The sequence below is a fragment of the Polistes fuscatus genome, unplaced genomic scaffold (assembly GCF_010416935.1).
Source record: "Polistes fuscatus isolate 324 unplaced genomic scaffold, CU_Pfus_HIC Scaffold11, whole genome shotgun sequence".
Taxonomy (NCBI): domain Eukaryota; kingdom Metazoa; phylum Arthropoda; class Insecta; order Hymenoptera; family Vespidae; genus Polistes; species Polistes fuscatus.
In genome coordinates this window covers 7077077-7217427 of record NW_025113009.1, presented here as the reverse complement: position 1 = coordinate 7217427, position 140351 = coordinate 7077077, and the positions used below count along the sequence as shown (strand labels likewise).

The 140351-nt window shown below is 37.3% G+C and overlaps 1 protein-coding gene and 1 long non-coding RNA gene across 9 annotated transcripts; both read right to left on the bottom strand.

The window, feature by feature from the left end:
- Positions 1–32721: 32721 nt before the first annotated feature.
- On the bottom strand, positions 32722–138394 carry LOC122526185 (transcription factor Sox-2-like). Of its 8 annotated transcripts, XR_006305984.1 has the most exons (6): positions 135632–138393; positions 78414–78479; positions 67161–67288; positions 52644–52770; positions 34665–34994; positions 34297–34450 (listed from the first exon to the last, which is right to left on the bottom strand). XR_006305984.1 is itself a non-coding variant. In XM_043649395.1 (3 exons), the coding sequence occupies exons 1-3, from the start codon at positions 137095–137097 to the stop codon at positions 34360–34362; spliced, it is 1623 nt and encodes a 540-aa protein (XP_043505330.1). In that variant the 5' UTR covers positions 137098–138095; the 3' UTR covers positions 32722–34359. The 8 variants fall into 8 exon arrangements, 3 of the variants coding, with proteins under 3 accessions (XP_043505330.1, XP_043505332.1, XP_043505331.1); XR_006305982.1 differs by lacking the exon at positions 67161–67288 and having other exon boundaries at positions 135632–138392; XR_006305983.1 differs by lacking the exons at positions 52644–52770; positions 67161–67288.
- Positions 63971–65976, bottom strand: LOC122526190. The gene is made up of 2 exons (XR_006305987.1): positions 64607–65976; positions 63971–64352 (listed from the first exon to the last, which is right to left on the bottom strand). It is a non-coding gene; the product is annotated as an uncharacterized LOC122526190 (long non-coding RNA).
- Positions 138395–140351: the final 1957 nt, after the last annotated feature.

Genomic DNA, 140351 nt, shown 5'->3' with positions numbered 1-140351 from the left:
AGAGGAGAGATCGGTGTGGTAACGGCACAAGACGAAAGCAGATTAGCGTGAATAATGAAGACACGACACCGTGAAAGCCTAAGCGGTCCTCCTTAAGTCTACTCCTTCGAGTAGAAACCGGAAAGGAAGGATGCTGGGAGCGGGTGGAACCGGCAGAAAGGAGGTAGAAGCAGTTAATTACTCCTCCCATCCACGGGATAACGACTTCCCCTTATTTGTCGAGAGGCGCAAACAGCCGACCCCTCTGCGCGGAATCCCTTGCCAAGACGCTTTCCTAAATATATATATATATATATATATTCAGATATATATCTATATACATATATAAATATATACACATATAAATGTATATGTGTCCTTTATATATTTCACGAGGCACAAAACGTAGTCTTCTCGTTCGAAAGCTGCCCTAGATCGTGTCCTGGTCTCGCGTATTAAGAGAGTTGGATGCAACACTCCGATTATAATCTCTAAGTTGCGACTGAAAAATTCTTACCCTCAATGACATTTATATAAATCCGAATACAGAGAGAAGTTCGGTGAATAGAAAGTAGGTCAACGGTTTTTGATTATTTTCTATTGCTAATTATTCTAATGTAACTATTAACGATGTGATGATTATTTCTATCTTATATTATATATACATATAAATAATATCGTATATAATATTTAAATATTCTCTTTAACAAATTGATATATTTATATCGATTTTCCGTTTAAGCCGCAATTATAATATACGTTACACTTATATATAAACGGTGAAAATTTCAAATAGTCTAAAATAAAAAAGTTCAAAGTAAATTGTAAATTGATTTTAAAAACAATGAAAAAGATGACGATTTTATTTGTTGTTAGGAAGAAACGAGATTATAAATATGTCACGTTTTTTAAGAATTGTTATTTCTCGCGAGATGAATAACTCGAGTCGTCAGGTCATATGCGTGCTAGGAAGGAAGGAAAGAAAGAAATAAGTAAATAAAGAAATAAAGAAACGATAGGTATATTCGAGATCGAGTAGAAAGAGAGAGAGAGAGAGAGAGAGAGAGAAAGAGGGCCGGGGGCGCTTCTTAAATGGAGGGGAGAAGGACTAATTACGAAAGGAATCATAATAGACGCCGTGCACATACATACAACATACATATACCGCGTGCCGTGGACTGCTGAACTAACGATCGTTTCCTCCGCATCTGCACCTGTTACATTCGTTCCTCCTGGTTCATGGCGAAGCACGCGAGCTGCATATGCCGATGGCCTTCCTCAGGGACAAAATCGCCTTAGGCGAACGTGTCCGTTCGTCCTGGCCCTTCGGCAACCCCTCCGAGCATAATATATTTTTTTCTTTTTTCGATATATTATATATGTATATGCAAACCATTCACAGGCCCAAAACGATTAACTCGACTTTTAGAACTTGTTTAGTTCATTTTAGTGTCAAAGTATTTCATTGATATTTAACATTTTATATTTAAAATTGATTTTCTTAATAATTATGCTCACAGAGAAGTAGCAATATCGTGTATAACATCTTTTTATAATTGTTTAATTATTTTATTATTTTTTACTATCAGGATTCGGATTAACGGGAACAACTTTTATTGCTATAACAAATAATTAATATCGCGTGCATAGATATAATTGTTAGGTAAAATAATTAGAATTTTAATTACAAATTAGGAATAAAATAGTTTGAATTGTTTCTCTCTTTCTTTCTCTCTTATATATTATATATATAAAAATAAAATTTGTTCGTATATATCCGGAGTGTAACCGATCGATCGAAGATAAATAATCTTAATTAATATCTCCGTTATACCGCTTTATTCTGTTAGCCGATGGAAGTCGTCGAGTCATACGCGATGAGTCGACGTAACGATCGCTTTGAACCCGTCAAAGCTTTTTCTTTAGACAGATAGAAAAGGATTAAATTTGTTCGGAAAGAGATAGAAAAAGATAGAGAGTAATAAACGCAACCGGTCATGCGACAGCTCGTTAAGGAAATGTTGTTAATTAATATGGAAAAGCTTGGAAACGAAATAGCATGTTCAATTCGTTGTTTCTCTACTGCCGCGCCTAAGGCTTTTACCCCAAAACTTCGCTTCCACTCTCTTTCTCGTGTACCACAACGATTTCTGTATCGCCAACAAACGCGAGGAGAGGGTTGGTCACACGACGAGGTGGTGGTGGTGGTGGTGATGGTGATGGCGATGGTTGCCTCTGTATTTTGTGGGATTCGCTCGAGGCCACGAAACGAATCGTCCGTCCGCTGACCAACGCTCGCATTAAAGTCTGGAAAATTGGATGGAGCAGGATTTTAAACGGGTGTGCAGCATGCCCACCATCTTCTTTTGTTTCGGAATGACCAACGACTATTTCAGAGAGGAACAAACCGTGCGTGGTATTGCTACTTTGTCCCTTGCTCTCAAATAATCGTGGATAGAAACGAAGTTGTTAACTGTTAGTAGACATTTTCTGACCTATCGAATATTACCACATCGCGTGTACTTTCGTTTGCAACAGAACATTTCAAAGATTTTCTCTTCGAATCTCCTTTTTTTTTGCTTTTTTTCTTCTTTTCATTTCACAGTACCATGTAATTTTCGTCTAATATTTAGATTCAGATTATTGCAAAATAATGTTGATCAAATAATAATGACCGAAATGTTTGGTATTGGAAAAAAAAGTGACTGCGTTTTCGCGTAAGTACGAAGAAATCACGCCTTCTCTTCGGTTATCTGATTCCTTTTTAATTCAGCTTCGAAATATAAGTTCCTCTCTCCGTGTATTCGCAATTTTGAACACGCTTGATGCAACTCGTCGTCGTTTTTTCGCTCTTTTATATCTTTTCGGTTGCACGTTCGAAAAGTTGCACGCGATGGGGTAATTTTCAATAAGTGCAATCCTGTCGATTTCATCGTTGACCTATTATCTTCTAGCTGGTTCATGGACCGAGAGCAATGCAGCTTTTACCTTTTTCGTATACTCTCATATCTTATTTTGTAATCTTGCTGACGGAACATAACGCGAGTTGCAAATAATTATAGACAAAGTTTATCGAGTCGTATATTATTACATTAATGCAAATGACTAATTATATTGTATCAGAGTAATTTGTTTTTTTTATATTATTTATAAAAAAAAGTAATGAAAAATTGTGCTCGGTATAAAAAGATAGTAAATGATATTTAAGAGATATACGTAAAATACCATGACAAATAACATAGTAGAGATTCATATTTTTGTATTTCTTTTTTTTTTTTTTTTCGAAAGGATAGAAAAAGAATGTGCGTCGTCTTATTTCGAGTATATTTCGCTACCGTTAGGAGTAGTAGTAGACTTCCTCTTGACGAGTGCCCTCAGGAAAGCGGAGGTCATTGCGTGCGGACCTCGAGCAAGACTATCGTGAATTTCTATTGTCAGTGACAGCGCGAGAAAATAAGAGATTCGTAGTTACGTTTTGCGTATGGGGTCATACGAGTTTGTTTCAGGGTCACCGTTATCCGCCATCGATCAGACGAAGGCGGAAACCGCGCGTGCGAGCTTTCGCGATGCGCCAGTTTTTACGATCGGAGGTATAATATAAGAAAACGATTTCAAAATGTTTGCAAATTTTTTCTTTTTCTTTTGTTTTAAATTAAAAGTAATATTACCCTAGTATGTAAATTTGTTTCTTTCGTCAAACGAGATTTAATAATTATTCATAGGATTTATTTTACTCTTACTTTCATACCCCGGGGATATATGAACAAAAAAATATATAATGAAAAAGAGAGAGAGAGAGAGAGAGAGAGAGAGAGAAAGACGTAGTTACACAGAAGCGCTCTTTCGACCCTTCGATTTACATTTAAGCGAGTAATTTCTCTACAAAGTCACGCGAGTCTGTAGCTTGTGTTCAGTGACATTTCGAAGAATTTTTCGGACGGCAGTTTGAGGAGCATCCGTAAAAAAGATTTTTTCAAGGACTCTCCGGGTGCAAGGACACACGACGTGTGTATTCCCCCACCATATGTTCATAAATTTCATTCAAATTTATCGAATTAAATATGAAATTAAACGAAATTTTATATGACACGAACGCGTTCTCCTTTTCGATATTTTAGATCATAAAATTATGGAAAAATATGGAAGAAAAAAAGAGAGAGAGAGAGAGAGAAAAAGAGAAAGATGATTATGATGATGATGATCATCATCATCATCATCGTCCAAAGAGTTCTCGTTCTCGTAGTCATCGCGAGTTTTGGATCGACGATGAGTGTTCTGTAAAGTAAAGGAGCTCGTGTAGACAAAGGCCACGTTCGCATTTCCCAGAGAAACGTCTTCCGTGCCTTTCGTATGGACATTAATTCGGAAAGGGGTAGGATACGGAGGAGGGCGAGGAGGGAGGAGAAAGAAGGAAGAAGGAAAGAAGAGAGAGAAGGGAAAAAGTAACATATGTGTAACGCAAAAGGCGTTCCGTGCTTGCGGTTCGTCCGTCTGTGCCAAGGAGTCCCAGACGTAATTGCTACATCCTCAGATGCTGCTGTTGCTGCTGCTGCTGCTATACCTGACTTTTACCAGGTTTCTTATATATATATGTGTGTGTATTATATCGATACTTGCATTGACTAGATTCATTAAAAAATGCATCCTCTACTTTCCCCCCCCCCGGACTTTCCTCGGATCTTTTTTTCTCCATCTCACTTTAATGTTTCGTTATTTCTAAAAAATGACGATTTTTAAAAGATATACGAAAAAATAATATTACGATTGAATATAGATCTATGGGTAAATTATTATTATTATTATTATTATTTCATTTATTATGATTACGTCTATATGAATTTTGAATTGAATTTGTTGAAATCTATCGTCGAGGTAACACGCATGCCATACATTAAATATGATGTACGTATCGTTTGAAAGTGTATATATAGCTACTAGCACACGCGTGTAGCTAGTAGCAAGAGAGTTGCATCTCAAGGTACAGGTACACATTGGCAGGATGCAAATAAATGCACTCGCGAAGATGTGTGCGTGCCCCGATCCCTGGTGCTTCCGTCACGCGACCTCTTGTGGTCACCGGGCCTTCCCGTTCTCTCACTCTTTTATCTTCTTACGTGTTTTTTTTCGTTCGGACTATCTTACGACAACGTTCTTAATTTTATTTCTAATTTTATGTAGGAACAACAAAAATTTATCTTTTTTTTTTAGAATATTTTATTTCTCTCTTCTTATACAGAGACAAAAAGTAAAAGAAAGAAGAAAGTAGACATTTATTTTATGGAATAAAATAATGGCGTTAAATCTTTTAACAAAAGAACAATGCTTTTAAAATTTGTTTTATATTTTACCTATTTTCTCTCTCTCTCTCTCTCTCTCTCTCTCTTTATTTATTTATATATTTTTCTTTCTATAATCTTTCGCAAAGTAAAATTTTGACCTAGCGTAAGCTATTTCTTTTTTTTCCACAACTTTTTATGGCGCATAACGATAACCAGCAAGATTAACCGTAACGTCAAATAAAAGCGGCACAAAGAGAGAGAGAGAGAGATGATAACGTAATAAATCTTCATTAGAAGGTAAAAAGCAGGCCACGCACGTATATATACATATAGGCACATATATATATGTATATATATATATATATTCACATATATACACACAGAAGCAAGCAGGCACAGGATACGACGATAAACGAGCTTTCCTTCCCTCGTTTTCTTCGTTCTCTTCTTTTCAACGCTAAGAAGATCTTGACGGAAAAGTTTGAAGAAAAAGTAGGGAAGAGTAGATGAAAAAAAAAGAAAAAAAAATAATAGAAGAAAAAGAATGAAAAGAATAATAATAATAAGAAGAATCGATTCGAAGGATCTCTCGCGTATCCATGACGTTTTCGAGTAAGAAGACGATCGGGTTTCACTTGTCAATCATTTTTGAATCGATCCTTGAGAATCGGGTCTTCTCTTCGATCACACTTCCGCTTTATGCAGGAAGTTGAGTATGTAATTTTTGACAGCTCGATGCGACTTTCGCCAAATCTATTTCACACTTTACAAATCCGTACACCACCGTTGACTTCCTCTTGAAAAATACCCAAATGGTGTATCAATACTTTTTAATATCGAGTCTGTCATATCATTCGAACATTTACAATATTTATTTATATTTGCTTATAGCTGCGAGCGAATTTAGAAATAAATAGGATGGGTGGGAAGGGTGAGGGTGTCTGGAATTTCTTGTAAATCTATGTTACAGTTTTATCTAAACTCATTTTTTTTACTGAAAGAAATATCTGTGTGATGTATTCTATAGTATATACCACGACGAGCTTGCATGATTTTCAATTTTTGGAAAGATGGAAGAGTGACTATGTATTAGTTACGATTTTACTTGTAATTATTTCTTAATCACTTGTAAAATTTCTTTCAGATATTTTCGTTTATATATTTTAATGATATTAAAAAAAAAAAAAAGAAAAAGAAAAGTAGACTCTTCCCAAGCTCCTAGAATTTCTTAACGAATTACAAGTGATATTTTAATGATATTTAAAAATTACGAACAAAAATAAAAAATATTATTTCGATTATACTTAATTTAAAATTAAATGAAAGATATGTGTAAATTACTCTCAAATATTTTCAATCCGTATAAAATATACCGTAAAAAAGAAAACACAGTGGATTTAAAATTATCTGATACTAAAGCAAGTTGTAAGAAGATTTACAGTAGCGCTTGTAGGTAATAAGTCATGTCCAAGTAACGTGTCGCCTACCGCAGTGTCTTCACACATGTTTCCTGATGCATATATATGTACATAAATACGGTAAAGTATGAAATGTGATCGGTATAGTAACGTATGTATACTATATAATATAAGATTCATTCTTTCTCGATAAAATCGCATCAATGTTGCGTGTGTTGTACATGAATATGTATATACGAGTTAGTATTAACAAAGTTAGACTCAAATTGAAGAAAAAGAATAAGATGAAAATCGATACATCGAAAAATCGTGGTTCGTTCGTTCGTTCGTTCGTTCATCTTTTAGTATCCAGCAGCATCGCAAAGGGGTCCATGGTTTCTTAGCTGACAATATTGAGTAGAAGATTGCTCGGTTCTCTGGACATAATGATGATTGTTCGAGAATAATTTCGGTGGCGCGCGGCTCCTTTGAGTGTCACGCCATTCGTGGCCACTTGGACCAGGACACAACCGCAGATAGGTATCATACACGTGTGTACAAGTTAACGTATCTCATATACCATAGTATTCTTCAATGTGAATATTTATTTCGAACTTCTCCATCCCCGCTACGAGAAATGGATGCAACCTAATGAAACGAGCTTCTTCTCGTTCCTTGGTTTCACGTCCGGTTACTTATTTTCTTTATGACGTTTACAACAAAAATATGAAAAACAACAAAAAATTCGAATCGATCGTTTTATCCTTCTCGATCGTTCCTACCGTTTTCTTTTTTCTTCCCCATTCGATATCCTCGATCTCTGTTTTTCATACAAAGTTTTCAATATCATTGTATACATGTATGTATGTATGTATGTATGTAACACACTTTTCTATCTTCTTCGCGTTTCACAAGCTTACAATATTCCCGATATAGATATATCTTATCGACTACCTTACATGATTTCTTCTACCAAAGTTAGAAGTCAGGTTTGTAAGTGTATGAAGTATCCGCATATATATGTATTCATTTATGTATTCGTGAAACGGATAACTCGAGACACATTTTCTTTCTGTCTTTCTCTCTCTCTCTCTCTCTTTCCTAGCCACTGGTCTCCGTTCGTTGGTTCGTTCATTCTTTTCTCTCGACTTACCATCTCAATAACGCGAATGACTGAACGATCCGAGTCTCGAAATCCCGGCGAAGATAACCTTCTTTGTAATTACAATGAAGCATTATGCGCAGCCGGGATCTACGCTTAGGTCGAAGGTCATCTTCCAACCGGGGTCTCTTCACTCGTCGCTTCGAGGACCTCTTCAGTCCTTCTTCTTCTTCTTCTTCTTCTTGCTTTCACTATAAGCGTAAGCGTAAGCGAGTGAACGAATGTAAGAAATAAAATATCAAGAAAAGAAAAAAAAAGAAAAGAAATGCAACATCGGCTTCATTCGCATCGATGAGGTAGGGAAAGAAGAACAAATAAAAAAATAATAATAATAATAATAATAATAATAATAATAAAAATATAAAGGTAAGAACGATCGGTTGGTTCGTGGCTTTCAATTAAATCGTTTGCACGTAAACGCCCCTCTCTCTCCCTCTCTCTCTCTCTCTCTCACTCGGTCTTTCTCTATCTCTGTCGATGATTTACGGATCTTCGATATCCCAGGGGGGGAGGAATGAGATACGGTGGTTGGTAGTGGGAGATGATCGTTCGGATATTCCGCGTGTCTCGTACGACGACGTTTAAGAACTCCGGCCGCACGCGTGTGGGCGTTTTTTTCAGAGTCGAGTTCTCCTCTCGCTCGGAGGTCTTCCTATGGAATGAATTACGAAGGAGGAACAACAGGAGAGCGAAACGAGAGAGTCCCTCTTCTTCTTTTTTTAACCAAAACGGTATAATTAGCGGATTATTAATAATTTAATAACCTTCTCTTGCACGCGAGTGAGAGAGAGAGAGAGACAGAACGACAGGTGCGTATCTATCGGATCTTTCTGTATTTTCTTTCGAATTATTTTCCTTTAATCTCTCAGTTTCCAGTCCCGCAAAATTTTAGAGAACGTATTTTTTTTTAACCGGGAAAAAAAAGAAACCAAACGATATTCTTCGAGATGGTATGAGGAAAAAGAAGAGAGTAGGAGGAGGAGGAGGGACACGAAGAAAGCAAGAAAAATATTTTCTCTGGAGGAAATAATTAGCATCGATCACTTGAGTTTAGTACGCAACGGGTAAGGTCCTTTGGAATGAATCGAAGTACCACCACCACCACACCACCAGTCCTCCTGTGGTACCGCCGGAGGAGAGACCGTTAGTAGGTACGAAGGGTGTGATTTACACGTCCCCTGATTTACACTGATTACAGGACGTAGAAGAGGTGGATTCGAGGGAGACCTGTTAAACGAAATACAGCAAATACCACCCTCTCCTCGATCCACGATTTCTTTCTATTTATCTTTCGATTTTGTCATTTTTACGAATGGCTAATAAGTAACGTTTTCTTCGTTCCTTATCGAGATTACAAATAATTCGTAAATTTATTAACGATTAACGCGTCATTTTCACGTATAATATTTACAACGCAAACTCGGAATAAATTTTTCCTCGTCCAAAAACTCGATCTACCCGTTTGATTTGTATTTAAAAAAAAGAACAGTAAAAGAGAAGAAAAAAGGAAGAAATAAATGTTGAATTACGACGAGTTCAAAGGTCGATATCTTTCGGTCGGTTACGGATGCGTTGGTGCTCGGTGTTTATATCCAAATTCATCCAATTATTTATCACCTCGTGGACACGGCGTAGCAAATTGGTTCGCGAGGCGTTTAAATGTCGAGCCGTCGTGCACGAGCCCTTTCCATCCTTCCTTCCTTCCCTTCGTTCTCCTTAATGTCTACCGTTTCCATTTAACCCTCCTTCGACTTCTTCGAGCTAACGATTCCCTCTCTCGGATTTCTTTTTTCTTTTTTTTTTCTTTCTTTCTCTCTCTCTCTCTCTCTTTCTCACAAAACTCACACATGTAGGTAAGTGTATCCACACCATGTTCGGTCAAGCTCATCATCACTCGTTCACGATATATTTGGCTAGAACGATCTCGAGCTCGTTTGTTCTTTCCAACACGAAGAACGGTTGGGATATTTTTTCTTTCCTTTTGTTTTGTCTTTTTTGTTTTTTTTTTTTTTTTACCTTCCACCTATTCCCTAATTTCTCTTTTCCCCAGCCAGGTGATACACGTCGAGAGATTGAGAGAATTCTCGAGTCGTTCGTGTCTCGTTAGTAGGTATATATTACTACAGTTAGGAGGAGATATATTTTACATTTACATCGATATCCAACCTTTAATATTCCAACGACGAATAATATTTCTTTTTTTTTCTTTTTTCTTTTTCTTTTTTCACGATCGTATCGCGCAATTTACTTTCGCACTTTCAGAGATCTGAGTTTCTGCACGCGATTCTCAATAACTTATCTTTACCATATTTATATTCTAAAATGACCGTATAACGAGAACGAGAATAACATTTAAGAGAACGATTTACAATTTGTTAAACGATCTATGTATGAAAGTTTTTCGCCAAAGGAAAAACTTATAAAGGATAGAAAAGAAAGAAAGAAAGAAACGAGAGAAGAGAAGAGAAGAGAAGAGAAAATAAAAGAAACATAAAAGAATAAGAGAAATGAAATTCCACAGATCGCAATTGACTCGATACTTCATAAATTTTCTACGATTTATATCCAAGAAATAATATAAATATATATATATATATATATATATCGATAGTAGTTCGAGTTTTTGAATCGTTTTCCAGAAAGCCGAGAGAAACGAGAAAGATACGTTGGTATCCAAGAGGAGAGGATACGTTTTACCTTATAAATTACGATACCAATTGATATTTATCACCTAACCGACATGCCGCGGCAAATTGGTTGCCGAGGCGTTTAAAAGCCCCCGTGCACGACATTACCCCCCTCCCCCCTCATTTCGTTCACAAATTTTTCTTTTATCGTCTTCTTCTACCTTTCCTTCTCCCTCTCTAACTCTTTCTTTTTTCTTCTTTCATCTTTGGTCCTTTTTTTTCCTTCCGGATAGTCTCGGAGTACAGCGGAGGAGCCCTCCGGCAAACGTGACCGGACGAAGGGCCCGAATCATAAATTCCGTTGGGTAATGTAACGTCCGACGCGATTATTTACCGATACTTATTCGATGAGCACGATCCACAACCAACTGCGTGGATACCTACCATCCACTCGGTGTAACAAACAGATTTTTCCAGGTTCGGCTGATGATGATCACCTTGAACGCTGAATGACAAGAGGTTTTTAGAGTCGAGTGGATGAACGACAAGAAAATAAGAAAGGAAGAGAGAGAGAGAGAAAGGAAGAGGAAGAGGAAAAGGAAGAGGAAGAAAAAGAAGAAGAAAAGTTCATCGACCTTATCTACCTTTCGTGCGTCTCGTTTACGTCTGGAAAGATGAAGAGAAATAAAGAAAGAAGAAAAGGGAATAAAGATGAAGGAAGGAAGGAAGTAAGGAGAAAAGGGATAAAGGGACGAGTAAAATGCATTATCGGGGAAGGAAACTCCTTCCTTCTTCTTCTCCTTCCTTCATCATTTTCCTTTCTTCTTCTTCTTCTTCTTCTTCTTCTTCTGTTCTCCTTCTCCACTGTGCAATTTCTTCCCACGCGAAGTAATGCGATAATTAGTCGGTCGGAAGTAATAAAATTAATCTCCCGTGGCCGGGCAGAGCAGGGCAGGGCAAGGTAGGAAAGGGTAGGGTAGGGAAGGGAAGGGCAGGGCAGGGCAGGGCGTTTTAGCACCCTCGCATCTTCTTCCAAGGCGGAGCACAGGGCTCCTCCGGTGGCGGTCTCTTCCTGCTTGAAACCGGAGCTCGGTGTAACGGGCTCTTATAAATCAAAGCCAGTTTAGCTTTTAATAATTCGAAGAGAGAGAGAGGGCTCTCTCCGGTGAACCGGATAATATACGCCGAAACTTTGTCCTTTGTAATTCGTACAGGGGGGCGGGGAGGAGAGGTATTACCTGCGAACTAGAAGATACTCGTTCGCAGTTACAATTTCTTTTTTATATTATATTATATTATATCGATAATTTGTATATTTATTTATTTCTTTTTACCACAAAATTTCGATAAATTTTTATATCCTATTTACGTGATTGGAATATCGATTATTTATATCATTTGTCGTTAAGTTGAAATGATTGATTTATAATAACAAACAGCGTTATATTGACACAAATATATTCGTATTTCTTTAATAAGAGAGAGAGAGAGAAAGATCCTACTTTGAGCCGAAATAAAATAGAAAGGAAAAAGTAAAAAAGGAAAAGCGTAAGTAAATCGTTTCCCCGGAAAGAAGGAAAAAAAGTTTGGTCTACCGAGACGAGGACGGGGAACATTAATATTTTTCCGTGGCGTACGATCTTATGAGTTTTTGCAATCCGATTTTAAATGCACACGTATACGCTTAAGCGTTAACAAAAACATTCACATGTATATATACAAGTACACATATATATATGTAGAAATATTTCGTCGAGTGGAAGGGTGGAAAACGTTAGAGTTGGTTGGGTGGTGCAAACAGGAGCGTCATCAGCGTCATCACCGTCACGGCACGGTACGGGCACCACCACTAGGGACAGGGACAGCAACAGCATCAACCCAACCAACCAACCAACTCGTCGTAGTAGTCCTTCTCGAGCAACGAACGATATAGAGAAGGAGGAGATGCAGAAGGAGATGCAGAAACGGTAGCAGTGGCAGGCAGGCAGCAAGCACCCTGGCGATACAAGCCCCGGGCCCACTCGTGGCGCGCAAATGAGGTGGAAAAGATAAAGGCCTTGGCGGGCGATCATTAACATGCGCGCTCGCTTCGCTTTCGAGGAGCCGCTGTGTAGGGTCGCAAACTCGGATGGTTGAATCTTTCCATGTAAATGTGTGTATATGTGTGTGTGTTTGTGTGCGAAAAAGAAAGAGAACGATAGAAAGAATATGAGAGAGGGAGAGAGAAAGAATATACGTGTATGATGAGTATACGTATGTGTGCTACAAGTTCGTAGGTACGAAACGAAAAGACAGAAGGAAGAAGCAAGACGGAAGAAGGGAAAGATAAAGAGAGAGAGAGAGAGAGAGAGGGAGAGAGGAGATGCCAACCTAATGGCGGCAGCAATTAACAACAAACACCGCTCATTAATCGCGAGAGAGTCCTCGCTTTCGCTATTTCTCTCTCTCTCTTTCTCTCGTTTTCTCGAGCTCTGCGTCCACCCACCCACCTACCTACCTACCTACCCCTTCACCCTTCCAACTCGTCTTCCCTCTTTGTCTCCATTTTTCTCTCCGGCATCTCTCTCTCTCTCTCTCTCTCTCTTTTTCTCTTTCTCTTTCTCTTTTCCGAGTTCTTCTTCTCTTCCCTTCGCGTCGCGTTTTCTTTTCCGCGGGTAGCATCGCTTACCCCTTTCATCCTCGAGCGACCCTTCGAACGACGACGACGACGACGACGACGACGATCCGTGAAGCGACGGAAAGTTTCGTATTAAAACAAAAAAAAGAAAAAAAAAAGAAAGAAGAAGAAATAAAAGAAGGAGAGCAAGAGAGATAGATAGATAGATAGACGGATAGGATACGATGGGAAAGGTTAGGGAAAAAAATGGTGTGTGTGTTGGAGCTGGTGGGGGGGGTTTGGGCAGGGCATGAGGGGGCGGTAGGGTGGGAGGGAGGGAGGGGATATGATAATAACGCCGCGACTACTCGACGCGGGTCTTTTCATTCGAACGAGGAGATGCTGAAACATCGTACGATGCAGATGATCGTACGAGTTCCTATACGTTTCCTCACCGAGAGCAAAGCATCAAGCAAGCTTACGACGATGCAAGCAACCTTTTCCCTTTTTCTTTCTTTCTTTCTTTCTTTCTTTCTCTTTTTCTATTACCACCAAAGTTTTTCGCAAAGCGAACGAGGCCCTACGACAGGGGGACCTTTAACGCTCGTTCGCGTAACCGAATGAACGATGAGATCAGATGAGATGAGATGAGATGAAATACGATGTAGCAGAAGTATATGTATTTACATTTGATATGTTACACGCACAAGTATTCCCGTAATGATCGAAAAAACCACCACCACCACCACCACCACCATTCGCGAAAACTTCATTTCTTTTTCGTTAAATAGAACATTTTGCAGAAAAATGAGAAATGCATAAATGCGTCGGAGTTCTTTTTAATCTTACGATAAGAATCTCTTTTGAATCCCCCCCCCCTCTTACTGTTAGATGACACTGGCTCATATCTAAAAACGATTTACCATTTCTCAATTGGACGAATATAATGTTTTAAACGTTTCGTATATAGAAATAATTTATTAGTTAGAGTGAATCACACAAAAGTTTCTTGCGCGTTTATTCTGTTTGTATCGGATAGTGCAAGTTTTTTTGAAGTCAATAAAATTACTCGATATGCAAGTGAAATATTGATAAAAAAAAACAATGCACAAACTTTTGGCGCCACCCTAGTATTATCTCTCTTTTCGTTACCAAAGCTACTAGCGTTTCATCAATCGTCATTTTTTGATCTTTTACAGATAAGATAGAGAAAAGGAAAGAAGATAACAAACGATTCGCGTCGATTCGTTTACATTAAAAAAAAAAAAACTGGTGTGTGTACTTATCTACGCACGTAAGAAGTTATACTTCTTTGCCGTACCAAAACGAATATAACCTCAATAACCTCAAAAATAACTTCAAAAAAAAACTTCAAAGAAAAAAAATAACTTAAAAAAAAAATAATAATAATATATATAAGAAAAAATAAAAAAAAAGAAAAGAAAATATTAAAATATAGATATCAGTCCACACTAAATATAAGAGAGATATATCGAATTACTTTACGCGTCAACAGCCAATGGCACGGTGATAGTATTAGTTCCAGCTCGATCATTTAAGTAAAGCAGCGCTGAGTACGATTAGTACTTCGATATGGGTGACCCGCTTGAGAAAAAAAAAAGAGGAAAAAGAAGAAGACAACTTTATGCCGTAAATTTGAAATCGCTTTGCCGCGCATCGTTAAATACCGACAACAAACTTCGTGGTGTCGTTCGGAAAAAAATCACTCCCATCACATTTTCCCAAACGCGCCAAAAGAAGTATAACTTCAAAAAAGAAGAAACAAAAAAGGTGTTCGTGTGAGAGGGTGAGGGGCGGGGCAGGGCAGGGAGGAGGGGTTTGCAGGGTGGTGCATGGTTTACGCGCGAGCTAAACTTCGCTGAGATTTCGAAAAGAAGTAAAACCTTTAAGACGGTGAAGTGTTTTAAGGAGAGGAAGATGAAGGAGATGAAGAAGACCGATGCGAAGATGGAAAGAAAAATAATAAGAAAGAGAATGAGAGATAAAGAAAGAGAGAGAAAGAGAGAGAAAGAGAAGAAACTATCGGAAAGAGGCGCGTAGGAAGAAGGAAAGGCGAGACGGCAAACTGCGACAGGACATGCGAGCTCAAAGATGAATCCTGATCACGCACAGTGTTTCACCTCGTCCTTGTCCGCGCGCGCGTTCGTTCGTACCTCCGATAATTGGAAATTGCCAAGGTGGAATATATACGTAAAGTGCACACTTTCGTACGAGACTCTTTCGCGCGCGTTATTTCCTCCCCTTCTTTCCTTTTTTCTTTTCTTTCTTTTTCTTTTTCTTTTTTTCTTCTTCTTCTTCTTCCCCTATAATATAATCCTTGATTCCATACTTTAACGCTCGAAAGTGGAGATTCTCTGCTCTCATTTCTTTCAACATTTTTTTCTTTTTTTATTTCGTTCGTTCCTTCTTCTTCTTCCTTTTCTTCTTTTTCTTCTTCTTCTTCATTTTCTACTTCTACTTCTTCTTCCTTTTTTTTCAACCTGTCTCCTCACTTTCTTCTACCACCTCACCTCCCCCCCCTCCCTCCTGTTCCATCCCGTTTTATTTTACTTTTTTTTCTTCTTTTCCTTGATCAGTAAGATCATTTGCATAATTATCTTTTCGCAAAAGCGGAGCAAAAGAAGAGCACACAACGACGACGACGACGACGACGACTACTACGGTAATATATTCTATCCTCGTGACTCCTTCTAAAACGTAAAACTTTGGGGGAAGAGAGTAACTTTTCCTTCGGATAAATTTCACCTTTTGAAATATTTCGCGAAACGCGAAGAAAGAAAGAAAGAAAGAAAGAAAGAAACGAGAAGAAACGTGAGTTATTCCAACTGTGTAATTTCAATATCAGTTTTAACATATTATTTATTAGATTTGCATAACGAACATAATTATTATTTCGTGTCACGATTCGCGGTAGTCGGGATTCTTTCAATCGTCTGCTTGAATATTTTTCTTGTTTTAACTCTTCTTCTTCTTTTTTTTTTTTTTATTCTCTCACCAACCTTTCCACCCTTACACCCCTTATTCCGTTTCTCTTACTATTTTCTCGTATCGTTTCTCCTTCATCCTATTTTGAATACTTTCTTTAAGATTGCACTCATTACGCTCGTACGTATGACTTTCATGGAATGCAAAAAACGAGACGAGATGGACCTCGTGCTATTACCCACACGACTAAATGCAGTTGCATAGGATGAAAAAGAAGAAGAAAAAAAAAAGGTTCTCCGAGTTTTCTTCCCCCGTTGCACCGAGTGTTGTAAGAGGAGAAGGATAAGTGAAAAGGGAAGTGGACGAGGGTTGAGATAGGACAACGAGATGACTCGACGACGAGCTCAACTCGATGAAGCGTTTTTTAATCGTCGTCGTCGTTGTCGTTGTCGTTGTCGTTGTCGTTGTCTTCATCTTCCTCGTCGTCGAGGTAAAGATAATCTTCGTGTTTTTAACGACGTTCGCGAAGAAAACGACGTGCAACTTCTTCCTGCCAACGGCTTTGTTCTAACAAGAACAACGACGAAAAAGAAAAAGAAAAAGAACAAGAAAAAAAAAAAGAAGAAAAAGAAGAAAAAGATGTCTCGAAAAGCAACTCGTCTACATGACCGCGATACGTTTATACTTCCTTAATTATACTTCGCGTAATTCTTGTCAAACATTTTCTTTCTTTCTCGTAAGAATTAATTCAGTAAGCATACAAATTGTCTGTCTAAAAACGTTTATCGTATAAATCGTGAAATATTATTATTATTATTAGAAAATTCCAAAGCTTTAGTAAATTAAATTTCCAATTAAGATTGAAAAATTTGGATGTACCAAGAAAAAGTACACAAAAACTATCACTTCGAGATAGAAATAGAAAATTTATTAGCGTACGGCCAACCAGTATTACCGCAACCCGTTCTACATCGAAGATTTCTAAATACTTGCAAATTGTTTTTAGTTTAAGTTCATCTTCGTTCGAAAAGTTCTAAGCGTTTAAAGTCACGCAACGGTGAAAGGAAAGGAATAAGAAAGTATGAATATCTTTAATGTATGTATCTGTGTATGCGTGGGTGTAGATATGTGTGTGTGTGTGTGTGTCTAGTCGACGAACTGTTATCGTCTTTTTGTCGCACGCAGCTCGGAGATGGATCGTTGGATAGGGGGTTGGGGCATGGTTGGGGGTGGAGGCGGGGGCGGGGGCGAGGGGATTTCCAGCAGCTGGTCCAGGGCTTGCCAGGCGGGAACGTAACATTGTAATTTCAGATAAGCGTCTCCCAGGAGACACGCATTGTGCGCGAACCACTAGCACTGGTACCATCACCTTCTCTTCCTCCTGGTCCTTCTCTTTCCCCTCAACGTCCCTTTAAGTCCCCTTGCTAACGTTTCTGGAAGCTCGTCGTCGTCGTCGTCGTCGTCGTCGTAGTCCTTCGAAGGTTTCCTCTCCTTCTACGAACACGTGCCATTCTCGTTCTTTCTTAATAATAATATTATTTATCATAGAATATTATCTAAAAAGTATTACAAGTTTCTTTTTGTGCGCATAAGTAAACAACGAATGAACATCTTTCATCGTGGACACGTGATACGACACACGAACACACACACACACACAGTCAAAGTTCTTTCTTGTGACAATTAATGAAAGAATAAATCTAGTGAATACTTTCCGATCCAACGTATCGTATCTTTTTCTTCTTCTCTTTTCTTTTTTACTTCGATATCAATGAGAATTTCTATGTTTTTTTCTTTTTTTTTATTATTTCTCCTGCATTTCTCATTAACGCTCGTACGTACTTACCCCGCGTGTACACGGACCTACGATCGAGATGGTCGTGGAAGGAAAGGGAAGGGAAGGGAAGGGAAGCCGAGTAAAGTAAAGGAAGGGACAGAGTGTAGAAAGTGAAAGCGATAATAACGAGCCGATGATCATCCCCAGGGACGCCTACTCCGTCGAGAGTACGAACGCCCACGTGGGGACAGCCACCGAATGGGATTCTTAATTAATCTTTGCATTTCCATTAGGATTTACGATATTGCTTTGGCTACCCACCAAATAGATTCTTAAACGGCCGAGAGATAAAGTGTCCCGCGCGTGGAACCGCTTCTGATTCGATTCGTTTCACGTGTTGCCGCTTATGTATGTCCCTTTTGCTTGACTGATCAAAATTTGTTCTTTTCTTAATCTCTTATGTGACGTTATTATCTTTCGTGTGTCGTCCTGTGAACGTCCCTTATCGTTAGATCTTTAGCAGCCACAAAATAAATGGTAATATTCTCTTTCATGATGGAAACATATTTCTAGTTGGAAAATTCATGATTGAATATTTGAATTATATCTGTTATTCACACATATGTACACACACACACATACGCATATATATGTAATCATATAAGTTTATGTACTTATGTATATGTATATCCATTTAAAATGATAATAAGGTAAGACTAAATAGAAAATTATTTTTCTACCTTAAGTAAACGTTTTATCTTCTATTGGTATAGGTATACGAATTATGCCTACTCAAAGTACCAGCTCATAAGTTATCCTAAGACCCATAGTAACGCGTAAAGCACTCTCCGTTAGAGACCAATCGACGGACCACTTAACGTAAGAGTTTTCTGTTTGACTTTCTTCTGCATTTTGGTGGGCGGTGGTAAAGACGCGTGGGCGAATCCCATAAGCTTCTCTTTCTTTCTCGTATATACTTATCGCTACGTGAAAAGAAAATTAATGTTTCGATCGTACGTACACATTCGTTACGTTAGATTTTCAAACTGTCGCCATCGTCTAGAAAGTTTCTATCTTCATTTTAATCGTTTTACACTATCGTATATTATTCGATAACATAATATAAAATCAAATATCGTATTATACGTGTAAAATCTTATTAAGAACAAAAGTAAGAAACTTTTTGAACGATCCGACGCACACATACATCGACTATTTCTATAACTTTAATTTCTTATTCGTAAATATATAATAATAAAATGTATATCTTTCTGGAATACTCTGACCAGTCCAGATCCATATACAGCTCTTGATTAATCGACGATTTATTATTTAACGTTGAAATATTACTACGTTATTGTGTACTTTGTCGGTCGGTAAATTTGCAGTGTGTTGTTGTTGCCATCGAATGGATCGAACGTCAACATCCCAAAAGCTACGATGTTAAATTATAATTATTAATATCGTTCGATACTATAATAACATTATTAGCGAGTATTCGAGTAATTGGTAGTTTACTGTTTAAAAGGTTGTAACGTGAACGCGTTACTTCATCAATATTCTATTTATATTTGCCAATTGTATAACTATGTTAATTAGTTTTCCGGAGAAAATGATGGTCAAAATCGTAATTAACATTACAACAAATTCTTCTTACTTTTCGATAAGATTTAACCAAGAGGGGAAAAAAAAAGGAAAAATCATATTTATTAATTCATTTTTTTGCATTCCTAATATATTAACAATTTGAATACAACCTCGACGATTCGTTGATAACGCGAATGGTTCTTTTTAAACTAGAAAAGTTCTCTTTACGGACGAACGCTATTAAAATTCGTTTAATTCGCAATTTAACCGAGAGTCCAAACTTTTTTTTCAAGATCCATCGTGGTTGAGAGAAAACCTTATCTAAATTGTCGTATGATTTTATTCTTTCGTATATACTATATAATTCCGTACGCACACACACACACTGGCTCGTATTCTTCGTTTAACTTCGGAATATTTCGAAGAAGAGGCGTGTCCAGGTGCGGTCATTTAACCAGAAAAATAATTAACAGGACCTACACTTTTTTTTGTTTATTCTTTTTCTTTTTCACCTTTTCAACTTCCTTCCATTTGGTTGTACGAGGGAAAAAGAAGAGAGACAGAGAGAGAGAGAGAGAGAGAGAGACCACCGCGGAATGTGCCACGTGAATTACATTGGAATATTGCTCGATAAATTTCACCTTGCTGATTACTCGAAAGGTCTCCCTCCACTCCTCCTCTTTTCCTCTCTCTCTTTCTCTCTTTTTCTCTCTTTCTTTCTTCCTTCCTTCGGTGTATCTCGATTTTATGTCACCAGGAAAAAGATATCGCATGCAACAGTGTCACACGAAACATTTGTCCGATGAATTATACATTACGAATCGATTTCGATCGTTAATTTCGTTTTATATATTTTGAAGGGATTATAACGCACTTGTGTACAGGTTTGCGAAGTTGTAGGCGAGAAAGAGAGAGAGATAGAGAGAGAGAAATAAAGAAAAAAAAAATGAGAAACCAGTGTGGACCATCGCGAAGGCCACCTATGAGGGTCCTCTCCTTTCGTATTTTTTTTTTTCTTTATCCACAACTCGCAACAGGCGCCCAGGAATGCGGTCGAAAGGACCTTACTTTCTATTTTACCGTGACATTTATCGATAGTTATTTAAGAATACTGTCGCTTATCGAAGATAACGTCTTCGAACACCCCCCCCTTCACTTTCCTCCTCCTCCTCCCCCACACCCCGTTTTCTTTCCCCACCCGACTTCTTCGTAATTGCATGTCATTTAATAAAGCAAGTACATTTTATATATATTATATATTCATACGTAGGTATATATGTGTAAATCGATTAATTTTTAATTTGAAAAGAAACAAAAAATAAACGTACGATAATTATAAGAAATATTGGATAGAATAACGGGTAATAAAAAAATATCACAACGCAAACGATAGTTTAATGTATCAAGTTTTGTGATAGAAAGTTAATTAGAATTTTGATTATTTAATATTACGATCGTGTAATTTTACGTCACTGTAAAAATGCGAAAGTGTGCATGTGTTTAACTTAATTAAATTGGATACTTATATATGATATTTATATCATTGTACCAATTGAATAATTAATATATTTATATTAAAAAAATCGGTCGTTTAATTTGACAAGCTTACGTTATTTATCGAACATTATAGTCATGGCCCATTATTTGAATATTAAAAATCTGTTAGTAACGGTCAGTTATTTCGTATTTGTCAAGAGGATTTGATATTTTCCCTGACATAAGACAAGCCACCACCACCACCACCACCGTCGAGTGGACAAGATCGAAAGCAGCGTGACTGGTGGAGAAAAAGCTTCCCCATAAACAGGGGTGTTTTAGAATCCGAACTAGAGGGTATAAGAAGGAGAGGGTAGCAAACAAGCGGCAGACGTGCTACCCTTCTTGCAATACGACCACTCTTGGTGGCTCCCCGCATTTCATCCTCGAGAGGAATTTGGCCTCAAATTAAAAGATCTCAGGGCGAGCCACGAATGAAATCTCGTCGCATGGATGGGGTGGATACGTTCTCGAACTACGACCTACTATCCATCCATACACAGGGTGTCGTAAAAACCACGAAATTTTTTTTTTTATTACTCACATACTCAACGATTCATATCTCTTCTAACGAAACAATCGAATAATTCAAATACGAGATCGCGTTCGCTCGGTTGTAACTTTTTTTTTTTATTTTTTCTCCATTGAAAAACAAAATTAGATGCAATAATAAGCGGATATATTAGAAAATAAATAATCAAATATATTCGTCGAAGATCAATATTCCTGCATACGAAACATCGTTCTTTATTTCTTGTTATAGAAAACAAAAAAACAAACAAAAAACACAGAGAAAAGGTAAAAACGTATAGAGAATCGTAAAAGGGAGTGGGTAAAGGGTAGAGAGAGAGAGAGAGAGAGAGAGAGAGAAAGCAAGAAACTCGAGTAGTTGTCGTAAAAAAAAAAAAGAAAAAAGCTTGGTTTTGAACACCCCGTGGATGAAAGCCGCAAGTAAGGGTAGGAGAGGGACTATCGGGGCCTTCCTCACCGGGCTTAATGCTACCAATATCCCAAAATTAAAACGCGCCGTCGTTCTCGCAAATCATTCGCGCAACGACCGTACACGCTGCGAACAAAAGTAACGAAGCTTGCCGTATGAAAAGGGAGAAGAAAGAGAAAGAGGAGGGAAAGGTAGAGGGAAAAGGGGGGAGGGCAAAGAGTACCGAGGGCCGATCGTCCTCTTACCAACCCCGTGACGTTGATATTGCGTGTGCTATCGCGTAAGATCACTGGACGCGTATCGTTTCACTTCTCTTTTTCTCTTCTTTTCTCTTCGAGCTTTTCTTTCATCGCCCTGTCTCGCCATTATCTTTCGTTCCACACTGGGATAGCTGATAATAATTTCCAACCGAGGACACAAACTTCGCAAAATGATAAAATTAATCTACCACGATATATAAATCTTAAACAATTTTTATCATCCTATTATTAACCACTTCGAGGATACGACTTTGGCTAAAAAATAATCAAATAAGAAGGGGTTCAATCGTTTCTTTTTTTTTTTTTTAAATATATCTTTTTACATTGCTTTTCTTATTAAATTCTATTCATTTCTATTCGATTTATTTTGTTTTTATTCAAATAAATTAATTATTATTGGTATTGGTATTTGGTGGTCATCGTAAAGAAAGAAAAAGAAACACATTGAAATTGCGATTCCTACCGTCGTAGAAACGAACGTAAGAGTCAGAAATGAAATAATAGAATTTCGACGTTAAGGGCTCGACGTAAAAAACCTCTTCTCGACCCCAGTCGCCGTTCGCGAAGAAGAGTGGTGCCTAAGAATTTCAATCTGCGGTCACGAGAAGGGTGCCACCGACGCCGACACGAAAGGGGAACGACCCCCGACCACCCCACCTTTTCCTACGTCACTTAGGGGGTTGGACATGATTTCGTAGTAGTTATTTCGCCACGGTGAGATCAATTTAAAAAATGATCCTTCCTTTGCGGCAATGAAATTGATTATGTTTTCTGGTACTGAATGTGCGTTCCTCAAATTCTTAACCATTCTAATGTTAAGTATCACAAATAAATATTATTCATTTACGTTATATGTTACTCTTTTAATAAAACCAAACGATATTTCTTTAATATCATACTTACGAATAAAATAAACGATCTTATCTGTCTAATATAAAATATAGAATTTTAATGAGACACGATATAATTTAATATTACAATATCATTTGAATAAATATGATACAAATATTTAATTCGATTGAAAAAAATAACGGATAGTAGTAGTAGTAGTAGTAGTAGTAGTAGTACCAGCTTATGGTAATTTCGATGGATTTTCAAAACTATAAAAGGAACTTTAAGGTTACTTTCTTTTCTATAGAAATAAGCTCTGACCATTCTTGGAGCTTGGCAAAACGTAGTGGACGTTCGATGTCGTTGAAAAAGATAGAAAAGGAAAGAGAGAGAGAGAGACAAAGATAGAACGATTTCATTTGAAAGGATGCGAGAAAGAGAATCATCCTGGGAAAATAGGAAAGCGTAGGAAGGAAGGAAGGAAGGAAGGAAGGAAGGAACATCGGTGTTGGTCAAAACGATAGGGGCTATCGGTGCCGACCAACTGGCCTGTTGCACGTTGACAAGCTGCATTTGCGTTGCGGCACTCTTCCCTACCGGTCGCGGACCGACTTTCGGATCCGTCCATTGAAACGCTTCGAATCCGTGTAAAGTCGATAGCGACTGCCAACCAATTAGAAAGAGCTTCTATCTATCGTATCTTTCGAAAAACACGCTACTTCATTTCGTATTATGAGTTAGGTATTATCAGGAACATTTCACATTTCGAACGTTATAACGATCTTCAATGTTATACCCAACCAGCGTACGATTCAACGTTCATTTTCAATACAATTTATTTCATAAGAATAATTTATATTATCGGAGAAGTAATTATTAATAAAAAATAACTGGTGTGTGTACTTATGTACGCACGTAAGAAGTTATACTTCTTTGCCGTACCAAAACGAATATAACCTCAATAACCTCAAAAATAACTTCAAAAAAAATCTTCAAAGAAAAAAAATAACTTAAAAAAAACTGGTGTGTGTACTTATGTACACACGTAAGAAGTTATACTTCTTTTGCGTACCAAAACAAATATAACCTCAATAACCTCAAAAATAACTTAAAAAAAAAAAGAAAGGAAACATATTTTCAATCGATCGATATATTACATATATAAGAAAGAATATAAAACAAAAAAAATACAAAAATATCAAAATATAGATATCAGTCCATAATAAATATAAAGGAGATATATCGAATTATTTTATGCGTCAACGGCCATGGCGCTGTGATAGCATTGGTTCCCGCTCGATCATTTAAGTCAAGCAGCGCTGAGTACGATTAGTACTTGGATGGGTGACCCGCTTGAGAAAAAAAAAAAAGGAAGAAGACAATTTCATGCCGTAAATTTGATGAAATCTCTTTGCCGCGCATCGTTAAATAACCGACAAACTTCGTGGTGTCGTTCGGAAAAAAGTCAACTCCCATCAGATTTTCCCAAACGCGCCAAAAGAAGTATAACTTCAAAAATAGACGAAATATAATGAGTGTATGTATATTCGATGGAAAATGGGTCAATTTCATTTCTAAATTATATCGTCTCAACCATCGGAGAATTTAATTATTCTATTTAAATATGTTACGGAGAGAGAGAGAGACACAACGTGTGCCTATAGAATTTGAGAATTGCTTCGGGGGTCTTTTTTTTTCTTCGAAACTAATAATCCTTTCAAATCTGACAAAATCTTAGAAAAATCCCCTGACGCAACCCTGACAAAATTTGATGTGCTTCTTAACGCAACCAAACCGAAGCATATATTTTAGATTGAACAAAACCCTCTGGGTATTCTATACAATGTCAGGATTCTCCATATTGATTGTAACACACACACACACACACATATATATATATATACGTTTTAGTAAATTATTCATGTCATTAAAAAGAAGAATCGTTTATTTCCGAATTAAACGATTTAAATTCTGTCCTCTTATATTGAAGAGTTTGAGAAGACAATTTCTGAAGGAATATCGAACGAAATATTATATTATATACACATATATATATATATACACGGTAGCCGTGTAGGAAATATACAATACTACTACCTGGAAGACTCGAAAGCGAGTTTTGCGACTCCCCAAATAATTCGAATCGCATTGCCAAGGGCTGAAAATCGCGTGACCATACGTTCACCACCGAATTCTTAGTCGGTGCAAAAGTAACGATTGCACTGTAGACATTCGCGTGTCACGAAAGTGCTTCTATTTAACCACGACATCCTTTCACACGTGAGTAAACAAATAGACGAACAAAGAGTAACGAACGACGAGAAAGAGAGAGAGAGAGAGAGAGAGAGAAGAGTTCGGTTTATTATAATGCTATCTCATTTCCTCTTGATTTGCAAGAAACGACATTTCGTTCGAGAAAATAAAAAAAAGAAAAAAAGAAAAGAAAAGAAAGAAAAAATTAGCAATGCATTACATTTCTTTTCTTTGTTTTCGCGACTTTTGGTCGCGACTGAAAATTAGGAGAAAAAAAAAACAAGAAAAGATGTGGCAGAATTTGCTAAGAAGAAAAGAAAAAAGAAAATTGCGAGAAAGAGGAAAAGAAAAAGGAGGAGGAGGAGGAGGAGAAGATTGCACCCCTCCTCGTCGATTTGATTTTACGCGAGCTCGTTGTATCTCTTTCTTCCTACCCTATTTTTGTTGTTTTTCTTTCTCTCTTTCTAAGAACCAACTCCGTAGACGCGTGGTTGTGAGGCGATCTACCTTAATTAATGAATTTATCGGAAACTCTTGCTAGCCGACGTTGGCATGCCGCCTACCATCTTTCTCTTTCTATCTATCTATCCATCCATCTCTTTTTCTCTATCTTGGTTTGGCCCCGTAGGGTAGACACAGCCTCTACCAACCGGTGAGGGGGTGGGGGAAGGGGGTGGATAAGGGGGGAGTATCCAGAGAGGATGAGAGAATGTGGTACTACTCGGCTTAGTCCGAAACGAAGCCGTCGACTCTACCAGCTCCGTCACTCCCCGCCATTTTAATTTCCCCAAGAAACTTTCTAATTACCAACTTTTCTGATTAATCACAGTAATTAATTAGTAGCACACCGCGGACTAAAGGGAAAATGGAGGCTTACTCTCGTAACGTTAGATCCCTTCTCTTCTCTTCTCTTCTCTTCTCTTTATCTTTCCTATTTTCGTTTTTTTTTTATTTTCATTTTTTGCTTCTTCTTCTCTTCTTCTTCTTCTTCTTCTTCTACTTTAATCCACCCTTATACCCGTTTTTCATCGAATACGCGAGTGGGTGTAATCATTTACTTTCTCCTCTTTTTCTCCTTTTCTCAGGATCGTATAACCATTTTCTTTTGTATTTATTTACTTATATTACATTAGTCGGTTACTGTAAATCGAAATAATTAGGATAACCTCATCCTATTCGTTCTCGATCTAACAGATATCATATTCCATCTAAAGTGATCGAACACGACTTTTCAATGTAGACGTATTATATATACATATATATACCTTACTACGATCGACGAAACGTTCTACCTAACATGATTGCACGTTACTCCTAACTTCCGTTAAAGCTGGTAATTAATTTCCCTTATCGTCCAAGTTCTGTCAGTTCGCGTTATAATTTTAGTTAAAGTAGCTTACTTAGTATATATATAATATGTGTGTGTGTGTGTGTGTGGGTGTGTGTATAATACGTATTCTATACGTGGTTAAACTTTCTCGAGCGAGACGACGATGACGCCGTCAGCGAATTTTCCTCCAACGTTCTCGTTACTTTCCTTCGATTTTCTTTTCTCAAATTAAGCTACCTGCTTATCGTGGCATAGGAAAGGCAGGAGAAGGGGGTGGGGGTAGGGAGAAGGGGTGGTCGGAAGAGTCAAGATAAAGAGGAATTATCGGGGGAAAAGATTTTCAATGAAATTTTGTTTCTTTATCGGTGTCAATCTTTACGGCCCGTTTCGCAAAATAGAATGAGACGAAAAAGAAAATAAAAAAAAAAAAACAAAGTAACGAGCTAAGATCGTAGGGAGAGATAGTAATTTGAGAGCCCTTCGGACATTTTCTCACCTTTTTTACATAAGTGTTCCTTCTAATAAGATGTTTTGATCAGCCTACCCGTCGGGGCTTCGCACCTTATGATCGGGCCGGTCCCGAGTCAAGTTCCAACACTTCGTGCTAGCCCAGGTAGCCCGTGACTATGCATCTCTCCGCTAGTTCTACAGTACATTTCATAAACAACTATACCACGAAATTGAAATTGATGCCAAATAATCCTCCCTTTTTAAGTGTTTCCTTTTTATTCGATATGTGTATATAAAAAATACGCGTTTAACTTGAGATACTTTAACATCGATCTCCTGAATTATTTTTTGTCTCCGATCTTATAATGTAAGAAAGAGGAAAAATTAAAATAAAAAGAGGTAGGAAGAGATTAGAAAGAAAGAAGAAACACATCTATCGTAATATATTAAAAAGAATTTCAAATATTTACTTTCGATTGCATGCACCTGTATTATACGAGACTGTCGAAAAGCCACACCTGTGAAGCCCGATACCTGTATCTCGAGTTCCGTGACTGGTTCTAATTCGGAAATTGCTGGTTTCCTAACAGTCGTATAATGGTCTTCGAGTCTATTCCAATCTTATGGTTGTTCGCCACCTTGTTCTTTCGTGATCTAAAGTTTTTCACGCCGAACTCACAAAAATCCTTACGATCTAAATTGTATTTAACATTTGTAAATGGTTGTTATTGATTAATAGTTAATATTATTTTTTAATCTGTTTGTATTTTTATGTAATATATACATTCTAATTTGCCTCGTATCGTACTGGCAAAATTTTTGTCGATTGTATCTTGAAAAAATTAGCAAAGGGTAGAGAAAAGAACAGGAAAGGAAAGGAAAGGAAAGGAAAGGAAAGAAAGAAAGGAAGAAAGGAAGGAAGAAGGAAAGGAAGAGAAAGAGACTTTAATTCCTAAATTACAGGTTCCCTCATAAACGTGAACAACCGAACGTTATCTTGCCTTGGAAACATCCAATTTTCGTAGTAATCGTTTCTTCTTCTTTTTCTTACCTTTCTTTTTATTTTTTTTATATTGAATTTCGAACACAGTAGGTAAACATCAAAGATAATAAAATTGAAGTATCTATATAGGAAAGTACCTGTACTTACGTGGCTCGTGGTGTGCTTTCACCGATAACGATCGAAAATATCTTCAAAAAAAAAAATAAAAGAAAAAAGAACGAACGCGTACTCGAATATTTTATATTAAAAACTGATCGAACGAATAAAAATTGTTCGATCGTTATAATTATTATCAAATATAATTAAAAAACTTCACATAAATATATTATAATACATAGAAATATATTTGAAATCTAGATTTCTTCGTCTGTATCTATGAAAAGAAGAAAAAATATCATCGTTTAGTTCGTTATTGATCTTGCTAACACATAAGATTCCGAGAAGTTGAGTCCAACCGACGAATACGTCCAGTTGTAAAGATGACGTTCGAGATATCAAATGTTGAGGCGGTGCCGGTTATAGTCCTGAGCCGCCGCCGTTCGACGATCGTTTCGTGCCTTCGAATCCTGGACTCGTGGTCTGACAGCCGGCACCGTCATTACACGATGACTCGCCAATGGAAGAGGAGAACAGTTCAACGAAGACGCGTAGGAGAACAGAGAGAGAGAGAGAGAGAGAGAGAGAATCGATCGATCTCTTTCTCTTTCTCTTCTTTTTCTTTATCTCTCTCGTTCTATCTTAAATACAACCCCTATCCCCCCTTCTCTTACCCCACCCCTTCTTCTCCCATTTCTTCTCATCCCCCTGTTTCTTTCTTTCTCTCTCTTTCTCTCATCGAATCGAAAACGTGCGAAGGAGAGTGTAAGTCGCCAGGTTTCGCAAGCCGACGTTCTCGATCTCCTAACGCGAGAGGATGGATCATGATCTTTTGTCCATGATCGACACGTAAAAACGATCCCCGAGTATAAGAAGTAAGTATGGATCTCGTCGAAGAACGGCTGTTTCTGACCCCGTAACAAAGTCACTATGCTTTCGATTCCTCACCTCATAACAATAATCATATCTATATTATCGTTATTTTTGATCTATCATTCACTCACTCGCTCTCTCGCTCACTCACCTGTTACTTTTAATCGACATTTTCGTGTTATTTACATGGGAAAAAGATATTTATATAATTTTTATATTAACGAATCTTAAACGTTGTTTCTACATTTCATCGATATGTTTATTTCGTGTTCGTTAATGTATTATTATATTTAAATATTTCTCGGAGTTTTTGTAACACATTTCAAACGAATCTTTTCAACGCTAATTAGTATCTGAATCATCATACTTTGTAGATAAAACTTGCGGATTAGAAAAACTTAAATTTTACGGTCTGAAGTTCTTATAATAAATACAAAAAAGAAATCAATTGATTATTAGTTAACTTATTTATGAATTACTCTTATTGAAACGTTAGGAATCATTATATTGAAAAAATATATAAGATATTTATTAAATAAGATAAAACAAATAAATAGTTTGTTAGTTTGATATTGTATTTACTAATCACGTTGATAAGAAATGATAGAAATAAGATTCAAAGGTTTAATTTTAATTAGTATCTAAATCATCGTACTTTGTAGATAAAATTTGCGGATTAGAAAAACTTAAATTTTACGGTCTGAAGTTCTTATAATAAATACAAAAAAGAAATCAATTGATTATTAGTTAACTTATTTATGAATTACTCTTATTGAAACGTTAGGAATCATTATATTGAAAAAATATATAAGATATTTATTAAATAAGATAAAACAAATAAATAGTTTGTTAGTTTGATATTGTATTTACTAATCACGTTGATAAGAAATGATAGAAATAAGATTCAAAGGTTTAATTTTAATTAGTATCTAAATCATCGTACTTTGTAGATAAAATTTGCGGATTAGAAAAACTTAAATTTTACGTACTGAAGTTCTTATGATAAATACAAAAAAGAAATCAATTGATTATCAGTTAACTTATTTATGAATTACTATTATTGAAACGTTAGGAATCATCATATTGAAAAAATATATAAGATATTTATTAAATAGGATAAAACAAATAAATAGTTTGTTAGTCTGATATTGTATTTACTAATCACATTGATCCGAAATAATAGAAATAATATTCAAAGGTTTAATTTTAATTAGTATCTAAATCATCGTACTTTGTAGATAAAATTTGCGGATTAGAAAAACTTAAATTTTACGGACTGAAGTTCTTATAATAAATACAAAAAAGAAATCAATTGATTATCAGTTAACTTATTTATGAATTACTCTTATTGAAACGTTAGGAATCATTATATTGAAAAAATATATAAGATATTTATTAAATAGGATAAAACAAATAAATAGTTTGTTAGTTTGATATTGTATTTACTAATCACGTTGATCCGAAATAATAGAAATAAGATTCAAAGGTAATAATAATGAAGACAGATTTGGATGGGGATTACTTTGTTAGTTGCAACAACGAGATTGCAACCAACACCTTCGTCGATTTGGCGTTGAACTTCCGCACGGCTGCTGCTGCCGCCGACACCCACTCAAGAAAACACTCAGATCAGTTTTTTGCCAGGCAAAAAAGCGTTCCTAATTTAATCGGAGGCGTGTCCGAGGAGGAACCGATCTTGCTATTTATGTCCACGTTGTTCCTATTGTCCTCGCGTCATCTATGGCTAGTCGATGTTTTCCTATTGTTACTTATAAATAGTAAGATGGAACCTAATAAATAAAATATATGTTATATTAGGATGAACGACAAAAGTTCGTGCATTTATTGGTATTGAAACTTTAACATTGAAACTGCATAATCGATTGTTTCTGTAAAATTTACTTTTGAAAATATTCCTTTTTAAAAATGCACGTACACGTTCGGCGAAAGATTTTTAATATATTACATTTTTCGTCAAACGCGATAAAATCTCGACGATATATCTTTGTTTAAAGTCATTATTTATTTATAACATAACTTTATATACAACCAACAATGTTATCAAACTTTCATTTCGATATTCAATTTAATAACGAATTTCGAAAAACATTGATAATCGAAATAAAAGATCATCCAAAAAGGGCGAGGATTGGAAATCGAAGCCAGGAAGGTGGTGTCTCTCCTACGACGAGATTGAGTTTTCGGAACGGAAGGGTGCAAAGAGAGGAAAAAAAAAGAAATAAAGAAATATAGAGAGAAGTGAGAAGGGGACAGTCACCATAATGTATGTGATCAAAGCGACCGGTACTCGGTGATGTCTCTCGCTGGCATCGTCTCACCTTTAATAAAGCTATCTCGCATCTCTAATATCTTATGGTGTATCGGTCAAGAGCGAAACCGCGAGTACGAATGAAAGAAAGAGAGAGAAAAAGAGAGAGAAAGAAGATCGTGACTCTCTTTGCCAGAGGTCCCAACGCCTTTCTACAACGAGGCCTTGTTCGCCGAGAGAAAAGACACCTTTGGCTGACGTACCACCACGTATATTATATACATATATATATATACACACATACACACGCACACACACATACATAAATACCTTTTGGAGTCTCTCGATTCGAGCTGCTCTTTCTGCTTCTATCTTTCTCTCTCTCTCTCTCTTTCTCTTTTACTTTTTCTTTTTCTTTTTTCATATATACTTCTCTTTTTCCTCATGGGTTAGCCGAAGTAAACCTGCCCGAGTTAATACACTTACCGATGGTTATCAACGACCCCACGTCAATTAAGCAATTATCGGCACCACCATGCTCCAGAGAACGCGTTTCGGGTATCTAGACTAATGTTGACTCACCTTCTCCCACTTACCTCGAACGAAGTGTGTTTTTGATGATTCGTCCTTTTTATTCTTAAGAGAAGGAATTCCTATTTAACGAGAGGAGACCTATTTACCAATCGTTTTTCAAATACCATTACGTTTTATCGTTTAATAATTTATGATAAGAATTGATTGTATTTAATTGTAATACGAGAATTGAAAATCTTTAGGATAGTAAATTCAAGTAATCTCGTTTGATTCGAATTATTCTTTTCGCTAATCGTCAAAAATCATCTAATTTTGCGACCTTACTTTTTCATCTATCTCGTTTTCGTAATTTATTACGAGTATTGATAGTATTTAAATTTATCGAAGTAAAGAAAAAAAAAAGAAATATATATCGCGCGAATTGAATATATCGATAACGCAATGAATAAACGTTTGATTCGAAATGTTTAATCAAATTTACGGTTGATTATTTACGTAATTATTGGTTCATGTCAACGTAACGAGCATCTCCCCAATTCATCGTCTTTCCCGTATCGTCGGCAGTGTAACCCTTGCACGTATCGCACGTGTGACACGCGTGTACCAATTTACTAGCTCGATAGACTAGATCTAGAAGATAAAGGATAAGGGTGATTGACGCCTGCTGAAAAGACGATACACGTCGGTTCGACGATGATTATCCTTCGAATTTAAATAATAGAAAATTTCTATATTATTCTTTATATAATCACAAAATGAGATAATTATTGTAAATGAATATCTATAAAAATTAGCCAAGTAGCACATTAACAAAAGAATCGTTCATAAAATATTTACCTATTATCATCACCAGCAAGTAGTAAAGTTTCATTCAACGTATCAGTTTTCTTTCGGAAGTTTCATTATGATGAAAGAGAAGAAGGATTATTGAAATGAAAATTATTGGGAATAGTAACTAGTATAAGAAAACAGGGAAAATAGTACTCGTCTAAATAGTTTCTTTGCACGGCCTTTATTGCGATCAAACGTGCGGATTGTTTAACGACACGAACATCATTTTCGCAGGAGAGGTAAAAATTTGCTTAAATTCGCTCGCTCACGCGTCGTTGACTCTTTTTCTTTTTCTTTTTTTTAATTAAACTCACGGATCGAAAAGCATGTTCTTTTTTTTTTCGTTGATCGTTACTTTACGTACATATATATATAATATATATATATATATATATGTCATTTACTATATACGTACGTTCGGCAATCATTCGTTTTCATGCTATTGCAATCGGGGAATCGATTCTCTCCCGATTTATTTATTTTCTTTTTTCTTTTTTTGTTCATTTTTTTTGTCCTTTTTTTTTTCTTCTTTTTTCTTTTTTTTTTTTTACGTAACACACCTTATCGCCGCTGCAGCTCGTTCATTTAAATCGATCTCCCTCGAGTAAAAATCGATACCTATCACGCTTTTATCTTCAACGATTTATCTCGAGAGGATCGGCTTACACGAAACGTTCCTCGTAAATCAACGAGCGTGTACTACTAATCTTACTACATTACTATTTACTTAATAATCATAAATCTATATCAATTGTGTGTGTGTGTGTGTGTGTATGTAAGACAGTCGTCGGATCGCTAAGGCCGAGGATACTAAAACTCGGTTTGTTAATAATAATCAAACGATAATTAAAATATGTGTCGCATCACTCGCACCGATTTATATCACGATTAATTTATTTACAGAAGTAATATACAGATTAACACGAAGACGCTATTAACGTGTAATGTGTGTTTTCCTATTTTTCACCACCTCTTCTTTCCGCATATATATATATATATGTTGAGAATGGTTGTGTTTGTATGTGTGTGTGTGTGTGTAAACGCATATGTAATTTGTAAATATGTGTTGTCTTTTTCCGGTCTTTTCCGAATCGTCGCATCGCTTGTTCGATATGCAAAGGATTTTTCTTTCGCGAGTGAAGGAGCTCGAACAGAAAGAAAAATAGAAAAAGAAAAAAGAAAGAGAGAGAGAGATAAAAAAGAAGAACAATTAAAAATAAAAGAAAAATTAGAGTTAACGTATGTACGTACGTACGTCATGCGATGATTTATGACGAAACTCGCGAACGGTTACCCGAGACTCGCGCGACCCTTTTTCATTCGTTGTACGTATAGTACTTCTTCCCCCCTCTGCCCCTCTTTCTTTCTCACTCTCTCTCTTTCACACTTTAAGTCTAACGAAAAGAAGAAGAAAAAAAGTTCCGTCATAAACGCCGCATGAATAATTCAACGAGTTCCTCCTCTCACGGCAGATACGATAATGATAAGCGATGCTCCGGTAACGATAATGGTTCGTAATGCTAACCGTAACGGTGATAATAACAAGGACTCTCGCCTATCATAAACGAGGAAGTGTCGACTTATTGCACACCGATATTTACATCGTTTATATATATATATATAATCTATTAAATCGAATCACCCGAGGTACGTTATACATACGTATATACGTTTAATTATATCGTTCGTTTCGTCACACACAACACCTCCTCCTCCTCCTCCTTCTTCTTATTCTTTTTCTTCATCTTCGTTTCCTTCAATCTTCTTCTCCGGGACTCGTCGTCGAACTCGAAGGGGTGTATCTTAATCGTTAACGAAATATCTCCTTGACGAAGTAGATCTCGCACTATAATAATCCACGGGCATCCTGTATGTCTCCTCCGGGCATTGATACCTGTAACAATTATAATAAAAAAACAAAAGGAACAACGATAAATTAATAATATCAATAAAGGTGAGAAAAATTGCGTAAAGTTTAGAAGAAAAACAACAAAAAAGACAATTAAGAATATTCGTAAACGTCGACGAAAGAATAATAATTAATCGATGACGACGACGATGACGATGATAATGATGATGATGATCTAATGCATCAGAAAGAATACGACCTTTTTTTGTTGTTGTTGTTGTTGAAAAATTTCGTTTGAGAAAAATATAAAGAGCGAGGAAGAATATTCGCGATGGTGGCTAGCGCGGTAGCGCGTCATCAGGAAGAAGTACATTGCTGTAGGTAGAAGGTAGGTCTGTCCCTTTGCGAGGAAAGTGGTAGGTACTCTCTCTCTCTCTCTCTCTCTCTATCTCTGTCTCTCTCTCTCTCTTCCTCTTTCCATGGTGGAACGGCCACCGTCGGTGGACGTTTAACATATGACCGGCTACCAGTGTTATTAATGCGACGGTAGCGTCGTGCTCAGTATCTTCTTCCGAGCCCACGTACGTTGCTTACGAGAAAGAAAGAAAGAAAGAAATAAATAAAGAGAGAGAGAGAGAGAGAGAAAGAGAGAGGGAGAAGCAAGGGCCACCCGCGGCTCCTTGCTCTCGCGCGCGCGACGTCAAGAAAGATAGAAAGAGAGGGAAAGAGAGAGAGAGAGAGAGAAATAAGTGGAAAGGGCCCATCTTCTATATCTCTTTCTCTCTTTGGAAAGAAGGACTCGAATCGGACCCATCGACTCCGGAGAGACGTAACACGAGACTCGGAAAGAGTGCGGGGCACGATCTCGCGCGAGCCGACAGCTTTGGGCCCATCCTTTGGGCCAGGAGTTATGTCTTCCTGCCCGTATGTCAGCTAATTAATATGTGTTTAGCCTGGAATGCGACCCTACGACGAATCCTTACATTGATTTTAATGTTTCTTATCTTTTTTTTCTCTCTCTTTTATTTTTTTCCCTACCCCCCTCCTCTTTCTTTCCCGTGGAATCTGTTCTTGTGTTCTACATCCTTCGAGATTTCTCTATCTCTCTATATCCCTTCTGAGAGTTTGGGAATTTGATCATCCTCTTATATAGGACCCACCGATACATGCATACCTACCTGTGTAAGTTTCGAATTTGATTTTATCGTGGTCGAATCATTCTCGATTTATTAGTATGTACCCTTCGCACCTTCGGAGTGATGGTGGTGGTGGTGGCGGTGGTGGTGCTGCTGGTTCATCGTCAAAAATTCATCGTGGGTGTGCCCACCTGTCCTGGGCCTTTTCTCTCTTCCACGAAAGAGAAAAAAAGGTGTAGTAAGGAAGAAGAGAGAATGAACACCGTGGTAGAGCCGAAGAATCGGAGAGAAGCAAAATATCTTTGCTGGTCGGTCAGACATTAGGAGTTCTCCGGGGTTCGGGGGATTATAAATCCTTAATACAGATCGGCACGCGATGCCCGGCTCGTTAAGGTGATACATGGCCGACTCTGGTGTCCCGGGGTGTACGGTAGCCACTATCCCTGCGTTTATTCGTACGTACGTAAGTTACTTATTTGTGCGTGTGTTTCGTCTATGGGAGTGACTACACCCACACGTTTGCCAAGCCACCGGGGTAATAATGAGAGATCGGACGATACGGCTCGATATTAATTGTGCGCATCGAGTGTGCCGTTGCTGCTGTTGCTGTTGCTGCTGTTGCTGTTACTGCTGTTGCAGTTGCAGTTGCAGTTGCAGTTGCTGTTACTTTCTCTTCCTCTCTCTCTCTCTTCGTTTCCGAGACCATGCCGTGAAAACCGACTGCTACCGGCTTACACCGATCCTTCGATGCGATATGTCGCGATATACGATACAGGAACGATCGTGATTCTGATTCACAGATCTATCTTTCTCTCTCTCTCTCTTTCTCTCTATCCTTCTTATTTCTCCATTGAAACGCACCATCTCAGCCATTCCGATGAACGAGTAAAAAAATAGTCAGAGAGAAGGACTCTTCTCGAGAAGATCCTAAGCTTTTCGTTTTTACTTCGATCGAAATCAATGTCTCTCCAGGTATCCCTATCCTTTTTTTATTTATTTTTTTCTCTCTTCCTTCTATCTTTCTCATCAAGTCGCCGAATGAATCTTTCACTCTCAATCAGTTTAATCGCTAACATTAACGAATACCTTTATAGATCTTGATAGAAGTTTAACTAGCTCGAAATGACGAGTTTAAATAGTCGTGCGAGCTAACGTCAACTTTTAGACGTTGGTAAAAAGTTTTTCGAGAAAAGATAAGAGAGGAAAAGATTAGAAAACAAAACAAGGAGGTAAGAAGACAGGAATATCGATGCTATTGCTGCTGTTGCCGGTGGTAGTGGTAGTGGTGGAGATAGACGACGAGTAAAAAGAAAATAAGAAAAGGAAAAAGATGGAGAGAGAAAAAGGGCGAGGTGGGAAGAGGGAGGTGGAGAGAGGAGGAGAGAAAAAAAAGGAAATCGTGATAGACGCGAAGACAAGGGGAATCACCAATCCTGGCTCGTCCTTTCGTCGGTGATTACGAGGAGTGGACAGATTGAGATGGTCCTAGGGCTCCTCCTTCTCCTCCCCTTTCTCCTCCTCCTCCTCCTCCTCCTCCTCCTTCTTCTTCTTCTTCTCTTTTTTCGTCCTTTCTGTCGAGCGGTGTTTCCGCGACTCTCTCTCTCTCTCTCTTTCTGTTTTTTTCTTCTTCTCTCTCGTTCTCTCCAAGTGACTCTCGAATCATCTCATTCCCTCTTTCTACCATCGACGAGGACGAAGAGCCACTTTGAAGATACGATCTCGAAACAAATTACGAGTCCTGCTCCCGCCGTTTTCTCCTCTTTCGCAGCTGGATTAAAATAATCGTGGCCCGTTAGCGGTCCAAGCCCGTATCGTTTTCCGTTCTTTCTTTCTTTCTTTTTTTTTCTTTTTATTTTTTTTTTTTATTTTTAGTTTAATTTTTTTTCCCTTACAATTGTTCCTTTCCTTCCCAATCCTTCTCAGAGAGAAATCAACTTACACGAATCGACATAGATATACGAACGAGCATCATGTTAAATGATAACCTCGAATCGGAATGTCGGTGTATCTACAAATGTTGTTCACGTTTAATTAATCGAAACGAACAGGTAATGCTACCAGCCTTACTTACGTTAGTTAATAATATCACGAGTTTTATTTTAATTCAATTCGAGTTTGCAAACTTTCGACTCGTTTAATGAAATCGATTTATTAAAATCGAATCGAAATATTTACCAATCGATCAAAAACATTATGCACACGCGGTATAAGGTATATGCGTAAGTATATAATACAATATATAAATAAAATAAGACAGTAAAGAAGAGATCAGGGACGAATTTGTTGTCTACGAATAAGATAAAAAGAATTAAAAAGAATTTTAATCTCTTATACGCGATTCGTAAATCTTAGAAAAGAAGAAGAGACACACACACAACGAATATATATCCTTGCATCTACAGAAAATACTAGTGTATATATATATATAAGTTTCGTTCTTGGACGGTCCATCGTTCTTCCCGATCCGGATTACGGTAACACCTGCCCATCCGCAATTTTATCATCCTCCGTCCCGGAAGGATTTCAATTTTCTTCTCCCTACGGTCTTGCCGCCTTTTCGTTCTCTCTCTCTCTCTCTGTATCCATAGCTCTTCTTTCTAGCGATACTCCTACTACTCGCTTTTTTCTACCCTGTAGAGTCCTGGGGACTCAATCTGTGTCTCATCGTGGATTATTGGGATTTCGCGAGGATGAGGATGGAAGAAGGACATGGTTGGCTGGCTGGTCGGTCGGTTGGTTGGTTGGTTGGCTAACTGGTTGGTTGGTTGGTTGACTGAATGACTGGTTGGCTTACTAGCTGTCTGGTTGGCTGACTACTTGCTGCTGGCTTGCTTTCCTGTCTGAGCCAAGAAGAAAATCGTTCAACGGAGGAAAGACTACCGACGAGAAAACGAGACTTTAATTCTTTCCCTTGGTAAAGCCTCGACTTCATTTAGAAACGAAATAAGGATCAGTGGATTCTACTATTACTAGTAGTGTATATATATATACTATACTTCGTCGTCGTCTTTATGTCCTTCTTTTCTTTTTTTATTATTTTCGTGATAAAACGTTTTTCGTTTTTACGTTCAAATACTCTCGTTCTTTTTCTTACCCACGTAACAACGTAAATTGTCGTAAGATACGTAAAGAAATGATAATAAACGTGTTGTAATAAACTTATATGCGTGTATAATTTGTTATTTCAATTTTATTACAAGTATAATATGATTCATCATAATTGTCTTTATTAAACGCTATACGAAATGAAACCTTACGCGAAACGTAGGTAATTAACGTAAGAAGCTAAAACATTTCATTGACAGGAATAAATAGAAATAGAAATAGAAAAAGGAAAGAGAGATAGAGAAACGATCGATTACGTCAGAGTATGAAACATCAAAGAGAAAGAGAGAGACCCTTCGGATTCACCGTAAGAGCTTTTATGCCAACATTAGCATGGATAAAATAACCATACTACCTATACTACCCTTTTAACTCATCCTCTCAATTCCTTCTCATTCCTTTTGCCTTCGTACATCTTCCTCCGCGTATTTTCTATTTTTTTTTTCCGATTTTCTTTTTTCTTTTTCGCGGCTTGCGTATATCAACGTACGCGAAATCGATACGCGATGATTAATTTTTCAATCGAGAGCTTAATTACGCTGGCCCCCGGCTAAGCCAGATAGAAGAGAGAGAGACGTCCTAGAACGATGAAAGGGCGGTCTACGTTACGAAATAGAAAGAGAAAAGAGCCAGAGGAGAAAAGAGCCGAGAAGAGATAGGGAATAGAGATAAAGAGAAAAGAACAGAGATATATATACATATATATAGAGAGAGAGAGAGCCCTTCCTACGGTTCTTTCGAATAAAAGGATCTCCTGCGCCGATGTGGAAGAGGATTGCGTCGTAGGACGAGAGGAGTGTGGCGTGGTCCTCGAGTCAGGATGACGATTGCCAGGAACACGTGATTAGATGGTCCACCCTCCCCTCTACCCCCTCTACCCCCTTTGCACTCCACCACCCCTCAACGTCTCTATCCATCTCTATTCTCCCGTTCTGTTCTTCAGATTGGTCAACTCAACCGTGCCTCGTCGTCGTAGTCATCGCAGGGAAACGTAAAAAATGCAATCGGCTCTTACCGTAATGAAAAAGAGAACCGACGACCACCACCGACCCCGGGTAATTCGTAAAGGCTCTAGCAAATGTGAATGCGCTCGCGCGCACAATTCTATTTCTCCGATTCTCCCTTTTTTTTCTTTTCCTCTCTCTCTCTCTCTTGATCTTGCTCTCGCTCTCCCTTTTTTACTCTTTTACTTTCGTTTGCGAAGAGTATAGTAGAATGGAGAAGAAGAGAAGCTGGCTTGTCTAGTACCTATCATAGAGAATAGTTGCGATCGGGGCCCTTTGACAACGACGATGATGACGATACGAAGATCCTAGGCGATGCAATTTGGTGAGAAACGAGATTAACTCGTAGTTCATTAGATGGAAAGTGGATTTTGATTTTGTTGTTCTTGGAAAAGAGATTTGTTCGTGATAAATTTACGAATTTATCCCTGTTGTTGTTGTTATTGGTACTTATTACGTTTGTCAGAATATTTTTGAAATTTATTATATAATTTTGTTAAATTTGATGGTAAGAGAGGAAATATATATATAAAAAGTGAATAAGATATATATTCGAATATAAATGTCGAACAATTGAAAAGCCGCTCGTAAAGGAAACTCCGAAGGATTTGAGAATGAGAAATCTGAAGAGTAAGAGTATAATTTGGAATGAGATAAGATTGCTAGGAAGAAAGGGGGGAAAAGAGAGAGCGAGAGAGAGAGAGAGAAAGAGAGAGGAAACCGGGAAGACAAGATTTCACGACATCGAGGCAAGGAACTCGTAATTCTCCTGATTCATGAGACTTCTTACCCCGTGTGGCCAAAATAATTCACCCTAATGCCGCTTCTAACTGCCTCCTGTCCCTGGCGCACGATTGTTTATTGCGAAAAAAGAGTCTCTTTAATACACATCGTCGCGTCTAGAATTCCCACCTCGACTAAAGGAAGAAAAAGAGAAAGACAGGGAATGAGAGAAAGAAGAAACGTTTTGGCACGAAAACGAATAACTCATCCCTTACGAATAATTTTTTGATCCATCTCCTTGTACGAGGAGACTGCGCTTACATCATTTTATTTTTTTTTTTCTTTTTTGTCTATACTTATAACATTTATCAAAAGAATTCTTTCCTTATATCGCAAAATTGTTTATAAAATAAATAAAAAAGATACGCGTCGGTACAGATTAAGAACATAATAAATTGAAAATATTTCTTCTCTATGATTTATTTTTCTAATACGCGTAATATATCAAGCTACGATTATTGTAAATCATAATTTATTAGCCATCGAATCGTAGTATATATTAACATATGTTTCCATTATTATAACTATTATTTTATTATACTTTAGAAAACTGAGGAAAGAAAGAAAGAAAGAAAGAAGGGAAGAAGAAAGAAAAAAAAGAGAGAAAAGAAAATGTTGCGAGACGAGGATAAAAAGCAGTACAAGCGAGAGGTACCGTCGAATTGACGTACGAGCTAGGTGTATTAATTAGCGTCGGGAGAAAATTACGATCGAAGGATAGCCGGCTACCACGCCGCAGGGTTGAAATCGTTAGCGGAGGGTCGTCTCGCGATTTTGATTTAGCCCCGGCAGCCTCCACATCAATTCTAATTGCGTTTGACAGTAATTTGGCAAGGGGGGCCAAGGGGGGTGGAGGATCTGATTGACGGCCCCGCCGTACTGGCGACGTTCGTTTACCTTCCCCACTTTCATCCACACCCACTACTCCTACTACTATTACTACTACTACTACTACTACTACCCCCCATCGCCAACTCTTCTTCCACCACCATCATCTCTATCATCCCTCAATTTTTTGTTGTCCCTCCTCGTATCCGTCGATACGAGATTATTTTGTTCCGTTTCCCCGTATCCCCTTTCTTTCTTTTCGACGATTATTACGATAATTATTCTTGACATGCGTGTAATCGTGACGATAAACGCGTGTTTAGATACATGCGTGTTCGCATGCGGTACCCGAGTGCAACAGCAGCAGCAGCAGCAGCAGTAGCAGCAGCAGTAGCAGCAAGGTTGCGTTTACCAGGCTTATCGAATATCGTCAGTTCGAGTCAGCCAATATGCTTTGTTGATAAACCAAAGCCGATACAAGTAATATCGATGTTAATTAAGTCAGGGGCAGATAGCAACCATGTAACGAGACCCGAAACAAGGGCTTGGAAGAATGAATAAAAAGAGATAGGATATGGTCGATCGTTTTCAACAATTTTAATGAGGCCGGCCAAAGAATATACACATAAATATATATATTCGGGATCGTGTAGATGGTTAAAAGACCATGTTACGAAATTTTTGTTACACTCCGTGTACGACCGATCCAAACTTTGTTTAAATTGTTTCCTCTGGAGAAGTGGATTTTCTTTTTTAAAACAACATTTAATAACTTATAAAAAATATATTGTAGGATTCGTGAAAAAATTGAGCCGTTGGACTGACTGGACGGGACTCGAACCCGGATCTTCCGCTTTCCGGGCGACTGCTCTTTAACCACTGAGCTATCCAGGGCCCACCGTCAAATCTCCTAACGAATGCTTATTTAAGTGTTTGGCTTGGAGGCGCTCGCATCCCACAATATAAAATATGATTTTATTTAGAATGCGCGCACCCATCGATGAATAATATAAAATATCATATTTTATCTGTATGTTAATAATAAATTTATCCTATTGTCAAATTTATATTGTAAGTAAGTATAGAGTCGGTAAGAAAATCGACTACGTTACACGAGTGTTTAAGAGAATGTACTCAGACGATGGTGGATAGGTAGGGACGATATAAAGTTACGAGCTGCAAAGTGGCAGAACGATCCGGTGTACAGCGGCATTGTAATCGGCGAATTAATTAAGCCATTAAGCAACGGCAGTGGCGGCGTCGGCGCACGCCTGTTAATCGTCAGATCGCTAATTATGCTAAGCGAACGAGATGTACCGTCGACGTATGGCATGTGCAGGTGAATGCAGTGTGTGTTACGAGGCCGTATAGCACGTGCTGCATCATCGATCCATATATACGAAGAAAGGAGTTGCCACGAAGTGAGGGGGGTGGGTGGGGAGGGTGAACCTGATGATACTGTTGATTGATACGTGAGATCACCGCAGAAAGAGATAGATAGAAAGAAAGAGATCATTTTTATTTCATTATATTAATTTAAACAAAAAATAATGTACGTTTTCAATTTCTATCGAGATTACAATTATACTCTCGCAATAAGAATTTATCTAATTATTAGCTGGTAATTAATATATATATATATGAAGTGATGTATAAAGAAATATAAGGAATAAATAGAAATCGATTTATACATCATCTCCGCAAGTTCTAATAAGCTTGCAAGCTCCATTAAAAGCCACTTACGCATAAAGAAATATCGTGAATCCCACTCTGCACCGTAGGCGTCCTTGTCTACCGATTCTCGATAAAAACAGAAAAGAAAAAAGAAAAAGAAATGGTAAGAAGACTCCCTCTCATCGCGTTTTACCCTCTTCCGTCTAGCTCGAAGAAGAGAAATTTACAACAACGAGAGAGAAAGAGAGAGGAGGAAGAAGAGAAAGAGGAGGAGGAGGAGGAGGAGGAGGAGGAGGAGGAGGAGGAGGAGGAGGTAAAAAATCGTCGAGAAAAGAAATTACTTTCTCTTTTGTATTTCGGTATCTCGCGCGCGAGTTTTACCTTCTAGATAAGGCAGAGTGTAAGAGAACGAAAGAGAGAAAAAGAAAGAGAGAGAGGGAGCAGAGGGAAGGGGATGGAAGGGGGTGAAGAAAGATAGGGGAAGAGGGAGGAGTAGAAGAAGGAAGAAATGGAAGAGCACAGCCGGTCGACGAGAAGGTGGGAGGTGGTGAAGAGTAGTAGGAGGAGGGGGAGGAGGGGAAACGAGGGGTGGGTTTATCTCGCTCATCCTCATTAAAACCCTCCCAAGCCAGCCGCTTCTTCCTGCGGAACCTCGGTCCTCTTTTCTCCACGCTTCTTCTTTCTCTGTTCGTTTGGCACGAATCCGCCCCTCGGTTCGCACACCACCACCACCACCACCACACCAACGCAGCGAGCTTTACGATTGCGCGCGCGCGCGCGCACTATCACGAAAGGGAAAGAGAGAGAGAGAGAGAGAGAAAGAAAACTGTAAAGCTTGTGGTAGATAGGTAGATAGGTAGGTAGGTAGGTTGGTATCCCCCACCGACTTGTTGTAGCACGCTCTATTAATTAAAAAAATGGGGACTCCGAGGGAATGGTGGTCAGTGGTAGAGGAGAGATATGAGGTACGTTAGCTCGCATCGACGCCTCCGTAATTGGAAAGGAAGAATATTGAAGAGAGAAAAAAAGATATGAATGTATGAGAGAGAGAGAGACAGAGAGGTATCTGTGCAACGATACACATATATATATAGTTATATGATTAAAAAGAGAGAAAGTATTAATGCATAATTATATCTTTGTACAATATATGTATTACTATTTATCATTTTTTATATATATATACTATTATCAATAATTTTTGATCGTGAACTTTTCTAATCATGCATAGGTATCCATATAATTATAATACTTTGTAAAACGTGTAATCTATTCGAAAACTTTCATTTCCTCGCAGCTCCATGACGATAACAAATCGATAGGAATAACAATTCGATAAATTTTTGGTTCGTCAAAACCAAACACCGAACCGTTGTTAAATGCTTATCTCGAAAAAGAGAAGAAGAAGAAGAAGAAGAAGAAGGGTGGTGGCTAAAACAAAGGATTGGTTGGTCGTAGACTCGTGGTGGGTTGGTCGATAGTCTTACTAGGAGCGCCAATAGGCGCTCGAGCGTAAGCCCTTCGTCCTTACGATCTTTCGTCGAGATTCTCGTGCTACGAATGGGGGAAAGGGACGAGGAAAAAAAAAGGGGCTCTTTATCCAGGAAGGTCTTAAGATTTCGAAAAGGGTTCTTTGCTCGTTTCTCTGGACCCTCGTAAAAATCGACGAATCTCTTTCAGCAGGGAGGAGGGGGAGGGGTAGAAAACGCTGGAAAAAAACGCTTCTCGATCGCCATCTTTCTTCGTTTTTTTTTCTTTCTTTCTTTCTTTCTTTCTCTCATACAACGTAGACCTTATTTTATCGACTTATTCAACGTTCTTTTCTATCGCCGTTAACTTCTCCAAATTGAACGATAAATTTGTTTCAAATGAGATGCCCATTACAATTTTGATCGTTCACGTATCTCTCTCTCTCTCTCTCTCTCTCTCTCTCTCTCTTTCTCTCATGTGTGTAATAATATCCATATACGTGATTGCACTGGCTCGTGTAACATGTAGAATAAATTAGGATGGTTGAGCGAAATTAGGATACTTTGCATGTTTGTATTCGTATTACTTTTATAATATCACACAAATTTCATATATACATACTTCCGGGTTATTGAATATACGATACCTACGATTGAGTTAAATTTGAGTGATAACGTAATAACCGATTATTACGTTCTTAGGGATCATTTTATTATCACGAGAAAATAATTTCAAAGTACTTCGTACTTTTGTTGTTGTACTTGTTCGTGGAAAAGAAAAAGAAAGAAAAAATAAAATAAAAAAGAAAGGAAAGGAAAGGATAATAAATCGAGGATAATTTTATGAGGAAAGTGAAATTTCTGACATCGTGGAATCATCGACGATCTCCTCCTCTGTCATCATAACGCATCTCGTTTATTTAACACTTACTTTTCTTTTTTTTTTCTTTTTTTTTTTTTTTTATTATAGGTACATCCTTACGCGTAAAGATCTACATAAAAACTTATTAAAACGAGCTTAATCATATGTTTATAACTGGTTCTGGGCTGGGGCAGCTTCGCGTGATGTATCAGCGCACAGTATGCCGGTTCTAAAAGCAAAAGAAACATCATCGAAAACTTAGAACAAATTCTATCTCGAACTTGATATCGTTATATATTAAATAAATAAATATATATATATAATTAAAATAATAGATAATCAGAGATAATATATACACATTATTAAACTTATCTATCGATGCTCGAGAAATATCACGATATACAAATCATTTTCACGCTAGATTAATTATTAACGAAGAACTTTGATAACGCGTGTTAGACTAACGAATAAAAAATGATATCACCGTAGAAGACAGGAAGAGAGAAAGAAACAAATAATAATAATAATAAGAAAGTAGAATGTATAAAATCAAAAAGAAATAAAAAAAAATAATTAAAAAGTAAAAGTTAATTTTTAACTATTGTCGCGAGTATCAAATACACAAAAGTCGATCCGTTCGATCGGTTATGCCGGTATTTCCGTCAGAAAATATGCCACCATCGAAATGGTAATATTCATTTATCCGTTCTAATGGCTGCTACCGATCCACCGGGAATCGTCCAAGTGTGGGTGATAGGTAGGAGGAAAAAAAAAAGAAAAGAGAGAGAGAAAAAGAAGAAAAAGAAGAAGAAGAATAAAAGGATGGAAGTGCAAATTGTGGCACCGAGCTTAATCCCGCGGAATCGATGAACAACGATCCTGACTTCTTCCAACGCGTCAACCTGGAACACGACTTCGTATCCGCCATTATATTCTCCATAACTCCTCGAGTTCCCGAAGGACCTCTTTTTTTCCTCTTCTTCCCCCATAACCGCCGAGAGAATGTACAAAACGTTGTAAACCGGTGTGTACGAAGCATACGCTCGTAATTAATAATAACGGAGTAATTATCTCGGGGAGTGGAGGCCCACAAGTGGCTTCCCCAACCTACCTCCCCCCACCCCTTCCGTCCCCCCTTCACCCCGCATCATCTCCTCGAGAAACCTTCAACATTGCTTCTACTAACATTGTTCTTACGCGTCGTGCATATTAACAATCTATACATGGAATACACACGCGACGACGCTTCTTCTTTTTTCTTCATTCTTCACGATCGACGTAATTATCACGTGCGTTTTATTTTATTTCTTTTCCTTTTTTTTCTTCCCTTTTTTTTCCTTTTTTTTTTCCTTTCTTTCTTATTTTTTTTTTTTATTCGACGATGCAAACGATCCAATTTGTATCTTTTTCTTTCTCTTTCTCTCTCTCTCTCTCATTTCTATTCTATGCATTTTGTATATATATTAATATCTTCGTGAAATTATATATTCACGATAATGATATCAGATATCCTGTATAGCTCGATTCTCAGCAGATGTTGCATTATATTAATTCGCTGCAAGATCGTTGTAAAATTTTTACTTCTTTTTCTTTTTTAACTTTTTTTATTTATAAAGATAAGTGGGGGGTTAATATCAATTAAGTATTTTTACTAGCCAAGTAAATATTATATCTACGTATATAATACAACGTTTTAACGAGTAACTTTGAAAAGAAACAAATTCGCACGTGACTACAAAATCTCGGGTTTCTTACAAGCAATACAATTAAACGCGATCAAGAAAAGAGTAAAATACGATAGAAAAGTGAAAGGAGAAGAAGAAAGAAAGAAAGAAAGAAAGAAAGAAAGAAAGAAAAAAATGGTCGAGGAAAGGACGGAGATCCGACAAATGAATTTTTATTGGCTCTCATTTCTCCGACGGAGGCTTATCAAAGCGACCGTCCGATTGGCACAATAGTCGACGAACGGGTGCCAGATGTAGGGTCGAAGAACTGCCCCCACCCTAACCTTCACCCCCCTCCTCATCGCTACCTATTTCTCTTCCTCTTTCTCTCTTTCTCTCTCTTTCAACGTAATTATTTTTGCGAGGGTGAGAAGCTCTGGTGCTGACAGGCCCGACTCGATAAAGCCAAAGAGAGAAAGAGAGAGAGAGAGAGAGACTAGTATAGGAAGCTACGAGAAAAAGAAAGAGAGGAAAAGGGATGGTTGTGGTGGTGAGTTTCATTGACGGAGAGACACGGCAGTTCTCGACGATGAGAAAAGAGAGAAAGAGAGTATATAGTACGTTTTGCTGACTATTCGCGTGCGAAAGAGAGAGAGAGAGAGAGAGAGAAGGAGAGGAAGATGGAGGTAACTAGGAAGATAGAAAGAGAGAAAGAATATACCTATAGGTAGATAGAATCCAGGAGAACGCATTTGCAGTCGCGTGAGGCGACGCGAGGCCGCGTAAAGCCGCGAAAACAGAGATGGAAACGAAGGGAAAAAGGTTCGTTCCATCGACGCGTGCTGGACGCAACAGAGAAAGAGAAAGAGAAAGAGAAAGAGAGAGACAAAGATTCGTGTCATTGGCAGCATATCGACTAAACTGGAAACTGACAGGTAGGACACGTTGGCATGTCTATAGAAAATGTGCGCACGGTTATTTAAGCGACGGAGAAAATAAACGGCGTCGATGATACGACCTTGAAGGTGGTGGACGAAACAGACACTCTACTCGATCCCGTACAAAAAAATCTTCATATTCTTCTCTCCGATAAAATATATATTCATATATATATAATATATATCTTTTTTTTTTTTTTTTCTTTAAATTATATTAAATGGTTAGAATGAGAAATCTAATGGGTCGGTTTAAAATTGTATCAATGATCGATACTTGATTTATCGATATATATATATACATGTATAAAAAGAAAAAGGATCGCGATTTATCAAGGATATATATAAAAAAAGATCCTTTACGAGATCCTTTCTACTACGTCTTAATCCGGTTCTAATCAAAGAGGATGGCCCAGAATGATTTGGACGAAGGAGAAGGCGGGAAGAAGTAGAAGAAGAAGAAGAAGAAGAAGAAGAAGAAGAAGGTAGGATGACTTCGCTGGAAGAACTTGCCTGCCTGGCTGCTAGAACATCACCACTCTGCTTCAATTTCTGGCGTCAATTAAAAAGTGACGCGGACCGAGGAAAATCAGTAATTAACGACGAGGCGGCTATTTCTTTCGATGTTCCTTCACTTTTTGTTTCCCCCCTCCCAGCCCCCTTTTCTTTCTTTTTGCATTCCACGTGTTCTCGCCTTTCCCATATTACGTTTAAGCCGTTTACAATGTATCCGACAAAATAACAATGATTTCGACGATTAAGTCATATATCGATTTGACATATATAAAAAACAGATCAAAATAGAAAGAAAATACTTGACGATTACGTATATAAGCAAAGGGTAATAATCCGACCAATGGGATTCCGTTGTTTCGTCGAAGAAAACATTTAATCCTAGTTTAAAGAAGAAGAAGAAGAAGAAGGAGGAGGAGGAGGAGGAGGAGGAGGAGGAAAGAAAGAAAGGAGAGTGGATTTCGTATCAGAAATATTACCAGGATATCGTACTGGACCTGAAATAAACCACCATCGGTGAACTTAACGATCCTCCTTCTTCTACGTGTCACAGTGAAACGGCTAACCACGATTCGAGCGTGTCGATAAAGGGAAGCTTCACAAGCTCGACGAAGACACAGCTGAAGTTCGTTATACGTCGTGACTCGACAAACCCGATTTCTTCGACGATCTACCTTTGACTATCTTCTTCTTCTCTCTCTCTCTCTCCCTGTCCCTCTCTCTCTTTATTTCTTTCTTTCTCTCTTTCTCAGGGATTCGCGCGTGCTTACCTGTCTCTCTTTCTCTTAAACTCGCATCTCTTGTAAGTTGTAACTCCTTTCGCTTAGAAAAGAGAGAGTCGTTAAAGCAGAGTCGATAATTGTAGCAAATCCGTGGTTACACGGGCATAGACCGTGCGATCGTACTTAAACGCTTAATTATATACGGCCAGAAACCAAACGGGGGATTCAGCAATATCAAGAGTTGCTGCTAGACGATAAAAACTAACGAAGGAAATATGTTTTTCTTCTTTTTTCTCCTTTTCCTTTTCCTTTTCCTTTTCTTTTTCCTTTTCCTAGGCGTCAACCATTATTGCTATTCGTAGCCGATTAAACCGACGGTCTCGGAGTGGTCTTCGATAATCGGACGTTTCTCGATCAATCGACGAGATTAATCCCTATCGCGAATGGAAAGGCTCGAGCTTCGAGCGTCTATAGCAAACTCGATCGGCAGAAGATCGATAATAATCGAATTCTAAAGACCTCGAGTAGAGTAGGATCGATCGGCAGAAGATCTTTCATTTTTTACTTATGTACTTGGATAGATAGTATATGTTACGTATGTACGTACACACACTCGTCTACCTATATATGTATATATATATGTATACGTAAGTATATAGTTGCGATCGTTTCTTTAACAACGAACAATTTTATCCCTTTCTCACGAACACCCGCACCTCATTAACGAAGCACGACGATTAATTAGTGCCGAGTGCCATACCGATAAAAGCGTACGAATTAAAATCGAGGTAAAAAGGAGGAAGAATAAATCTCTGGTGAACGTCGAGGAGGACATAAGAGAGAAAGAGGGAGAGAGAGAGAGAATGAGAGTCGTACGAAGTGATTAATCGACGCGGGTCGTTAAGAGAATTTCGCACGTGGAATATCGAGTCCCGCATCGCGAAAGTCTCCAAGCAGCGAAGATAAGCGAGCGTGAAGTTCTACAGAGGAACGAAATAATTTCTTCATTTTCTCTCTCTCTCTCTCTCTCTCTCTCTCTCTCTCTCTCTCTCTCGTCATCATTTCGTATAGCTCGTGAAATCGAGGCCAAAAAGATAGTTATCTTTTTAGATAGATTAAGTTCACGCGTGCCTAAGGAAGAAGATACTACGATATTTGAAAATAAATAAAAGAAACAAAAAAGAAAAGAATAAATAAATAAAAGAAATTTTGGTTGTTGTTGTTGTTGTTTTGTTGCGTTCATAAAAAAAGGAATGAGCCTACGGCTAATTACCTGAAATAACCCATTAGTCCTGTATCCCTCCCCCCACCCACTGATCGTCCAACAAATTACAAGGCGAGGAATGAAACAGAGGTGGCGCGTCATCTTTGACGAGTTAATTTCGAGCAGGGATCAGTACTGAAAACCCCTCCTCCTCTTTCGATAGCCATTACTCTTCTTCTTCTTATGGTTCGAACAAGCCGTTTCCATGAATCAGCGGTATTCCATGATCACGGAATATCGAAACTTTGAAAGATCGATTGGGTCGATTTCTATCAACGGTTCTATAAATCCTTTTTTTCAAAGTTTCTATTGAAAATATAATATATCTAGATAAATGTATGTATCTATATATACAGACAAATAATCGTATAATATTTAATTTATATAATAGATAATAAAATTAAAAAATAAAAAAGGACTTTATAATACACTACATTGAATACACTTATACACTTTGATACTACGGCAAGCGATGAAAAGGAAAAGAAGAAGAATCCCTTTTCGCTAGATGGGATAACAAAATGTAAAGTCGAATTTTACGGAGGAGATCCACGAAAGTCCCTGTTTGATGTTACGTAGCATAAGGAGGACAAAAGGCGGATAACCGCTTTATACAAAATACGGGAGTAAAACGAGGTGAGAGAGGGAGAGAGAGAGAGAGAGAGAGAGAGGAGCAATCACCAGCGATTTCATAGCTGTCGTCCTTGGCTGGAAAGACTTCGAGTTCCGTTTCAAGGCTGTGCTGCTGCTGCTGTTGCTGCTGGCGTTGCTGTTGCAGGGCCAACATCGGTGAGGGATACCAGGAATGACGAGGCGCATTCTCAGCTTACCCTCGTCGTTCTTGGCTAGGAAGCTTTCCCTCTTGAAAAAATTCGGGATCGCGACACTTCTCCTCTCTGTGCATGTCTGTCACCCTCTTCCTCCTCCTCCTCCTCCTCCTTCTCCCGATGCTGCACCTTTTTCTTCTTCCTTTTTTTCTTCTTCCCTTAACACCTGACGTTTGAATTTTTAATTGACTCCGCGAGGTGAGATGAACGAGGTGTCAGGTAACTTTCTTGTCGATGAATAAAAGGCAAAGGTGCGTGGCGTGGCGTGGCATGGCGTGCGTACGAATGTATGATGGTAATTGACGATTACCAGCAAACGGCCGACCCACTGATATTTCTCATTGAATATAATAAAACAAGGAGTACTGTTGTAAGATCGAGTAAACAACAACAACAACTATAATATGACGTTGGATTATATTTTACGATCGTTTAACTAATTAGGAAATGTATTTAGAAAGGATTAGTTTAAGTAGCGAACGAGAGGTGGTCATCGAAATTATAAAAAAAGGGCGAGAAAAAAGTTTTGCGATCGGATGTTTCGTCGATTAGGTTGAAGCATCGCGAAATTGGGTTGGGCAGGAACGATTTGGTGTATCGGGCCGGATCGAAGATGGTCGTGAACAAGAAATGGTGGAACGTGGCAGGCTCGTTTGACCGAAACGAAAGGTGTCTTTCGGTTTTTGCCGTGCAATCGGCCAAGATAGCGCTCGGAAACGGGCTTTGGGAGAATTTTTTAAGTAAGCTTTGTAATTAAAGCTACCGCTTTAAGATGGTCGGGGTGGGTAGGTGTCGAAGATCGGTCCTGGTGCCGCTGCTGTGGTTTCTCCGTTAAAAGAGGAGGAGGAAGAAGAAGAGGAGAACTCGAGCAGGCCGATTTTGCGGGCGTTTCGAGACTTGAATTGGATCGAACCTTCCGATCGATCTCGCCTAGTTTGTCCGAGCGTAACGAACGCGCCGTGCAGATCGATCTGTCGAGCGAAACTGGGCCAAAACGGCTGGGATCGGTCACGGGAAAGATGGAAAGAGAAGGAGGACGATCTCTCTCTCTCTCTTTTTCTCTCACGCAAACTGGGTTTTCGATCCATCTTCGTCGACACCGAAACGCGGTGGCATCTTAATTGTAACATCGTTTTGTCCCGTAACTTTAACAATTCGCTACTAATTAAGTCGCGATCGAAACCGGATTGAAAGGATCGAGTAAAACAAGATTGTAAGTAAAGAAAAATAAAAATAAAAAAGAAGAAGAAGAAGAAGAAGAAACTTTAACGATACAAACAATACGATTATCCGCAACGTAATAATAAAAGAAAAATAATCTCGCGGATAAAATAACATTGTTCTCGGAAAAGTAAACTGTAACGATCCTAAAAATCGTGGAACGGAAGAATCAACGACGATCGTGTACGACGGGGAAAATAAGGAACATCGGGAATAGGATTGGCAACTCACCGTGAGGCGCGAAACAATCAAGGATCCTGATCCTTCGTCGTTGGAGAAGTTCGAGTTAGCCGCGAGGAAATCCGCTCACGTAGGCCAGGACTCTTGTACGCGCACGTTGCCCGTCACGTTCCAATCCCTGAAACAGAGACAAGACAAGCCACTCAAGTCTCAGCGAGCTGTTGACTTGCTTATACGAATTTATCATCTCATGAAAATATAATATATATATATCTCTCTTTCAATTTGAATTATCGATAAATAAACTTACTCGAAAAGTAACGTTTTCACACTCCTTAGAAAAACCACAGCTGATACGAATTAAACCCAAAAACCAAAAATATATATATATATATATAATATAACATAAAGAAAAAGAAAAAGAAAAACCAATTTCACCGTTCATCCGAGTCACCTTTTTTTAATCCGCGCATTATTAAAAAAAGAAAAGGACGAAAAGAAATATTAAACGGGCTCTCTAATGATGTTAAAGTTTCTCGAAGTGAATCGAACGGACGTTTCGTTCCAAGTCTTCCTCGTCTGCGAGCATGGAGGTCGAAGACGAAGAGAGAGAAAAAGAGAGAGAAAAAGAGAGAGAAAGAGAGAGAGAAAGAGAGAGGAAGCTCGTAAAGAACTCCAAGAAGAGGCCGTACGCGTATACCCGATGCTCGAAGGATCGTGGACGTGCTCGCCACGAAGGGAATGCAGCGTGATGTATGCGACTTCACGCCTGACTCACGTCCGCGCGCATCAGAGAAACGCCTGATATTAAGATACGCGCGGTGATACATTATAGAGACATCATTCATCGACCAAGTCTTTCTATCTCCCTCTTCCTCTCCGTCCCTCTCCCCCCTCTCCCTTTCTCTCTATCTCACTCAGTCACTCCATCCATCCCTCTATCCATTCCTCGTTGAGTGCCGACCCTCCCTTTGACGTGCCGCACCGATCGTGCCGATGATCGGGGAACCACGTTTCTCTTTCTTCTCTTAGAATCGTAAAGGTGACTATAAAATTTCACTAAAATCGATGCGGAATATATGTGCGACCGATTATTAATATTATTTATTATATATTAATATTATATTTGTGTTATCTCTCGTTAAACGAAATATATATGTATGTGTTTGTGTGTGTGTGTGTGTATATATATAATTGGTTTGCTTTTGTAAATAAGTCGACGTATATGCTTTGTACGATTTTTTTTCTTATTTCTTTCTTTTTTTTTGTTTTTTTTTTATTTCTTTTTACGAAGAATTATCATTAAAGTAATTTTTTGTACTTTAATTAATGATTTGGTTTATTACAGGACATTAATCTTAACTTTGATATTAGTCTCATTTGTGAAGAAATGTATTTATTATGTTGATATGTCATATGCGTGTGTGTATATATATATGTGTAAGTCGAATAAGTTGATTTTTACTTTGGAGACGTGAAAGTGGCCGCACCAAGTTGGTACCGTCGTACCGTACCGTACCGTACCGGCGGCGATCGGCGTGATTCTTTGACGAAAGCGTACACTTACTTCTACGTGTGTTACATTAGCTCTGTGTGAAAATGACGGATAGTCGTAACGAAATCTTTCGAGAGAAAGAAAAGATAGAATAGAGTGGCTTGTTGTTTCCTATATGCATGATCTCGATTGGCCCCCTTTTTATCATTGTATTATATACTTAACGCTTTCAAGCGAGATTGTTTAGTCGATTAATGATAAACAAAAAGATCCAAAAATCTGAAGTATTTTTGAAAATGACAATAGATAACTGGTCGATTGATTAGCGATTCTTTTCGTTTGGTCAACAAATTAATTCCAAAAAGGATACGAGAATAATGAAAATGTTCAAAGTCTCGTATTTAAATGCTATGAAGTGTCGAGCTTACAAATTCCTAAAAAAAAAAAAAATGATTAAAGTGTTAAAGGGTTAAGGGATAATCTTAACCCATGAATGTAATCACGGTGGAAAAAAAAGGGGGAGCTCTCTTTGAGATTCGGCCAAAGTTAGAAAAAAAAAAAAAAAAAAGGCGAAGAAATCCGAGGCGAAACTCTCTACCACTACTACTACTGCTACTTTTTTTCTTCTTCTGTCTTTTTTCCTTTTTTTATTTTTTATTTTTCTGGGCGTCGCGACGTTATTACATGGTTCATTAGGGACGTAAGCCTGCGAGGCAGATTCGCTATTCGAGGGCCGAAGCTGAGAGGAAAATACTAGAGAAAGAGGAGGAGGAGGAGGAGGAGGAGGAGGAGGATATAGAAGAGGATGGAAGAAGGGAAGGGGTAAGGGAGGGAGTAGTATCAAAGAGAGCGAGGAGGAACGGCGAAGAAAGAAAGAAAGAGCGAACGAGCGAGAGAAGGAAGAGGAGGAAGAGGAGGAGGTGGAGAGGAGGAAGGGGGGTGCGATGCTCTATCAGGCAGGAGCAACGTCGAGACCAACCAGAGCGAAGCCGAGCCAACCAACCAGAGCCATCCACGAGTTGCGGATGCTCCAACTATTGCGCCGCGCACCCACGTAACACACCGAGATACACGGACACTGTGCTGATGCTGATGCTGCTGTTGCTGGTACTGGTACTGGTACTGGTACTGGTACTGGTGCTGGTGCTGGTGCTGGTGCTGGTACTGGTGCTGGTGCTGCTGGCCGCAGTCGGCGTCGACGACGACGGCTAATGAGCAAAACTTCAATGATGCGCCCGGCAAGTGAAAAATCTGCTTCCCCTAATTACGCGATCCTTACCGACGCGCGCCTGCCTGCCAACCTATTTGCTTGCTTGCTTGCTTGCTTGCTTGCTTGCTTGCTTGCTTACTTGCTTGCTTGCAGGCTTGTCTGACTTCGTACCTTGCCTACACATTTTTCTCTACTTTGATCAAATCTATGCGTTGCGTAATTTTCTAGGACAATGAAGAGAATTCTCTGACTGTAACAATTTTTCTTTCTTACGAAATTAAATTTAGATCGATTATAAGTATAAGAGATTTTGATAATTATATATGTACGTTTTTATGTAAAAGTTACAACGAAAAATCAGAAAAGGAAAGAGAGAAATAGGATCGTTACAAATTCATCATGGACTTCGTTCGTAATTAATACGAAAGTGAAAAAGCTGAGGATTTCACGAGAATGATATTAGTTGAACCGTCCTCGGTTTTAATGGTATCCGCTACGAGGAGACTTCCGGTGACCGATCTCATCTCTAAAACCCTTCCAGTCTTTCGTTACAACCATCCCCGATCCTCCCCCTTGATCCGTCCCTCTCGCAAAGCCGCACCCACGTTGTCTTTCCTTCTCTCTCTCTCTCTCTCTCTGTCTCTCTCAGATTTTCTACCTATTTTTCGTCGTCCATTCTACCACGGTAGAGTAGAAATGGACTTCCGTTTCCTGCGCATGATTTATTAGATAGTCAGATAACGTTAGCGGGTTGGACGTTATGCTTTAGAAAAATTTCAACGACTGTTATATACTTACGAATCTACGCGTATGGTTTTAATACCTAATTATGATAATGTGATAATATTCTTCTTTATGATTTAAAAAAAAACAAAAAAAACAAAAAAAAAGAAATAATAAAATTAATAAAAAAATTAATCAAAATAAAAATCCCCTTTATATTATTTACGATTAACCTCTAATGTTCATTTAAAAATCGTATCGTTGGATTATAAGAGTGGTAGAGAGGAGAAGGAGGAAGAGGAGGAGGAGGAGGAGGAGGAGGAGGAGAGAAAAATAGAGTACAAACGCGTCGACGACTCGTGGGATGATCATTAACGTGCGATTCGCAAGCAATTAAATCGAAGTGGCAGGAGCAAACATCGATCGAAAAGAGAGTGAACGCGTCGAGGGAAAAGGTAATACCGTGTGTGTTTTACCTACGCTCCGGTCGATGAGAGTTGGCCCATAGGGGTGAGTTGCCGTGTACAAGCGAAAAAGAAAAAAGATAGATAAATACAGAAAGAGAGAGAGAGAGAGAGAGAGAGAGAGGAAGGGAGAGAGATGCCAGTTCTCAAATATTTACCAGCTCGTCTAAACAGCTTCGGGCATTGTTCCACGGTGCTACTATGTGTAAATTTAATCTTCCGCTCCCTGTGAAGATAAACGAAACTATCGAGATTACGAGCTGACTGGCTTTCTCTATCAACCTCCCCCTCCCCTTTCCCCTTCCCCGTCACCCCAGCCCTGTTCGAATTAGAGGAAGAATGGAAGACCGCATTATCGAACGTTTACGCTTAATAAAACGTGACGTGATCGTGGTCCGTGAGTCGTGAAATAGAAATCGATGGATAAGAGAGGCAGTTAGGAGGATGAGTTTCAACTTGGCGAACGAACCACTTGGAATTTGCTGACGTGCGTCTCCTTAACTCATTCTTTCTCTCTCTCTCTCTCTCTTTCTTTCTTGCTTTAGTGATCAAGATGGCGTAGTTGGCCAGGGTGACATCTTCTTCTTCTTCTTCTTCTTCTTCATAGGGTGTCGTGAAAGATCCAGAAAAGGATTGTTAATCTTTTTCATGGATCCTCCCCCCCTTCTTCTCGTTGGGACTCGTTTGAATCGATGCAACGGAATGACGGGTCTTTATATGCATAAACATACTTATATACATATATATGTATATATATATATATATATATATATATATAAAATATTAGTGATAATATATGTATATAGGTAGTATATACGATAATATGTACACTTTTATATTGGTATGAGTGAACACTGGAATCTTCGAGCCCTTTGTCGGACGATCATGGAACACCTGGACTCTCTTATCTCCGCTATCTTCTCTTCTTTTCTCTTGTTCGAGGTCACCTAAAGGGTATCCTCGATCTAGCAGAGTGCTTCGACAGCCAAGAAGAAATCACAGACCAGTTAACGTGCCGCCGCCGCCATCGTGTCACTCTTTTAACCGCGCCTTCCTTCAGCAACAGACTTCAAAAACAACTTATGACACCGGTTAACGCCAAGGGCGGTTCTTTTCATCCTCTATCTCTCTCTCTCTCTCTCTTTTTCGATTCTTTCTACTTCCTCTTATTTCTCACCTAAATTCTTACGTATAACGTTACAAGTTTTCAACGATTAGCATAAATCTTTTTCTTCCCGGAACATCGATACAATTTTGAATAAACTAATCCTACGAGGACTAACCCTTTTTAAATGAAAAACATATATTTCCTCTTCATTAAGAGCATAATAGAAATTTTATTACCAAATTGAAATGTATCCCGTAATCATAACAAAACAAACGACGTTTTGTTATACGTAAGTATACAAAATGAGCAGAAGAACAAAAAATATATATATATATGTATATATATATATGTGTATTATATATTTATATTTATACCAATCTTATTCTTCTTTATTAAACGAGACGGTATAGACTGAAAAAGGCGGCACATACGAAAGGATTCGAAAAAGGATACACACACGCGTAGGAATGCGCGAGTCAAGAGTTGCCCCGGTCCTAGGGAACCTGGCTAATGGACCCACTTAACGTCTCAACCGTCTCACGAAACGATCCCTCTCCTCCCCCTCACCCTTTCCTCCTCCTCCCCCTCTCCTTGCCCCTCCTCCTGCCACCCTGTTATTCTTCATCTCTTTCTATCATCTCCTCCTTTCGTTTCCAACGAGCAGCGTGCCGAGTTAATAATCGGCAATATTTATTTCGGATTGGATACGGCTCGGTCCGAAACGGCTCGTGCATTGTAACGCGTGAGATTAATACGCTCCGTTCACGATCACGTCGTTCCTTCTTTCTTACTACTCTCTTCTCCGTTCACCTTGTTGCGACACGTTAGAATCTGTAAACGTGTAACGTTGAGGAATCACGCGACTACGTTTCTCGTCGTGGTTCTTTCGAAAATTTATTACAATTCCGTTCTAGACGAGAGAGAACGAAAGAAACAACAACAAAAAAAAAGAAGAAAAAAAAGAAACTCCTCACCGATCACGTCACGCCAGAAAAACATTTCAGAGTATTTTCTATTTCTTCCTAAAAATACAAAAAGAAAAAAAAAAAGACGAAGAAGAAGGTACGAATGTGTGTATAGAAAAAATGAAATGAAAATTGATTCGATTAGGTGAAAATGAATGAGAAAGATAGTTAGAGAGATTATGTGGAACATAATTGAAGAAGAAGTACTTTAAAACATTAATAGGAAATATTATTTCAGGGTCATACCTTAAGAGATTTTTCGATTAGCAAAAAAGTTGTATCGTATTTAGTACCTAACGTCGTCTAACGGTAACCACTCAAGATATCCGCCGTTAAGTCTTAATGATTTGTCTCCTCGACTAATGAGCGTCAGAGGAGTTAACGGCATATTAACGCGTTAATCCTTTTGATGAGCGATTCGCGTGTCCCACCGCGTAGCCAACTTAATATCTATCCACGCATATAAACGCATAATAGAGGCGTTCGTCGTGCCTATTAAAGTGACAGGTGCCAGCCACGAGGTGATAAACAAATAGCCACATTCGTGAAAAAGAGAAAGAGAGAGAGAGAGAGATTATGTTTGTTTCGGTGATTTTTTTTCCCCCTTACGTTTAACAAATAATTTTAACACTTTGTCGACAACTCAATAAAATCATCATCAGATTTAATTGTATTCTCGGTTAACTAAAAAAAAAAAAAAGAAGAGAAGAAAAAGTGTTCTTTCCAAATTAACTGGTCAAATTGTAAAGAACGAAATTTTGATTACAAATGAGAATATTTTATATCAACGTACGAATACGATCAAAATTTAATATCTCATTTTGATTTGGTTAGGGTATACAAATTCAAATGTATATTTGTATATAGGAAATATTCAAGTTACAATTAATCGTATTTATTTGTCATTGTTTTTGTAAATGGTAACTCGGCCGAAGGTGGTGGGGTGTCGTTTACATGGAACCACGTTCCCAGTATTCCCCGGATGCGCAAAGGGTGAGAATGAATCGCCTCCGGAGAACTACAGAACAAATGGGAACATTAAGTCGCTTTTGCGGCTTCGTAACACAACGGTGTTACCCACCGACGTTCTACATGCATCTATCCCTATCCCCCCCCCCCGTTATTTCCACTTTATTCCTTAGATATACGTATATCCCCTTATTTTCGAATATAATCTTTTTTTGTTTTTTTAACATTTTGTAAAAGAAGTTCAGGGTAAACTTACAGTGAATCACTAAAGTTCCCCAAAATAAAAAAAAAGAAGGATACTCTAAATATTTGTTAAATATATATTTTTAATATGCAAATAAAGAATGAGGAATTTCAATCGTAAGGCAAGAATATATTTCTTGACAAAAATTCACTTCTTATAAGAATGATCTTCTCTTGATGAATGAACTTGAAAATCGTCTAAATTTGTTCACAAAAATTTAAATGTTCCAATACAAATATCCCAAATCTGTATAATTATTTGATTACTCTTTAATATTAATTACATTATACGAAAATGACTCGTAAGTAAAGAACTATAAAAGAAAATAATAATTAGTAATACATTTCGAGAAGAATATTTAAAATAAGAAAGATTATTGAATGAGCAACGGATTGTTTCTCAATAATCGAAGAGATGCAACTCGAACGAGGACGACCTCGAGTTATAGGAAAGAATTCCAAGAGAGAGAGAGAGAGAGAGAGAGAGAGAGAGAGAAAGAACGGTCCTTGGAAGGAGCAGAACCGTAAGATGCTTTTCTCGGGGGTAGAAGCGAGGACCTGTCACATTACGGAGTGGAATTTATGTCCGATGCCCAGCGGCGTGACAAGTTGCCTCTGATGAACGGCCCCACCGCGAACTCTTGGCCCTCCGGCGTGCGAGAAGGAAACGAACGAAGAAAAAAAAAGAAAAGAAAGAAGGAAAGAGAGAGAGAGAGAGGGAAAAGAGAGAAACCTTCCCCTTCCCCTTCTCTTTTATCTTTCCTTATTCTCCACGACTCTTTACTAACTTCTTCTTATTTCTGCTAATTTTACTTTTCATTTCTACGATAGTAGATCAATTCCAATCTAACAAATCTATATGTCGTTATATCTGAAAAAGATCAAAATCAATCATGTTGTAAATCTTAATTGGTAACAATTGTTAAATATCGATTGGCATAAGAGTGTGTTGTAACCTAAACGTATAAAGAAATAAAATATATATTATTAGTAAAGTTTAACATATTTTAAGTATCTCCTAAATGATGTAGGAAAAATAATAAAAAACAATTATAATATTTTAGTATTAATTAAGAATTTAAGGTTGTATCAATTTATCTGAAATAGTCATTATCATCATGAAACACGAAAAATAGAGAAATTATTTAATTACATATAAAAAAAAGACGCGCGAAATATAATAAGGAAATTAATAAGAAATGAACAATTGTAGTCGAAAAATGAGTATTCGGTGGGAAAGTAATAGCGATGAGGGGGTGGGGCGAGGCAGGGCGCAGGGGGGCTAATACGAAAGAATATTCCGGGAAGAGAATCGCGAGAAGGAGAACGTGGGTGTGCAGAAATGCGACGGCACGGTCTCGCGGGAAAGGCGGAAGGGTAGACCCTTCGTCTCCGTGACCATGGTAAAGCCATTTTTTGTTCTGTTGGTTTATTTTTATTTGTAAAAAAAAAAAGAAAAAAGCGAAATCCCCATAGGATTGGAACGCATGGTTGGCAAGGAGCAACTATTCCCCCGTGGCCGACGGCAACTACTTGCCGCTCGCACCGCTCCTGCCGGCGATAAACACGGCAAGTTACGATTTCTCGGAGCCCCCACATCGTGAACAGCCGTGGCGGTCCGTACGTGACCGGATGGTGTCCCCTTCCTTCCTTCTTTCCTCCTTCTTTCCTCCTTTCTTTCTTTTGGAAACGACAAAAAGGGTTGAACTCTTTCGACGCTGAAGAAAACGTACGAAGGAAAATGTTTTTCGTATGATTGAAAACTATAATGATGTAGATACGTAAATGTGTGTTGCGTATGTGTGTTATATACCAATGTATTTACAGAGAAGTAATTAATTATTAAAAACGGGATGACATTTGAGGATATATAATTAGGAAAAACCTAAAATAACGACCCACGTGTGGCTTCTCTTATTGTTTTCGAAAATGGTAACGATATATATCTACGATGGTTTCTTTTTTTACACTCCATAGACACATGTTTGTCTATCCTAGATAACGATAGTACAAAAAGTCGATGACCATTTTTACCAAACTAAATTCTGAAAATTCTGGAAAACATGTTTAACATATTTAACACATCTGTGCGGCATATTGGCGAAGTGAAATGAACAATGTGGAAATTCGGGTCTCTCAATTTTCAGGAATATTCCTTTCTATTTTAAGAAACGAAAATCCTATTGTCAGATTTTTTCCATTCTTTGACAGGATTCGTGTTTAGCAACATGTGGCTTTCACATGAGAAGGTTTCAAATATGTGTTCGAATAAATCCAAATTATAAACGGATTGTTGGAAAACTAAACGAATAAATCAATGTTACAATTTTCCTATTTTCTTCTTCTCTTGTAAAAAAAAAAAAGAGAAAAAAATGAATTATAAATAACCAAAAACCCCGTAATTGAATGTATACGCGTTTTTGCAAGCGTTAAGAAAAAATTGAAAATAAGTTGAAATAAGTTAATCGTTCGGCAAGAAAATTTGTTAAAAAAAACGTTTTCTCGTAGTAAAACTCGAGAAAAGAATTGTAAAGAATTTATTTAAGTGCACTGTTATCGCTCGCATTCCGTGGCTTTTGCAAGTGGCACGGCTATCCCATTACAAACTTCTTCTCAGAAAACTTTCGTTTCGTGAACGCGCGCGTCCCCTTTCCAGCAGCAGCATTTGCCTGTTAAAGTCTCGCGAAAAGCCACGCACGTGCACAATTATTTCCTTCTCTTCTTAACAACGCGATGTAAAACGATAAGGAACCGACCGTTTGCTTGCAGTACGGCGACTAGAAAGAGAGAGAAAGAGAGAGAGAGAGAGAGAGACTTAAGCTAATACAACGACAGAGGATCGCTTAACCCTTGCTTGCTTTCTAATGTTTCCTGGGAAGTAGTCACTGTGTGTGTCGTGACAAACAAAACTTTATTTCTTTCTGTTTCTTTATTTATTTATTTCCTAAGAAAAATCTATTTAAATTAAACGTTGTCTCGATACAAAAGTTTGTTCACAATTTAGAAATAATTTAAACACACAATGTTCCACGAAATTTTATTTCATATATTTCATTTATATTATATTATATTATTTGCACAATAATAAATATCTAGATAATTATTTTCTATCCGAATTACGTAATATTCTTATATATATTGCACGTTAATAATTTATACGAAAGCAACAAATTTCCTATACACTTTCTTACGAAGATTTTTTCTTTCCAAAAGAAATAAGAATGTGGTAGGAAAATATTATAGTAATATATCAATGTTTTGTAAGAGCACAGATAAAGACGAGAATGGGGGGGGTCACACGGCCCCTTCTTCCTCCTTTCCCTCCCCCAAGGTTCGCGTGTGCCTCTCACCAAAGCACCCCCGCCTTACCCCGATGCAACTCGTGTTACGTAGGGCCGACACACGGTGTCAGGTGGTCCCCCTCCTGCCGTGTAAACGCGCGTCTCGACACGGGCTACCGCGTCAGCTTGCATTCCGGAAAACCGTGTTGGTACGTACTTTATCGTGCACTCTCGCATCCGGACACAAACTCATTTCCTTCGGAAACGACTAGCCTAATTAAAACGGTAATACTATCGAAGGCTATCGAGTTACCTTTCAAACGAGCGCTTTGATTTTTTTTGTCCAAAAATTCAAACTTCGAATTTTTATATATTACATATGAACGAATAAAAAAAAAAGGAAGAGGAAAAAAGAAATTAATAAAAGTGATCGAGAATTATCGGATGATCGGAAGTTATAGAGTTTGCTTTGAAATATTGTTGAGTCGTGGGGGAGGGGGGGAAAAAAAAGGAAAAAAAAAAAACCCCGATATATCCGACAATATACTCGGACGTATTTTCACATCGAACGATAAAATCCGAACGCGTTTCCGAGTAGACCATTTTTACGGTCAAAATGAAAGTTACGAGAGAAAGAGAGAGAGAGAGAGCGATAGGAAATATAGAACTTTCGAAACGCGAAATATTTCCGAGATAACGCTGTCATTGGTTAGCGTTCGTATCTGTAAACGAATTCGAAAATCGAATGGTCGGGGGATGTTTGCGAAAGGGAACTTTTGTATTTCATGACTCTGATCGAGAATACGAAAACGAACGAACAAAAAAAAAGAAAAAAGAAAAAAATAGGAAAAAAAAAGAACATTTTTATTCGATTTAGCGACGGGGTATAACCAAATTTTGGTTTTATTTTTTTTTATTTTCTTTTTTCTTCTTCTTCTCGTTTTATTTTTTCGTTTCTATAGGTTTTACCATCTATATCTATCAACCCAATTTACGATGAATTTCCACGCAAAATTCACGAACCAACGACGTATCTATATCATCCATCCATCCATCCATCCATCCATCCATCGATTCGTCCAAAGTTTGAGATATCGCAGAGGTGTTGTCTGGAGACTTTGCTATTTTCTCGTCGGATAACTCTTCGTCGGAGAAACTCTATCCTGAAACTCTCGAGATAAAAGTTCCAGACAGTCGGAGATGGACCCGTTGTTATCGATCCGTTGTTACTCCGACGTTGTTTAAACCATTTCCAGTTCGTGCCAGACGCAAAAAAATATTTTCATTAACGTCGATGGTAGGCTACAAAAAAAAATAATAAACCATTACAACGACTACCCCCCTCCCCTCCGACCATCTTTGATAAAGAAAGACTAATCGATAGAAAAGTAAATATAAAAAATTTGCAAAAGAAACGCAACGAACGCAGAGAAATATTCGATATAGAAGGGAAAATGATATTATATAAAGAAAAAAGGAAAAAAAAAAAGATTTACACTTTTTCGACCAATGACAAAAAAAAGAGGAGAAGAGAGGAAAAAAAAATAAAAACGTACAGGGATCCATTGGCGTAAACCGGATCAAAAATCGAGTAAAATCGATTGACGAAGATTCGTTAGCCAACAACATCCGGTGGTAGTGACGTAGCGTGTCGTAGTCGTGTTCAGTTTCGTTCTCTGCTTCGGTTGGTTCTGCTCCGCTAGCATTTTCCATTGGAAATTTCGTTTTACGCACGGATACGATATCGGGCGTTCGCTATCTATCGACTGACTCCTCTCTTCCATCGGCTTTCGGGTATCCCTTTGAAGGATTTACTCGAAAATCATTTTCACCAGGCAATCCGAATGGATTCCTATTTCATGGACTTTTCTCTCGAATTATTTTCACGATAACGAGCCGTGAAACTAATCTCTTCGTTCCCCACAGGGAGAACATTCAAATATCGAAATGTCGAAAATAGGAAAATACAATCTCCCTTCCTCTCTCTCTCTCTCTCTTTTTACTTTTTTATTTTTTTTTTAACGTTAATCACAAATAATTAAGAATACCGATAGTATAAGTTGAATATCTAGCGATTTTTTCTACACGAAAAAGGGATAATCTTTTCCAACAATGGAACGAAGAAAGGTTTTTCCTTTTTTCTCTCTCTCCCAATGCTTTGACAAGAACGTGTGAAATTTGCATGGTAATTGAGATATCACCTTAACAGAAAAAACAATTTAACAGGAGAAAGTATTGAAAAATTTTCGAATAAAGGGAAATGGTATTCTTTCGTTAACTAGTTTCGTCTTTCTGTTATATTTCTTTGTTTCTGTTTTTTTTTTTTTCAGAAATATCCTTTATATTTGTCATTTTCCATGATCCGTTTTCCTAAACGTTGACACCATTTATTGGAAATGACACACTGCCACTAATTTTACGAGATTCCTGCTGTGGATAAAGATGTAACGTGAAAATTTATCGCCACGTAACAAGATTAACACAACGATAGAGAAGAAATTATTTTTGATTTTTCAAGGATTAGAAAATTCAAGTTGTAAATGGTCATAATTAATTAAAAACCCAGGACGTCTCGACAAGTGTCACGAGAATAAGAATAGGAATAGAAAAAAAATAGATACCTGTTATAAATTTATCATTTGGACCATTCACTTTTTTTTCTTTTTTTTTTCTTTTTCGTGTTTTTTTGTTAAAATTACACAGGGTGACAAGCCCAGGACGTCAAGGTTTCGAAAAACTACCGTCGACAGAGCATTGTAGTTACAAAAGGGATGAATGTAGGTAAAAAAGGTTCACTCTACAGGGAAGTTTCCTTGGACGGACCATCAAGGATTAGGAGTCCTCAAGGACTCATAAATTTGTCAAAGTTTCAGTGATTTATATGAGTTAGACATGAAACGGTTGGAAGCATCTCAAATGTAGAACATGTTAAAATATATTAAATTTAAATAATTAATAAGAATAAATCGTACTTCTCTCTCTCTCCTTTTTTTTTTTATAAATTTCTATCCAAATAAAAAGACTGTAATAATAATAATAATAATAATAATAATACGAATTTTGTCCTAAGTTTTAAACTGATCAAAAAATATAATATAACAATATCTCATTTTGTATAACAATACGTTCGTTTTTTTTCCTTTTTTTTTTCTTTTTATTTTCTTAGAAAGACAAGCATAAAGATTTTTGCAATCGTCCACCATAGTAACCGATACCTCGACAGCTATTTGCAGATGTTCGCGTTCTAAGAAGACGATCGTTCACCTAACCGCAAGAAATGAGGAGGAAGAAATTCGCGAACGGTTTTAGTTAGACGTTTAAACTTTTACCACTGATTCTATTCGTTGGTTTTAAACTTTGCTAAGTAAGAAGAAGAAGAAGAAGAAGAAGAAGGATAAGAAGAAGAAGGTGGTGAAAGTTTTCATTTGCGGGACGAACTGTTAGGTCGTAGAAGGGGTCAATGACGGCTTTAAATCGTCTGCGATTGAGAGGCGCGTCGTTTCTTTCACTCTTATTCTCTTTCTCTTTTCTCCTTTTTGTCTTTTATATTCTTTTCTTTCATTCTTTATCGCGATATCAACCTACAACGGGTTGAAGAAACAACAATAACTTGTTAACCCCGCTGAAAGTGCAAAGAAATCGTCTCGATCATCCGCGGGGATAACCATTTTCAAATGGAAACCAGTTCGACCTAACAGATCAACAACTTTCACGAATAGAAAGAAAAGAGAAGAAAAGAAAGAAATTATAAAGAAGAAAAGAAAAACACACGCACACGAGAAGGGACATAAACTAGAAGAAAAAAAAAGGAAAAAAAAAAGGAAATTATTAACTCACAGTTAAATCCTATAATATTTCAAACATAATATCTTGTCTAATAGTCTTAAATTGTAGTAAATGTCCCAACAGAGAGATAAGTCTCGGTCAGGTTTCAATAAGAACGGATAAATGTAAACGAATCGAAGCGAAGCGTTAAACGGTATTAAGATCTTACACGATCCGAAACTACTCTGACGAATGAAGAACAGATATAGGTACGAGAAAAAAGGATACTTTTAATCCGCGACTGTCGTCGCCGAATGTTACACGATCGCGATTGTTAAGTATTACCATCTTTTCTTTCTCTTTTTCACTTCGTCGAGATCACTCGTGTTCACCTGCGTGAAACAAGGGTTAAGTTTCTCGAAGAATAGTCCTGAACTCAACCTGGCACGTCTAATCGGCTTAGGTGCTACCTCCTGTAAAAAAAGCGAAAAGGACATCAAAGAAGAAGAAGAAGAAGAAGACAAAATTAGACAAGGAAATGATGCGACGGAAAGGGATCGTTTCGAAAGATAAAATCTTATCCTAGAAACATCGTAACCCTTAGGGAAAAGTAAGACCTCGGTTTGAGGTTTTCTTGAAAAGTTTTAGCTACCTTCCTTCGCAGGTAGTTAAAAAATACAATCGTTAATTTTCCTTTATGTTCGTGATAAATGTTCCTAATGTCGAACGATTCCGACAAATAAAACCGAATAAAGGAATCTTAAACAGATGCCTAACAATTCGTTACGGTTAGATAATTATAAAAAAAGGAAAAAAAACGATTTATCATCTTAATTTGGCAAAAGGTCGGAAAACCTTCGCTTGAGCTAAGCAATTAAAATACGTTCCGCTGTTCGAACGAACAAAATATTTTCTTTATCTTTGGGAGATTGTACAAGCCAACGTCGCTCGGAATTTGAAAAATTGCCGATTGATAAACGAGACTTCGTTCGAATTTGTCCTGCAAACCCCGTGAAATGTTTTCGCTCCTTCAATTGACCTGATGACAACGTATAATTTACGATAACAAGTTTTACGATACGTCGGATATATTATTTTACTACGACGAAAAAACGAGAGCCCCTTTTTTTTTTTTTAAACAATATTCTAGTAAGATCGAGTATCTTTTTTTCATCTACAAATTTACAATCCACACATAGTTCAAAAAAAAAAGAAAAAGGAAACATATAACAAACGATTCATCGTATATATGCAATGGAACAGACGATAACAATTAGACTAAAACGATTTCCCTAACTAAGTCATATCGAAATTAGAACGGACAATTTGGATTCTCGAAGGACACTTTCCAGCGTCCAGCCTTACATTAGATAATCGATAACCGGCCGATAAATCGCGACTTCCGGTTGCGTTTCGGTCACCGGCGGCAGTACCACTCGTGCAATTTCCTGGATAGAAGGCCGTGATAGTAGGAAAAGGGTGGTAGTAGACGGGGGAGAGGGGGATAGGAGCCAAAGGGGGGCCAAGGGGTGAGATGGAAGCTAGCGGTAATCGGAAATTGGCCCGATGACATTGATTAAAGCGAGTTTAGCGAGAGGGCGCGACAATGCCGTAATTATTAATCGGTGGTGCCGATGCCACGCCAAGATTCCACCTCTCGATACGCACCGATCCTCCTCGTGATGCATTGCGCGTTTCTCGGCTGGTTTGCCAATGCTTGCTATTCTATGCATTCTCTCTATTCCGAGAGAGATCTCGCCGCCTCGGTCAGTTACCAAGATACGACTACGAGATTATGCATTGCCCCCACGGGAACACTAATTACTGCGTCATGCTGCTCTCTTCTAATCAAACTCTTTAAATGCGAGTCACACGATCGAAAACCGTTCGATGAAAGTTCCTCCTACATTTTTTGCAAATCTCTTCTCTCTATGATGATTTTTATTTATTTATTTATTTCTTGAAAAAGAAAAATTAAATAAAATATATATAATGCACGCTTTAGGGTTCAAGAATTTTCATAGGTCTGTCTAGAACGACAAAAATAAAAAAATTATTCTATACTTTCAACCCTACCGAGAGATTTCCAAATTAAAAAAAAAAGCAATAAAAAGGAAGAAAAAATTTACTGCCGCACATAAACCTCGTGCATTCCAGATACGTTTTTTGCGTTTTTTTTTTCTTTCTTTCTTTCTTTTTCTTTTTTTTCGCTGAACGTTTTTAGACCGTAGAAGAAAAAAAAATATATTACACGTTGGAGAATTTCGTATGGGACGACGGACCTTTTAAAAAAAAATGACAGAAAAACATTCTCGGATAATTTTTTTCTTCTTCTTCTTCTTCTTCTACTTCAAACTGACCTTGGAATAGTAGTAACTCTTATCGGAGGAAAAATAAAACGATCGCGTTAACGCGTATAGCAAATAGGGTATATACGTTGTTAAACGTAATACAGAAATCACGAAAATTGATTTATATTGATTAATTACTACCAATGGTAATTAAAAAAAGGGGAAAGTAGAATAACAATCGATTAGGGGAAGAAAAAAAAAGAAGATGAAAAATAGAAAAAAAGCTAGACACATTGGCAGATCTCGCGTTATACTAGGGTGGGGGAGGGGGGAGGGCGAGAGAGGGAGAGAGAGAGGGGGACTGCTATCGTATCGTCATGTGATCGATACGTTCGAATGAAGATTTAACCGACTAAATGTAAATCAAAGCATCCGAGATAGTAAACGTCGATAACGTAGATGCCTATATCGGCTGTCGCGTGCATTACGTTGATTAATGACGGCCGGACGAATTTAAGCTACAACGTGCGTGCATTTGTGCGCTATCGATCGTCGAGTTTTCAATGGGGCAGGGAAAAAGAAAAAAAAAAAAAAAGAAGAAAAAAAAAGAAGAAAAAAAAAGATAAAAAAGAAAAGTTAGGATTGGTAACGCGTTAGATAGATATTTTCGTCCTTGTCCTTCGTTATATTCCATAACGATTTGGAATGAAGCTGAAACGAAGCTGAATAATTACCTCGTCTGAGGCTCCTGGTCTCTTCTCTTATTCCTTCTCTTTTTTTTGTTTTTTATTTTTTTTATTTTTTTTTATTTTTTTTTTTCATTTCTACCGCTTAACATCGTACCGTTAGTACGATCGATCTTGAGAAGAAATATTACGAGAAAGAGAAAGAGAGAAAATAAGAGTAACGGAAGGATGAAGAGAGAAAGAGAGAGAGAGAGAGAGAGATGTAAAATATAATAAGAAGAAGAAGAAAGAGAAGCCGTCGAGTCATCGGCCAAACGAGTCGATATTTTCGCACCTCGGTCGAGCGCATTCGCAGGTAGGAGAGGAAAAAGGATGCAATGAATTTTGTGCTACCTGAAGACGATGGAGAAGAAGAAGAAGAAGAAGAAGAAGACGAAAAAGTACGAGCTTCAGGGTGGTGGCCGACGGGATAGGTCCGTGGAAGAAAAAAAATATAAAAATTAGGAAGCGTGGGGGGGATGTGTGTGGATGAATAAGAAGAAGCAAAAGAAAGAAAGAAAGAAAGAAAAGACCTAGCTAGAAAGAGTAAAAGAAAGGGAAAGAGAAAGAGAGAGAAAAAGAGAGAGAGAAAGAGAGAGAGAGAGAGAGAGAGGAACCGCATCTTGAAGGAAGAACGGCCGATTTATTGGCGAGTTTAAAAGAAGCCGGACCCTCGACATAACTCAGCATTCGCATGATGTTGACTGAGTGGCCGACTCGTCCTGCCATCGACTCGGCTCGAGCTCAAGTCGTCGTACGTGTATCCTGTTCGCCAACTTACGAGAGCTCGTCCTCTCGTTGGTAGGTAGGTAGGTAGGTAGGTAGATAGGTAGGTAGGTAGGTAGGTAGGTAGGTAAGGTAGGTAGGAAGGTAGGTACCTCTTTGCCAATCAAGAACCATTCACTGCTACTAAGTGCCTCGGTTTAATTAAGCGAGATGAACGAAGGGAAAGAAAGACTACGCTTGTAGCTAGCTTAATATGTTTTCTAAATCATCTCGATTTTCTATCATATTCTATAATACAATATTATTACGTATATCTATTACTTTTGTTTTCGTTTAGTTATTAATTTTGTTGTTTTAGATACCTTTTTATGTGAGATGTTAATAAATAAGTGTTTATTTTTATAAGAACGTTTTCTCGCTCAACCATTTGTTCGATCAAAAAATATAAATAATTATACGAATTAAAGACAATAATAATGATAATAAGAAGGATAAACGATTTCGCTAATTAACTTGGAATTTTGAATTTCCAATCGCCTACGCGTTCGCGGGTGTCGACTAGAATGCGTTATAAATCGAGCATTTCTTTCGAAATAAATAGAAATACCGTGGGCGTAATCCGGCGTGTCATTCGATTACCTGCCGCAATAAAATCGAATGACGAGCCAATAAAATATTTATGGATTCGTATGCGAGAACCTCGGCCGAGCACAATCGCAACTCACCCCCTGCGTGTTTCCCCGGTGGTGGTTACACGATGTTTACCCCTCGACAAAACCCCCGGAGGGCTGGTTCCTCGACGTGTACGCACCACGTGCATGCTCCCGTCTATTCTGCTTTCGTTGATTTTCTATATATGTACAATGTACATGTATATATATATATGTATATCGAAAGAGAGAACGGTTTCTCTTAAAAGTACCCCCACTATTCTTTTGTACTCGCAATGACGCGTGTGTCGACTCTCTCTTTTTCGCTCTAATATTCTTTCACAAGAGTCTCGTGTTAAAACCAAATTCGTTAATAGAAAAATAACAACATGGTAGGCGTACGTATGTGACCTTTCAATACCTATCATTAAAAATCGTACAAATAATTAAACGTATCGTACTCTCTAATTCAATAATTAATCAACCGTTATACAAAATCCGCAAATCTACCTGGTATACTTATGTTGTTCGTTTGACAAACAACAATTAAAAATTATGTCGTAGGTTAACGAGATTAAACGTTCTAACAATGTTTTTTCCTTTTTTTTTTCTTTTCGTAAGATAAATAAAATAACGAATATTACATTTGATAGATTTGTCGTGAAATTGAAAAAATAAAAAAATAATGAAAAAGAAGTTTCAATTTTCAGTCAGAAAAAATAATAAAGAATGTTTTAACGATATTAAATTAAATAATAACGATCGTTAAAAAAATGTATTTACGTGTTCTTATTTTTTTTTTTTTTTTCTTTTAAGGGTATACTATATTTTTTGTTTGTAAAACGAATAAAGGGGATAGCTCGCGAATCGTTTCAGCCTAGCGATTAGTTTCGCGACTCGAAGAAAACCGTATCGAATCTAAGTGAACTCTCCTCGATCGACATCCGTTTGACACGTGCAAAATGATTTTCGTCGAATCTCTTCCCCTTCTTCTTTTTTCAGTCTCTTTATCTCGTTCTCTCTGACAAGTATTAACTCTCTCACTCTTACTCGATGACTAGTCACCCTCGTAGAATCGAAAAGTGCAGCTGGAGGTCTCTGAGATTTCTCTTTTCGCGCAGCTGCCCTTACGATTTTCAGGGTGCGATGAGCGAACTCCAGTCAGCCAGCCAACCAACCAACCAACCAACCAACCCTGCGTGCCTTTACCGAAACGAATTTGCTCCTGCATTTAAACTGTGTATGTGTACATACACAGTGTACCTAGGTACGTAAACTTTGCATTGGAGTACGTTAAAAAAATATATATGCACGTATGTGAAAACTACATACGTGTGTGTGTGTGTGCGTGCGTGTGTACGTGTTTATTTCCTCTCCCTTTTTTATTCCATGCGTTATCGCGTTGATGATTCGTAATCCTTTCTCGATTGCCCGATCTAATTCGTCGTGGATCGTAAGTTGAGCTCTTTAAAAAGTGCATTAAACTCTCGTTTGCCGTTAAAAAGGGATTTCACGGAACGACCATGGGTAGATATGTACGATACCCCCAAGAACTTCGGAAGCTAGTATTTATTTCTTTATCTACTGTGACGAATTTTCATGATAAAAGAATACGATACCTGAGAATGGAAAGTGATTTTTTCATTAAATTCGATGCACATCGAACGCGACAAAGAATTCCTGTCAACTGTCAAATCTTCGCATAAATACATATACGACATACACAAACGTACGTCAAATTCTAACCAATAATTTGTTAAAAATAAACGTAACCGAACAATTTGCATACGTAATGACGAATAATTATAGTTTTTATCTCGATGATCTAATTGAACGAAAATAGGATGTTTTAAAACATGTTCGAGGTAAATAGTAGTGTCTTTCGACGATAAGTCTTTTCTAAATCGGTCGAACCGACTATAATGAAGTTGCCACCGGGATTCCATTTGGAATTCGGGACCCATTATATGGGGATACTCATAAATACGCGCGCATCTGAAAGACGGACGTTCTCAGAAGGATAAAATCTAATATATGCAAATCCCTCGAGCGACCGAAATGCGAGAAAATGGTTTGAAACAGAGAATTCGCCGAATCGATCCATAATTCAGAATCCCCCGAGTTGTTCTCGTAGATCACATACATCTAATACGTAAACGTCGAATTTTTCACACTTTTAAATATTCACCATTATAATCCTATTGCTATTGTTAAATAATAAAAACAGATTTGTTTTTCTTCTACGAATGGAACTTCGAACTAATTAATGATCGATTAAAATATCGTGAAAAAAGTATAGAACGAAAAAAAGAACAAAAAAATACATGGAACGCGTGATACCGCGTCGTGACGATAAACGTTGTGTGTTTTAAAAGTAAACGAATGTAAAGAAGAAGAAAAAGAAAAAGAAGAAGAAGAAGAAAGAAAGAATAAGAAAAAGATTTAGAAGATGGAACGAAGCGGAACACGGCAAGTAGCCAGCAAGGTAGTATAAACGAACAAGAAATAGAAGAAGATGGGAACGAAATAAAAGAGGACAAAATACAAAAGGAAAAAGTAGAAAAAGATGAGAAAAAAAAATAAAATAAAATAAAAAGGAGGAGGACGTAGAGACGACGACGACTACGACGAATGGAGGCGGCTCATCCAACCGCGATGTGTTTGTTTTGCTTATCTGAGACAAATTTGCCGTCTTGTAAGCGACACCGAAGGGTCGACTTGACAAACTGGGGTGCTCCTGGGGGGTTCGAGACTCCGCCATGTACTACCGACGCACGCGTACAACTTTCCGAGAGAGAGAAAGAACCGTACGAAAGAAAAATCTCGAGTTGGTTGAGGCTCCTGAAGCGAACAGAAAGAGAAAGAGAAAGAGAAAGAGAAAGAGAGAGAGAGAGAGAGTATCTTCTCATTCTATTTATCTTACTATCTTTATCTCTTTTTCTCAAGCAATGTCGTTGACTCCCGTTTCTTCCTCGTATATTCCTCTCTCTCTCTCTCTCTCTCTTTCTCTTTCTCTTTTTCTAGCTCTCTCGTTCTCTTTTACTATGAAATCTCGTAAAACTCGAGCGATTTCTCTACCTCGTGTGTTTTCTTTTTCTCGTATACTACACTGTACTTTTGTATTTTTATTATTTCTTTTTTTTTTTTAAAACACACGCGTTTTCCTTTGCAAACGTTGTATAAGATACATGAGCTAGTTCCCTCTCATCGACAACGACGTTTGGAAAAGTCCAAATGGTTATTTATTTCGATCTCGAATCTCGACCACCACCAACCAACCAACCAACCAACCAACCAACCACCACCACTGTGCTAGCTTTTACTGCGTTTACGTTCGATGAAATTTACTGCTCGGTGAACGCTTATACTGAAAAGAAGAGAGTTAAAAAGAGAAACGGAGAGAGAGAGAGTGTGTGTGTGTGTGTGTGTGTGTGTGTGAGAGAGAGAGAGAGAGAGAGATGATCGTAAAAAGCATTTTATTTTGGCGAACATTGGCGTAGATCGAAACTATACGTCCACGTTCGACGTTAATTCGATGAGAAGGAATCCTTCGTCAAAGGATCGAATAAAGGAGAATGATCGTGTTATCGCGCCAATGATTGAAAATAACAAAAACAACAATCCGAACGGGATGATGGTCCATGCAAAGAGAATCGTTAAATAATATTTTATAAACGTCAAACTCGAGTCGTCACGCCTGAACGCATAACTTTAAACTGATTAGAAATTCGATGCATATAGATAAATGACGCGTTAACGCGGTCATTGTTGTTTTTAATAACAAAAAAAACGAAAAGAAAGACAAAAACATAATTGACTAACAATGAGAAGTAATCATCAGGCCTTCCATTTTTTTCCTCGTCGTTATTGTAATCTTCAAATTCGATCAAAGAAACTGTATCGAATTAATATTATTCTGTTAATATTAAAAAAAAAAATAAAAAAGAAAGAAAAAAAATAATCTCAATCAAATTTCTATACAATCTTATTTAATAAAATACATTAGGATAACTTACTGTCCGTAGCAGGAAGAATTCAATCGAGCATTATTCTCCGGTTCGAGAGGGGGCAGAAGAAAAAAAAGAGTAAGAGAGAGAGAGAGAGAGAAATGGAGGGTACAAAAGTACGGGAGTGTCTCCGGTGGTAATTAATTATTAATTAGGATTATCGTCTCGACCCCGGTGTGGCCTCTCGACGACATAACGACTTCCTTTTCCCTCTCACTCTCTCTCTCTCTCTCGCTATCTCTCTCTTTCTCTCTTTCTCTTCCTGTTCCCCTTTTTCTCGGAGCCCATAGTCGCAAGATAAACGATTGAGCTACGGAGATCCTAAGTAACTCCATGAATTTTCCGGATCCACCCTCGAACTCTCGTACGAGAACTTAGGGGGGTGGTGTAGCTTCTAATCATCGCTATATCTCGGAGCCACACCCTCTTTACGACGAATTCTGACCATGATAGAACATCTCTCTCTTTCTCTCTCTTTCATTGTCCCTTTACTAACAAGAGAACCAAGGACAACACGATGATCCCATGTTGGACTCTTTAACGCGTCCTCGTCCGAATCGAAAAAGTGTCGGAAGTAAGTAGGAGGGCGAATTAAATGATTTTCGGATGTTCATTTATACTTCGTGTAACACGCGAACTATCCTTAACTAATTACGGTACACCCAGGACCAATAAATTCGAATAAATATTTCGAAAAAAAGAATAAAAATACAAATGTCTGAAAGGGGTGGGAGGTGGGATTAGGGTAGGAGTAAAATCCTGTTATCTCCAAATATAACATCATTCTTTTCTCGTTACTTCTTTCATATCTTCAACTTAACGTTTCCTTCTTCCTTGAGAGGAGTTTACTATGACGAGTTAAAAAAAGGAGAAAGAGGAAAAGGAGGAAAAGGAGGAAGAGGAGGAAGAGGAGGAGGAGGAGGTGGGCGAAAAGCGGAAAAAGAAATGGACGAAATGACGAGGAGAAGGAGAAGGAGCAGAAGGAGGAGGAGGAGGAGGAGGAGGAGGGTGCGAAAAGGGGAAAGACGGAAGTAAATCATGCAACCCCCGTGACGACGTCACGCGATGACAAACGAGCGCGAATGTCGACGTCATCACGCGAGAAGTGGAAGCGACATCTGATAACGACCTTAATCGCATTACGTCTCTGCTCCCCTCCGCGTCTCCTGTCTCGCGATCGCCTCCCTAATGTCCTAAGAAAAGGAATCGCAATTGCAGATAAATCGTTTCTCTGTGTATGTGTGTGTGTGTGTGTGTATGCGAGAGAGAGAGAGAGAAAGCAACCACGGGACGCGTTAAAAATAAATAATCGTGCGTCTAAGCGCGTGACTACTCCTCCTCCTCCTACCCCCTTGCTCGCCCCTTTCCATCCCCCGTTTGTGCCTCTTCGTTTCCTCGTCATCATCGTCATAGCAATCGTCGCAAATACGTATTTACTTCTTTTCGTAGGAGATTTCTTTCTCTCGCGAAAAGTCTATCTATCGGGAGAAAGATTTCAAGGGAAGAAAATTAGAAACGATCTGGTGTTATAAGGATGATTTCGTCGTCTCTTTCTTTCTAAACTTTCAACCGATGACGATTACTACTACTACTACTACTACTACTACTACTAGTACTACTACTACTACTATTACTACTAAAGTAGTAGTAAATTACTAGAACCAATTACGACGATCGATCTGCGAAGATGACCGTTCGTATTTTACGAATTTCACGGATGTCGTATAGACGATAAAAATACTCGAGGAGCTTGGTATACTATTACTCGTTCGAGGGGACGGCAGGCAGGCAGGCAAGCAAGCAAGCAGTGTGCCCGCCGCTCAGGACACACTGCTGAGAATTATGCAAAAAAGAGTTACGGTCAAGAAACGATCGTAAATTACGAGAAGGTGAGAGGATGCCGTTACGGGTGGTGAGATCAACAAAAAGGAGAAAAGTAAAAAGGATGGAGAGAAGGAGAGAGAGAGAGAGAGAGAAAGAGAAACAAGACGAACGTTGGATACGAGACAGAAAGAAAGAATAAAAAAAGAGGGAGATAAAGAGAAAGAAAGAGAGAGAGAGAGAGAGAGAGAGAGAACAACATGCTGCAAGCATGACGACAGTATGCTACGACAAATAAAACTGCCCTTTTAAAAGTGAAACAAGGGTAAATATTACGATCATAAAATATTCATTTTCGGTATGTGACCTATAAACCCTTAAACAACGTTATTCATTATAAATTATTTCTATGTGATAACATTTTTTTACGATACAATTGTATTTTAACAATAATAATAATAATAATTCCAATGTTAAATATATATAATATTGTCTTCGTACGTTCCTTGAAAAATCAGCTTCAATTTTCCGAACAATCGTATATATCGATGGTAAGAATATAATTGAAAGTACGAAATAAAATAATTTTCGATCCAACCTAAGGTTTATATTACACGCGTTGAAAAGATCGAGTTAACTTATGTATATGAGAGTCCGTCGTCCGTCCAATCAATCGATCGAAAATTATTTTGATTATAACGCAAGAAAAAGGGGTGAAAAATCGTTTGCTCAACGAAGCGTGTAAGACACGAGCGTGAAACCGTGCGTAAAGGTAGAATCGTGTTAAGAGTATACCTTTACTACCAGCATGCTGCTGCTGTTGCTTGCTACTGCTGTTAACACGCAACGGAACCGTACGTCGTACAGAATTAGAGAACCATGTTACATATATGTTGTCCTACCTAAGTACAAGCTCCTACTACCAACGTTGAACGTACACGTAACAACTACTCCTTGTCGGTGGCGGCATGCATGCGCTGCCGTTTTGTACCTAATTAAGATTACGCGTTAATGAGGATACCCTATGAGGATAAGGATTAAACGTCACGCGATTTGAAATATTTCACCCTACGATTAACGGATAAGATCGTGTTATCTTTTTTTTTCTTTTTTTTTTTTATGAAATCACATCGTCCTCGAATCAATTTATCCTCAACATTTTCGGTCACACGAAATGTTTATTATCGTTTCCTTCTTTTTCTTCTTGTCACCATATTGTTCTTTTTCTTTATACTCTTTCTCCTGCCTTGTTAGAACACGTATTAAAAAAGATGATCTTTATAAATCGTTAGTATGAAAAAAAAAAAAGAAAAAAAGAAAATAAGAATAAACTCATGTATTTCATTAATTCTAATCCGAGAGGAGAGGTTTTACTCACCATGCTCGCACGGATTCCGAATAACAACCGGTTTCTGGGTTCAACATTTTTCGATCACTTTCAGACCTGAAACAAACAAACAATAACGGTAAAGTATATATATCGAAATATACTTTGTTATATATTTTTAGATATAAAATGTGCTATGAATATATGACGTATCTATAAATACGAACGAAATACCGTAACGATTAGAAACGGTGATGAGGGGGGGAAAGGAAGAAGAAGAAGAAAGAAAAGGAAAAATGAAAAAATAACACGCAACGATCCAAATTGTAGATTTGCAAAAAACACTTTAAAGTTATCGAGACGAGACAATGTTGAGAATGAAAAAGAATATTATCGAAGTTGTCTTGCTTGGACAGGAATATAAACGAATTGACAGGAGTTAGAGGGACACGAAGAGATATACAAGGTGCGAAGCTACTCATAGACTGGTTTATACTAACTAGTATAACTTCATATACGTATCTATAAATACAAATATTACCTATGTGTGTTTTTTTACATACGTACTCGTCGTATACGTTGGGTTGGTTAGTTCGTGCTCGGCATACTACAGAAAGTGTCGATACGTTTATTATTTGTTTCTCTTCTTGCATATCGCAAAAGCGTAATAATAAAACACCGCAGGCGGGATACGTCGAGCTTTCACGGCTCGACATACCGATACATTATCTCGTCGACGAACCAAGGGAATGCGTTTTATTCGACTTTCTTCCTCCTTTTTTTTTGTTTCTTTCTCTCATTCTAGCGACCGCTACGAGTTCGAGTCCGTTGTCAAGCCGATCGCAACGACGCCGTCAATGTCGTGGCCCGACATTTTTACACTCTCGTAGTTGGGTACGTAAATATACGGATATACTTATATGTATCTCTCATATATATGTACATATACCTATATGTAAAGAAAGATATATACGATCGAAAGGTACTTTCCAATCGTCTCCCTCTTTCGTTTATATATTCCCTTCTTTGACTTCTCCTATCAAATAAAAAGGGATATTATTTCGTTCGGGCTCTTTAAATCAGTCGTTCGTTAAATTCGCGAGGGTTGTGATTGACGATCCGAAGGTGTATTTCTTTATATAATTATATTTTTCTTTTTATCTCACGCGAGTATATATAAATACCATTTCTCTCGACGAACACTTTTGTTGATTTATTTTTATATTTCAGTCCATTAATTCTTGACTAATACAAACAAAATACGATACTCATTCGATATTTCATTTTATTTGTTCGTTCGAATTGTTTCATTTAATTTCATGACTGTTTGTTTTCTTACTTCTAAACTCGTTAAATGGTATTAATATTCTTCAATTTAATAATACATTTTACATTTCAATCTTATTCTATCTAATATTCTATAACGAATCTGTTAATTATTAATAATTAAACAAAAATAGCCATGAAATTTTCATATACATTTTAATTTCAAAGTCAAGCATAAGTCTTTCGGGTTTTGAACGTCCCTAACGAAGTCGAAAGAAGATAATGACAAGATGTATGGTGGTAACGCGAAAAGGGTCTCGTGAGAACCCCATCTGTCCATTGGGGGTATGCAAGCACGTCGAGGGTGGAAATCACGCACGTTGTCACGCACGATTGTCACGCGTGTGGGAATGCGAATCCCTGGAATGTGATTTTTCAATCCGACAACTTTCTGTTTCCTTCTCTCTCTCTCTCTCTCTCTCTAACGATTAAAGAAATATTAACTTAATTCGTTAAAGCGAGTAAAAAATATGAAAGTGCTGATACGAAAATTAATTCCTACGGAATACTTAGCAACGTAAAACGAAACTCCGAAGACAAGTTCTTTTTTCTTTTTCTTTTTGACTCTTATTACACGAGGAAGTCAATTTATCAAAATTCTTATTATTCGTATCGTCTTCCGATTAATCGATAAGATTATTAATACTCAAAGATTCTTGCTTTGTCATGAGTTTTCTTTAATTTAAAAATGAACGAAAAGAAGAAGAGAAAGAAGAAAGTTGTAAAAGGGATTCAAAATTGATCGTTACACACACACACAGATACACATACATAGTTATATTTATTTATTCTAACGAGTAGATTAATCAGGCTCATCGAGAATTAATTAAAATCGTTTCAATCTAGTTGTCGAGTTATCGTCAAAGTCGGCATTACGCTATCCGGGAAAGTGGAGAACGCAAAGTGACGGGCGTATTCGTTGCTATGAGTTAGGATGACGGACAGTGTCGAATGACGATCGCATATTCTTACCGTAAATGGAGCGTAACTCGGTCGGGTGGTAAACACCGAAGTAATGAAACGTGTTCGAGAACAAGTTGGGTAACTGTTAACGATAGTTACAATCATCGAATCACTTCTCAGAATATTTCTTCATAGTATCATAAGAATTTAAATAATTATAATACTATATTACGCGACAAAAAATATATGAAAAAGATCTATGTTAAAAAATGGAGAAACACATTATCTCGGAATCCCTGTATCACACCTTGTAAGGATGGATGACGAATCAACGAAAAAACAAAACAACAACGATATAAGTAATTGATTTAGAAATTCCCTCTGAATAAAAGGAACTTTTTCGAAGGGCTGATTTAACTATGCAGCTATTTGCCAGGGTTGTCGATAGTTAATGACTAATAGACACCAAGGGTGGCAAGGCGGGTGTCTTTGAGGGTCTCGTGGGAGACGTGCAGGTGAGGTGCCGAGTAAGAAAAAGAGAAAAAAAAGTAAGAAAGATATATATATATATATATATGTGTGTGTGTGTGTGTGTGTGTGTGAAGGAAGGGAAATAGAAGGAAGAAAATTTAAGGGATTGGCAGGACCTTTGCGGAGGGCGTTTGAACGTTCGGCTGGTACCTTTCGTTCTCCAACCATTTGTCAAGGTGACAAGGCAATCTCACCCACCGACACTATCAACCCCCTCGCGCACTCCTACGGAACCTTTACTCGTCTCTTCCACTTGTCCGCGTGTCATCGATCAAAGCTACTCGGAGATTGGATGTTCGCCGTTTCTGTCGAATCCGGTGGTGCCACCACCACCACCACCACCACTGCCGCCACCGCTGCCTTTCCACAGGAAATTCTTCGCCTTTGTGCTTTGGGGCTGCGTTCAACCCAAAGAATCACCAGATATAACGTTATCGTATTTAAAATACGACGATAAGGGTGCACCTCGTCGGGAATACGTGCTCGAGAGGAGCCTCGCCAAAATTCATTCTTGCGAGACAACTTTAAAACGTCAACGCCCTTCTTATTCTTATTCCTATTCTTCTTCTTCTTCTTCTTTATATTCGTGAATGCCCTATTGAAAAGGGCGTCGTATTAAAACTTTAAACTTTCTTGTGTTTACCTTGATATACCTATAATAGTATTTAAATACAGATTTCTACCCCATATCTTACATATTTTAATATTTGTGTTGAGTTTAGAAATGATATTAATTGAAATACATTAGGTTTGGTTAAAAGTCTCTAAAGTTAATTTACATAATCAATAATATATATGACCATTTCGTCGACACAAATTATACAATTGAAAACAGCGAGAGCTATCTTATATTTTAATATTAATTCTAGAAAAAAAAGAAATAAAATAACAATAAGTAATTAAACTAGATAAAGTGGAACGATTTTAAATAAATAAAAAACAAAATAAAAAAAATAAAATTAAGCTCAATTCTCTACTCGACCTACTTTTTCTATATTTATGAAAAATAAATATTAAACATGAGAGTTTATTCGAGCATAAGATTTGCGTTTCAACGACAAACGTTACGCGTAGGAGGGTGGTCGGGACTTGGAAAGTACCAATCTTCGTGCAACGTGCTTGTATCGTGTATCTGACGTTGTAATCACTGTATTTAAGCGGTGTGGTGGTCGTCCCACCCATAACCAACTAGTTCCCACAACCTTAACGTCGTTAAACACCGACGCGAATCACGACGTATAGTGCACACACGTACATATGTTCGTACACTCGAATTGAATTCGTTCATTTCGGCAGGTGTACTGTTCATAAATTTCCCATAAGAAGAGAAACAAAAAAAAAGCACATGAAAGAGGAAAGAGTGAGAAAGAAAAAGATTCACGTATATCTGCACTCCCCTTTCACCTGCTCTCTCTCTCTCTCTCTCTCAATGAGAGAAATTCCCATACGACAGACAGGAAATTCGTCGTGATTTCTTTCCGCGAGGTAAACAAAAAAAAGGGAGCAAATGGAAAATAAGGGTAATCGAAAGGGTGTACGCGAGGAGAACAAACTTACTAACCTATAGCTTATATCTGTATAAATTAAACGTACTTCGTGATGGATCCTGTGTCTATTTTTCGTCTCTTCCTGTTGGACAATTACGAAAAACGGATATTACGAGATCAAAAGTTGAATCATAAAAATGATAATATTCGTTTCGTGGAATTTACGAAGAGTATAAAGTAAGATTTATCCAAAAGAAAAAAAAAATATCCATTGACGAAATCCACCGACTCGTTAGAGAAAGAGATTAATAATAAGATGATTAAAAATGTTTCGTTTGACGGATCGAAGGTGTGGAAACTGGCTTGCTTGCTTGCTTGCTTGCTTGCTTGCTTGCTTGTTTATTGGCACAGACGTAATGACGTGTAACCATGTACCTATAACATATACATACATATATACATATACACACACAGAAACATATACATACAAGTTGCCGCGGCCTAGCCCGGTATCCGCATAACAAATCGCCCTTTTAATCACGAGTGGCTCGCTGCCTCGAGTCATTTGGCTTAATGGGGACCTCTTGTTTAGGAGGGAGAGGTAGAGAGGGCCCCTGGTCGCAATGCGGTAGGTTGCCGGGCAATTTCCTCCTGCTTGCCGATACGACGTTTTGTCTAAACCTCGAGGTCATTAGTTACCGTTCGCACCAACGACGACGACGACGACGACGACGATGATGACGACGATGATGACGATGATACAGGTAAAAGCACTTTCATCACAGATCTACTCTTTTCCATTACGAAAAAAAAAACCTTCTTTTATTTATTCTTTTACTTTATCATCGAGATAACGTTACGATTTCTTTTCGTTTGATGTTCTAACCGGTTCTCATCTTCGACCATGTTCAATGCGTTAAGTAATTATTAATACGTTAGATCGTTTAAAATGTTTCTTGCTACTGCTTATTAAGTAACTTTTACATGTATCTAATAATTTGTATATTAATAAAAAAAAGAAAGAAGAAACAATCTCTTCGAAGCAATCTTTTTTCATACATTATGCATTCCCTAAATAGAGATGTTAAAGAACTTTTAATTATTTTATTCTAAAAAGAAAATAATTCGATCGCTAATTCATCCACCGAGTGATGTTGCAAAAAAGAAAAGCAAAAAAAAAAAAAGAAGAAAAAAAAGGAGGTAAAGTCTAACGAACGTAGGACTATTTTGCAACGTAAGTAATTACGATCAGAGTTCCCGCTTAGGAGAATCCGATCGGTGTTTTCTATTCGTGTTTTATCGATCGTACTTCTGATGACCCTGGTAAAGTCAACGAGCCGGTACGTTTCATCAGGGAGTAATCAGTGCGAGCCAGTACCGTCCGGCACGTCGGTCGTGCAGGTTCCGCACCCTTCCGGTTCCGGCGTTCCGGTAGGCTTCTCCCCTCTCTCACTCTCCCGATACACAACGACCGGGGAACTCCGGCTTCCGTTTTCAGACGACACACACACAAACACGTGCGTATACGCATAGAGAACTCGCTCGAGCGCCACGGATCGTGACGCTTTGGATCTATAGATCATCATCTTCCTTCCTCGTCGTATCTTTTGTCATTGCGTTAACTTATTCTATCAAAATTATTCTCTAAGATTTATTTCATATTTTTTTTTTCTAGTTTTTACTTTTTTTTTTTTCTATATTCGATCATTTACGAGAAATTAATCGAACCGTTCGAATACTTAGGGGTATTGCAAAAAGAAGTTAGGTATAATAATAATAATAATAATAATAATGAAATAGAAAAAAAAATATCCAAAAAATGACGTTAGCGTTGATACGCAAATTGTTTCTTCATTTTTACAGGCTCGACCGATGGGAAAAAACGATCGCTAACGGAAGTGGAAGTGGTGGAAGTGGATGTGGAAATTGAGGCAATGAGAGAACGTTGCCCGGCCGTCGTTCTTATCAACGATATCGCCGGTTTCTCGTTTCCGCAATTTTCTATCCGTCGATTCCACGCCCGGACTGTGTTACCTACGACAAAACGATATTTCGTAGCGTCCTTTTTTTATTTTTTTTTTTTTTAACAAAATCCTTTCGATCGATTTCTCACCGTATTTCTTCATATTGAACCAACCAATTCGTCCTATACAACAAATCCAATTGATTTTTCGATAGATTTAATCGAGAAAAAATATCTGAAGTATGATACGTTAACGTAATATATGACACAAAGATGAAAATTATTTAATAAACGTGACGCGATATTTATAACAAATAGAATTACACAAATAATATCAATATAAAGTAATAATAATGTTGCCGATCAATATTTTCATTCGTGACAATTTACAACGTATTTATAAAATCTATTGTCCATTGTTAATCGTTTTAAAACTATACGTATAAGTTAAACGTGTCATAATAAACAAGAGACTACAAAATATTGAATATTTATTGTACGGTACGAGTACTTATTTGCGAGATCAGGTTTAACGAGCTACAATTTATTGGGGAAAAAAAGAAAAAAAAGACAGAAAAAAAAACAAACAAACAAACAAATTACAACAAAGAATAAATAAAACAATGTATATAATGCAACTGGCAAGTAGTACCGGGTAACAACGAGTCGAGTGTGTGCCGCATGCGTTGAGCAATAAGTACGTCGTACTTTTCTAACGCGTTGGCTCACCAGTCGTCGTCTACGTAGAGTCGACGTTTCGTTTCAACCGAGGGTTGTTCAGCGAATCGTAAACGAGAAGAGGATAGGAGAGGAGAGGAGAGGAGAGGAAAGGAAAGGAAAGGAAAGGAAAGAGAGAGAGAGAGAGAGTTACCCTTGCGGCAACGTTGCGAGAGAAAACACCTGGCCGAGGAGACGCAGCTGCACGGTTACGGTCCCCGCTAGTCGACAGGGGATGAAAAGGGAAGGGAAACTAGCAGCACACCATAGGGTCCTATGCTTGCAGGATATCGGGCCTGTCAGACCGAAGTGAAGAGAAGAGAAGAGAAGAGAAGTGATGGGCGTTAGAGAGGGGAAGAGAAGGGGCAGAGAGAGAGAGAGAAAAAGGTAAAAGCAAGGGCCCAAGGATGCCCGAGATTTCAGTTAGACCTCCATGTTATAACGATCGCGAAAGAGTGTCATCGATGGTATTAAATGAAATAATATTCTCAACTGTGCAATTTGTAAATTATTTTAATCTGGATATTGTAAAATTGTGTAAAAAAAGAAAAAATTACTGACCCACTTGACAAATTACCCGTTTACCATTACTCGAAAGTCTCATGTTAGTTTCTTTTTCCTACGTAAAAAAGACCGCATCCGTTTTTCAGGTATCCTCTCGATTAACCGCTATTTCTTCTTTTACTTTTGAAAAAAGGAGAAGAGGATCCTATACTTCTTCTTCTTCTTCTTCTTTTTCTTTTTCTTCGGGATAGATATCCGTCGATCGTCGATTCGCAATTTGAAAAGAGCATTTTCTCGATCACCGTATTTTTCCACAAAGCTCTACTACTTTTGACGGAAACGTCTGAATCGGAGCTACTTCCGAATAGCAGAGCGAAGAAGAAGAAGAAGAAGAAGGAAGAAAGAGATAGGAATTGATCGAGGAATAAGTGCAAGAAGGAGGCGTCGTCTATCGTCATTGAAAATATACAAGACAGGAATGCCTGGAGCCTTCGGTTGGTTGGTTGATGGGTTGGTTGGATGGTTGGTTGGTTGGTTGGTCGGTCGGTCGGTTCGGGTAGTTCGAAAATTTTCGAGTATCCTCTTGCCTTTCGATCCACCTTCCCTCTCCCCGAACGATTTTCCTTTTTACCCCTTACCTACCATTTATCTACTCTACATCTTGACTAACTCTCTTTCTTCTTATATGCATACCTTCTCGTTTCTCCTCTTTTTTTTTTCTTCCCCTTTTCCACTCTATTAGAGTGAGACCGCAAAACTGCTACCACCCCATCGCGTTGCTAAATCACGAACGCCGGAGAAAGACTCACCCCGATTGATACTACGCACACCCGAGGAAAGTCGAAAGAAAATGATTTTCACCCTCGTACGCTTTTACAGAGAAAACGCAAGCAAATATTCAAGGTACTTCCTTCTTCCTCCTCTTCTTCCTCCTCTTCTTCTTCTTCTTCATCTTTTTTCCCCTTTTTTTCCTCCATTCCTTATTCTACTCCTCCGACCCTTCCTTCGACTTATTCCCTTCGATCCCTTACCACTACCGTATTTCTCTTTCTCTCTTTCTCAATCTTACTTATGTAGGTACTCACTTTTTAAAGCAACACACGCAGGTGGATTTATTCTAATGCCGATCGATTGAAAGTACGTAAGAATGGTATACACCTCATCGGTAAGGTACTCTTCTTCTTTCTATTCCTCTTACATTTTCCTTTTCTTTCATTGTCGTAAGCGATAGGATCCTTTTATAGGGCCTTTGTCAACTCTTATTATACGAAGGGGAAAACGACATCCTCGCACGAGGATGATACAATGACCGTGATATACGATTCTTAAATTTGTTTATAAATGCCTGCTCGCGCATAGTTTAAGCGTATAGACGACTAAGTGCGGTCACGTGGATTCACAAAGAGGACAACGTTATAAAGACGTCAAAAGATCAAAGTTGCTACTACTACTACTACTACTACTATTACTAAGTAGGGATAACACGAGTAGTATCCCGTACGAGAAAAGGGTTGTAACAACAAAATCACTTTTTACTGTATTATTTTTTAACAAAGTTTTCCCTATACGTTTGTAAAAATATATTATTATATTTACTTAAGTAACCAGTTATCTACATTAATAAAAAATAAAATGAACTCCCTTTTCCTGTCGTAAGGGGAAATAATAATTTAGGGGATGTAAGTAGCAAAAAGAAAGGTTAATTACGGAAATAAGAGTGCGAATATTCGGGGGAGAAATTTTAGAGACGGAGACGGAGACGGAGACGACGACGACGACGAAAGTGGGTGGACGGGGAACGGGCAAATGAAAAATGTTTACCGGACAGTTGGCGTAGCAAGCCACGTATTAACTTGGAGACAAAGGAACCCAAAGCGCAATTACAAAAGAAGTGTATCCAAGGCGAGTTGGAAGGTATCCGGGAGCCTAAGTTTATTTACATCACAGTACGTAGGGCTCCTCTCTCTTCTCTTGGTCCTTTTGTCGACTCTACCGTAATGCATATTAATAGGAAATAATCTTTCTCTCTCTATCTCTCTCTTTCTTTCTTCTTCTACGAGAACGGGGGTGGTTGGTGGGTGGTACAAGTGGCCCTACAACGAAACTGAGAAAACTTTTCGAGAAAATCTTCGTAATTCTTCTTCAAATATGATTATTTTTAATCGTATCTTCAATTTCAAGAAAATATTTCTAATTCTCTTTCAACTAAGATTATATAAAAATTAGATTGGAATTAATACGAGAAGTGTGATGATGTTAGCGTAAAGTTAGCGTGAAGGTTTTTAATGACTTAAACTAGGTTAATATATGGGCCTATTTTTTCTCCTTTTTCGTAACAATGAAAACAGGTTTCAAAAATTTTGGACCTGACCCAAGAGGACACAACAACAAAAAAGAGGACCACCGACCAGTGAAAGAACATTTTCTAGGAGCATGAACGAGAAAATCGAAAATTCGTCTTTTCCTTTTGAACTAAGCCTACCTCCGTTCCTACCATTCAAGTTAGCGGAGAAGTTCAGGTCCTAGGCTATTGTGAAGAATATCCGCTGCGAACTTTCCTTTTTTATTCTTTCCCTTTAAATTGACACAAAGGATAATCTTTTTTCTAGGTTTCCAAGATTGAAACTAACCTTCGATACATTCCCAAATGTTTCTACAGGAATTTTCTAAAGGAAGAAAGAAGAAAAAAAAAGAAAAAATAGGAAAAAACGCGGAAGAGACGGCAAACAACAAAGTATGAATTTAAATCTTAAACTAAAAATTCAATTGTCCATTTAATTAATAAGTGAGTTAACGAATGGGTCGCACATTGTTTAAAGAAAAGGGCGAACGGTACTTCTTATTTGCGTGAGGTCGACTAAAAAAAGGAAAAAAAGAAAAAGAAAAAGAAAAATAAAAAAAGAGGTTACGGCATCTTTGAATTCTCTATCACACACACACACACACACACACACACATACATATACTCTCTCTCTCTTTCTCTTCGCGTGTGTCAGAGTCGCACTTCGGCCAGCTCTTTCGTACCGGCTAGGTACGAAACTACGTTGTTCAAATATTAACACGGACAACAGAGGAGATTCCCACCCAGACGTTGCTTGCTTTCGTAACACTAGTAGTCGAGTTTACACGTTTACCCCGAGGTTATCTGCACTCGCTCGTATTTGCCGACACCTTGACGCGTTCCTTTGCACGTGTGACACCGTGTATAAGTATCACGATGGTACCGTTCGCGAAACGAAAAACTTAACGACGTACCCAACGTATTTTTCCGATATATAACTCTACAAATTTATAAACACTCTAATGATATTATAACAAGAAATGCATCGAAAATATAATTAAGCGAACAACATTGACATATAATATATATTGAATTAACGTACTATAGACAAATATTTACGTTTATTATTCTATAACATATGTTAATAATAGTATCAAATTGATCTCTCTCTCTCTCTCAATAAAACTGTTCACTACAATTCTAAACGTTTGGAACTACAAGAATATCTTGGAATAATATTTTGTCGAAAAACCGAAAGACCCGACTGATGATGGGTTCTTCCAACAGTCAGATACCGAAGCTATCTCTCTCTCTCTCTCTCCCTCCCCTCTCGCCCCTTTTAGTAAATCCAGGAAAATATCGGTACGCTTGGTAGTTTGCCGTGACCGAGACCGAAAGGTAAAAGGTTCGTAACATGGCAGACTGTTGGGCGCCCTGAAGCTTATATATATATATATACCCAGCGGTCCAGGTTAGGTCCAAACGTGATCCCAACGAGTCCTGGTACGAACAGCAAAACCAGGTAGACGCGTTCGTTTCTGCTTCAAATCCCCCTCTCACCTTCTCTACATCTACTTCACCGACCATAACATCAATGTAGTAACGTTCGAACGAAGAGAACGGAATCAAGAGAGAGAGAGAGAGAGAAAGAAACGGAGCTCTGAGGGGTGAAGGGGGACAGAGGGGAAAGAGAGAGCTCCCCCCTCTCTCTCTCTCACCCATCTTTCCTCTCAACGACCACACCTGGTCTTCGCAAGGCTAGATTTTGACCGGCCAAGTCATGCGCGGCATCATTTCTGGACCATCTTTATTCTTCGACCTACCAAACTTATTATTTCGAAGAATTTTTACAAACGCGTTTTCCTTTTTTTGTTTTTTAAAATACGATACCACCTTTTCAAAAAGTGTATATATATGTATATATGTATGTATACTCAATAACAGGAGCATTGAGAATCATTATGTAACACTTCACGGGTTATTTTAATCAAGCATGACTAATGTATAATTGTAAATATCGTTCCACATTATTAAGATTCGTCATGAGTATTTTTTTATCTTTCCGAATCGATTAATCCAATAGGTATATGATATTACGTTAAGATTTTGTATATACGAATTTGAATTTCGATCAATTTCCCATCTGTATGTAACAAACGGATTGGTAGTATCTAGAACGGATAAAATGATTGAACAAAATGAAAATGTTTAACTTAATGAAAGACGACAATAATTTATTGATAGTAGAAAATATTTTAGTTGAAAATAATCGGTAGATATGTTGAAAACGTAACTAGAGGAGGAGAGAGAGAGAGAGAGAGAGAGATCTCCATAGAGTGGTAATATTAATTGCAACAGTATATCTTACGTATGTAAAGGTATTACAGGTTAGTGTCTAGTAGCAGAGAGTCTATGTACAAGAGGTTAACTATTCTACGTACAGGTGGCATACAACCTCGAATCTGTATACGTGTATATAATATAATACAATCTACGTGTCTCTCTCCATTTACGATACACAATAAATACGCAAACGCAAACGCATACGCACACGCATTTATATATATATATATGTATTGCTCTGGGATAACTACTTCTATGTGCATACGTTTGCTGGGACACGGATACGTGTTCGCATCCATATTGCACAATGTACACCGGATCGGAGATGTTTCACGCTCCAAGCGCGCTTATATTTATGGACGAGCCGTTCCGGTCGTGCGAAAAAAGGAAATTGATACGCGCCAGTAAACTCGAATACGCTGTACCAGAATACGAGAGAAAGAGAAAGAGAGAGAGAAAGAGAGAGAGATAAAGAGAGAAAGAGAGATAGACGAACAGAGGAATGCTTATTACTTGGTCAAAATTAATGGTCGGTATACGAATTAGACCTGTTGCTTCAGCTCGTCCTTCGATATCGAACTCGTTTCATATTTTTCATATCATTTCGCGATCGATTCGAAATCGATAAATAACTGACCTACGATACGCGCACAGGGATGGGATTTAAATTGCTATTGATCCAATGGATATGATATTATTATAAATATTAGATTGGTAAAAGAGAGGAAAGTGTACGTGTTGATCTGCGAATATGAAATTTAACGTAAAAACAATTGTTAAAGTCAATCTAACTTATATAATATTGTTTTCAAACGAATATGGAAATATTATAGTAATAATATTATTTTACTTTATATTTTATAATATATGTAATTATTATAACATTTCAATATTTTTAACGTACGAATACTTTCATTCCCTCGTTGTATATTCGTTAGAAATTTCTAATGAATTTTCAATTTGTAATAATATATGTAACATTAATTGTATGTATGTATATATAGTTACATCTACATTTGGTTTGTTTATATCTTGTAACACAACAGAAGATAGGTAATAGTACACCAAGGCAAAGTGAGAGTCCGTTCACAGTATTCTCGTTTCGAATGATCTTGGTATAGAAAGAGAAGAGATAGAAAGAAGGACAGAGAGAGAGAGAGAGAGAGAAAGAGAGAAAGATATATATATATATATAGAAGGACGATGGTTTCTCGTTACGAAGCTTCCTGTATGGAAATCAAGGAATGCCCGTCTACTTCGGAACCTCGTGTCTTGGCACAATAATCTGAGATTTAAATCAAATCTGAGGTATATAACTATAGACCCTTACCCCTCCCCCCCTCCCCACTACAACCACTACCACCATCGTCACCACACTCATCTCTTCTTCTCTCTCTTTCTTCCCATTTTAGTCGACATCTTCGTCATCTTCGTCTTCCGGAACGTCCCTTCTTCGCCTAGGACGCGTGAAGGAGCATCGGTTAATCGATTTTCGAGAATTCGAATGCAAGGCGTTGGTTTAGATGTTTCTTGAATAGGGTAGGGCTATGTATGCGTTTATTGTACGTGTTTTACGCGTACGTATGTATATATGTATATGTACAGAAGTATTTTCCTTCTGGTTTTTATCTCTATCAATAACGAGTTAAAAGGTTTTTGAAAACGAACATGACATTTCTATTTTCATATTCTAATCGAAATTTATTTATGTATATATTTTTCCTTTTTCTCATTATCTAATTATTATAATTCGTATAAATTTTTCTTTCTGGTCAAATGACAAAACGAAAACAACAAAATAAAGAGAATAAATAGTATAATAATAAATATAGATGAATTAGCCGAGATATAATGGGGCGTTAATAAATGGAATCTTTGTGGAATCATTGAAATTTCCGCACGTAATAGTAAAAGAAACGGTTCTCGTGACACACGTAGCCGTCAAAAGGGTTCGAATAATATAAGAGAGGGCAAGAGGAGGAAAGAACGTCACGCGCTATGCGATTAGAGTTCCCTCGCACGCACCTACGATTAGCATGACAAGTGGAAAGTAATTGTTCGTTGTAGACGAGCAGTAGACGCATTCCGAGTAAGTTTACCAACCGAGACGTAGCAGCTTTCTTCGTTATTCTAATAAACTTACGACATCGTTCTGAATAAATTTGATATACGTGTACGTGTGTATCTGCGATAAATGAAAAATGAAATGAATTATTAAACGAAACGAAAACAAAAAATCTCGTGCTCGATACTTTTATCGTCTACCGGAAATATTGTATCTAATCAATTGCAAGTATAAACGAAAAATATCGACCAAAGTTTATATGATCAATCCTAAAATAATGAATAAATTCAAAAAGATAAAACACATCGTGTCGAAATAAAGAGACAAGAAATTAATGACATAACGTATACAAATATTTAATTAAAAAATTTATTGTAATATAATAATATTACTTTTTAAACTCATTAGAAAAAAAAAAATATATATATATATATATACATCGTTGTCCAATATTAAAAGTATTTAATAACTAAATGTATATAAATCAAATTAATTTCTTTCTTTCCTATTTCCTTGTCGAAAATGAATAATTGAAAATACGAAATCCTGTCAAGGAAAAAGAAAAAAAAGAAAATAAATTTCATGAATAATAATGACGAAACGAATTAAGAATTAAGAACTCGAACGACTCGATCGTTTTAATGCTCGAATGCAAATGGTGGGTTCACGGAGATAGAAAGAGAGAGAGAGAGAGAGAGAGAAAGAAAGAGAAAAAGATTTGATCTCGAACGAGCCCATGTTTATTTATTTTTTATTTATATATATATAAGTCATGGGGTTGAAGAGAAAATTCGTAAGATCCTAACGGGAGGAGGATCCCCCGTTTACTGAATCGGTATAGTCATCGCGTGTGCGAATTCTCTTCCGCGAAAGCGGCCTCGCCCCGTTTGGTAAAATGCGCATGCGCCCTTTTCCTGCATACTGCTCTCGATCTCCTCTTCCTATAGAGACGGCCTTGTCCTATCACTTACCCCCTCTCTTTCACTCCTATACCACCCACTCTCTATTAGGCTAAAGCCGCAACGGCTCGCGTTTACAATGGCGTTTCCTTTCTCTCAACGATGGGACGAGAAATCCTCTCGTCGAAAACCTCGTGTGTGTGTGTGAGAGAGAGAGAGAGAGAGAGAGAGCTCGTAAAGCTTGCCCGGTGCTTTTAACACGCTTCCTTTCCGTGCCAACATTTTTTATTTTCCTCTTTTGTTTATCTCTCTTTTTTTATCCGTCTATCCATCTATCTGTCTGTCTGTCCGTCCGTCCGTCCGACCGTTTGTATGTCTGTTTTATCCTTCTATTTGTACTACCTTTTCAATCAACCTAATACAAATTTTTGTTCAAAGTAATTCACGAAGAATTAGATAAAAATATGTAATCGCAAAAAAATCCTCCCCCCACCCCCGTTTTGTAATTTGTGTTCTTTCTCTGAAATATATATTCGACGGGGGTTTATAGAAATCTAGACGAAACGTCGGAGATATGAAAAACTCGTTGAGATCCGCCGCTGTCGTTCGGAATAAATCGTTAAGGCTCACATGAGAGATCGCGTCGGGCCCTTTTTTCTAAGCTCGCGCCGGCTTCTTTTTCCTTTTATTTTTTTTCTTTTTTTTTTTTTACCTTACAAGATCCTACTTCTCCAGAGGAACACATCATCTCTTTCTCTGGTTGCTGCTGGCTATCGTCAACCGGATCAAATGGCGGACCCAGAACCGCTCGAACGGCTACCAGGAAGACGACGGGAAGGGAAGGGAAGGGAAGAGGAGGAGAGGAGTAAGGGTGGTGGTAGCAGTGGAGGTAGAGGAGGAGGTGGAGGTGGAGGCGTAGGGAGAAAGAGAGAAAGGAAGAATATCGTCGACTCGAAAGAGAGTGTGTAGTCAGGGGTGAAATCCGGTAGCCACGACCATGTCGACCCACGTTTGTGTTCGACGGTGCGCAAAACGTTTCGGGCTTGCCACGGTAGACATTTTTTTTCAATGTACCGTACGCGACGCGACGCGACCCAGCCACCGTTAGAGAGATATCCACGAAATAGTACTGCTGCGTTTTCGGGGTAGAAAGAGAGACAGAGGGACAGAGGGAGGGAGAGAGAGAGAGAGAGAGATTTTTTGTATTCCCTGGATTCGATGCCAGGGATAAAATTTCGGCCGGTGCTTCGACAATATATATATATATATGTACTATGTATGTTTAATATCGCTGCCTCCTCTATGTCAAAGGTCGTTCGTTGATATTTTTTCTCCAATTTATTTTTTACATCGAATATATCATCATGTATATTAAATGAATATAAATGTTAAATATTAAGAATATTAAAAATTTGATTCGTGCAATAATCTATGATTAAACTTGTATTTATTTCAAAGATAAATTGTTGTTATTTGGATACTTTTATATTAGTCTTATATTATTTTTTTCAAATAATGATAAAATTATTATCGCGCTTTAAGAGAAGAAATAGATCGGAAACGTCGCGACATAATCGATGCATTTTCAAGAGAAACGACAAGAGGAAAGTAGGAAAGATGGGGCTAAGGGAGTAGCTAAGTGAAAAGCGACGACTCCGACGAGACGGAAGAAGAAGATATCTCATAGTCGCTAATAAAGTTGAATGAGAAAGGGAAAGAGAGAGAGAGAGAAAGAGAGAGAAGTCCGTTTCGATAGAAATGACTCCTCAGAGCTTGCTAGGAGGACGGTACGACGAGGCGAAATGTAATTTCCCCGTTTTAAGCGTGCTAGGTGGAATCCGCGAATGAAAAGAGACACCAAGAGAGAAAGAGAGAAAGAGAGAGAGAGAGAATGACACGAAGGAAGAAGAAAAACAAAGAAGGTTTTGAGGGTGGTGGTGGAGGTGGTGGTGGTGGTAGTAAACGGAGAAAACGCGTCAGAGAGAATAGCTTGAAACGATGCGAGTCGAGACACCGTGGGTGCGAAACGGCAGAAACAGGGGTTTATGACGCACCAAGAGGAAGAAGTCGAATGTAAGAGATTGGGTGAATGTTTGTAGGGTGTGTGTATGCATTTGTGTATGTGTGTGTGTGTGTATATGAGAAAGAGAAAGAGAGAGAGAATATACAGACCAATGGCGACGACGGTTGGAATGGAGAAAGATAGAGGATACGTCGTCTCGTCTCGTCGAGTAGTAATTTCCATGCTGTCAGAGACACCTCGCACGATTCCTACCTTTCTGCTTGGCCGTGCTAACCAACCCTTCCTTGTCTCTCTACCTTTACACCCCTATCACTATCATCACCACCACCACCAACCACCACCATCATCATTTTCCCTCTATTCATCTTTTCTTCCTTATCTTAAGAAACTTAACATTAACATCTACGCTACTCGGTCTTAAATGTTTCCAATCATCACTTTTGCTGATTTCTTATCAGTAAATCGAATATTAACCCTTTGCACTCGAAGTTTTTTTATTCATTCATATTACCAGCAACTCAAAGTAATAATAAAATAAAAAGCAACTCAATAGAAAAATCATATTCACATATTATAAATAAATGATATATGCGCATTAAAAGAAAAGTCATAGTTGGTATGTTGTAGACTAAATTGAATTTGCTTCAGTTTTTTTTTTTTTATCGTCTCCATAGCGGAGCCCTCGAGTGCAAAGGGTTAAGATTCGTTTGAATGAATTAATGTTTTTTTTTTTACTGGAACACGCACGTCTTTTATCTTTGGATAATTTTGTTTATAAGAAGCACGAACAAATTCATAATTCGTTTTTTTTCTCTACCTCGGTTGTTACCTTTCTTTTTCTTTTTTCTTTTTTCTTTTTTTGTTTCCCCACAGAGATATCTTATTTCTCCGAATTTAGATAGAAATTTCAAACTTCAAATCGGCAAGAATGTAAATACTTCTTTACTTAAATGTCTCTTGAATTTTCATTTTGGTCAAAGTCTGATATAAAGTTTGAGAGTATTTTAGGTACTTATTTACTTACACAAGTATTATCTGAATGCGGAAACTTCAAATCAGAAATGTATAGAAAAGAGTAAAAATGTCCGTTCGTGCGTCGTAGCGATTATTATACTTGGAAAATCTTTCGAGCGGTTAAACGACAAAGAAGAAGAAGAAGAGGAAGAAGAGGGAATAAGAGAGAATAAGAAGAAGAAGAAGAAGAAGAAGAAGAAGAAGAATAAAACGAAGAAGCACGTTTGACGAACAACTAATAGCTCTCGAGGATAATGAGAAATCAGTGAACGCACGCGCACTTCTTCTTCTTCTTCTTCTTCTTCCTCTTCTTCTTTTTCTTCTTCTTCTTCTTCTTCTTCTTTTCTTCTTCTTTTCTTCTTCTTCGTGTAGTTATATGTTAAATCGTCTTTCACGTCGGCTTGGTAAGCACGTTCCACCTTACCGATCGTCGTCTTACGCATCGTCGAGTTTTACCGCTTAGAGGAACGTATAATTAATACATCGTGGCACGTGGCACCATGCTTGATTTTCGTCTCACGCGTATCAACTTCTAAGAATAATTTCTAACGAAAGTAAAGGGCTGAGGGAAAGAGAGAAATATCTCTTTCTCTCTTTCTTTCTACGTTTCTTCGAAAGAAAAGAAAAGAAAAGAAAAGAAAAAAAAATAACATAACATCGTCTTGACGTTGCGCGATGACGCGTTTCGAATAATCTCAGGTGATTACCTTGCTTCCGTAACTAGGAATAAACAAAAACGTATGGCATTTTTAATGGGTGAGAAATTCAAATGAAAGAAATATTCGTTATATCTGTATATCCTCGTAAGAAAATTTTAAACAAGAAATGAAGCAAAAATATATAGGTATACATATATATACATATATATATATAATATTTAGGTAGCAGGTAGGTATATCTCGGAAAGACGATTTTCTCTCGGATTCGAAGGGAAAGTAAATTTAATATTTGAGCGAGAAGAGAGTGAAGAGGAGAGGAGAGGAAAGGAGAGGAAAGGGAGTGACTCGGAGCGAGTAGTGGGTAGGTAGGTAGGTAGGTAGGTAGGTAGGTAGGTAGGTAGTAGATTGGTCGGTGTGCGAAAACCACCGGAGTTTCTTACTGTAACTAACAACTCGTGAATTTATTGAGGCGCCGACTCGAGTTTCTCGCCTCTCCTGGAGGCAAGGAAGCAACAGCAGTGGCGATGGTGGTGGCGGTGATGATGATAGTGAAGGTGGTGAAGGTGGTGGTGGTGGTGGTGGCGGTGGTAGCAGCAAGTCTCATCGTGCGAGCTGCTAGCTGGAGGCTGTGAGCTAACCGAGCAAACTTTCCAACAGTTCCTCCTCCTCGAAGCGCCATCGGCAAAACCAAGAAGGAGAAGGAGGAGGAGGAGAAAGAGGAGGGCAGGGGAGGTAGAGAAGAGAAGATAGGACGTACGAAGGGTTCCCATCTCGAACTTGTAGTTTATGAATTTATAGCGGCAGAAAGCAGTGGGCTCCGGCAAATGCAAGCTCGCTCGCTCGCTCGCTCGAGTTATGCCTCAGCTCTAGTTTATTCCATCTCACCTCCAAGATTTTCCGCATTGAAAATTCCACCGAAGAGAGCTCCGGCTAACTACTCTCTACCCTCTCGACCCGTCTCTCCTCTTCTCTTTTTGGTCCATTGCTATTCGTTGCTTTCTATAATTCTCTTTTTCAATTTTGTTTTTCTATCTTTCTTTCTTTCTTTATTTCTTTTATTTCGCAAATAAACGTAAGGGGTGGTGGTAATCGTCGACGTATTCGTACATTGGGTAAAATTAAAAAATGTTTCTTTTATCTTTTCGGAGAAATACGAATACTCGAGAGGAACAACGTGAAATGAAACGAACGATGGGATGATCGTTCTCTCTCTCGAACTCTCGTGAGATACCACCGAGGCTTGGGTGCGGCTACGGAAACCGATGTAACTGCATACGCGTTGGCGTTAGTATACCGTTTCCTGCGAAAACATGACCAGTTCCAATTACACAATGGACACCGAGAGTGCAGTTACAGATATATGCGTAGAGAGATATATAGGGTGTCGAAGGTTAACCTATATATATATAGTCGCTTACGCAGGTGCGTACAAGTGCGTATAAACTTTCCCTTACTTCCCGTAAAAATAACCGAGAAAAGCTTACGACATACGAGTTTCGATATACACACAAACACACACACATACATATAATGTATACGTGTAATCTGGATATCGAGAAGGGAATATAGAAACTGGTCGGTCTCAGAGTTCGGTCTTTCTTTCGTCGCGTGCGACCAACATGTTTCACAGATTCGGATTCGGTAGTCACGGTGGCCGACGATGCCTCCTATGACGCCCTCCACGAGAGACAGGTAAATTCATAGAAGTGTGCGAGAAAAACACACGCGTCCACACATTCGCAATAAAACACGCTGAGCACCCACCGTGTCTCCTGTCTCTGACACATACGGGAATCACATACGGTAGTGTCTTCTTTCTCTTTTCCCCTTTAGGATTCTCCTCTCACATTTATCCTCTTCCTTTACCCCCTCCCCCAACCCCCTCCTTCTCCCGCCCCCTCTCTTTTTCACTTTGTCGAACCTTATCTCTGTCGCGTATCACCGGAAATCTCACTTTTCTTAACGCGTGTCTATTTTTCGAGTACAAAGATCGATGATCGACACTTTTTTTCGCGCCTTCCTTCTCTCTCTTTTTTTCCTTTCCGATGTTAATGAATCGTTCGGTTTAAAATACGCGTCATATTCCCAATCTTCGCGCCAGGAAGAAGAATAATTTTTGCCTCGATGATGATGATGATGATGATAATAATAATAATAATATTTTCTAACAACTTTCTCGCATCGGATTACAAGACGTTTTTGAAAATATAGACAAATGTGACGTCATCGATATTATTTCTTCTACTATTACGTGACTCCGACTGTTTGTTATTTCGAAAATTACGAACGAATAATTCATCGTTTACACGTGCTCTTTCGATTTAGAGACTTTTTACCGTTTTTCGGTTAAATTATTTGAAGGAATAAGAGACGAGTATTATTGATAATTCTTCAAAAAATAAAGATGAGATGACACTGACTCAAGAAGACCAACACGAGTATGTATGTGTGTGTGTGTATGTACGTGTCGTACATGATCCGTGAAACGCGATAGGTACTTCATCTCTTCTTTTGAGACCTTCACTCAATTCTTATACATAATCGAACGTAAAAGGTCATAAGTTCTTCTGACAATTGCCGACAAATGTAAATAAATCGATGATATCATTGAAAACATTTAACGAATGCCTGTCGTATATAGAATTATACGTAGTATGTGACCAACGCCGTATTTCCTCTAGAAATTTTGTTTTCTTTTCTTCGTTTGTTTACTATAAAACTAAACCACATTATTATTCCGTATTGTAAATTTAATCGCAGAGAAATATACATCGTAAAAGAAATCGAAATCTTCTATATATAATATAATTTGTAATTATTATAAGAAAATTATATACGCGTGCGCACACGTACATACGTATTTGAATCTGAACAATATTTTTGTTGAATTTTATCTACCGTTAATTAGATGCAACATTTTGATGTATTTTCTTAAATAATAGGACCAATGTTTGGATAATGGTGTCAATAACCTTTCGATATAAAAAGTTAAATGGTGGAGTATATGACGCAAACGTATGCGGTATATCGCAAGAATATTATACAAGCTCGGAATAGCACGTTTCGTTGGTTGAACATGTGCATCGTGACTGGGCAGTTAACACTTCTCGACAACAACACACAACGACGACACTACGAAGAAGAAGAAGACAACAAGGAGTATCCTGAGTCATCGCGCGAGTCTAAAATGAATCTTTTCAATTGATATTATGTTCGCGAATTATCCGAATTTATTAACGAGAATTAACATAATAATTAACGTGAAAAATTGTATATATTATACTTTAATCTTAATGAATAATAAAATGACACGAAATATTAAAAAACGTTACCGTTTTCTTTTCTATTTTTTGTTTTTGATTTTTCATTTATTCAAATGAGATACGTCACAACGGAATTTAATGAACACGTTGTTAACAACGTTCTCGTGTATAATTATACATTTAAACGAATAAACAATATATTCGAAATAATTATACGCTAAATTATACGTTTACTTACATATTTTCTTTCTTTCTTTTTTTTTTTTTTATCACGCGTATATAACACGGTTTTATACGATAGCAGTTTTTAATTTGCAATTTAAATTAAGTTTTTTGTTTGTTCTTTTTTCTTTTCGTAGAAAAAATTCTTTACGTTTGAATCTCGATATAAATTCGATCGATGTTTCTAAACATTGAATATGATACGTGAAATTTGATTAAACGCGAACAGATTAAAAATAGTCTCTGTTTGAATTTAATTGTCGAAAGAGACCGTGAACACGGAATGAAACGAAGAACGAAAAGGACGGAAGTAGAAACCCTTGGAAATTTACTCGTGAAATTCGAGACCCGTCGTAACATCTCTCATGTCGCTACTTCGTTTTCCGTACAAATTGACACTAGCTTAGGATGTCCTCCTATTTTCGTTCCTTCGATCATCATCACATGTGTGTACATCTCCTATGTATGTGAGTATTTACATTGAGTTTGTATTTGTAAGGAAAAAAAAAAAATCCAACGATCGAGTGTTACACGATTCGTTTTTTTCAAAAAATCTGTTTTATTGAAGTTTACTAAAAAAAAAATATATATATATATATATATTCGTTGTATTATTTCCCATTCGTGAATTGATAAAAGATTTGAAATAGAGAAGAAAATAATATTTTCAAAAGTGATAGATAGAGAAGGAAGAAGAAAAGAAAAAGTCCGCCTAGAGATCAGGATGATAACGTCTTGGAGTAATCCAAAAATTTATCTCTCGAGTAGAAGAAATATTAGATGTTAGATAATGGACGATCCATTAGGGCCGGCCTCCTCCTATCTTCCTTCGGTGGAACCTTATGATATCAAATTGCAAGAACATTATGTGCGTCTTCGCGTCCTCTTAAATATCAGCACATCTTTACCTTTACCCTCGCCCTCCCTCTCTTTCTCTTTCTTTCTTCCTATTTTTCTTTTTCTTTTTCCTCGCTACCAAAATCGTCTCGTCATATGTCATAAATTTTGTCAATAATAAGGAATAATTCGTTACCGAGAAAAAATATAAACTTACGTGTACCGAACACGTATCGTATTATTTACATTTTAATGATTAAAAATCGTTATTATTTTCAAACGAAAACTCCTATTCCTCTATTGGGAATTTGTATATAGAATTTTGTTCCCTAGAGGGAACAAAAAACTATGTTAAATAAATTATGTCGAAAAAGAAGAAAAAGAGAAAAAGGGGAACAAGGGGGGAGGAAAAGAAAAATAAAACAGGTAAAAAAATGGAAATGTACATTTGCCGTTTGAAATCGATTTACGAATTCCGAGAATTCCTCTTTCCCGAAGGACCGAACGTTTCATTCAACTCAACAGATGTAGCCAGTCGTGTCACAAAAGAATTTCACTTTCGACGAAACTAATTATGCAACGTCACGAATTAAAAGCAAACAGAAAACATTGGGCCCGGAGGTGATGCTGAAAATATGCGTTTCTCTCTCTCTCTCTCTGTTTCTCGGTGGGAGAAAGAAAAAAGAAAAAAAAAAAAGAAAATGGAAGGAAGGCCAGTCCGAAACTCTCGAGAACTCGTCTCTTCGACGATTATCAAGCTGCGAGAGCCTGAAGTACACACAGCAGTACTCTTCCATTCGCCATATACGTCTCTTTCCTTCCTTTTCCCCTTTTGCCTCCCCCCCCGGCAATTTGTCGAACCTCTTTGGTTGGTTTCTTTCCTCTCTCGCAAGGCCACCTTCAGGATTTCCGGAGGCTAACCGACCGTTTTGCTCTCCTCTGCTTTGAACAGGATTCGAGCATCTCGATTTTTCGAGATGTTGTTCGATGCAAAGCACAGAAATGATATCCGTAATAATTTCGGATTAAGATCTAAGATAAACAAAAAAAAAAGGAAAAGAAAAAAGGGAAATTTTTTTGTCATTCCTAAGAAAATCTTGAAAATTCATTCGTTCAAACGTTATATATATATATATATATATATATATATCTCATTTCTCTTACTTATTATAATACACGTTTACAAATATACGAATATATAAGATATACGTATACATATATATAAATATCATCCTATGTTTTTCATTTCTGAATTCGTTCAAATTAGTTTCATATTTATTTGAAGGGCAAACAAACAGGAAAAGGAAATATTAAACGCGTTAACGTTATTTCCATCGTATTGCGTCGTAACGATTCCGTACGAGTAACAAGTGTCAAGTACCATTTCCAATTAATTATCCGTAATATCCGCTGCCACTCGAGAAAAAGCTTCGCTAGCGTTCGCGAAACACTCGTGCTTCTTGTTTTTCTTATCGTCGTCGTCGTCGTCGTCGTCGTCCTCGTCGTCATTGTCGTTGTCGTCGTCATCATCGTCATCATCGTCCTCGTACCAGTGAGAAAATCGTGGATACGAGTAAGTAAATACATGCTATAATCTATATATATGTGTGCGCGCGCGCGTGTGTGTGTGCGAAAATCGTGTATACCATTGAAGTAGGCAGCAGTAGGGGTTGCTACCAGCAATTAATTCCTGCACGACTCTTAAGAATCCGTTCGTAGACGGTACGATCCGTTGCAGGTAATAAATCGTACGGTTGATCGTCCTGCACTTGACCCGATTCTCTTTCTCTTTCTCATTCTCATTCTCCTTCCTTCGGTCGTTCTCTAAACGGGTTTTCTAAACGATCAAAAGAGTACACCCAAGCAGGTATCGTTGCAGTTCGCGTTGTTAAAGTAAAGAAACTCTGTAACCGATCCCGGAATTACGCGATTTTCTTTGATAACCTGAGGTATTAGGTTGTCCCATAAGTTACTTCCACGCCACGCTATGTATGACTTCGAGCCGGTTATGTTTGTAGACATGCAGGCTTATCTATTGTCCATTTATGGCATCGATTTCAGTCGTCTCACAGCTCTTTTAAAATACGTGTTCATATATAACACAGTAAATCAACCTTAAACAACAAATATCGTCTATTGAAGTCGCATCAAAAAGAAAGAAAGGAACTTATGGGACAATCTAATATACCAGGTGATTCGAACGATTTGTGATATATTTGAAAAATAAATATATATATATAATTAAATGACGTTGTACGTAAGACTTATTCGTTATCGAGATGAAGTGTTATTCTTTGCATAAAATGACTTATACCAATTTGTAAAAGATTACCTGTCTCCTCGTATACACTTAAATATTATTTGTATAATATGTATATATACGCAGGTTTAATATTTTGTTAAGTTCAGTTGTTTTTATCCTTTGCTTAAAACGTTTTACTCGTCATGAGCTAACACACACGCTACACTTCTTCTCGAGTTATCTCGAATAACAAGTTTCGTTTCTCGCACGAAATGTCGTTGGATGATATCGGGGGAGAGAAATGCCTTGATGGAACGTAGTTGTCGTCTTCGTCGAAACATCGAAAATGTATACGATATAATGTTCAGTCAAATTATACCGGAAGAAACGTAATAATACGGTGCGTTATATTGATTATACGTACAAAAGCAAAAGCAATAAATAGGTCTACTACAACCGCATTAATTCAGATGGGTCGTGTACGATGGTCAAGTCTCTGGTACGCTCCACGAGATCCCGTGTGAAATTACGTTGGGGTTAATTTAACGCCAATCACGTAGCATTATTCATCTATATGTATATGTATATACATATATGAGAAGGGTTTCAACCACAACGGGATTCCTTTTTGGCCGCGTTTGACTCGTACACGCGAACGAGGGATTCCTACGAAATCGGATTCGCGTCTCCTCCTCATTGTACTTTGCGAGAATACGATGGCGTACTTACGAACGTGCCACCGCTACGAATACGCATACATACATATATACATACATACATACATACGAAAAAGTGAGACAAAGAGAAAGAGAGAAGAGGAAACCATTAAATCGGCCACTCGATTTTCACACCTTCCATTCGAACATAAAATAGTGTGAATTTAAATCCGAGGCACGTGTATTCCATGAAACATCGTCGAGAAAGCTTTCTTTTCATACTTCCTTCAATAAGATACACTTATTTCTTTTCTATACGAATCTTTCTTTTTTTTCTTTTTACATGAACTACATTTATGAGATAGCTAATTATAGAAATTATTTATACCTTCTATGATCAATGTGATTTTTTTCGTAGCGAAGAATGATCCTCTTCTTAAAATAATTTATAATACGTATACACAACTATACCACGTTATAGTAACGCCCACGTTAAACAATTATTCACGATAGAGAAGGGAATAAGTTTGATCCCTCGTGAATTCTCTTTATTTCTATCTTCTCTGTCTCACTTCAATCCGTCCAACGAAATTCTCTCGAGACGAAGTTCCCTAGCGTAGTAATTAGAGGAGGAAAGCTCGCGGACCGCAGGAATGGCGATTCGCCGTCGTCCACGTTTAAACGTCCACGTTGGAGGTATACAGAAGAAGAGAGGAGAGAAGAGAAAGAGAAAGAGAAAGAGAAAGAGAAAGAGAGAGAGAGAACGTCTACTTCTCGAGTATCCTCGAAAGGTACTCGAGTAATCGCCAGCCACGTGTGTTCTGTTGCTGGACGGTAGGTACGAAACTCGAATCGTCGGGCACACCAATACATCTCTTTATTGTAAGAGTACGTATATACGTGTAAATATATATATGTGTGTATGTGTGGGTTGATAGGTAGGTATACGCGCTCTTACATATACGTAAAATCTATGGACAGGAGTAGGAAACGTAGCGAAGAGCACTCGAAGCACGTATCGCGCTTAATTAGGGGTATGCCAGATGAGAGTGGACGGACTATGCCACGTGTTTCTCGCTAAGCATGGGACTTTCTGAACGGTAGAACGAAGAAAGCCGTTTCGTTAATAGCAAACGTGTTCCAATGTGTACATCCCGTACTTCTCTCGGTTGGAAGTGCGTAAGACACGCTTGCCAGAGTGTTTGTCCTTCCCTCCTGAAACTCGCGAGCGTTCGATCGGAGCCGAGAAGAAGCATGCTTCCAAGAGGGACCCTGAGTGAGAGCTCCGGAGAACTCCAAGTGTTTGCTCTCGTTGGTGGACCGAACCAACGGTTTGTCAGCTTGTCCATGAACGAGAAACGAGAGAACGAACGAGAAGAGACCCGACCCCTGTAGAGAGATCGAACCTTGCTCGTTCGTTGATTCGTTCGTTCGTTCGTTCATTCGTTCATTCGTTCGTTTGCCACTCGACGTTCTTTCCAACAAAATTGCAAAGAGTGTATTTAGCTCGTTCTTTACGTTTGCCTTCGTGTTTCACGAATTTTTGATTCTACGAGTATAAGTACTTACTTAGGTAATACAGTAGTAACTAAAAAAAAACAAAAAAAAAAGAATATTATATTTTTTTCTTCTGATTATTATTCAAACAATCGGAATTTTTCTAATATCAAGATATATCCCATTTAAATTCTATTTATATAATTATTAATTTTTCGTTAAATTTATGGGATATACGATATTCGAGTAAAAGAAAACGAATTCCTTTAGGATCAACAGTCAATGTAAATTTATTTTTCCAACATCGAATCGATGAACCGTCGTCTCTCGTCGTCGCTTCGGATCGAGTGAGTTAAGCGAACGTGATGCAGTGACTCGCGCCTATCGTAAATTAAAAAAGTCGAGGCTGAACGACAACAAGAGAGAAAGAGAGAGAGAGAGAGAGAGAGAAAGAAAGAGAGAGAGACCTCGTTCAAATAGGTCGCTGCCCAAAAAGGAATTTATTAGCGACGGTGGAGTACACTCGCAATAAACCGTGTGTCATGGGGAAGTTACGGTGTGAGGTTGGTTATGGCAATGGTGGCGACTAGCGGAGAGAGGCGAGACACCGTTCTTCGTCTCTTTCTCTTTCTCTCTTTTTCTCTCTCTTTTTCTCTTTCCCAGTTCAGCCAGAGCAACAGCAGCAGCAGCAGCAGCAGCAAGCATTGCTCGTTGCTGCCGTGTTGCTGCTGGTGCTGCTGGTGGTGGTGGTGGTGGTGGTGGTGCTGCTGCTGTGCCAGGATGATTTAATGCCAGGACTGCCCCACCCAGGAATGCTGTCGTTTGCGCGAGATTTTCAAAAATAATATCGGCCCACCGTAGAAAGAGAGAGAGAGAAAGAAAGAGAGAGAGAGAGAGAAAGAGAGAGAGAGGTTGCTGCTGGTCAGGAAGAGGAACGAGAATTACGGACGGAATATTTCATGAGATCTAAAGCAAAGTCTACGATGAATTTATCTTCCTCTCTTTTTCTGTTTTTCTTTCTGAAAAGAAAAGAGAGGAAAAAAAAAACTACTTGAACCTTTATACGTTTGTTTTATCCCGTGTTTCAATGTCCTATTTACTTTTAAAGTATAAAATACTACCATAATGTATAAATATTATCCATATAAGGAAGTTAGTTCATCTATCCCCCCCTCTTCTTCTCCCTCCCCCAATTAGATAGGATATTTATTACGCAGATACTTAAAATGGATAAAAAATAATAGTAACTTCTTTTTCATTGGGCCTCCAAAGTTTATAGAATAAAGAAATGTTTATTAAATTCTCATAAAGCACACGTACGATTAATTTCGTTCTGCACCAACGATTCTCTCCTTCGATGTCGGTATTTATCTCCTTGGGTATCGACAGGCACGACATAGCAGCAGCCAGTCGCTGCTATCTCTCGTCATCGAGATCGACCAATCGATATAATATTACACGTGTTTCGCGTCGTTCGGAATGGTGAAAATCGTTCGGCGAAGGTAAAAAAAAAAGAAAAGAAAAAAAAAGGCGGACGTAGACGGTCCGTGAAACTGGCGCGACGACGTGTTGCTTTTGCTGTTGCTGTTCGCGATTTCTGCACGCGAGGATATAAGACCGCATCTTCGGAAACAAGGACAACGCAAGTGGACACGAACAATTTCAAATTTTTCTTCCAAATATATATAACGTAACAGATGAAACAAAAATATCAATCGTTTCCTCGAATTTTTTAAAATTAATATCACTTTTTATTTATTATTTATTTTAATGTAACACGTTAGAATTATATTATGTCAAACGTATGTAAGTAAATCACTCGTTCGCCAAATCGATTAATTCCGTAAAAGGAAAAAAAAATTAATATCTACATATGTTATATATCATATTCATTTATCATTTGTCAAGCATAAAAATGGTTATCGTTAATAGGCTAATTCGTTGAGAAAATTTATTTGAAATCGTAAAAAGTTGAGCGACTATTATAACTGCTTTGATTATATAAAAAATATATATAAATAAATTCTAAGAGTACCTGTGTGCATATATATATATATATATATATAATTGTTTGACTAGTCAAATAAAGGATAGATAAAAAGATAGATATAATAAAGTTATTTACACTACAATTAGAGCATGAAAAGTCATGATATAATATAATATACGAAATGTTAACAATATAAAAATGCGTTTAATTTTGCTAAAGCGTATCGATCTCGTTTCGTAAATAGAAAAGAATCGGCAGAATAAGGAGAAATTGCTACCCGCATTGGTAACATAAAAGATCATCATCATCATCATCGTCATCATCATCATCATCATCATCCCATCTATCCATCCATCGTTCGTTAAAAAGAAAGAGGTATAAAGTTGGGCCCGTGCAACGGCGCGTGTTAAAAGATAACATGTACGACGAATCGGATACGTGGGGATACGCAAAGATACGGTTACGCGGTGTCAGATATACCAACGTTAGAATTGTTACTTATTAAATAGTGGGTGCACGCGCGCTCGCGCGCACGCGTGCATCACGGAATGCGAAAACTTAGGATAAGATACTTGAGAACGGTAGAGAGATCTTTCTTGTTGTTCCTCACCTGTCGTCGTTGGGTCACGCGTGAGTAACTTCGCGTTCACGCGCCAGAACGAAAACGTTTTTCATCCGTCCGAGAGTAGTGTTCCTATCATTATCTACGATCTACGATCAGCTTGAGAAAGAAATAATTAAGAAAAAAGAAAGAAACAGATTGTTATATAAATTTCGATCGATTTCTTAATCATTACAATTTTTAATCGAACTGTATTATACGAATAGAAATTATTTTCTAATTATTATCTATTCGATTAATTACTATAATATATTCGTTCCTTTAAAAAAATTAAATGCAATTTGTAATACGATAATTTTAATAAATTTTCAATATAGTAGAACATTGATTTTTAATCGTTATGATATGAGCTTGTATTCGGAATAAAATAATCAAATGTTTCTAATAAAAATAAAAATATATAAAGGATGTATTATAAGTCTCAATTATTTGTTTCGATACTAGATGATACGAATAAAAAATTGTATACACAGTATTCGTATAATAAAACGTTCGATAAATTCGAATATTTGATCTTCCTATATATTGGATTAATATTATTCGTAAAATTCGATCATTCATTCTTATCGTGCTGGACCATCGAAGAAGATTAAAGCGATAAACTATTGGTTCAAAGTTTGAATAAGTCGGTGAGAGGTAGCCGGTCAACTTCGAGGACATCGGCCAAGAATTTAAGGATATCTATAAATATATTTCGAATATTAAACAATTTTGATCTGATATTTTATTATACGAATATTTTCAACGCAAAGTTATCGCTTGCTAAAAACGTTAAAATAAATGTCAAATATTTCAGATTAAACGATCAACGATATTATTAGTAAAAAGTTAATTAGAATGTTCGATTTACATTAAATGATAGTTAATTAATCGAAGGAATTGTATATTGTAGTTTAAAAAACACCGAGTATATGATCTACGAACCGTCCTCTTCGAAATCTTACGTTAGAATGATTCATTGTCCTCTGTGAAAGTGTTTTTATTGAATATTGTTTATATGACATTCCGAACGTTACGCACGTGTATAACGAGAATAATCTATCTAATAAAGAGAATTTAAGATCATAACGCTCCGATTTTAGTATTTTTATCTATTTTATGTAATTTTTTTAACGCTCATGCGCAGTGATAACTTCGAGGCTAAATAGAATATCAGATAAAAATTATTTAATATTTTTTGTTATTAAGTATGTAATGTTTATACTAGTACATACGTGTTAAAACAAGCTGAAATATGAAGAGAGTGTATTAAAATATTAAAATAATAGTTAATTAATCGAAAAAAATGTATATCGTTGTTAAAAAGCTCGTAGTATATGTTCGGAGCTCCTTCCTCTTCGAAATCCACCGTTGAAATGAGTCATTGTCCTCTGTGAAAGTTCTTTTATTAAATGTTGTTTCTATGACTTTCCGAAGGTTGTTTATGTATAACGTAACGAATATTCGTCATAAATAGAAGTTATACGTTACGGAAAGTAATGAAAACAACATTCAATAAAAGAACATTCACAGAGGACACCGCGTCAGTCTAAAGAGGGATTTCGAAGAGGACGGAGCTCCGAACGTATACTCCGTGCTTTTAAACAACGATACACATTTCTTTAGATTAATTAACAATCAATTAAGGTAAATTGAATACTTTTATATATTTTTGACTAATGTCCTTGATTTAGTTTTCGTTTAATAAAATATTAAATCGTAATTGTTTAATATTCGAATTATATCAATAATTATGTCATATTTTAAGAAATGTACTTGCAATTATCGTTATTTTAATGTATATTGTTCCTGATACTACAAAACATTTAAATAACGATGGAAAAAACAACAGATGATCGACTGTTAAACGCTAAAAAATCGAATATTCCTCTTGTTTTTACAGCTATAACAACACGCACGATTTTTAATGACGAACGTTTTCCATATTATTATTATTATTATTTTCGTATTTGCTTAATTGACATCTTATAAAAAATTTCTTCGAATTATACTCATTAAATATGTAATAAAGGTTAACTAATGTATCTATTACTAGATTGTTTTAATCGTAAAAAAATATAATAAGCATTAACATTGTTGCATTTGAAATTCAACACTCGCTGCATACACACGTATAGAAAAATCCTTATTTATTTTACGAGATATTTTAATCTTATGAAATATAAGCAGAGTTTTTTTGTCGAAAAACGATCAAATATTTCGATTTTTTTAAATAATCTTATCTACAAAGGGGATATATTCAGAAGAAAAGAAAAAAACAATGTTTACAGAAATAAAATAAATCATATTAAATCGATAAAAGGAGTATGAGATATCAATATATACACTTACATATCTATTCTATATCTATTTCGTTCTTTAAACGAACGAGATGTTGATTAAAAAGGGAGCCTAACGATAATCGGTGAATCATTTGTGAAATCCGAGTCTGGATATCCGTGACAAAGGAGCCGGCTAATCGCGGTGAGCCTCGTGCTTCAGCTTTGGATTTTAGTGAAACCGGTAACCAGTAAATCGACGATGAGAGAGAAATCGAGGATGACCGAACCCCTTCTCCACCTTTCTCTCCCTCCTCCCCATTCTAGCCATCTCTTCTTTCTTTCTCATGGTGAAGGACGTCACCATTGCTCGGGCACACCGAACTGCCAGGCCGAATCTTTTAATGGGCATTCGCATTTTTCAACTTCCCACATTTAAGGTGGACCTATGGGGTCCACCTTTATCTCTCTCTCTCTTTCTCTTTCTATCTCTGTCTCACTTTACATTTCTTTTTTGTTTTTATTTTTTATTTTCTATATACGCACGTAGATAGAATTTAGTATTGGATATATTATGCATAAGACTAATACTAATACGTTTCCATACTAGGTCCCTCTCTCTTCTATCCTAAGCCGTGCTTGGCGCTCGTAAATTAGATTCCTTCGAGGATGATTTGTGGTCCGAAACCCGGGACCGTGCCTCTTCACATTATTCGCGCCTACGACTCGGAAATACGCGATCCTTCGGAGTTTATACCTCTTCACCTCATCGAAATCATCTCTTTTCGGGGTGGGTGGGTGGTTGGTTGGTTGGTTGGTATAGGAGAGACCTTTAGGATATTCGAAAATCTCGAGATTATTCGTGTTAAGTATAACGAGCATTCGAATAATATTTTGGAATAATTGTTTTAAAAGATAAAAAATAATATCATTATACGATATTAAAATAATCAACGATACTTGGAAATCGGTCACGCATTAACTTCGCAAAAAATCTTTCCATTTGACGCGTCGGCATCATCAAAGCGGTGTGTGTCCATCGATAATAATTGACATTGTTTAATAGTATGTAATTGTAAACTGAAAATATTTATATACAATATAACCGAAAGAAATAAAAGAGAGATGCGAAAGATTTGTCGGCTGGCGGCAATCGCATTGTTTTAAAACGCGCGATCATTTTTCTCTCTCTTTCTTTCTATCTCTTTATCTTTTTCAGCATTGATGTCGCGTGTCAAAGGGCTCCCCGCATTGGTTTTCCATTTAGACGGCGCGTTTGAAGAAAACGAGTGTAAAGATTTCGGCATTTTTGTTGTTGTTCGTATCGCACACACAATCGACACGAGTAAATTCTTTTGCGCAAGGACCGATGATAGTCTCTTTTAAATTTTTTTTATGTGTAAAGAGAGATGTACATACATATATATATGTGCGGGGTGGTAGTATTTTTTTGTTAGTAGTAGCCTGCCAAAGGTTTGTTAGCAGCAGCAGCAGCAACAGTAGCAACGGAAGCAGTCGGTGGTGGTGCCAGGCTAATATTGCGGTTTGTAGAGCCGCTGGCGATAACTTTGACTGTCTTTTGATCTCGCGGCATTCTTTGTGTCGGCACGGGACAATGAGATAGCTGAAGATTCGCCTTCTTTTATTTTTCTTTTTCTTTCTTTCTTTCTTCCTTTTTCTTCTTTTTTTTTTACACCTGTTTGGCCCGACGAAGAAGAAGAAGAAGAAGAGGAGGAAGAGGAAGAGGAAGTGAAAGGAAAAGAGGATCTTTTCCGTTTCCTCCCTCCCCTAGTATCATTTGAATAAAAAAAAAAGGAAAGCAAATGGATAATGATGATGATGATGATGATGATGATGACGACACGCGTGTACTATTACGTTACGTGTATTGCGAGTGATTCCTATCGAGAATTAAGGAAAGGGGTTAAAATTCGGTCTTATTATTTGTCTTCTTACTTCGAGAAATATTGAATAACCGTCTTATTTTCGTCGAACACACGCGACAGATCGAGATTATTCGATTAGGTTGATTTTTATCGAGTAGGATCTCTCTACGTGGAAAGAATTTTCGATCGGATAACGATAAAAAGCGACGTTTTGTCCGTTCCAACGTTTTTCTCGTGCCTCGAAGGTACGAATTTGTAAGGGGGTTGAAAAAAGGAAAGATTATCGTACATTCGTAAGGTATATACATATATATATATATATATATGTATATATATTTTTTTTTGTTTTCGCGAGTAAAGAGAATAATATCGTTCTTATTAAATTTTCAAAAGTTGACAGGATATGTGTTTAAAAAAGTCCTTTAAAGGGTATATAAACGAGAGTTTGAGAAAGATACGAAACGGTAGTTTCGAACGTTCAAAAAATACGAAAAAGAAGGAAGCAGCTCGGAGAAGAAAGTTCGATATAACGAAACGACGACGATTCGACGAACGAAAGCCATTTTTCTTTCATCCCTGGTTCTTTCTCTCCTACTCTCTCTCTCTCTCTCTCTCTTTTTCTCGCGAATCCGGATTGGACCAAGTAGTTGGAAGCGCATGCGTGAGCGAGCAACCGAGCTTATATACACGGTGCTCCTTAATCGTTGATCCGAACGCGCCTGCGCCGGCGGCACACGTTTCTCGCATCGTTGATTCCGATGCACCACGCGCTTGGCTGGCTGGCTGGCTGACTGGCTGGCTAGGTCGATGATGAAAGAAAATGGTGCGAAATTAATACACTCACCGAGTATTTATTTTATATCTCACTCTTTTAATCCTATTTATTTTATAGCAATTTGTATTATCTATTCGTATAATTTTTCTTACGTTTTGATAGAAAATGAGAACCCCGCCTGCCTATTCCTCCTGCTCCCCAAGAAAAAAGATATCATTATATGTATTTTTGTTAAATCGTATATCTATTGTCAATTAATATTTATTAACACTTATATTGACGTAATAAATGTTCAATTCTCGTTGGTGTATATGCAAATGACGTTTGTATAGGAAGTTCTTGAAAAATAAAATAAGGGGATAAAAAATCCCAGAAAGAAAAGTTAAATTATGAAAGGAAAAAAAGAAGAAGTAGAAGAAGAAAGTTGTCCTTGTCGCATCGATCGCCAATTAAAAAGTGAGCGTTAACGTGTTAATAATTAACAGATGTTTCAGATTTGCAATATTTAAATCAAACCAAAAAATGAGTAATCAACGTATCTTAGTTGATCTGTAATTTTTTTTCCTTTCTCAAATCCGTAAGCGAGAGACAAATTATCGATAATATTTTCGCTGTATTATCGAACGTGTCGAAAAATAAAAAATTCAAAAAAAAGAAACAAAAAGAAAAAAAAGAAAAAAAAAGAAAAGAAAATTAGGAAGAGAAAGAGGTAGACGAAGCGAGAAGGAAGTAGAAAAGTAACTACATTATCGTATTCTTCGCGTATGTCGAAGCGTGTCGGTGCATTTACGATTCTTGACCATATCAGGGACTACGATCTCGGTGTGCGAAGAGAACACCTTCCTACTACACTCCAACTACTATTACTATTACTACCACTACTACTTTGCGAGATCATCATCACCATCATAACGCCGTCAGCGTTATCTTCAGAAAGAAAAAAAAAAGAAAAGAAAAGAAAGAGAGAGAGAAGAAAGGGTGAGCACGTTAACGTTTAACAGAGTGCGTGCGAATGCACGTTAATTAAGTGAGAGGAGGACACGCGCATTGGAACGGTGTCGACGCATAACACGCTTCACGTTTATACATACAAAGGGAGACTAGAGAAGAAGAAGGAGAAGAAGAGAGGAAGAAGAAGAAGAAGGGAGAGTGGGAGTACAGATAAAAAAAAAAGATAAGGATAAAGATAGTAGTAGACGTAGAAAGCTTTCCTATCTCTCTTTTCTTTTTCTACGAATAAAACGAAAGATATACACCTAGTTAGATACACGACACAACACACACACACACATACATACACACACGACACATTGGGATAGAACAAAGTAAAGTTGGTTGAAGTAGAAGGGATCGAGAGAGAGGATGTCGAGATAGCGAGGAAAAGAAAGATAGGGAGAGGGGGGAGTAAAACGGAGACAGGGGTTAGGGGGACAAAGAAAATGAACGAAACGGAAGGAAGGAAGGAAGGAAAGAAGGAAGAAAGGGAAGAATCGAGCCGTGGGGAAACAAAGCGCGAAAGAGCGTCAGAGGAAGGAGAGAGAAAGGTAAAAAGGGTTGTAAATAGGAAAGAGGAAAGAACAGGGCGGGGAGGGGGTTAGGTGAGGTATGGTATGGTATAATACCTGGTAGTGGAAAAGATGGAGGAGGAAAGGTGTAAGGGGTAGGTGCGAATCACGCTTCCGCGGGTCCTCTCTTTCTATCTTCCTTTCTTTCTTTCTTTCTTTCTTCCTTTCTCTCTCTCACTCTCACTCACTTACTCGCTCACTCATTCACTCACACCACGAGGGTGCGCTTAATTGCGAGTTTAAGTAATTAGTAAACGAAAAGGGGACGAGAGTAAGCACGCGCGCGCGCACACGCCGAGAGGAGGAGGAGGAGGAGGAGGAGGAGGAGGACTCGTTTCTTCTGCGAACGAGCGAGTTGCCAGATGAGGCCTCTTTTTAAAATTCCTTGAGAGGATTCTACAAACTACGAAGCGACGAGAAACACACTCCTTCCTTTTCCCTCATTCTCCATGATTTCGCGTTTAAATTATTGTCAACGTTGGCTTTTTGTATCTTTAGATGACACGAAATCTTTATAGATAAATTATTAATTGCGTTAGGATTTAGGATAGTCGAATTTAATTTTTTCAAATGAAATTCTACGATAAATACTACTACTACTACTACTATTCTCACTTTGACGAGATTAATCATTTTTAATATTCTCTTTTTTTTTTTTTTTACAGAATTTACTATTAACGCATATTCCAAAGAAGAAATAGATCAAGCAGAACGAATGAATTTTTCGAGAAAGAAGTATTCTGTCGAAATGGACGAAGAAAGGTAACATATATATATATATATACAACTCAAAAGTGCACACGTGGATTACACATGATTCATACGTAAACACACACGTTTTCCCTTTCTCTCTCTCTCTCTTTCTCTCTCTCTCCCTTTATTTCTTTTTTTTTCGTTTACGCACGCGTTAAAAACACTTGAATCTTTCTACTTGCCTTTTTTAATTAGCTTCATTACCATAAAATAATCAGAAAAAGGAGGAGGAAAAAAAATTGAAAAAAAGGAATAAAGAAAAAGGAAAAGAAAAAATTAGTAACCGAGCGTGGAGTCACCTACGCTGCTTCTTCACTGTCACCGTTCTAGCACCTTTGTGCAACCACAACCTTTTTCCAACCCACTCTCTCTCTCTCTCTCTCTCTCATTCTCATTTCCTTTCTTCTCTTCTTCTACGAGAGAGAAACAGAGAGAGAGAGAGAGAGAGAATCGAAATGCATTCGAGGCCGAGTGCACGCTGTTTCGACCTGGGCGTCGCGGAAAAAAACGAGCCTTTTTATTTCACGAGTTCTCTCTCTCTCTCTCTCTCTCTCTGAGCTATTTACATCGCAAGTATACGGGAGAGAAAAAAAATGATAAAGGGAGAGAGAGAGAGATAATGCGTACACCTACTCGTTGGGTCGCGCACGCGTGCACTCGAACGAGCGAACGTTTTCTGACGAGTAATTAGTAATTAGTAGCGAGAGAGCGTGCAATATGTGCATCCGCGACGAGCAGTGACGCATTAATCGAGTAATTAGGTGAGCCCTCGTTTGCGACACGACCATTCGGCTTTATCGAATTTCAGGAGAGAGAGAGAGAGAGAGAGAGAGAGAGATAAAGAGAGAGAGAGAGAGAGAGATAAGAGAGAGAGAGAGAGAGAGAGAGAAAGAGAGTAGAAGAACCCTCTACAACCATAGTCTCTCTCTCTCTCTCTCCTTCTCTTTTTTTCTTTTTTTTATTTCTTTCTAACGCAGTTGCTGCATGCACTGTTCCCCTTCTCTCATTTTTCTTTTTTACTATCATCCGTATTATTCACATTTGTATTGCTTTTTTTATTTATTCTAATACGTTAATTTATCAATCCCAAGAGTGAAATATATCGATATTGTTGTAATGTAGATAAAAAGGGAGGAGGGGAACGAATGATTTTGAATCATCGTTCGAGGGTAACGTTTATTTTGACTAATTGTAAGACTCGATCGTCTACAGAACGGTACACGTTGCTTTTTTTTTCTTCTTCTTTTTTTTTTTTTTTAATCGAACGATTAATGACAACGGCACAGACGTTCTCGTCTCTATATATAGATGCGATATTTGCGAAAAAGTAATAATAAGGAGAAGAAGAAGAAGAAGAAGAAGAAGGTGTGTGTGTTGTACTCGCGCGAACGCGTACGTGATGACTTAATTTTTTAACGAAATGCGGTGCGTCGTATATGGGCCATTTGCGTTAACGACGTGTCTAATCGTCTGTGAATATCATTGTGTATATATATATATTTTGCTTTCAAAAAGAGAGAAAGAAAGAGAGAGAGAGAGAGAGAGAGAGAGAGAAATTTAGTTCGATATACTCAATGTCAGTAACAAAAAATTGACATTTCTTTAATAGCTTTCGGTTATTTTCTAATAAACTTACGATTAGATTAATTTGTAGATTATAAAAATTGTTTGCAGTAATCGACAGAAAGAAGAGAAAAGTGTATAAGTTTGTAAGAAAAAAATTTGACGTGCAAAACTTTAATGCATAATATATTTTTAATGCTGTTTTATGATATGAAAAATTACGAACTTGTATATCAAATTTCTAAATTTATTAAAGTGCCAACGTTTTATATATTTAGATACAAATTTAAACGTTTCTCATTCCGAAACGACGTTACATTACATTACTAACTTTTTTGTATTGTTTTTTCTTGTTTTTTTTTTCACTTTAATTAGAACGATGGTAGAAAAAAAAAGGAAAAAAGAAAAGAATAAATTGTATGTAGGTTACACTCGAAGCAATTTGTCATACGACGGTAAATTGCTTTCTAGTCGGGTAATTTCGAATAATTTCATATAAAACGTTGTTACTACTTATTACAACTACTATCAAAAGGGAGGAGGGAGGGGGAAGGTGAAAAAAAAATGTACAAATTTTAAACCACTTTGTTGGAGTCGCATTATTGTAATTAATGGGCAACTTTGTATCCAAAGGTATAAACCATGCGTTCTCTCTCTCTCTCTCTCGTGGGGGATTATATTAAATTATTTATAAATTATGTAATTTTCTTGAAAATATAAAATAGCACGAAACAACATCGCAGAAAAAAGATAAAAAATGTAGAAATTCGTGGGTTCTACTTTTGAAGTTAGTTTCAAAGCCTACACCTTTTTCGAATTTGAATTCGTGCTACTTTATATGGGCACGTGACCGAAAGAAAACGCAATTTGTCATTCCGTATTGCTCGAACGCGGTGCAGGATCGCGATAAAGGCAATTGGTATGCTAATTAATCAAACGTGCAACGATAAATAATTAAGATAAGAATCTTTCGATTCTCGATTACAACTGGGCGAGAGTTTACCATCTAGAGACTTGAATCAATATATCTTATTTTTCGTTCAATTGTAAATAAGTATATAAAAGAATCGAAAGAAAGGGGTGGGGGGAATAATATTCTCGACAATGGTATCGAACGAATGAATCATCTTTTGACACGCACCAATTCGAATGTAATTAAAAGGCGTGCCAAATAAAATCCAAAAAGAAAAAAAAGGATAAGATTAAAATAATATACAAATAAAAACGAACCCCTAGAAATCTACAAAAATCCTCGTTCGTTGCGAGAGACATTTTTTAAAACTCCGTTGAAAATAATTCGCGAATATTCTCTTAAATGAGAGAAGAAGGGGGGCAGGAGGTGGGGTATACGAGTCGAGAAGATGAGTAAAACGAACTTATTACGTGAATTCTTGGCAAAGAAATAACAAAGAAGAGAAAAGAAGAAGAAGAAGAAGAAGAGAAAAATAAAATTATACACACAAAAAGTGATGGCACATGCGTTGAGTGACAATGCAAGGATAATTAGCAACAACGCGGCTCGCGACAGAAATTAGCCAGTCGGGTATTTGCCTTCGCACCTGGGCGCAGTTAGAGTATAAGTTCTACTTTCTAGTAATGGTATACGTAAGCGTGTACAAGCTACCTGTACACATTCTCACGAGATGTGGAGGAGGAGGAGGAAGAGGAGGAGGAGGAGTGGGGAGAGAATGAAGAATATAATTGCAAAGTCATTCATCAGGCATCGGCCTATAGATTATGCTGCGTGCGCGTGAATTACGTTGGTCCTCCTCGGTAATATATGTGAGTATATGTATATGTGTATGTATAAATATATATATATATATACTTACGATGAATATTACGGTGGAAATATCACGCGCGTGCTGACTACGTTTCTCTCGCTCATTCTCTCTCTTTCTATGTATGTAGATACGTGTTTATGTGTAAATGTATTTATGTGTATAAGTATAGGAAAGTTCTACTCTATCACCACTAACCATACGCGTTCCGTGTAACCGTTGAATTCCGAAATGATATCCGTGTCTCTTAGCCTTCCTTTCTATCCTTCTTTTATTTTCCTTCCTTTATTTTCCTCGCTACGACTGCGACCCTTTCTTCCTTTTACGAGTAGTAATAACTTATAGAAGAAGAGGTGAGGAAGAGGTGTCGAATAAAAATATCCATCAAAAACTCGTCGTATCAAATCGAATATTTGCTAAAGTATGCTCGAGCGTATCGATATTTATATGTGTACATAGGTTCCTAGGACGTTTATCGAAGAGGAGAGACACACGACTGTACGTAGGTATATACAAGGAGTGAATCATTTAAATAGAAACATTTGAACATATCTGCTGTCCGGTTATTAGTTCCAATTTTTGTATTATTTTTGTTCGTTACAATTATTCTTCGAATTCGTGTATTTTCGTAATTTAGATATCGCACCTTCTACGTAAGTTTACGTTCAAAATTCATGTTTCAGTCTACCTTTGTGTTAGGTACGTTTGATTTGTATCATTTATATATATGTATATCGATTGAATTTTGTACGTATACAATTAATAGCGTTAAATATCAATTAACATCGGTTGCAGATAGAATATGGGTAATGACGGTATCGATCTTTACGTGTTACTACTAGTCGTCCTATCCAATATGGATTGATATGAAAATCCGCGATGGTACGTTTATTAACGTACGCGCGAACGGATCCGATAACTCGGACTTTCTTCGTACGAATACCGATGTTTAATAGAAAATCCCACTGGCAGGAACAAAACATACGATTCGGACGATCTTGTAATTAACGGTGGTGCGGTGCGCGTGACGGCCAATTACTCCGCCGACATCCGTCGACCAATTAATTATTTCAACGATTGTGTATACGTAAATACCTACCGAATAATATTTCGAATAATAGTAATAATAATAATAATAATAATAATAATCACTCACTTCTCTCGTTAGTCGTAACACATGATTTAAAACGGAAAATATCTGTAGACGTTACGACGAGAATAATTCTTGTTTTAAAAAAAAATAAAAGAAAAAAATAAAAGAATAAAAGAAATTAAAAAACTAAAATAAAATAAACAAAACAAGACAAAAAAAATAATAAAAAAGACGAGGAAGATAAAAAAAACACGATTTTTATCGCTCGGTGGAATTCGAAGAATATCGAAAAGCGTTGACAGTTTCGAGATTCTACGGTGATGACGTTAGGAAAGAAATAAAGCGAGAAAGACGGATAAAGAAAAAAACATGAAATTGCATAACGATCGTTAGAAGAAGAGGCGTCGGTCGTTAGGAAATAAGTCTTCGCATAAACGCGTCGTCTTCTTCGAAGTTTTTATTGCTAGAGGCACGGACGCGAAGGACAAACGAGATTGCTAGAATCCATTTTAAGAAGAACGCGGAATAGTGTTTGAGGAATTCATTCCCTCTCTCTCTCACACTCTCTCTTCGAGCAAATCCCTTAAAAACGCATTCCATGAGGTTTCAATTCGATCGGAAGCTAGGAATAAAATCAAGAAGGATGAACAGGAAGAGGATCCTTAGTCGTTGAGTATCGTTAACAATGAAAGAGCAAAAGAAAGAAAGAGAGAGAGAGAGGAAGACATAAACATAGCTTTTAAACGTGTCGAATCATCGAATCACGCGAGAGATGGTATTAATCCGAGGAGTTGTAAAGTTAAAAAGATGATATGGGGACGGGGAAGGCGAGAGGGGGGGGCGATAGGGAGGCGAGTGGATTGCTTTCGACACTTGGGAAACGACTACGATACTTCCATCTTCATCATCGTTGTCGTCTTCGTCGTGAATCGATCCAGGTATCCTATCTATCTATCTATCTATTCGTTATTCGGTTCGTTGAGTTAGGTAAATCGAAGAGGAATAGGAAGAAGAGTCGAAATCTAAAGAATGGTGATGTGGTGGTGGTGGTGATGGTGGTCGGTTGTCGCTGCTTTTACTGCTGCCTGTGTGCAAACAAAAGTAAAGACAACGATTTTGCCTTAGAACGGACGAAGCCAGCCGCCCATTCGTCGACGTTGGTACAACAAGCCGATCGCAATTTCGTTCTTTCTCTGGGTCTGTGAAGGATTAAGGTCCTGTAATATTGAAAAATTACGCTCCTTACGTAATCACGAGTCCGAAAAGCCTGGGAGATTAATGCGTGCCCGAGTTGTTAATTCCTTTCTCCTGTCTCTTTCTATTATTTCTCTCTCTCTCTCTCTTTCTCCGTTTCTGTCTCTAGAGGTCTGTATGTGTGTGTGTGTGTTTGTTCGTTCCTTTCTGAATTCTGTATAGACGTCACGATAGCGAATTTCATTTATTATTTTCTCTGTCTCTCTCTCTTTTCTTTCTCTTTTTCCTGGTTAGTCGCAACAAATCCAACGAGGAACGATAGCGCACACACAACTACTATTAGGTATACGACTACTACGATGACTACACGACGACGACGACGACGACGACGACTACGACGACGACGACTACGACGACGACGACCACGACGACGACGACGACGACGACGACTTCTTTTACGGAGCGCGACATTTATCACGTCTGTGACATTTTAATTAAATACGATGACACTCGCCATTTGGTTCATGCGCTACGTATGCGCGACACACTTACGAAAACAAACGCGTCTCCTCAATGTATTCGTATATGCGAATAAATATATACATATATATATTTATTTAGATATATATATATATGTATGTGTGTGTGTGTGTTTGTGTAGATAGGTGCACGTATATGTATATACCTGAACGATTCTTCTCGTTTAAAACTCCTACGCCCATCGATAACGACCTTACTCTTCGCATGCTAGCGGCGGTTCTTTCCTTTCTCTAGCGTTTCTACCATCTGTGTGTACGTGTGTACCTTTTTCTCACTCGTTCCTCCTCGTCCTATAGGTTGCCCCTCTCTCTCTCTTTCTCGCACTATACGCCCTTACGACGTATTTAGTTGTATTTTAAAAAAGAACACATGGTTGTCGTCCACCGTTACTGCCGGGAGCCACGAAATTGTTGCGGTTGTGATGTTAGTATTAGTATTAATAGTAGTAGTAGTAGTAGTAGTAGTAGTAGTAGTAGTAGTAGTAGTAGTAGTATCGCAGGTAAAAAAACAACGGACTCTCTTGAACGTCGATTAAGGTCGCGCCGGCTTTCGGTGACAAATCGTTCGACTTCCATCTTTTCGTGTCCTCGTCGTCGTCATCTTGCGATCATTCTCTCACGTGTCAGGTGTCCAACGTACCTCTCTCTTTCTCTCTTTCTTTACTTTTTTTTTTCTTTCTTTCTCTGTGTAAAGCATCACCTCTTCTCTTGTCTCTCTCTCTCTCTCTCTTTTACTTATTATCTTTTTCTTTCACTTGCCCGTTTTTCGTTGAAATTAACGCTCGAACTCGACAAGAAATTTCTCTAATCGCGTCGTAACGATTACTCGCCTAATCCTTTTACAAAAGAGAACCGAGTCGGTCGGTTGGTCTCCTCTTTAGACGTAAGGGTATAAAGTAACTTCAGCTTGTAACGTATGATTTAATGTCAGTTAAATAAATCGTTTGATTTCTTAATTAGAATGTATTATGAACGATTCCGGATTTTTTTCTTTTTATTATATAAATATAAATATTCTCACGTGTTATTACAATTTTTTCAAAGAATTATTCTCGGCTTTTAAAATAAAAAAAAATAGATTCTTTTAAACGAAGAGTATATATTATATTACGATGACATATTTAATCTTCCACTCTCCTCCTACCCTTCGAATTCAATTATCTTACATTAAGCGTATCAAAAACATATTCGATCGTTAACGACGAAACGATTAATCCAGTTTAAAACTCGTTAGAATCGAAAGAAAAGGGAAGAAAGTATTAAACACTTATTCTGATTTTAATTCGAAATCACACACACACACATACACCCACACACATGTACTTACTTGACACTAACTCGTTCGCGCGTGGTATTATCGAATGAAAAAGGGTTCGCCGAGGTCATTGTCTAACCGTACGATCTTATATAATTCTTATCGGATTAATCGGAAGTCGAAAAAGGTGGGGACAGTGGGGGAGGATTAAGACGTAGTTGCAAGAGAGAGAGAGACACTTTCAAGGACCGAATTTTGTTTCTAATCATTACCAACGATCGTCTCTCCTCTCTCTCATTCTCTCTCTTTGGTAAATTCGCGCGTGCTAGCGCATTCGATGGGAAGGACACGAGGAAAGTAAGTATACTAAAGAACCGATAAGGGTCTCTCTCTCTCTCTCTCTCACTAGTCGAGTTGGTAAGGAACTCGGAAGCGGAAAAGGGACCACCACTACCACCACTACCACAGAACACCATGGGGTTATACGTGGGCACCAACCGAAATTAAGACGAATAGTTCTCGATTACGATCGCGTTAAATTAGTGGCAGCCCAACGAAATCGCGTTTTAGTTTGCCGTTGCGTCGTTTCACATGCGAATCGAGCATTAGGAAGATACAGAGAGAACGAAAGAGTGTGTGTGAGAGAGAGAGAGAGAGAGAGAGAGAAATTTTCTACCTTTCCCTTATATACTCTTCCCTTTCTCTTTCTCACTCATTTCGTAAGTCCCCATAGTATATCTCGCGTTGTTTTCGTTGCAACAAACGCCGCGGGGTGACGATAATTCAACTTAATACAGCCGCATACGAGTACCCCGTAGGTCTTATCGGCTGCGTGCCATAGAAGAGAAAGAGAGAAAGAGAGAAAGAGAGAGAGAGAGAGAGGAAAGTGAAGGACTTTATCAGTTGCTGGCTCGCTGAAAAATCACCGTCCGGAAAATAATTGTTAAGTGCTTTATTTACTCAATAATGCTTCTGGCAAGCAAGAATGAGACACATACACACACGCGTACACAATGATAGGAATGGGGGAAATAAGGGTGACAGAACAGGGTAAAGATAACGAAGAATTCGTGAGAAACGACACGATTCTCGTTCGTTCGTTCGTTCTCTTTCGTTGGAAATTTCCTAAAGTTTCCTTTCGTCGATCTTTTGTAAAAAATATATACATATATATATATATATATATATATTAAAAAATAATCTTAATAATATTTATTATTATATTGCGTAATAATATTTGTCTTTTATATATATATATATATAAATTATTTTCTACTTAGGAAGAAATTTTCTACGTACAGACAACACACCTCGTATTATTCCATCATGAAACTTTCCAACAATGGTAATACTTCAACTGTTGGATAATTAACGCAAAAGTCTTGACGATTAAATTGTAGATTGATAGCTGACATAGCTCATCGATCATTAATCCTTACTCATAGGTAAGCTTTAAAATTAAGAATTATTCTCAAGTAGTATGTAATAGAAATAAATATGCGTCGGTAGTAAGAGAACAACGTAAGAGAAATAAAAATAGAGGAAAGGGGAGTGAGGAGAAGAGATGAGATAAAAAACAGAAGGAAAAAAAACAAAAAAAAATAAAAATAAAAAGAAAAAAAGATAGATAAAAAGCAAAAGGTCAAACTCGTGGAAGTTTTATCGGAGGAAAAGGGTTTTCCCTCGATCCAAGACCCTCTTCTTCTTCTACTGTTTACCTACAACTGGTTGTGGTCTCGCATTAAGAACGCATTAGCGTCAAACTCAGCGGCGAGTTAAGCGATTGGCGTGATATAGGTTCCATGCGGGGTGACACACGGACCGTGAAAAGAGACGATCTTGTAGATAAAAAAAAAAGAAAGAAAGAAAGAGAAGAAGAAGAAGAAGAAGAAGAAGAAACGATTATACGCGTCGTCGTTCGTGTATGGTCGCGGCAACAAGGACGAGGAAGAAGACTACGATGATGGTGCGCCAACGAATAACAGACTACCACTATATCCCCATACTTCGAACTAACTAACGACTACCTTAACATCTAATTAAAGCACCGGTTTTAGTTCGATCCTCTCTCACGAGAATAAACCATAGAGAGTCTATCATAAATGTTTGCAAATCGATATCATCGGGGAATCCTTAGTTAATTTAGTCTACTATCTATTTATTAAATTTAACTTATAAATCTCTAATTTTATAATTAAACGGTAAATAATATAATAAATAAGTAAATGTATATATATTATCTAATGCCAAGTGTTCGATATATTTGAAAGCAAATTTTATTGTACTATATATATATATATATATATGTTAATGCGATTGATGATAATAATATCGTGGAAAGTTTCGTACAAATTTAACGTCAATTTAACCGATTTCTCCGAAATTCGTGAAAAATACATCGAGATAAGACTTAATTAACGCGATGTTATCTTAATAGCGAATACACGCATGTTTTAAAAGGAAATCTTTTGAATAAACGAGTGGTATACATATGTATTCCTTTACACGATGATCGAGATTTAGCAAAAGAAAAGTTTTTCTTTCGATTATCTTTCGTCATCTAAGGGACTGTAAGAAGAAGAAGAAGAAGAAGAAGAAGTTTGTGAAAGAAAGGACGATGAACGGAAAGGTAGAAAAAGGGATTGTACGAGTAAGAGAGAAAGAAAAAGAAAAATAAAAAGAAAAAAAGGGAGAAGAATGAAAAACCTGTCCCGAGGTTTGTCCCTGTATCGGCTCCCGCGACGATGTCGGTGGTTAGCAGTCGAAACCGGTGGTGCTATTAACGACATTAACGCTACTCCGGGCAAACACGGCCCTATATCATCCCGAGCCCGCCGGAATAATAAACAATAAATTCCGGTGAAATACGGCGTCGAACAAGCGTAACCCATTTGTTTGCGATAAACTGACCCCGAAGCTAGTCCGACCAGTCTGCTCCTGCTACACCCGTCTCTTTTTATCTTCTAACACTCTTCTTCTTCTTCTTCTTCTTCTCTCAACGGCTTTACTATTTTTCTCTTTCGCGTGTAAAATTTCGAGTATCCTACGTATATCTGTATTATACACATATATTTATGTATATGCGTAATTATTAAAAAAACAAAAAAAAAAACATACCTACGAATGAATGAAATATTACACGTGAATTTGATAGATAAAGATAAACGATTGCATAATTCAATGGTAGAGATATTCAAAGTTTTTGGTATTAAAATAATGACGAGTTAACGCGTAGTCATGTAATTAATTGCACAGACTTTTTAATCTTTATACCCGGTGACGCGGACGAACGCTTGAAAAATTTCAAATTCGTTTAGGCGTGTTCTTTCTTTATTTTTTTCTTTCTTTCGACAAATAGAGATATTAGCGAAGTTTGAATATCTTTTTTTTTCTTTAAAAAGAACGTCATCGTCGAATGAATAATGATGATTTTTATAAAAACGGTTTTACCCGATTTAAGGAAAGGAATATTTTCAAATGCGAGATCAAAATCATTGGAATTGTTTAAAATGACGTTGATAAAAATGACGTTGATAAAAATGACAAGAACGCCTTCTTCTTCTTCTTCTTCTTCCAGGAAAGGAAAGATGCTGGCGGTAAGGATGCACATGCTCGTACATACGTTATCGTGCCAATTAACAAATTGGAAGGTCCACTGGGATTCTCGATGACGGCCGTTCGTTGCCATAACTGTCGTACTTGTGCCATAAACACGGGAAGCGTCAGGGTCGGTGAAAAAGAAAGATATACTGAGAGAATATAAGAGTGCTGCGCTTGCATCTGTGTACACGTGTGTGTGTGTGTATGTGTGTGTTTGTGAGAAAAAAAAAGAAGTAAAAGTGTGGTGAAGGGGAAAGTTCGAGATGAATTCCCTTCGAGCGTTCGTACCTTCGTCGAGGACCCCCGCTAGGTTTTAGTATACCTAAATCGTAAGAACGTATTGGAAAATTTAGCCGTGCCCGTTTTACGGTAGTACGCGTAAGAAAAATTCATTTCGCGATTATCCAAGAAGTATGTCTTGTTTATCTTATAATCAAAACTGCATTGAAAATGATTTTAATCGAGAAACAAAATACAAAGATAAGCAAAATAGAAATAGAGACGCTCAACTAGCGAGATACTATAAACTTGATACGTTCTATTAGGTCGTGTAGAAAGTTTTTTGTTCATTTTTACATATGCAATATTTTATATTATACATAGGTGTAGAACCGAATGGCGATTTACTTTTTTTTCTTTTTTTTTGAAAAGAATTTAAGAAGTATATACCCGAGAAGGAATCGTTAGATTCAACTAGCGAAATAAAAATCAAATAATAAAACGATATGGAGGAGGATTCGGTATAGAATTCCTTTGGCATCCATTGGCAAGGGTGAGCAAAGAGAGCTTATTGGCTGGTAAAGCTTACTTGAACGTTAATAACAAGGTCGTTTCACACCGGATACTCGATTGCACGATGGCAGTCTGCCAATAACCCTGCCTGCCTGTTTGTGTGCCTCACCGTGTTCCATAAGGAGTACGTTTTAGGTAATTGGCCGTGAATATTATCTTACTCAGGGGTGGTGGTGGTGGTGGTGGTGGTGGTGGTGGCAGAGGTTACTCGGATCAAGAGAGCTGAGAAAGCAAGTGGGGGAGGGCGGAAAAGGGATAGATTAAACACACGAGAAACACTGTGCGTATAACGCGAGTGGAAAAGAGAAAGAAGAAGAAGAGGAGGAGGAGGAGGAGGAGGAAGAGGAAGATACCTTACAAACTGCAACTCGCAAGGGGATTTTGTGCGTATACCCTTTTCTCTTCTCGCGCGTGCCCAACAAGCTCGTCTCAAAACACCTTTAAAACACGTCGTCGGATCAAAGATTACCGGCTACGAGAGCGCGCGTCGTTGATGATTCCTCTTTATTAACACAGAGCTAAAAGGTAACTTGAGAAGATTAACTGTGAAAAAAAAAATTACACGAGTACCTTACGAGGGAATTAAAAAAAAAAAAGAAAGAAAAAGAGAGAGAGAGAGAGAAAGAAATTAATTACCCGTTTGCCGATTGGTCGGTCGATGATAATATTTTTTTTGTATTTGATAATATAAGTTGCCATTTAAATGGAGATAAATATTCATTCGAACGCACGATTGAATATCGATTTATGCAAAACGTTACGCGATGTTTCGATTTTACAGACTAAAACGCACACACAGACGTATATGTATAATATATACAATAACGGCAACAGAGAGAGCAGTCAGCAACATCAGCAACATCAGCAGCATCAGCAGCATCGGCATCAGCAGCAACGGTGAGATTAAGTTAGATTAATGCATAGCAAAATACACAGAGAAATTAAGCGAGTAAAGCATGAAAGATAAATCGTTAATTACTGTTACTAGTTTTCCCATAGATATCTAGTGGATACTATTTGCCAAGGCGTAGGGGAAAGAGGGTGGAAAAAGAAATTCAGGACGCACACAGTTACTTATAACAACACACAAACCCATGCATTAAAATAATTAAGAAGTAACATTTAACGGTACATCTTTAAGCGTAATAATAACGTGATAATGATTGATTCTCTCTTTACGTGTGATTGAAAATTAATATTAAAAAAGAAGATCTTAAAAAGGATCGATAATAGATTAATTATACAAATAATCGACGATCGTTTAAACGAAAATTTCGAAATAGAAAGCAAACGCGCGTGTTTGTGTTTATGTATTATCAGTATACAAAAGTTGGACGTCGTTTTTCTTTCGTAAATATTTGTTAAGAATATTTTCTTGGAAAAAATAAATAAATAAATGAAAGAAGTAGAAGAAGAATAAAAAGAATAAGAAGAAGAAGAAGAAGAAGATAAAGTTTGGTTATAGGATTAATCGAGTAACGATGCAACGGGCCGGTGGGTTTCGTCGTATCCTCCTCCTCGTAGGGCGTGAAACACTTGAAAATCCCGGTTATGTAAAACATAGGAAAACGGCCCTCAGGCCGGAACGTTAGGTGGAACACGTAATTGAAAGCACTTTGGAGGACCCTACGGCACGCACAACGAGCACTCGCATTTGCATTCAGTGGCAGAGGGAATGCCTTTTAACCGAAATGACTGCGTGTGTATGACAAACGCCAGGTTTATGCGCCGGAACGATGGGAATATTTATTGGCACGAATTAATGTCTCCGCTCGTCCGTGTCGAGCGTTTTATTTATTGGGACATTTCGGTACCTACTACTACTACTACTACTACACTACGACCCTCCCTCCCTCCTTCCTTCCTTTCCTCCCTTAACTCTCACCAACCGAAGAAAAAAGGTGAATTTCGGAGGAGGAGGTGGAGAAGGTGCTGAAGGAGAAGGAAAAGGAAAGAAAGATTTGTTTTTTTGGAGTAGCATGCATTGGCTCGTCGTCCCGCATCCCGTCACGAACGGAACGTTTCAAGGAAAAAGGATCTCTTCTATTTTTTGAATGAGAAAATGGAAGAGAGAACGTCTCGACGACGTGTTTTAAGATCAAATCGATTTTCAACTGTCCACCAAATCGATCGTAATCCTCCTACCCCTCTGCGAATCGGATTAACTACTTATTATCCAGATTTATTATATCGCGTCCATGTTCTACCTCTCTCATAAGTAAATACTCTCTTTGAAGTTAAATTATTTTAGTTCGAACGGTTATAATAGTATTGGAGTTATGAGTTTAAAAAAGTATTATCGAATGCATGCAAAAGATCAAGTTCCTTTTCTTTTTTTTTTTTTTAAAGAAAGGATGAAATAAAGAAAACTAAAATTTAAATGAAAAATAAAAAAATAAAAGTAAATTTTGTTCGCATAATTACCTGATGATAGTTTTCTTCGATGCGTTTATTAACGCTACATATTATAATTGTAGTACAATTTTGAAGGACAATTAATATATATATTTGAGGATAGGAGGTGACTGTGGTTCAAAAAAAAAGAAATGAATTTAAAAAACGATATGTATATTTCGATTGCAAATGTTATTAGTAATCCTGATTGCAAAATACATTTACTTATGCATATACATATATGTACATATGGTATTTATCATATACATATATATAGATATATATATGTATAGCATATATCATATATCATATACGTATACATATGATACTTATCATATATATATCGCATATTATATACATCTGATGTCATATACATATATATATCGTATATCATACATATATATATATATTTTTTTAAATAGTATTAATGTAACCTATCAAAAAAATATAAACTTACAAAGAATACTTAATTAATAGATTCGCCTGACAGAAAATGCAACCATTTGGGAGGGGGGCTTATTTTTTTTTTCGCTTATTTATATACGGATCTATTTTACGCATGTGAACAAAATTGTTGTCTTTATAATAATTTAGTGAAATAATTATTATATCTTATTTTGCATAAACTTATTTATATAATATATATATATAAATATATTCCTGTGTATAATTATATATATATATACATTTATAAATAATTAAAACAATGTTTAAGATCTAATATTATTTACCAATAGCAATTTGATTCGTTAGAACATACATTCAGGAATATAATTGTGTCGGCGATATCATGTAAAAAAAAATTAATATTACTAATTCTTATCGTCTAAAACGTTGACTCACGGAAGGTCATTAATTAAATAATAATAAAGAAAGAAAAAGTTAAATATCGAATCAAAGATACGTTAATAAAAGGAAAGGAATTAGTCAAAGAGAATTTAATGTAAATGTAAATGAAAATTACTTTTCCTTTAGTCCTGATGAAAATAAAATAGTTCTATTTCTTGATGATAACAAAAAACAATAAAAAATAAATAATAAAAAATATAAAACAAAAAATAAAAAATAAAAAATAAAAAATAAAAAATAAAAAATAAAAAATGTTATTGTCCGGAGTCAACGCGGAAATAATTTATATATTATTACTAATTATTATTTTTCAAAATTTGCTAATATACGTTGAGATGTGCGGTAAATAAAAATCTAACAAGAGCATACCCGTTGCGATTCGTCACGCAGTTCTCTAATTACAGCCCGTTTTTTTTTTTTTCAATTCAATATTTAAAGCTCGATTAGAAATAAAATTTTATTTTTTTTTCGCCAATTTATTTGAGCTTTTTTTTTTTTATTAATAAGCGATCTTATAATATATTAACATTTTAATGGCAAGTCGGAAAGGTCCCAATATATTAGGGATAATAATCAAATATTTTAGAAAGCGCTGTTAAAATTTCCGAGATCTCAATCATGATCCGAAAACAAATTTCCGACTTGACTCGAGAGCATGTAATTTCGGGTCTTCGCACATCTCTGACGTATAGTTCACATTATTTTTAATTTAATCTAACAATAAACTAAACGTATTGATCAATAAAGTAAACATATCGATCAATAAAAATTTCAAATGCGCATTTTTTCTTAACGTTTTTCTCGAACGAATCTCATCTAAGGTTTTCGTTTTATATAATTTCGTATAATACAATTATTGATTACGAGACACGATTCGTTAATCAATTATGTTTAAATAATTAGAGAGATTCGGAGAAGAATGATAGAGAAAAGAAAATTTAACATATGCACATTTGATGATAATAAAAATATTAATAATAATAATAATAATTATGATTATAGCAAAAATACAAAATAATGAAAATAATAATTTTCCTAGTTTTTCTTTTTTTTCTTCTAATCAAACCATAAAAATATTACTTCAATTAATTAGCTGAAGAGAAAACAGCTTTAAGTTTTGGTTTTTTCTTTCTTAAACATTAACTACTAAATTAATGGGCAAGAAGAAAAATGAAATAAAATCATAATGTAAGATAAAACAAAATATGTAAGAACTGAAAAAATCGAAAAATTATTGTTTGCAATTATCTAATGTTTTAACCTGACAGTGAAATTATTTAATGGAAAATCATAGAAAGATGAAGAAGAGTATTATTTTTAACGCAAATTATTAACAATATATCTTATAAGTGTAGATATATATATATATATACATATATGTATAGACATATATATATATATATATACATACATACACAAATACATAAGGAACTATCGTGATACACTTATTTCGAGCTATTATCACAAACTGAATAATAATTACAGCAAGCAGCTGGCAGCTGCAGCATCGATCTGTGTACCACGTAAATCTATATTATGAAAGAAGTATGATCTAAAAATACTATATATATAATTATACATAATATAATATATAACATATATATACATATATATTACATATATGTGTATTTGTGTATGTATGTGTATATGTATGTATGTATGTATATATATAGATGTATATGTATATCTATCACACGTTCTTCGATTTTTAATTTGTTAAATTGATTATTTATATTGTTTACTTGCACGTGTCTTTTCTCTTCTTTCTTTCTTTCTCACCTACTTATTATAGATATTAAAAGGAATTGACATTAAGAAAATTTTTATGGTCAATTGAATTTCCAAATTTTAAACTTAACTACAAAATTGCTATAATAATTAATTTAATCTTATAAAATAACAAAATAATCGTATGAATTATTGAACAACAACAGATGGATATGAAAAAACTGTATTAGTATGTCGATTTACCAATTTTTCTGAACTATTGAATTATCTGCTAATTAATGGCTTCGGATGGGGTGGTAGTACTTCTTCTTATGTGTTTCAAACGTGGTAGTGGTGAGATGGTGATGTGTGTAGTATGTGTGTGGTAGAAATTAAAACTTAAATTTCTAGCGTAGACATTCCCCGTTGTTGCAAGTGTTCTCGTCGATCATAATGATACGGAGCAATGCTCGCTCGATAAGTCCTATGGAAGTATACGAAGTCACGAATAAATATAACATTTTCAATTATATGCCAATTATATAATGATAATAATGAAAAAAGAATCAATGAAAAAGAGACAAAATTTAATCTGTGTAGTAAAATGAAAATATCAAAATTATAGAATCCCGTTTAGGATATATGTATATATATATAATATTTATATAATATTATATATAAGAAAGAGAACTAGATGCATATGCAAGCAAGATGATCGATACTTTGATTTGAAATATTTGAACAAAAATCGATGCCTTCATTCTTCCGTTTACTGCGAATCCTTTAAACACGTTTTCTTCACTTTTCATTTATAACGCGCAGCATCCACCTCCTTCTTCCTCTGTCTTCTCTTCCTTTAATTAAATAGTCCTACTTAATCACAGTTTCTCTTTTTCTTTTTCTTTTTCTCACTTTCGAGAGCGACATCGAAGAAAACAAAAAAAGAAAACCCGAGAAACGTGCGACCAACAACCCCATTCTTTCGTTGGAAAAAGAAACAAAAAGAAGAGAAAACAAAAGATCAACGGGCCGTAGATGCAAAATTCACACTTTCCTATTCCTGTAAAGTTGACGATGTTGTGTTTGTGATCGACGGTGAAGAAGAATAAGTTCTTTTTCTTACCCTTTACCCCCTACCTTCTTCCCACCTTCTAAAACCCCATTCAAAGATCTTTTTTCTTTTCTATATATTTTCTAATAGCATCAAAGTGGTGGCGTTAGGGTTTCGTGTATGGTGAATAGTGTACTAATGATTACGTGTATTTACGTATATAGAAATATCTACTACCAATAAAATAGTATATATTTACGCATACGATCGCGCATCCGTCGGTTCTCGCATTGTACTTGTATCACGATATTGTTTATACATTTTTTTTCTTTTTTATTTATTTATTTATTTATTTGTTTCTTTATTTTTCTTTCGATATCGTTAGGCGTAGTATCGTTCAAAGAAGAATTCCTTATACTGCATCGATGCATCTTAATATCTCTTTCTCTTTCTTTCCTAAGAGAGATAATATTTTTTTTTCTTTTATTATACATACTCTAAATATTTTAACGAAAAAAATATAATTAACAAAAAAAGGACTTTATATTTTTACATAACCTCTTTTTCATTTATTCTTTTTTCCTTTTTTTTATTTATATGTATATGTATATATATTTGAAGAAAAATTTTGTAGGATGAGTCAGAAGAAATTGTCGCGATGGCCGTGTGATTTTTAATTACTTTTTGTTTTTACGCGCCGCGAGAGAAATCATTTATAAATTTTTATTTTATTATCTCACTTTGATCGTTATCTTATATCATATTGTTTATCGTTTATTTAAGGGAGGAGGGGGAGGAAAGAGAGAAAGAACAACAAAAATAATAATAATAAAAATGCTCGAGTATTTGCTTTCTATCGTTCGAAATGTTCGTTGTTTACGAAAACGGCTTTTTCTATAGTCAGAACGATAAAACGTTGTTCAGTTCGTTCAAAAACATAGATCATAAGAAAGCAGGTTTCGTGCATAAATAAATATGTGAACTCTTTCGTGCGATTTCGCGATTAGAAGAAGAAGTAAAAGTAGAAGTAGAAGAAGTAGAAGAAGAAAATTGTCGAAGGACAGTTTTTCTTTGGGAAACGTGAAACTAAATGAAATTGTAGATGAAATGAACGAATGAACGATAATCAAGGGTCAAAATAAAAAAAAGGGGAAAAAAGTATGAATAAAATCATAATGAAAATAAAAAAAAAGAAAAGGCCAATGTATCGTGTTCCTTGACTCAACCTATGATTATGCACACACATCATGCTAGAGAGTGCGATAATTCTACATAACGTATACAAAGAGATTTTTGAAAAATGATTAGATAAGGAAAGGAATGATCACGTTCTGGACCTTTTCAACACGATTCGAATCACTATCACGTATATTATATTATCGATTACATATTTATTTCTTTTTCAAATAGTTGGAATAATCCTTCACCGATATATCGTTTATTTAAGAAAATTATATTTTAATCTTTTCAATAATCTAAATGAGAATAATCAACACGTAAACCGAGTTTTAATTTCCCACGCGTTTTATCGAGCACGTTAGAAATATAAATGATAAAAAATTCAAATTATAAAATACAAATTTGTAATTAAAAGGAGGAGAGAGAGAGAGAGAGAGAGAGTGAATGAATGAGAGAGAGAGAAAATATAAAATATTTATAATGAAAACTTATTATAATAATTTGCTTTTTTTTTCCAGTTAACTTTATAATAAACCCAAGCTGCTTAGCACAATATAAATTTAACGGATAATATTTAAGGAAGATAAGAATATAATAGCGAGGCAAATAATAAAATAATTTAACGTATTAGTGCGTAGGATCGATCGTAAGGTCCAGAAGTGGATATGTGGTTGCAATAGAAGAAGTTGTGTATGCGTTATGCGTTTTATTAAGATTAAAAACAAGCAATAGAGAAATAGTTAAGGAAAAAGCTGATAGAAGACTTGGAGGAACTTCTATCGAAGCGATCTATCGAATGATCGTTCGCGAATTAGAATTACAGAGAGACATTGAAACATGATTCGATAAAACATTTACAATACGTTTATATGTAATTAAATATTTAGTCTTAGAACGATCATTCGAAGGATTTTCAGGACGGAGAATAGAAGATTAACAAGAGAAGGATAAAATTATACGTATGCATATAGATATGATCATAAATACTTACATATGATTGATTGGCGGTATTGAATGATGTTGCGCCAAAGAATCTGGTGATGGTCCAGGCGGGTAGACTCCAGCACCATGTTGACCACCAACACCCTGGTCGACTCCTTGCGGCAAATACATGGATATCATCTGCCTAAGATCTCCTGGAGACTGATGAGTTTGGTGGTTTTGTTGAGCCATGTATTCGCGTTTAACTGCGGCGGCAGCTTGTGCTTGCTGTTGTTGTTGTGGAGTAGCCGTTGCATTAGCGGGAATTTGTCCGTTTGTCGGCGTGGGAGTGTGTATTCCCGCCGCACTTGCAGGACTCGTCGGCTCTGATTTTATACTGCTGCCACTAGGACTGTGGCTTGACATTTGAGATCCTGGTTGGGGTTGATGGTACGGTGAAGGTGAGCCGCCGGGTACCGTACTTCCAGGATAACCACCATATCCATTAATGTAAGGTGCGTTCATGGGTGGACTACCATTACCCATGTGATGTCCCATTGCGTATCTGTGATATCCAGCAGCCGCCTCTCCGCCCATTGCATTTCCGTATACAACGTGTTGTTGATACGAAGCCGCCGCGTCGTGCATCATATAACCATTTGGCATATATCCGTTCGCCATTTGATAAACGTCGCGAGATGATATCTGCCCTTGCTGGGGTCCACCAGCACTGCCAACTTGTCGTTGATCGACGCCGAGAATGCTATTAACATTGACTCCTACTGCGCCGACGGAGCCACTGATCGGGTATTTATCTTTCTTCAAAAGAGTCTTCGTCTTCCTTCTTGGACGATACTTGTAATCTGGGTGCTCTTTCATGTGCACCGCGCGCAATCGTTTAGCTTCGTCAATAAATGGGCGCTTCTCGGTTTCGCTGAGTAATTTCCATTCGGCCCCTAAGCGTTTGGAAATCTCAGAATTGTGCATTTTTGGATTTTCTTGGGCCATCTTGCGTCGTTGGCCTCGGGACCAGACCATAAATGCATTCATCGGCCTTTTTACTCGGTCACCGGTAGGAGGCTTAGTCGTATTATTATTATTATTAGCAGCTTGGTGGTGTTGACTTTGGGCTTGCTGCTGTTGCGGTTGGGGTTGTTGGTGAGGATGGTGCTGCTGTTGTGCAGCACTTTGCTGAGCAACAAGAGGGTGGTGCATGCTTTGTTGCTGCTGCTGCTGCTGCTGTTGTTGTTGTTGTTGTTGTTGTTGTTGTTGTTGATGATGCTGTTGTTGCTGTTGCTGTTGCTGTTGCACTGCAGCTTGCATCGAAGCATGGTAATGTTGATGTTGCAAACTTAATCCTAAGTTGCTGCTGCTCGGTGGGCTTCCAGATAAAGATGGACTATGCACTATGGAACTAAGAGGTCCGTAAGGTGAAACACTGGTGTGATGACCCATCGGTGATACACCTTGATGCGGGTGTGGTGGCATCTGACCAAGCAGGCTACCGCCCTTCAGGTCCGTCTCCATCGTTAGCATGTCGTCCTCCCTGTGGCCGTACAGTTTGTCGCCGTTTTCTTAAACCGTATTATATCAAAGAATGCCTCGACGAGACACGTTACCGATCAGATCTTAGAAGCGCGGTTTCGTTCACTACCCAATCTTCTTCTTCTTCTTTTCGAAGTCGAATCTCACTAAGAGTCTATGTTCTTTTAATACCGATAATCAAACATGAATAGCATATATATGCAAGTACATGCATATATAGATATATATGATTCAGTATAAGAGTTAGCATTCGATAAAATCACAAATATTCACAAATAATTCACACTCTTAATACGTCAGGATAAACGCGCGCGCAAAATCACGTTCGTGAAAAACTTGTTCTACTAATAATAATAATAATCTTCTATAAAGTTTTATTATATCACTCTCGCTAGCGTTCTCGTATTTAATAAGAAAGATACTCACCGTCTATCTAATGTCACTATTTAGAACACCAAAAAGAAATAACACGTTGAATTTATTAATCGTACTCAACACAAGAACGATGCGTTGTTGTTGACACCTCGATACCGAATGATTCTACTGTTCACAAGTCTAGGATGATTACCAATCTGAGAGACAAATAGAGAGAGCGAGCTATTTCTTCTTTCCTTTCCACTCTTGTTTCCCTCTACTTTCTTATGCGTATATTACTTATCCGTATATCCGTTTACGATGCGTATAGGAAATGCGCGTGAATGGATGCACACGTCTTTTCTCTTCCGTAACTCTTACACGTCTTTAAGGTACACAAGTAACGAAGAGATTGACTACCGTTCTCTTCGAAAGGACAGAACCATCTGAGCATTCGAAGTTTCGCCTTGGGCTCTAACACTCGGGGCTCACTTCCTGCCAAGGCGGCTGCTTCCACCACTACTCCGGCTTCTCTTGCCTTCCCCTACCCTTAGGCAAAACGGTTTGGCAGCTTGAGCCCCACCGCGCGGTCTCTCCCACCAGTGCGCGAGGATATCCCCACTCCTGCAGGATCGGCGCGACCATAGCCGAAGGAGCGAGTCTACCGACGGCTATCGATTGGCACGCGCGCCTGCCATCATTTCTCTCGACCAATCGGCTCCTATATCTCCGTTTCAGTGGGCGGGCTCTACCGGCCTCCCTAGCGACCTCTACCGAGCAAGCTGAACCTTCCCTCTTATGCTACCCCCACCTCTTATTCGCAACCTTATTCACTCTTTCTTTCTCTCTCGCTCTTTCACTCATCGTCATATGAACTTCCCCTATCTTCTTCTTGCCACTGTGCGCGCCACGAGATCGGCTACCCGTCGGTCTTGCTTCGTTTTCTTCTTTCTTTTTTTTTCTTATTTTTTCTTATTTTATATATATAATACTTTTTATATTTTTATTTTTATTTTTATTCTTTATCTTCTCTATCTTCTTCATCTTCTTCTTCTTCTTCGATGGCGAAAACGGCGACGATGACGACGAAGACGACCTCGTATGCGTAGCCACGATTTAATACCTTTATTGATATCGTATGGCCATTGGTTAAGTGCTTTGCCACCCCCGAATATGACTCCGAATTAATTATATTTCTTAAATAATATTCGTTTGTTTGTGTGCTTTATATACTTTATTTCTATTGTTTCTAATCGATCCGTAAACTTTATGAAGAAAAATTTGGAATAGTTCAAAAGATTTTTGTTCGTGTAATAAGATTAGACTGTAATTATTCATTGTTTGTAATATTATTCAGTTTTACAAAGTGTGATATTGTAGAGATGTAACAGTTTGAATGAAAATACTGACCTATACGTGAATCGAAGAAGAAAAATATTTCACGTATAAAATTCATATTGTTGTTCAGCAGAAACAAATTTGTTTCTATAAAAATTTTATAAACAATTGTTCTGAAGTATTATTGTAAAGTCGTGTTATTATTTGAAAGAACACACAGACGGATTTTATGATTCGTATCATTGGATTACCTTATCTGAAATAACGACGAGATACCGATATAAATTTTTACATTAACAACGAACGAAAGAATTATATTAAATTGCACGTAATTTCGAATTATAATCGATATTAATAACGAACCTGTAGAATTAAGAATTAAAAAAAAGTAGAGGTGTAAAATTTATATACGAGCATTAAGAAAAGTAATTATATTTCTTTCTTTAATTTGAAAACATAAATAATTTGGTTACAAAAAATTTATAAACGCGTGAGTTGCGCGTTAATCGAAATTGTGTGCTTAAAAAGAAAAAAAAAGGAAAATAATAGACGAGCGTATTGTCAATGTACTCGAATAACATATTAATCGTTTGTTCTATAATTCATCTTCTTATTCTTTATTCCCTTACTCTTTCAAGAAAATTGAAAGAAGCTTCGATCGACGATGCGACAGAGTTTTAAGCGAGTTCCTGCGCGTAGGACCTGTTGCCGCCGCGAGAGGAGTGAACGAAAGAGAAAAATACAAAGAGAGAGAGAGAGAGAAAGAAAGAGAGAGAGAGATAGATAGAGAGAGAGAGAGAGAGAGAGAGAGAGAGAGAACGAGTTACAAATAATAAATACACTTTAACGAAATATAATTCTGTAATATATATAACAGTTAAATATAAATCCGAAACTATGACAAACCTTAATTTACAAACAAAATATCGATAAATAATTTTTTTTTAAGATCTCCAAGAGACTTACTCATTGTTTTTCTTATTAATTCTTCGTCTATCGGGTTTTCACGTATATTTTATATTCGATTAAAATTATTGATTAACATTCGAAAATGGCATCGAACGATAAGTCAAACGACAACGTTAATCCTATTTTTATTTTTATCTGATACAAGACTCATCGTTGATTTCTCGATACGATAGCCGGTTTTCTTCTGCGATGTCGCATCGCAGATTTAGATTAATCGTCAAACGAATTCCAATACTTTCATTCAAATCGCTTAACCATAATATTATCCATCAAATTATTTTTAAATCGAATTCAAAAGAAATTATTTCCTCCTCCTTCCCAAAAATATAATAATCTAACAAAAATGAATAATAGTTTATCAATCAATATAGTTTTGACTCGACAATCAAATAGAATTACAAACATCTCCGCATATTCATAATCAACGATTTATTATCTCAATACTCCTAACTAATAAGATACTATGTACTTAAAAGAAAAATTGATATATAAAAACATACACACATACACACACACACAGAGGAGGGGTTGGGGTAGGTATATCATTGACGATTCTTTCAGCGAATTATTATTTGGATTTGACT

Bases quoted from the DNA above. Each gene is read 5' to 3' on its own strand.
- LOC122526185 (XM_043649395.1), bottom strand. From the start codon at position 137,097: ATGCTAACGATGGAGACGGACCTGAAGGGCGGTAGCCTGCTTGGTCAG. The intron at 78,480-135,631 runs GTAAGTATTTAT...TGTTTGTTTCAG, and splicing joins ATACCGCCAATCAATCATAT to GTCTGAAAGTGATCGAAAAA. The intron at 34,451-78,413 runs GTGAGTAAAACC...TAATTGTTACAG, and splicing joins TCGGAATCCGTGCGAGCATG to GTATCAATGCCCGGAGGAGA.